This window comes from Melanostigma gelatinosum, assembly GCF_949748355.1.
Source record: "Melanostigma gelatinosum genome assembly, chromosome: 5".
Classification (NCBI taxonomy): domain Eukaryota; kingdom Metazoa; phylum Chordata; class Actinopteri; order Perciformes; family Zoarcidae; genus Melanostigma; species Melanostigma gelatinosum.
Window position 1 is genome coordinate 16,738,764 of NC_136638.1, and position 144,179 is coordinate 16,882,942.

General features: G+C 42.9%; 5 protein-coding genes across 6 annotated transcripts; 3 read left to right on the plus strand and 2 right to left on the minus strand.

Annotated features, from left to right (window-relative positions):
- Nucleotides 1-7,439: 7,439 nt before the first annotated feature.
- dock2 (dedicator of cytokinesis 2) lies at nt 7,440-89,945 on the minus strand. The gene is made up of 51 exons (XM_079268465.1): nt 89,822-89,945; nt 87,631-87,714; nt 87,016-87,056; nt 86,776-86,831; nt 86,588-86,684; nt 86,356-86,504; nt 86,030-86,165; nt 85,125-85,282; nt 84,180-84,261; nt 83,805-83,940; nt 83,106-83,181; nt 82,874-82,950; nt 80,958-81,208; nt 80,560-80,658; nt 80,275-80,347; nt 79,902-80,005; nt 78,131-78,329; nt 76,713-76,810; nt 76,516-76,605; nt 76,148-76,248; nt 73,916-74,050; nt 70,377-70,485; nt 69,967-70,037; nt 67,470-67,576; nt 52,711-52,853; nt 48,322-48,417; nt 24,117-24,215; nt 23,885-23,979; nt 22,437-22,515; nt 22,220-22,320; nt 21,851-21,909; nt 21,369-21,517; nt 20,986-21,071; nt 20,715-20,871; nt 18,703-18,743; nt 16,462-16,552; nt 15,501-15,611; nt 14,849-14,938; nt 13,857-13,961; nt 13,182-13,323; nt 12,815-12,896; nt 12,546-12,630; nt 11,764-11,850; nt 11,438-11,614; nt 10,852-10,935; nt 10,622-10,759; nt 9,926-10,053; nt 9,177-9,381; nt 8,940-9,045; nt 8,188-8,336; nt 7,440-7,684 (listed from the first exon to the last, which is right to left on the minus strand). The coding sequence occupies exons 1-51, from the start codon at nt 89,862-89,864 to the stop codon at nt 7,622-7,624; spliced, it is 5,520 nt and encodes a 1,839-aa protein (XP_079124591.1). The 5' UTR covers nt 89,865-89,945; the 3' UTR covers nt 7,440-7,621.
- On the plus strand, nt 38,896-46,175 carry insyn2b (inhibitory synaptic factor family member 2B; the record flags this gene model as incomplete). The annotated part of the gene is made up of 3 exons (XM_079268732.1): nt 38,896-40,457; nt 42,486-42,560; nt 45,992-46,175. The coding sequence occupies 3 exons, from the start codon at nt 38,896-38,898 to the stop codon at nt 46,173-46,175; spliced, it is 1,821 nt and encodes a 606-aa protein (XP_079124858.1).
- A 7,436-nt stretch (nt 89,946-97,381) lies between the features above and the next one.
- hrh2a (histamine receptor H2a) lies at nt 97,382-98,744 on the plus strand (the record flags this gene model as incomplete). Its single annotated transcript, XM_079268349.1, has 2 exons — nt 97,382-98,387; nt 98,569-98,744. 2 exons carry the CDS (start codon nt 97,382-97,384, stop codon nt 98,742-98,744), a joined length of 1,182 nt encoding a protein of 393 aa, XP_079124475.1.
- Nucleotides 98,745-113,059: 14,315 nt separating this feature from the next.
- On the plus strand, nt 113,060-115,478 carry tlx3a (T cell leukemia homeobox 3a; the record flags this gene model as incomplete). The annotated part of the gene is made up of 3 exons (XM_079269126.1): nt 113,060-113,486; nt 114,430-114,667; nt 115,295-115,478. The coding sequence occupies 3 exons, from the start codon at nt 113,060-113,062 to the stop codon at nt 115,476-115,478; spliced, it is 849 nt and encodes a 282-aa protein (XP_079125252.1).
- Nucleotides 115,479-116,829: 1,351 nt separating this feature from the next.
- Nucleotides 116,830-138,215, minus strand: kcnip1a (Kv channel interacting protein 1 a). 2 transcript variants are annotated; one of them, XM_079268081.1, is made up of 8 exons: nt 138,141-138,215; nt 121,213-121,337; nt 120,278-120,347; nt 119,729-119,799; nt 119,521-119,628; nt 119,279-119,383; nt 118,813-118,875; nt 116,830-118,372 (listed from the first exon to the last, which is right to left on the minus strand). In XM_079268081.1, exons 1-8 carry the CDS (start codon nt 138,196-138,198, stop codon nt 118,325-118,327), a joined length of 648 nt encoding a protein of 215 aa, XP_079124207.1. In that variant the 5' UTR covers nt 138,199-138,215; the 3' UTR covers nt 116,830-118,324. The 2 variants fall into 2 exon arrangements, with proteins under 2 accessions (XP_079124207.1, XP_079124206.1); XM_079268080.1 differs by lacking the exon at nt 138,141-138,215 and adding an exon at nt 130,503-130,657.
- Nucleotides 138,216-144,179: the final 5,964 nt, after the last annotated feature.

Sequence of the window (144,179 nt, forward strand, 5' to 3'; positions counted from 1 at the left end):
GCTCTCTTTTCCAGGGCGTGAAATACCAACGCTTTTGTAACTCCCTCGCCTCTAATGCTGATACACAAGGCACTTTTCAGCATCTGTAGAGACGCACTGGGGTTTTAAGTAATTACAATGTCAACCCATCATTGTCATGTTTAGACGATCAGAGAAACTGCTCTTGGAGTGATGACGTAGTACAATCACTGATAAAACAACACCTTGTGGGTGGAAGGGGAGGTGGATGGGTCAAGAATACACTCTCAACAAGCTGAGACCAGTGTTGAGTTATTTAGAGTTCCGTAGTTATTTTAAGCCCAACTATATTTTCCCGAAACCTAGTTAGTTTTGTTGCTTGATCCAAGCAAGTCTTTTTGTTACAAATCACAGCGCTAACCGTGTGTTTACTGCGACCGGCTAGCCAGCGCGTTAGAAGGCGAGGGGTCTGACAGAGCCTCAGGATGTGAAGAGTTGGGATGAGAACGTGTTGCCATTACACAGCATGTCATTTGTTACAAATCCTGATGATGCTGCATTCACATGGAATCAGGCAGATGAGACGGCAAACTGGATATCTCACAAATGAATGGGCTGTCGTGCTGTTACGCCTGATTAAAGGTGCTGAATCATGCTGATTACAATTTGCTGCTTACTTCTGCATACCAGGTGGAATAAATGGTTGGATACACACAAGAATAAAAGTGCACAGAATAGCAGACTGCTCTTGCATCAGGTTGTAGTGGGTTCCCCCTCTACACACAGTTTACTATTTTCTGCTTAAGTAGAGCAGCTGGTGCCGGGCGAACATAATCGCCCGATACAAATGTTCCTATATGGTGAGTGAGGTGAGAGACTGAATTATATGAACCTGACACAGTAACAAAAGTCTATCCGTACCCCTACGAAAGGAAAGAAAAATATATCATCGAGTTATCAGGAAGAAAGCAGACGTGCACGGTATTGTCATTACATTATGGTAGTTATGAGATTAAACTGTGCATTAAAATCTGTCAGTAGTCCTGCAAATACTGTAATTCCTCTCATCGCTGCCCTGTCCATCCAGTGACAGACTCCAGCACCCTGTCATTTGCAATTTTAGGCTGAATGACATGCTGCAGTGTATATTAAACAGTATATGTGCTGCAGTATGTTATACATATATAATCCATATACTCACAGGCCTGCAGGCATAGATTATATGTGATTCCAGAAAGAGGGAGCGTGAGCAGCACGGGCTGCGTAGATGAGCTGTCACATTAAGGATTACTCCCATCAGCCTCATTAACACTCACAGCACGACTGTTCCACTCTCTGCTCCCACATCAGCTGTTGCGAAACCTGTCAGAGAGAGTTCCAACGGTCAGAGATTGAAAGCAAAATGGACTGGTAAGAGTAAGGAGAAGTTAAGATGTGCTGGCAGTAACAAGAACAACACAATTAAAAAGAGGCAGGGAGAGGAACATGAACTGACGGTAGAAAAGTAGAGGATGCTGAGGAGACGGACGGCTGATAACGACCATATTCAACAGCCTTCATTCCTCAGCTTCCTCAACCCAACCAAGGAGGCAAACTTAAGGGGAAGTCACACAACCGCAATAAAATCTAGTCTGCAGTTGCCAAAAGGCTCTACAGCTTGTGCACAATCACAGAACATGGGGACGATTGATTCACTTCGCTGAGATGTCGGCCTTGGGTCGGAGAGAGGAGACGTTGGACTTGGGTTCAATAAACTGGCTCAAATCAAATGTTAATACGCAACAAAACTGTCGACTATCTTTCGTCCCAAAAAGTTCTGTCAGGCTCGTTGCGTCGTCTGTTGCAACTCTCCAACGTCACAGCTCCAGTTACACTGCGCATGTGTCATACCCTATAGCTCCCATCAGGTCAGAGCCAGAGACGTGCCTCCGCCTTCATTTAACAGCCTTGGGCTCACTGCTGGCTCATTCAACACTGCACTCTACAGACTGGAGCCGGAATTTCAAAGTAAAAATGTGACTTGGAATGGATATGATAACGCTTTTTTTTTAATCTATTGAGAAGTATCTGATACAATTGCTTTGACCTGAAATTAAAAATAATAAGAAGCTGCTCATGAAGCCTCGGCGTGTTTGTTTACCAGTTTCTACTCATTGACACATTAATTGACAATGGCAGCTGTTGTGTTATGTTGCCGTGTAGACACTGAGCTGTGTGAAACTTGGTGTAGAAATGAAACTGAGTGCATATCACAACACAATCAAAGCAACAACTCAGTCAGCAATTAACAAAGCCACATAAGGAAAAATCACGTGAGTGCTCATAACCACAAAGAGAGCTAGACTCTATGAGGAGACACAACAAGGCTTCAACCTTGCATACCACTGTAATATGTTCCGATACAATTGCTTTCTTGTGCTCTTTTCCCACTCTTTGATATTAATACCAGACGTCAAGGACACACTGTGATGTGACAATATTCATAGTTTTCCATAACCCCTACCGTTTATTTACACAAACACATACCAAAGACGACTGGATTCGATTTTAAGACCTTGGCTGGAAAAAGGGGAGCATAGATCAAAACATTGCTGACCAAAGGCAAACTGAGAGCTGAGGAAATGAGAAAACGACCTTGTGCATAAGTTTAACTCTGGAGGGAGAAAAGCCAATATCTTGGAGCCAATTTGAACCATTACATTAAAGATGTATTACCAAAGAGAGCCCATTACACTTTGTTCTTTCCTGAACTTCAAGATCAATTCAGGTGTTAACATAAGCAGCCATCTTGGTGAGGTGGATGCTTGCTAGGAGAGGGGATGAGCAGCAAGTCCCTGCAGCTGTGTGTAACAGACACTTCCTGGAGGCTAAAAACACCAGCAGGTGTGAGGAGCAGAGATTCATTGAAGCCTTTATTCTCACAGCGGTGGTCCGCCTCTCTAATGAGAGAAAACACTCAAACTGTACAGAGAAATAAAACTACTTCACCTCTCCTGCTCTTACAAAAGCAGAACATATTTCATTCAGTCACCAGGACAGTTAATCACATGATTGCTTTGTTCCTCTGAGGATTCACAACACACATGCTGGGGGTCCGTGTAGTCATTGCTCTTGGTTCTAGCCTTACATCCTACTGCCACCTAGTGGACACATATAACTACAGCTCCCATCATAGTGCTCAGGGACGTGAGCCTGCCATCCTCAGGTCTACAGGCCCAGTTTTTGTGAGACGACAATGTTCTCACTCCCACAGTCGTTACAATAATCATAAAACTTATGAGGAATTTGCGATGCCGATCTATAATTTGCTTGAAATTAGCTGTAAATGAGCTTGCTTCCACTGCGCTACCTACACATTAGTATCACTGTTTTCAAATGACCACCTTTATTACTTTCCCGATTCATTTCTATAAACTGACACCTGCACATGAATGCTAAATCGGTGTCAGACCGTTTGCCGATGGAGCCGCTCACGATGAAATTCATTGATTCCTGACAGAGCGGAGCTGCTCAGTCGTGTCTGTCATCCTCCAGAGCTGCAACAGCACTGAGCAGCCTGCAGATCTCAGGCTCAGCAGAGCTCTGTGCAGCTGTGCTGCACAGAGCTCTGCTTTAGATAGAAAACTAGAGTGAGCTCAATCTATAATTTACTGACCACTTTACTCCATCCTAAATAAATGAAGACCTCTTCACGTTCAATGGTGGTTTAATCAAATCCCCGACAGTAACATTTCAAACAGCGTTAAACAAACGCATCCAATCTTTAAAGTGTTAAACTTATTACTAATCAGACCTACTTATGTACTTAAGTTAACATAACTTAAAATATTGAGTTTGATCCTCACATCTACTCATGTACTTAAGTAAAGAACACTTGAAATATCAAGTTTGAGAAACTTAAAATAGCACTTTGAGTTAACTTCTTATCCTAAATTGACACAACTTAGTTGAGTATACTCAAAAAAGCCTTTGCAGCTGGTTGCTTAACCTTTTTAAGTATACTCAACTTTTATTTTTTTACAGCCTTCATTACATAACAAAGTAACAGTGAAGTAGAAATGAGGGTTTGATGAAAGTTTGCATTCGTGTTTTCTTGCTCAATGTGCAACCTAAATGACATTGACACATTAGTCTTACCAGATATTTCTTCAGAAAGCCGTCCGGCTTCTCCATCAAAGAACGGTAGACCCCATAGAGCTGTAGAGTTTCTGTGGGCAAGCACATCAGTTGTCTGAAAGATACAAAATGAAGATTAAAAATGTATATATTCATAATAATAATAATTAAAAAAATTCAATGCAAACTATAGAAGACAAAGGCATTTGGCAAACTGCTTCCAGCATTGTCGCATTTCAGGTTGGCTGTATTCACTAACTAAATTAACCTATATTTTATCACTGTATATATGGGCATCATGTTTTTGGACATAGCTTAAGGGTGAAAACACAGTAACGCTCTCTTGCTTTTCATCTCCGAAATCACCAATTTGAAATGTCAATTAAGTCAAACAATACAATACACCTGTGAACATTAACGTGTATTCATATTTATTTTGTAAGACAAACTGGAATATTAAAGGGTGATCTGATGGTAAATGCTCTGCTCCAATGTTATGGTTTGCATAGTTTCATAATTGATGTCTTGTGTCGGACTAAGTTATTGTGAAAATGCCCCTCGTCTGTCCCCCAGTTTTTGGTCCCAGTTCAAATCTAATTGAGGACCCCTGCTATACCACATGCACTTCCTACTTATTGATTACCTGTTCATCAAAGGTGTCTAGAAGGATCCTCATGTCCTTTCCAAGTGTTCCGCGGCGTGATCTGTACAGCTTAATAAGCTGCGATGAGTGTGCATCCAATGATGACAGGAAGATCTTCTTCAGGTCCACTCGAGTAATTCTGTAGAACTCTGCACAAAACAGTTTGCATGTAAAGAAACAATGATGCAAGTTTATGTTCAATTGTACAATTGTCCAAAGGCATTAGATACATGCTGCTTTCTATTTCAGAACAACCAACAGTAGCCTGTGGATCATTGCACTCTGCAGGCAATTCTTCATCTGCTTCTGGTAGATCAGTTGGAGTTGTTGGAGATATTACAGATTATCTAAAATCATTAACACTGTAAGATTTGTACTTCCGGCTTACATGACTACTGAAGGACATTACTTGTAAATTCAGAGTTTTTGAATAGACAACAGTCACATGCTGCTTCAAATGAGCCCTGAGATGGCCTATGCATTTTTCTGGAAAAACTTGCATCCAAATCCTATGAAGGAAAGATAAGAACATGTTAACAATGTGCATAGTTGTCAAAACTCCATGCAAACCTAACAGCTTCACATCCCCTTATTTTCAAAGTTGCTCAAAGACGGGCAATATTTATTGCCAAGGAGTAATGGTACATTTTTTTACGAAAACAAAAAAGCAGTTTGCCATGATTTATTAAATGTACACTGAGAACTGAGAATTTAAAAGATGATTCCACTAACCTCTAACTATGTTTACCTTAAGTGTGTAAAGGAGCTATTTGCAAGTCATTAAAATGGTTTTATCATAATGACAAACAATACTATGAGTGATGGAAGGAAGGGGGTGACCACGAAAAGCAACAGAACCTGCATCCCCCCTTTTGCTGAGTATTTTAAATGAGTATTTATGCATTATTTGTTTTGTATCATCAGGGAAGGAAAAGCATAGGTCAAGGAGTCTTAACCGAAGGCACTGGTGTAGCGCAGTGACGTTTTTTCCCCTCTCTTCTTCTTCTTCTTCTTCTTCTGCTACTGCTGCTGCAGCTGCTTCTTCTTCTTCTTCTCCTGAATTTGTGGCGGTTGGCGTTTTTTTTTTCTTTATTGAACATTGTCAACAGACATTCAGCAGATCATGAACATTCTTACACAAATAAGATTTAGGTATAAAAAGTAAATGTCAATCAAATAAAATCTAAAAAAATAAGGTATCTAAACATAATGGTATCTTAAGAGGGGCTAAAGAAAATAATGTTTTATTTATTTTATTTTTTTAAATATATAATTACAGTATATATATATATATATATATACACACATACATACATATATGTATATATTTACTAAAATCTACCCATGCAGCAGATGCCCAAACCACTATGCTAAGTTTTCTCGACTTAAAAGTTTCAGTGGACTGCACTCCTTATTAGTAAAGTTGACATTTTGAGTTCGCTCAACTTTTTCCAAAGGGATTTGTTGACTCAACTTTAAAAAATGTGTTAGTACAACACATTTGAAGTTGGGCTTTTTAGAGTGCACTTACTCACTATATCTGTCAGGACTTTGAAGTGTTTTGTTGCATGGATTCAGGATGGACCTGAAGGGTTGACTGTACCTGCATTACCAACAAACTGAGTGAGGGTGGGAAAGCACAAGTTGTACAATAAAGTTCCACATTGGCCTTAAGGCTGTAATGTTTCTCCTACTCATATTATTTATTCTGCTGCAGGAGAAAAGAGAAAATCAGCTCAACGCCCTCTTGGGTTTTTTTCTTCCTCTGGCCGACAATAGTACTTCAGACCCAGGGAGATGTGTCCCTGCAGACCCGTCTGTCCTCACACTATTCACACTCCCTCTTACTCAGCCATCAGATTCTTTGGGGAATCAATGTGCTCGTATCTAGCAACATCAACAAAGATTTTTTTTATAACTCAGAGGAGTTGGCAACTCTTATACTCACACACTAAGTATTCTGTGGTGACCCCCAAAAGGACAAAGCAACATCTATGACATCATCGTAAAATAATGAATCACGAGCTCAACATTTCAGGAAACAGGTCTATAAGAAGTAACTAGTTACATTTATTCAGGCACATGTACTTAAGTAACATTTTTGAGTAAATTGTTGTCGTTAGACTATAATGCACCATACCTTTTACTCAAGTACATTTTTGGAGAAAAGGGCAATCATTTTGTGAAGACTACGACATATTTGATTAAACTAGATCCAGGAGGCAATTAGCAAAACAAACTACGGTATTCCTTTAAGCTTTTAGATTTTAAATAAAAGTAAATGGCTGTTCCAACTCGTGCACAATATACAACATGATTTATGTTGGGGAAGAAATACGAAACTGTTTTGTCACATCTCTGTGAGCACACAAGAAATCCTGTAGCATTTGTACAGCAGGCTCCACAGTTTGTTGCTCCCTATTATTTTTTTAATTTATTAGACTTTGTTTGTTGTATCAGCTTCAAAGCTTTTTGGCAGCGTGTTTAAAGTCCTTTGGGAGGACACGGTAAACCTTTGTGCTTAATCAAGTGATTATTTTCCCATTAACTTCAGTCACTCACATCAATGCTGAAAACCGCAAAATAGGAAGCTCTTTAATCAAGCACGGTGGCAGGATGGTTTGTGTTTGCTCGTTCTTGTAGAAGCACAATTGATTGAAAAGCTGTAAGATGGCATTTAGCTTCACTGGGAATCAGTTGAATTACCAGGAAAAGGTCACGCCACAAAAATAGTCTTTATTGACAGGTAAAATCAATTATATTAAGGCAACAGCAATACTGAGACTGACAGGCAGAGTGTGTGTGTGCATAATTTGGTTTTGCTTGCAGGTCTATGTGAACTTCTTTGGAAAACAAACGCATCAAGATAAGTCAAGGAAACAAGAGAAATTAAAATAAAGAACTTCAGAAATGATTGGTGCTGCCTTTGGCTGAATCACTGGGCTTCACATCCTCTGATTTGGAGCTCTGTTGAAACAAACAACATGTAAACACAAGGTTTAGCTCCAAATAAAAAATATTCAAAGAACACATATCAGTCGATCAGATCTTCTACATTTTAACATTGTTTGTAATAATCTAGATAAGACTGATGTTGGGATGATGGGAAACATTCGTATTCACTTTCTTGCCAAGAGTTAGATGAAAGCATCGATAACACGCTCATGTCTGTAGGATAAATATGAAGCCAGCCAGCAGCTGGTTTCCTTAGCGTAGATGACCATAGCAGAGTATTTTTACTGTTGAACAGAGCTAGGCTAACTGTTTCCAGCTTTTATGCTAAGCTGACCATCCCCTGGCTGTAGCTTCATATTCGGCATCCATCGATTTATCAATATTCTCTTTTCAGTTTCGGCAAGAAAGCGCAAAAGCATGTTTCCCAAAATGTTATCAATCTGTACCCAAACGGCAGTTCTTGAACGTCAGCCGGATGTTTCCATAGGGGGCCGCGTGGAACCTGTTGGTCTCACCTTGGACTTGAAGAGGAGGTTGATGACGCCCTTTGAGCGTCTGTCCGCTGTTCGGTCAGAGTTCACGCAGACAGACATGCTCTTGCTGTCCCTCCGGGCTCTGACAGAGTCCACCTCTTCTGCGCCCCCGATCACCGCCAAGGACAGACCTCCACACAGAAAAAAACGAGGATTTAGTGTTCGTCTCATTCATAACCAACTTAGAATGAACCCTCCTCCTGCAGCCAGACCGTTTAAAGTGACTAATTGTGCTCCTGCAGCTGTTCTGCTGATGAACTGCGTGCTCCGGTGTCACCGCTAGAACTGTGTTTATGTTCAGTGAGGCTGTACAGCTTGTCGTCGGCGATGCACAATAGACCACACCACAGTCGATGCTGACTCAGCTGGCCTGGACCAACATGACAAGAAGCCAGAGACACTGATACACAATTTGGCAACTGAAGCGATGCTATATAAACTGAATGAGGTTGGTGCCGAAACAATTACAAGCAACAAGACTGATTCACTAATTTGCCACCTTGCATCAGAGCTTCTGTTAGGTCAGGCTATTACTGCAACAGCTTGCCAGTTTGTTTTTAACGCATATTATTTTAAAAACAGGCCATGAACCTATGTGTGTTTTTCCTTACAGTCAGGAAACAACAAAGGCCTTACAGGTCTTCCTGTTTTGACTCTGTGGGCCCTTGGTTTACAGGTGAAACTCACTTACAGTGCACTAGACAGCACCATGTGAATCTGTGTACGTTAGTCACCTGTGATGGCAGGCAGGGATCTGGAGTTGGCATTGGTCAGCAGCACATTTCCTGCACTCGGCTCAGACAAGTTGGTGTCACTGCGGAACTCCTGTTTCTTGGACAGCTAGAGGGAGACAGAGATCACACAACATTCAGCAACAGCACTTCCACTCAGCTCTACGACTCCATCACGTCTTTCTCTTTACCTTTCATCTCTCATCCCATGCTCTACCTCCCACTAAAGCTCAGTCTCACCCGTTTGCAGTCCAGTGTATTCATCTTTTCTCTTTCCTCTGTGATGAAGATCATACTGCTCCTCTTCTTCTTCTTTTTACTCTTCCTCAGCTTTACCTCCGCATCGCCCACCGTCACCACCATCTCCACTGTGCCTGAACTCATGCTGCCGCTGGAGCGCGGCAAGGAGGAGGTCCAAGAGGAGGGCGACACTGGGGGGAAGTCCCTGTGAGGAGGCAGGAAGGGTGCGAGTTGTAAATAAAAGGGGATATATGTTCATTGTTCATATCCACGTTGTTGTGGAGTATTTTTCATGAAGAATATGTCTTTGCAGTTTGAGATAAGATGTATGCCTGACCTTATGTCATAAATTAGAAAATGATGGCCATTTTATTGCACTGCAGTACGTACAGCCTGTCTACCAGCCTCCAGCAGACTTTGTTTGTTGTCATGTATGGAGAGAGAGCAGTGGACTAAAACGTCCTACATCTTGGCCCAGTGTGGAGATTCATTAAAAGGGTGGTTCAATTCCTGTTTTAGAACTCTAGACTGCTGCTTGGTTGAGTCTGTTCCTTTGGATTATGGACCAGGGCATCTGCAGGGGTTAATCTGAACGGTTTCTCGGGCGGTCCTCGGCTGGGTATCGCGCATCGGGATAGTGGAGTCCAGCTCCACATCACAACATTTAGGTAAAACAACAAGGATCTAAAAAGTGTTTCATAAAATGATGGCTGAAAACTGGACAAAACATAAATGTATGACAGAGCTACCTGTCTGCATTGAGCTTGGTTGGAGTCCCACATTCAGATCCCTGGAGCGAGGAGATTGAGATGATGGACTGACGAATGGAGCGCAGCATGGAGCGAGGACGGCTGGACTTCCTCTCATCCATGTCCGGCTAGAAATAGAGAGTTGAACATTGTTATATCGGACAATACCACAGTATAATATTACAATATATACTGCAATATATAAGACAACACTGCAAGGATAATATTCGACTGATACTACTGTGAATAGTGACAGTGAAGCAAAGCAGAAGAACATCATTCGAAAATGTAATAAAAGCAAAAGCAAGTGGGGTTACTCTTAAAAACAGCACATCCCTCCTGCTCATCATCAGTGTAATCTCTCCTCAAGGGCAGAACCAATTTACAAGTTAATGACCACATTCAGCCCCCGTCAGACCATCCGAACCATGCTGTGGTTGGTAGAGAATTTAAAAAGGTGCAAAATCCTACATCAACAATACACTCAAAGGCTTTTGAAAGTGCTTTGATCTTTAAAATCCGCCTGGGCCAGCTCATTTGCAGCTTAATTAGCGCAGCTTTTCCGCAGTAACTATGTGACCAGACTTGCAGAAAAGAACATATTTGGGATTACAGAGAAACACCATGTTTTAGGAAAAGTTGCTCCCCATATTTTGTCTCTTCTCCCTCTCTCATCCCTTCTCCCCCAGTTCTTACCAGCTCTCTCACTCCGTACTCCTTCTCCACTTTCTTCCTCAGCTGCTTGAAACACTCCTCCATGCGCTCGTGGAAAGGACGCAGGTCATCCATCACTCTCTTCCCGTGGAGAGATATCCCTCCACCCAATAATGGGATCTATAAATACAAATAACATGGTGTCAACACAACGGCCACATAAAAGGACATCTGTGGTGTGTACATGTAGTCCACCAACGCGTGTTCAGTACCTGCCATGCGATGAGGTCTTTGAGGCGCATCAGCTTTTCTCTGTCCTCTGGGTGCTGCTGATTGTACTCCTCGGTAAAGAACGCCTGATACAGAGGAAACGTTAAAAACTCATTTCAAACATTGCGGCTATACATATCACCTACCCAGGCCCAGTTTGTAAATGAATGACTGACTCTTCAACCCACACATGCACTTTCTAAGGCCACTGAATTCATCCTATGCGTGATATGATAACACTGCAACTGTTTGAGGATGAAAACTAATAACATTTGAAGTTATGCATACACCCTACTCTCATAAGTTCCTTGTATTGAATGTCATTTTATATTTTTATGTAATTTACCATCAGGAAGTGATACAGATTCTTGTCTCTGAAGCTGAGACACTCTTCATTAAAAAAAATTGTCAATAGTGGTAAGACAGAATGAATCATAGCTTCTTTAGATAAAACATTCAGGCCTATGGCAAGCCAAAATCAAAGTAAACGTGTGATAGGTGTAATAAACAATGGATTTTTAACTCCAATGCTCCCATACCATCTTAAAAAAACAATATGGTCAACAATGGTCACCTTTGATTCCTCACCTTTTCATACTTGGCAAAGCCGCCCATGACAGCTGGGTCTACGATGCCATTGAGCAGCATGGAGAGGGGGTTGATGGGAAGGGTCCAATCAGCCTGATATTGGTTAATCAAGGTCAGGATCTTCTCATTGGTGGACTCCATCGTCTCTATGGCATTCTCCAATGGAGACAAGGTAGTCTGGAGAGAGAAGCAGAGTGGTGGGAAAAGCAGAGGAGAATAGAAATGAATAGGAATGTTGGAGAATAGAATACAAAATTCAGGAAAACAAAAACAAAAAGAAAATATGTTTTAATCAGTGGTGGTGACACACACACACACACACTTACATGTTTCATGTCAGTCGCTTCAAACCAGCGCAGGATCCCTGGCAGCTTATACACAATGGTGAAGGTTGTGCGTTCAATCCACATGGACTAAAACACGGGAACGGAAAGGAGAAGAAAAGAATTAAGCAATAAGTTGAGCGTCAGCCACTTGTGAACGCTCACAACAAGATACCATTATCTTGTATTAAAGTCTGAACGCTTTCCAGACTCTTAATGCTGTTGACGACATCATTTAAAGTCCTGTTCAGAAGTTTGCTCTATCGGAGTGTTTAACGGTATATACTGGTTTGCGTTGGAATTGTTAGCAGGACATGGTGTGGTCAGGACCAGCAGTTTCAGGGTGTTTTTTGTCAGAGTTCTGAGGCAGATACAGTCTCCTGGTTGGATTATTTGGCATGGTTTGTCACTCGGAGAAGATTGCACGGCCTCTGCCCGGTACAGATGATCTGAACAGCTGCGGTTATGTCACAGTCGAATGAGACCATTTTCTCTTTCGCAGCACGGAGAGCAACACTTGAGATATCTTCTATCGGGCATTTTACTGCAGTGGCAGAGTTCCTACTTCAGACCAGTTTGAGAACCTGTCTTTACATTACATACAAAACAGCTTCTGGCTCAAAGATATGTTTATAATATAATCCGATATACCACACTCTGCTATTGAATACAATCGTATTATCTTATTTAACAGGAGCTCATCTTTTCAGACAATGCAAGTACACAATAGTTTATGAAACACTTTAATGGTCCCGGTAGTCTTAAGTGTTTTAATAAAAACTCACAACAAACTCATTGTTTGGGTCCACGGGTCCTTTCCTCACCGGTCGGGAATAGTGAAAACGCTGCACGTAGTTGGACTTGTAGAAGCTGCACATAGTGTAAGCATGAAGAGAGACAGAGGTGGAAGTCAAACAAAGGAAATGAAATAGAAAAAAGAGGGAAACGTGACAAAATTCAGGACTGTCTATTCTTTTTCAGTGCATATCATTTCACAGAAATTCACATTTTTCTTCATCAAAATATGAATATTAAAACATGCTGTTTAACAGACTTGATAATCTGGTCGGGACAAGGTTTGTTCTTCAGGCGAGGAGGAATCTCGAGGACTGGCGTCACTGTGAAACACTGGATATCTGGTTCAGATCACTCAGGAATGAAACATCACTGTGTTAGAATATATAGACTGATAGTCGAGCGATGCATCAGACAAAAATAATATTTGACCTCTGTATTTAATAACCCATCCGAAGCAGAAGGAGCAGTTCGCTGCTGTAAGGCACCAGGAGACTAACTCGTGGTTCAGATCAAGGACACTTCAACATGCAGACAGTAGGAGTTGGAGATAAAACAATTCCCTCTACCCACTGAGCTACAGCCACCACCATACTCGTGGGTTTGTTATGCTCGCAGAAGGATACACTGCAGCGGAGAGTTCCTGACGTCGTCTCCTGGTATGGTGGTGGTGTTGAGGCGCACAGCGCTGGGGAACTGGCTCATCAGCTGGTTCTGAAAGTCCTCTCTGCGTTCATACTCCTTGCCGCGGTGGATAAACACCTTGTTCTGAAGCCACAGGAAATGTACTGGCGTTCATAATGAGAAAGATGAAGCCCTTATTTCTCCCGCGACCACAAAGGGGCATTCTCTTTTTATCTGGACTTCCTTACAGCACACTCAGTTCATATAGAGCTGGTCGATCAAAGTGGTCCGATGCCTTGTCTCCTTTCGCTCACTGTCTTTCTCATACTCCTCACCACAGCAGTTAAACACATCTAATGAGTAAAGGAGCTATACACAGTGGAATATTATATTTCTGCAATTTGCTGGAATTGACAACGTTCCCATAAGGTACTTCATGTCCCATTCTGTTCATCATCTCACTGGTGTGTTTAGAAGCCATTGCTGCAATTTTAAACAGCTTAGCTTCAGTGCTGATGGAGAAAAAAAAGGGTTTTTGTAAACTCTTTGTAAAAGGAAAGGAGGCCGTGATACCTTTGCGCTCCTCACACATAGTGTGAATCTGTTTGCTTCTATTCTATGACAAGCGACAACTTTATTTGTAACACTGTTCACTTTTAAAGTGACAAAACACAAACCCTGAGGAATGGAGGGTAGCCCTGGCCATAGTAGCCCACTGCAAAGTAGTCTGGTTTAGGCCTCAGGATCTTCATAATGTTTTCGTAGAACTTGGCTTGTTTCTCCTGTAGAGAGGGAGAGAGAGAGAGAGCACGCGTTGAGAAGAGAGTTTCAGATGTGCACCGTGTGCAGCCGGAGCAGTTTTATCAGCTTGAGCCAATTTGACAAAGCTACCCTCAGCAGAATGCTGGGCCTTTGATAGATGGAGCAAACATAAAACACAAGGGCAATGTCTGCAATTTATATAACCACAGAGATGCAACATTAGCAGAGAGAGACACTGCTGCAGTCATTGTTGGGAAAAAGTGCAATTGTCTGTGGGGAGAATTGAGTGAAGGGGAGATAGAGGAGAAGGTGGTGCTGCATTTGGGCATGGAGGGAATCACTTCTGCTGTACTGTTGAAGCAAGAGATGAAAGAAACAGAAGAGTGATTGAGAGGACAAAGTAAGAAGGGTTGGGAGAGGTTTTCAATTGCTCATGATTGGCAATGAAGAATCACACTTTGGGGGTCATATGGTAATTGAGGAAGCTCAAACCAGAGTTCCTCAGAAAAAGATTTATTTCAAAGGAGGACTTGAGGTGTCAAGTAAGTATTCATTTTTAAACATGGATGAATGGTTGTGCTGGATCGTTTGTAGTATTTGAGAGTGTAGATGACTCATTTAGTGTGGAAACTGCTGACTGGGAAGAATATTTTCTGAGGTTGTGCAATTTAGAACTTACAGACTGGCAGCTGGATAATTTACTCAGGAAGTGAGCTATGTTACTGCTGCTATCAAAAACTTAAATAAATTGACCGTGTCTTCCTTTCCTGCTGACACTCCCTCACACCCAGGGACATCTATAACATCTTTGAAGGGAATTTAAGGATGAGAGAATGAAATACAGGGAAAAATTGTGAGATCATGTGCAGAAGATAGAGCGTGAAGGTTTGAGATCGTCATGTATTACCAGTCTCTTGCTGAGTAACTCGTAGTCAAAGATCTCGTTTTCGTACTGTTCAGCTAGTTCCTTACACAGAGTGATGGCCTCCTCCCACATCTAAACATGCACACACACACACACACAAGGAGAGGAAGAAGTGCCCGTCATTACACCATCTGCTTATAGCTCGGCAGCAGCTGTCGTGGTGGGAATTCATCTGGTGGAAATCTCTGTTTCCAGGTCTCGGGGGAGTGGAGGGAAACTTCTCTTTCACTGCTTCAGAGAACACAAAGCACTCATAGAGAACACAAAATCAACGAAATACCAACATACCGCTCGGAGACAATGACTGCATGATTGCAACGCTGTCTCATCCTTGAAATATGTTGAATGTTTGACACAGGAAAGGACAATGTCCCTGAATTACAGTCTGAGCATCGATTTCTGATTTGTTTTTGGCCTTTCGCTGAAGTGAACAGCGTTATTTGCCGAGTCTTGTGATTTATTTCAATCGTTCTGTAAAAGGAATTCAGAAACTGACTGCTAACACCTTTCTTCAGAGTAGAAAGCCTATGTCTGATGTTAGAGTATTGATCAACATGTCTTTTAAATCATCACATTACTCTAGGCGGGTGTTTTTAAGAACGAGACTCGTGCTGTCGTCTAAAACAAGGCTGACCTTGCCCTTGTCAAAGTAGTCGATGATGGTGTCGTAGAGATTTTCTTTGAGCTGCCGCTGGGTTTGCTGGCCGTGGAACTCAAACTGGGGACTGCATGTCTCGTCTAACCACTGGAACGGAGACAGAAGGAAGATAAAAAAAAAACAAGGACAGGAAAGTGAGATACAGTGTTGCTGAAATGAAAGAGAAAAAGTTACAGTCAGACCAACTTTGCTTTTTACTGTTCCAGTTATCATGATGTTGAAAGAAGAGAGGAGAAGAACTAAAAGCTTCTTTGTGGTAATACATCAATATTAGTCATAGGCCGAGTGCACACAAAAACATGCAGCGCAATGTTCAGTAATTATGATGAGACACTCGTTAATCTTCCATTACAGAAATTACACAGCAATTCATTTGGAAACGAAACAAAAATCCGAAACTGACTTATATTATTGGAGCAGGTCTGTCTGCTAAGAAGAGGAGGATTAGAGCATGCTGTGCTTTACAGACCGCTCTTTTCAATAATGTGAAGCAGGTATGACGGGACTGACACTGGAGATGAATGGAGAATGTAAAAACATGTTATAGAGTTCAACTGCTCTGATGTAATGACACTAGACAGCGAGAGGAGAGAGAGAAAGGGAGCGACGCCCTTATATCCCCTGTTCCTCTCTGTGGGCCTCTAAGTGGCCCATAAAAGAGATGAAGAGACAAAAGAGGTCAAACACACATGCATGCGCCGACACTCACACCAAAACCTGCGCACACACGGAATCAATCACCACAGCGATGCACCCACAGTGGCCGACGCGATGCCATAAACTACGCTTCGGAGCTTAATACGTTGGAGGCAACCATTTATCAGCTAATACAAACCTGTCTTGTTCGTGGCAAACAGAAAAGTGATTCGACAGAGCAAGACGCTGGGTCCAGCATTAAAACGTCAGAGGAGCGTGTGTGTGTGTGTGTGTGTCCTACCTTGAGCAGACGAGAGTGGAGCAGCAGTGTGTATGCTGCCTCGGTGTAGTTTTCACCCTCCAGATGAAGGTCCCTCAACTTGTAAAGGTACCTGAGTGCGCACACACACACACACACACACACACACACACACACACACACACACACACACACACACACACACACACACACACACACACACACACACACACACACACACACACACACACACACACACACACAGTTACCTTAATATGCAATGTATACATCACTCCACTAGATGCCCCTGTTGGGCAACTTGAACCAAATGGAGCATTTATTTGTTTATTTATTTACACAGCTGTGTGTCACTGCCCCACTCACACACACACACACACACCTATACGTACCCTGAAACACATACACAACAGAGACCGGTCATTCAAGAGCACACACATGCGAACACGCAAAAGTACAATTTGACGCAATGTCTTTTTAACTGTCTGTCAGATACTTTGTAGCCCATATGTTCATGTTTTATAAGCCCGACAAAGAGGAAGATGGGAACATTAGGCTGCTATAACCAGCATGCTCGTTTACTGCTTGCTTTTCGTGGAGATCTTTTTCTGTATCTCTCTCTGTCTTCTCTCTCTGTTAGCGGAACACATTTTTGCCACACAGGCAGAGGCTGGACTTTCTTGCTTAGTCATTGATGACAAAGCAAGAAAGAAGTGGCTTTCTGGATGCTTTTAAAAGAAAGATCCTCTGCACGCGTGACGCACTCGCAGGTCAACCGTTCATCCTGTCGAGGTAAATGTTGAAGGGTCCTGCTTTCTATTCTCTTTAACCTCATCTGCTCCTTTCACTCTTAAGCAGCTAATTTCCTGACTGGAGCTTCCGCCTGTTCTATTGGTTCGGACAAGAGTTGCTGTTGACTGTGTGAATGTCAAGTCAATCTGCACCTCTATCTATTTACTCAACCCGTTTGTTTGATTGACCCTTCGCTCTTCATCCTTCCTGTTCTTCCACCCTTCCCTCTCTTCCGTCCTCCATCTCTCTCTGTGTTTTTCACCAGTAATTTGAGGTTTTCAATTAGCAAGAGACCAATTCTTCTCTACCTGGGTGTTAATTAAGAAACCTAGGAAACCTGGGAGATGAAGTTTGTAGAATTCATCTTTTCATTTTAGATCACTCTAAAGTTGCTCCAATCTAATGTTGCTCGAATTAATTCAGTACAATTAAGGTTATATCATTATTCTATGTAAACATTGGCCAAGTTGTGCTGAAATTGTTCACCAGAAACATTGCTGATGTATAATCCAGAACTCTGGAAAAAAACACATCCTTTTTACCCTCTTTGAGCATCACCCAATTCCACACTACACTCAAATTCGAAGGTTTTGAGTCCAGTATGTTGTCTGTAAACGTTACAAATGTGACACAATTCTAGGAAGTACATTAAAAACAGTCAGTAAACTTTGAAGTGCTTAATTCCTTGGTGCGCTACAATATAATGCACAGAGGCAATGCAGGTTGCATCAGGGCTGCAGACAATTTAAATGAATTACATCTCCTAATGAGACAGCTCCACAGAGATCTCATCAAACAAAAAATAAAAAAATGAAATGTTTGGAAAAACATTTTCTAAAGTTACAGTTTGATAGAGGTCTGACAATACTAATTGCAAAAGACGGTTTACAATAAGGATACGTATTCAATACATTGGGCATATAATTAATACAGTTTAGGGAATAATCAGTTGTTACGTTCGCATTCGTTTTATTTTCAATATAAATGTAAGCAATTAAGATACAAATTTAATGATCTTTAATTGACACGCTGGGCCAGACCATAATTAGTTTGAGGTTTTATTATCCATGCATGGCGTCGAGTAATATAGCTAGAACTGTGTAAGATAATATTCTGGTTAATTATACAGCACATAGGCTTACTGCTTTAATGTGCATTTCCATTCAATTATGTTTGTTTCCTCATGTTATTAAGCGAGCTGGCCAAATGTTACGGGTATTCTCCACAGGATAGATGGAGGCAGCTGATCAACCACAGAGTTGAGCTAACATTACCACATACAGATCACTAATTATGTCCATAAGCGATCCCCAGAAATGCACGTGGGCGCTGACTGGGTCTGTATTCCCTCGCTCTCTCTCTCCTGCCATCATCCTTCCTCCGACTCTCCCTCGTACCAACCATGTCTCTCATTCTCTCGGTTCTCTCGGTTCCACTTAAATGTATTTAATGTCAAAGTCAGCTCATAAATACCTGATGTACATCCCTTCACGATTGATGTCCTTGTAAAAGTTCTGCAAAATCAAAAGGAAAAGTTGGTCAACGTGTGCGTGACAGATTTTAAATCATTCTGAACCACTGCACTGATTACTGCTTTGTCGTCTTGTATTCATGTGGAGTGTTTGTTTTAAAAGGCGGTTTGTGTGTTATGTGGGTTATACTTCAGACTGTGTGTGTGTGTTCGTGTGTGGGAGTGTGTGTGCATGCACATTTGTTAGTTAAGCAGCACAACCTCCCAGTTTAATGAAGTTTAATAACGTCTACAGAGAACAGAGGAGTGGAACGAACTGATGTAACCCAAACTCTCCTCCCCATCACGAGTCAGCAGACACAACACACACACACACACACACACAAACAATCAGAAATATGCAAAAACTAAGCTCAATTACTGTGAAATTCATTGTGCAGCCGTAGCATATGGTATGCATATTTATGGCTACTTGCTTTATTTTTTGCAAAGGTCAGATACATCATTGTTTGCATCAATGCATTTTGACTTGAGTAGCCAATGTAGTCGCCAATGTCCTGCTGGAGGCTGTCCATCTACACGCTGGTCAGATGATTTTACTCTGAGCAGTCTTTTCAACATGCAACACAATCCATAGTACAACTAGTATCACCTTTATGCATCTTTCCTAAGCAACAACACACCAGGTGACAGACATTTTTTAATTGGTATGAAGAAAGTGTTATCTGTAAATTATACAAACATGCTTTTTTTCAGCAGCTGAAAGTGTCCGTACACACACATGTTTAGAAATGGATCCCTTCTACCCACCATGCAATTGTCTCCACAGAACAATTAAACGTTATAGTTGCTTCACAATTCGTTTTCGTTCTTTTATATCTGCATTTTTTGATGTGGATTAGAAGACATTTCTGACACGCTGACATTCAGGAGGATCAGTTAATGATGAACGGTTGTGTCTGTGTTGGTCTATAATGTGTTATTTTCCTCTTTCGGACTTGAGGCTGTTGCCACATGAGCTGTTTAGCTTGTAGCCTGTGGCAGCTGCCTATTAGCGATTCTCTTTCATTTGTTCGGCCAGCTAAAAAAATCCCTCCTGCAGGCGAGCAGCCCCCCCCCCCTCCCCCAGGCTAACTTCACTCAGGAAGTACACACACATACGCACAGGTATTTGCTATGCCTCCTCATGTGGATGCACTTTCAAATACTCACAAATACACTTAGATGCATTTACAAGCATACACTTCAAAGCTCAGGCTGAAATCATCTTGGCTAACTGCGTGCTAACGGCTTTCCGGAATAACTCATGGGGGGGAGAATATGATGAGGAGATCACATCAGAGAAAAGATGTGCAGCACACAGGAGCTGATGCAACGCTCTGCAAAAACTGTCAGAGACCAGACACAGATGAACCTTTTCCTTTAGATCAATCAGCACGCAAATCAAATGAGGAAAAGGGAAACAAAGACCTTGAAAGACAAGACATAAAATCAGTGTTGCATAATGAACTGTTCAATCAGTGTGGCTCTTCTGGTATGGATGAGATTATTGACCGAGGTCTCTGTGGAACTAACTCACTTACTCGTCTGTTCTCAACCTTACATAAAGTTAATTTCAATAATAATGAGTTTAACGATGTGTGTGTGTGTGCCTGAGGCCAGCGCCTTTCTACTGCAGCAACAAAGTACAGAACATGTATCAAAGTTGGTGTGAACAAATTCAAATCCATGGTGACGCATGCCATATTCACAAGATATAGTAGATTTCGAAAGATGTGCAGCATCAATGAATCACGAAGGAAACAAAAAAATATGAAAGTATTATGGAGAGCTTCACAGCAATATGGTGAAGTTCAAAGACCTAACTACCTACTCAGTCCTGTACCCACGTTGGTGACTGCCCTTCAAGAATGCCCACCTCAACACCTCGGTTGTGGAGAGGGAACTTGTAAAAAGCTGATGAAACCTGCAGCCATTGTGAGGTGTTCCGTATTTCAAAGACGCTGGGACTTACCAGAAGGTTGACAGTGCAGCTCATGCGGTTGTTGCGGCTGTCGTCGCTCATCACAGTGCGGTAGTCGAGGAGACGCATGAGGAGTCCCTTCACCAAGGCCACGAAGTGCTGCACCTGTGGCCTCAGCGTGGGTTTCTCTGCAGCACAGTCCAGCAGGCTGCCAGACAACAAGCATCCACAAGTTAATCATCATCAGAGGATTTGTTCTTGATATTCAGTGTTTGAGTGCTGCAAGCTTTGTGAATGTATATCTGTTAATACTAAGGCCTACATGGTCTCCAGTAGTTGCATGTATTGCTCGTCTCCTCCTCCACCCTCCACCTCATGGTCCAACTTCAGAATGATCTCATCCTCAAACTATCGAACAAAAGAGAGAGAGAGAGAGAAAGAGAGGGAGAGTAAAGAGGAGAAAACAAATAAGAGAAAACAAATAAGAGAAGTAATCGAAGGAAAAAATCAATTATGCAAGCATAATTAAGGTGTCTTGTACTTTCATGCAGTGCCACAGGAAATCGATGGATGAGCACAATGTGCATGTGCCAGTGTTTCTTTGTGTGTTTTGAGCATGCAAATGTGAATTAGTCTTTCGCATCCTCTGATGTTTTGTTTGAACATTTCTGCACATCGTGCGACGTCGTATTGGTGCGTTTCTACCTTGTGGAAGTCTCCAGAATGTGCATTTTCACAGGTGATCATGTCGAAGAAGATGGGGATGGTGGCCCTTCTCAGCTCTTCTTCTGGGATCAAAGTCATCTCCAGGATGGGGCCCACCATGCCGGGGATGAAACAGATCTTATGACTGCCTGAAAGACACACACACACACACAAACACGTCATGAAAATGCACGTAACACCATATCTGACCCATCTCCCCTTGCTCACCAGCTGTCCTCTGAAAGGCTCCACAGGTCTCTGACCACCAACACATCCTAATTCATGGGCAGTGTTTCCTTCAACAATAAAGATTTGAACTCTGATTCCTATCTCCAGAGGATAACCACTGTACATGCTGTCTCTCTATGTGAAGGAATTCCCCCGACGCTTGGTTGTGCTGTTCACCCACCTACACTGGAATGTGTTTATATGAGAATAAACACACATGGTTGCATATCCAGAAGCAAACTAGATTGTCTTACCTAGTTTGTACCAGATGTCCCGTATAGCGAAGCCAATGAGTCCTCTCATATCTCCATATCTGGAATTAAGAGATTCAAAAATACACACAAACAGAGACAGAAAGAGAAATCAGCCCAGTAGTTTAAAAGCAATGTCTTGATCAATCCTGATATTTTCATCTTCAAAGACCCCAGTGGGAAAGATAATGCTGTGTTAATCTGCCCCAACATGAACCAAATAGAATGTCTCTCTACAGGCATCACACGCTTTTAATAGGCAGTGGGAGTGTAAACAGTAAACGCCGACTCCAAAATAGATCACAAATCACTGAGTGTTTCATTAGAGCAGGGAGAGTGTGTGTGGTAAAATGATATGCCCCCTTCTCTCACTTGGCCAGAATCTTGTTCCTCTTGGTTGATGAGAAATGCTGAAGCTGCAGAGACTCCTGGGTAATAAACGCCACCGCCAAGTGGAAGTAGTTGTTCCACAACTAGACGAAGAATACAAGCGACGAAGAGTGGGGATGTAGAGAGAGACAATAGAGATCTTTGTTAAAAAGGTGCTAAAGGTGAGTAAAAGCCTGTAAATACACGCAAACACACTTACCTGGACTTCAAAGTCGTCGTTATTCAGGAACTTTTGGTTCATTGTGTCCGCATAGGTATTGATGGCTCGCAGGAACACTCTAATGGGGAGAAACACACAAATTGATTGTACACACATGTACACACACACCACACACATACACACACACACCACACACACACACACACACACAAAGTAAACCTATAAAATAGAATGGTGGAAATCAATGCTACGAAGAAAGAACTTCCTCATGCAGCAGTTTGATTGCAGATGAATAATTAATTCATATATAAATTAACTTTAATTGAGAGCATTCCTCGCCCTGCTTGCAACTAAAGGTGCTGACAGTGCAAACAACAGCAACAGTGCTGAAAGCGCTAACAGCGTTAACCAACAGACGCAGCGCTTCTGCAAAGATGGCGTCGGTGTGCACGTTGTTATCATCTGTAACCGCCGTCTGAACGCAGGGCAGAGCAGCGGACATGAGCTACACAGCGGGGCACACACACATGCACTAACATGCACTAAGAGCAAGTGCAGCCGCCAATGCTATGTCAACAAAGCAAGGAGAAGCTCAGATTACAACACACACAGAAGGGGAGCGACCTCATATCTGCTTCGACATTACTCCTAGCAAACAGTCGTTTGCTGCAATATTAATGCTCTGAATATTATATAGAGGACATTTAAGGAAAAACGTCTAAATGATCACAAATGCAACGTCTTTGTTGTGAATCAACGATTCGCGACTAAGCTCAAGCCCACAGCTTTATTCAGCTAGCTCAAGACTGTAATATTGCTTCAGATTCAAAGCTTCTGTCACAATGATAGATCTTGACAGCAGCTTCACACTGTCTGCAGGTGTATCAGTGATTTGTAACTTCATGAAGTTCTAAATTTAAGTAGAAAATCTGTCTTTCTGCACGAACACTATCCATCTATCAATCATTGTTATTCACAGGCAACTGACATTACCTCTGCCTGCCCTTTACCTTTCAGTGGGACGTTCTCTCTCTACCTACCTGCACATCTCTTCCCAAGGCCCGGTCTGCAGACTCCTTATTGACTTGTCTTTTCCTCTACCTCACTCTCACTTTTACCTATTTGCCTTTTCTCTTCCTCTGACACAGCTGTAGCCTCCCCTCTAGCTTACATCACAAAACATACACAGCAGCAGTTCACACACACACACACACACACACACACACGCCAACACATTTGTCACCTCTGCCTTTTTCATCATCGCAGCCCTGATCCCCAGCTTTACTATCTCTAAGTTATCCCGATGTGGGTTTGTGTGTGCAAAAGTCGCTGTGGATGTCTTTTATGATCCACATACAGCAGGCCTCACTGTCCCTGTAGCAGGTCGTACTGAGGCAGTTGTGGCCTATTCAGTGTTAGAGAGGCAGACCTGGGACAAGTAGGTGGATGGTTGAAATCTCGGGTCTGTAAGCGTGTGCTTGTAGTACCTGTTCTGTACCATGATCATGGCCATCCAGTCAGAAGGGTACACATGTTTCCCAATCAGGTCCTTGAAAAGTAGGAAGGACTCCATCAGGAAGTCCTGCAGTGAAATGAGCAAGAGAAGAAGAATGTGTGTTGTAGAACAGAGAAATATATTTTTTTTACCATTGGTGTGTATTTAACAGTCATCTGCAGGTATGTGTGTGTGTGTGTGTGTGTGTGTGTGTGTGTACATACCACTAGATCAGAGGATCCAGCGAAGGTTTCAATGTATGTATTATAGTGACGATCATCCATCTGACTGAGGATAGCTGTCATGCAGGCGACCACCCTGGACTACAAAGGAAAAGTGTGTGTGAGAGAGAGAGAGAGAGAGAGAGACATTACTTTCTGGGCACTGTGCAGCTGCTCTTACACTGCATGCTATGAGTCTAAAGCCAAAGACATTGAAATCTATTCAGGTAAATTATTGCTGCACCATGTCTAAGGCTGCCTGGAGTATATTTCAACAAAAACCTCACACCAGTTCTGTCACTTGCTAATTTGAGGTGCAATTCTTAAGACCAAAGAGCATCAACGTGATCACATATTACAGGACCTGGAACAAAAGGCCAGCGCTCTGAGCAAGACACTGTGATGTTATGTTTTAACGATGCTGTTTGTATGAAAAAGTTGTGATTCACAAATTACCATAATTACTATAAACAAACATAACCAGGAAGACTGGCAGCCTCTCAAGTTTCTAAATTGTATTTTAAAGTAGAAATTGTGGCCGTCTGCTTGGTAAGATTTTAAAAATATATTCTGAATTACTATATAACAAAAAAAGGATATAGATAACCGCAAAATTGCTAAAAGTGCAAACAGCTGAATGAAAAAGTATTTTTAATGTGTGAAAAACAGAAGACAACTTCAGGACAGAGCAATATCAGCAACATCAAGGCAAGTGGTCATTTTGACAAACAATAGGGCGCTGTTCATATTATGTGAAATGCAAGATGTGGTCAACAGAAAGTGACAGACAGTTTACACAGTGGGATATTATAGCATGGTAAAACCTATGAAAAAAATAATTAAAAATCACATCAAATAACATTTAAAGCTGCTGATTTCACAACAGCTTCTCTTGTTTTTGGGCAAACTTACAAAGTGATTTACAGGTTTCTTTTTGTATTGGTGTTTTTAATGAGGTATTAGCTGCTCCGTATGTGCACTTAAAGCACTAAATTCATGGGAAAGTTAGAGCAAACCTTTCAACAACCAGAGGCTGAGAGGAGGAAGACACAGAGGGGCAGCAGGCAAAGGAGAAGAAAACAGAGAAGACATGGACAGATACTCAACTACACTGACCAGAACAGAAATGGCATGAATGTAAAAAGTGTTTGCATATATTACAGAAGCTTTTTTATGGACTACTAAAAATATGAATTGGTCAGTCATTTATCATCAGCCCCCTCCACTTCCCTCTCCTCCGTCTACTCCACCGGTTTGTCTGATTACTCATTCTTCGCTGTGAGCATCCCTGCCCTTTGTACTTTCCATCCAGCCAATAAAATGACTGTCAAACTAAAATGAAACATGGTAAAGCCCTGTTACTTTCGTGATACAATTTTTCCAATTTCTCTTTTCCATCTGACATTTTCTCATTTTATGTCCGTACACATGCAGGAATGACCCTCATACCACCGAGAGCCATCAGTGGGATGCCGTGCTTAAAGTCATCTCGTTTTGTTCCACTGCTATACGTGACTGTTTTCTGATCCTTCCCTCTGCTGGGCTTAATTGCTGGAATCAAGTTCGCAAAAAACTTTTTCAGGAACCTTGGCAGATGTGCAGGTATTTCTGCTTCATCGTAACGGCCGGGGTTTGGGTGAAATTATTCTCCAGAGTTGTTGGCACAAACGGGGAAACACGAGACAGAGATGACGCATGATGGATGGCTGATTGAAGATGAAAGATGAACGGCATCTCATGTGGCGACAGCTTTCATCTCATCAAAACGAGCAGGGCGGGTGGGTAGGCATGCGTGCACTTGCCTTCATTCGAATACGAAAACATACTTTTTCAGTCACATATGCAAATATGAAGGCAGACACACACACAGCAATTGGTAAAGGAAGTATTTTCAGTTGGACTTCAAACTGTCTACTGGGGAAGAGAATTATATGTTCTTGGATGTGTGTGTGTGTGTGTGTGTGTGTGTGTGTGTGTGTGTGTGTGTGTGTGTGACCACCTCCATCCTCCACTCAACTTTCTTCCTGCAGTGCAGTGACACCAGACACCCTGTCAGCAAACTCTCTCATTTAACTTCTCCTCCTTTCTTTCCCCCCTCATCTCCCCAACACATGTTCAAAGTTACTCCGAGATCAATACAATGTGACACTAACGTAAGTCTTTAAATGATGTCTGTTTTGTCTTAGAGGCCTTAAAATGAACTCTTGTTATTGAAAGTAAAACTCAATATGGAGAAATTGTGTTATTGGCAGTTTTCCTAAGAGGATAGCAAGCGTTTACAGAGTAGCAAGTAGAGAAGCTCACTTCTCCTTCACCCTCTCTTCTGTCTTTACTTCCTTAGAGTGTAATGGCTGATCAATAATAGGATTAAGCACACACACACACACACACACACACCAAAACTACTCTACAGTTCAGTACTTTCTGGGTTTCAGATTCACTGTTTGTGTAAGCCAGTGTGTGTGTTTGTGAAGGTCACGTGTCGTATTGCCCTACTTCTGTGTAATTGGTCTTCTCTGAGGACTTATGCTCTCAATCTCCTATAACACCATCTAGAAACACACACAGACGCTCAGAGGGTCAAATATCTGACCATCGACTGTTTGTGTCCTCACACATCGATGTGTTTCATCAACACATTACATGCAGAGGCATACAAGAAGCATCTGAGCCCTGTGCTTATAAATACAACTGCTGACAATTGGAGTATGACAGACAGAGAGATAGATAGAGGGAGGGAGGGAGGGAGGGAGAGAGAGAGAGAGCTCAGTGCTTGTTGAGGCGAAGGCCTTACGCAACAGTGAAGAGATTACTGACAAAACAGGACACAGATGCTGGCGAGGTCTGGGATTTCTCCCCTCCTCCACCTCCTCCACCTCCTCCTCCTCCTCCTCTTTCCATCATTTATCCATCCATTTTCTCACATTTTGGACACTCTCATTAATAATGTATTAACAGCTGTATTTTCAGAGATGCGTCGAAATGACAGGTACCTGACAATGCACCTGCATGACTAGCTAAATCATGCCGTGCCAGCAAGCTAGAAGCTGCAGTTGATTAAACTCCACAGTGCAAAAGTGTCAAACTAAACAACTGCTAAACAACTTCAGCTGGGCCTTACAGCCCAGAACAGCTGGCCCATGGGCTTCTCTGTCTCTCCCTTCCTACAGCTGACAGCCAACCTGCACCACCTTCTTTTCACCTTCAGCAGCTCCGAAGCACATATCCATCCACCTTTTTTATTTTTAACCTCTGATAACTTTTGCCACCATAAGCAACAGGTCAACGTAACGCTGTAGCTGCAAATGCAAAAGTTTGAGCTATTTCTTCTGTTAAAAGTCAAGTTTGAATTCTCTGTCTAAAGTTCATTATCACCAAGAGATGCGCAGGTGGGATGAACAGTGAAACACTATTGACGCAATTAGATGTAATTAACACATCATTATTTTTAAATTAAGACAGAGCATGAAAGCAATGACTTTGTCAGCTCTAATTTAAATAGATTCATCTGCGAGAAGTACACAATTATTTTCTTCTGGCATGTCGGTCTCAACTGTCACTCAATAGCGTGGAACAGTAGAGCAAGTAATCCACCGGCCACACTTGGATGATTTCGGTGTTTGTTCTCCCCTATTAAATTGCCAATATCTGAGACATTTAGCCTATTCAGAGGACTAGCCGACAGACAGACAAAGCAGCAAAATAGACTACGGACACAAATACATGAATAAATGAGTTTCAACCGAAAGCTAAAAGGGACATGATGACAACCATCCATTCAAATATGTTTTCATTAGACGCATTGATGCCTTTCACAGCCCTTCATTTAGGTCCATACCCTAAAGTGCTCTCCTCCCCATCCTTTCTTTTCTGTGTGTGTGTGGTGCCCCCTCCAGGAAGTCATTTTTGCTGCTCTCAACTGTGATTTTTCATATAAAAAAAATAATAAATAGAACATCTACAAAACAGTCTCATAGGAAGCCTGCATCATCCCTCACTGTACTATTGCAGACACTCATCACTGACCCCGCTCTATAACATGCGTCTATTATACACACACACACACACACATTTTCCCAGACAGCTGGTAGGAAGTAGAGGGGGTTGAAAGAGAGAGATGGATTGTGCGGAGGTGCAATTAAGAGTTGCTGTGTGCCTCAGGCTGATGTGACTGTCTTTGTCTGAGGCAGAGAAAGAGAATGTGGGACCATGCGTGTGTGCATGGGTGTTTGAATTTCAGTGTGATATGTAAACATGTTCGTCTATTCAGGGAACAGATCAATGCGTCCACAGATTCCCATCTCCCAGTCAAGTGCAAAGAGTACCTAGGTGATAGAAATAATGAAGAGACAGCAAATAGAGGGAGGGAGGTCAGGGGAAGAGGAATGACAAGAGAGGAGGAGACGAGACATTTAGTCTCCACCTCAGACAGCGTACTCATCCTCCTCTTCCTCCTCCTCCTCCTGTTCGTTAATAACATACTTCTCCTCCTCCGATCCAAAATCAAATTACTGTGACCTCAGAGCTGCAGCCAACTTTCTCATGCTTTGTCAACCTTGTATGTTTTTGTCCATACGTGTATTGTATATGAAGGCCCCAAGTGTTGCATTGCCCTTACACCGCATATGTAAGTCATGCACACACACACACACACACACACACACACACACACACACCTTTGCTTGCCTCATCAGAGGTCAAATGAAACACAACGCAAGGTGAGTCAACCACTTTGCTGTGCCGCATACATCACCAGTCTTTTTCAGGTGGGGGAAGGGTCAACAGGGACATTAATGCGGACACTGCATCAAGGGACCACTCAGGGAACACACACACACACACCTTCACATGTAATAATTCATTGTCCATACACACAAAAACAGTCACAACTCAAAACACAGATACATAAGCCCTTACGAATGAACAAACACACAACAGTTTTACCATATTTGTGAGAACTTAGTGTTCATCTATTTCACTTATTTTTTTAACTAACGTTGACCTTAAGAATGAACTGAACCTACTCTGATTTCGAGGTTAAAACTCTTAAACTTGCCTGGAAAAGATGTTCAAAATATTATTGTCTTCCGCGTCATTGCTTGACGAATGAGGAAATCATTTTGCAAACAGTCATGCTGTGCACAAAAAAACAAAGCAGTCATGATTAAGCTTAATTAGAGCCTGATGTCATATGGCGTTTAATCTCCCTTTCGATACACTTTCGTTTTTTTTGTGTCTCGTTTGCCTCGAGAAAGAAAGCAGCAGCATCCCCAGCCGGTGTGAATAGGAGCGGAGAAACGAAGAGAATGACACAGAGGGAATGAAAGGATGGGAGCTGGGACAGTCAAAGACAGGATGAGGTGAGTGTAAGGGATGAAGATAAAAGAGGAGGAAAGAACGGTGTGAGGAGGCTAAAGTGGGGCAAAGAGGAGGGAGGACAGCGAAAAAAACAGCTCAAAGGGGAGAGCGAGGTGAAGCTACCAGGGAGAGAAAGCGACAGACCAAGACAGAGAGAGAGAGAAAGATAGAGAGGCAATAGCACAACACATTTGAAAAGCAAAGACATAAATAAAGTGAGTGTGTGTTTCTGTGTGTGTGCGAGCCAGCGTGTGTTTTTTTGGGTCCTGGCTCGCCTCCCGGGAGCAGATTCTGTGCTGCCAAAGTTTCATTGGGTCTACCACCATGCCAGGGTCAATGCCGACATGCACACACACACACACACACACACACACACACACACACACACACATGGGATTAGCCACCATTAAAGAGACAGAAATGGGGAAACAGACAGAGAGTGAAAGACAGAGAAGGTGGGGGAATTCAAATCAAAGTGACAGTACTTGGGAGGTGAGAGCTAAAGAGATAAAGGGTTGTGAAGGAACTGCAGTAGGGATAGAAAAAAACTGAGATAGAGATAAATCAGAGAAAGGCAGAAAGAGAGGCAGGGAGATAGAGGGAGAGAGGGGGGGAGGGAGGGAGAGAGAAAGAGAGAGAGAGAGAGAAAGGAGGGAGGATCACTGGGCATGCGAGGATCAGTAGCAACAGAATGAGATGGAGAGAGAGAGGAGAGAGAGAGGAGAGAGAGAGGACAGAGCGCTCCGGAGGACTAAAGGACTAGCAGAGATGAGAGCAACATCGAGAACCAGCATGTGGACTAAAGGGGAGGCTAAGAAAAGGTAAGTGACTGAGAACGCAACGGAAGACAGTTGTGAGGAAAGATTACAGTGTGTACAGTAAGTGTATGTGAGTGAACGCAAACAAGCCTGAACGGTTTTCTTTTTTGTGAAAGATGCTCTATTTTGACCATCTGTGGAATCTCTCCGGTCGCGTAGGTCGCAGCTATAATTCTTCATTCTCAAAGCAGCTCATTCAAGATTTAAGACACCGGTCAGAATTTGAAGGGATGTACTGGTGATTGTTTGGAAGCGAGCCACAGTGAGCCAACTGGAGTAATGGACCAAATCCTAAGGTTTAACTTGCCTCCCCCCCCAAAATCAAAAACAAAAACAAAATCCACAGTAACTGGCTTTGTTTGGGCGTCTTGTTTACTACAGACTCAGTAGCTTTGACAAAGGTGTGTACATATCTACTTCAGGAAGGCTGTTTATAGCAACAGTTTGTATGTAAGATCACAGCATCACAGTGTGAATGTATAAGTGTGTGTGTGTGTGTGTGTGGCAGGTGAGTAATCCTCCCCATCTGTCACAGTAGGATTTGCTGCATATGATTACGTCTGTGTGCCTTCATGTACTGTCTGTGCATCGTGCTTACTCTGTGTGTTTTACCATGCAACATCAGTTACAACGTTTGCTTATAAAAGGAGTCAAAATGCTTCTGTCAATGTGCAATGTGTGTGTGTCTGTGGATGAGGGTGTGTTTGTGTGTCTGTTGCCCGATTGCTGTTAAAAGCCTCTGAACCAATCGTGAGAACAGCTAGTGTAGCTTTAATATGGGATTATATTGCAATAACCCTTCTCTTATACACTAATGCTGCCCCTGTACATCTGCGTGTATATATATGTGTGTGTGTGTGTGTGTGTGTGTGTGTGTGTGTGTGAGGGAGGGAGAGAACAAGCAACTGTGTGCAGGATTCTACAAACGAGACAGTGTTGATAAATGTGACCCGTGTACTTTACGATTATATAACCTCATCAGTTAGTTAAGAACGTACCTTCAAATGAAAGTGTGTGCATATGCATGTGTGTTTGTGTAACGATATCAAACAGTCTTTCATTGGCAAAGACAAACACATGTCAAAGACAGAGTAAGGAAACATTCTCAGTCTCTCTTTTCTTTCAATTATTGATAGAAATGCCATAACGCTTCAATGTATAGGGAGCTTGTTGTGGGTTCGGGTTTATACATACAAAGTGCTTTTCTCTGACATACGCAGGAATTTGAGTCAGTACGATAACAGGATGGCGAGGAGAGAGGAGGAGAGATAGACTGGGGGTTAATGATGGAGATTGGAGGGGATGAGTGATATGGCAGAGGAGAGAAGGATAAGATGATAGAGGATAGAGAGAAGAGAGAGAAATGAAAGAGTGAAGATAGGTGAAAAGGACGGATAAAAAGACGACTCCAAAACAGACTATACAGTATCACAATCTATTAGCACACTGATAAGATGTGTGTGTGTGTGTGTGTGTTCCCCTGATGGCTTACAGGATCTAGTTTTCCACTTTATCGTGTTTATCTCTGATTATCACATATTTGTAGGCAGATCTCATAAATATTCAGTTTACATTGGTTTCCCGGCTCTGCTGCTCAGCAAACACACTCTCCTCTAGCCAACAACAAAACAAATGAATTAAGCCGGCAGATGGATTTGTCAATGGTACACCCTTCGTCTATATTTCACCCCTTTCCTTGTTACACCGGTTGTAAATACGACTGCACCATGAAACCAAACATAATTCTTTTTTTTCCCTCTGAGGGCTCTCTGAATGGAACACGACATCACTTTGAATCATGTCCTATTTTTTCCCTCGTAAACAAGCAAAAGAGGCAAAAAACTTTTAAGGAAAAAAAGATCAAGTTGGATTTTTTGAAAAATAGCCCAAAACAGGTATAAACACATCCTCAGTGAATGAATTCATATTTGTGGAAGTGCAAATGAAGATGAAAGTTTATATGCTGATATAAAATAGCCATTGATCTCTGGGTGTATCCCTTAACATTTTAAGATGCAATTCATGACACCTACGGAAGTTCATGCACGCTAGGTGCAACTGAAAAGGCTCAAACACCTAATTAAGTCAAATTAATATCATTGTTATTATTCCTCAGAGAAGCTAGTCTGCCTCACATGTCTAATGGAGAATAATAATCTAAATAAGACTAAATTCATTTTCTGCCTTTGTCTTATTGATGCATCACTGATTAAAACATGCATGCACGCACACACGCACACACACACGCACGCACACACACACACACACACACACACGGTGAAGTACACAGTTTTTGCAGAGGCAAGGACTGTTGGCTCACAACAACTTATAGCTTACAGGGGGTCTCTCGACACATGACGGCAAAACACAGAATCCTGGAATTCATTCATGTTCGGAGCAAAGTTAAATTCTCATAAGCAAATCAAAGATGGTGGACTAGATTGTAACGTAACTTTATCATGAACACACAGTACACAGTGTGCGTTAGGGCAGCTGTTTCCAAAGGCGGTGCCTTGAGGACAGGCCCTGGATGCCGCAAGATTTATCATACTGTTCATTTATGGTGCCTTTTTACAGTTTAAAAACTTTCAAAAGAGCTCATGACTGAGTAGCACAACATGCTTTCTGGCTCGGGAGATTCTCAGGAGCTCAGCAGATCAGAACAAACAGTGACGGTCAGAGCTAGCGATGATAAGATTTGACAGAACTCAAAGAAATGATGATACATCTCAGCCCTCAGGAGTAAAGTCAGACTGGCCACTACTTGGTTTAACAGACGGGTTCTGGCTGCTGTAGAACGAGGGACATCTATCATTGTCCGATGTGGTATTCCCAACATCATACGTGTGTGACGCGGCTCTCTCTTCTCAGGTACACATGAAGACAGAACAAGAAGCCGACTGTCAGTGGCGTCAAAACCTGCAGGTCGTGTTCTCTCTCTCCGGCCAACATGTTCTATTAAAACGCCTGCAACCTGTTTTTGTTTTGGTTTGTTAATCTGTCCTTGTAGGCTACATCCTATAAATAAGCTCAATTAAATTGAGTAAAAAAACCTTCAACATGTTCGCGTATGTAATTGTATTAATTGTTTATTTTAAGTTAAACATTGATCTGATATACTATTGCATTTGAACCTGTTGTACTGAGGGGTAGGGGACATTTTCAGCGTTCTAAAGGTTTGGGATCCATCGCTGTAGAGCACAGTCCTTTCTAATATTCTATTCATCATCAAATAATGTTTTGTGAGTGAGTGTTGAAAACCTACATTACATTCTGTGATTCCATGTTTCCATTGTTTGAACTAGCTGCCTTGAAGAGACACTTGAGTGTCTTACTATCAGCGAGGTGCACGCAATCTGCCCCAAACAATGCGAATGAGAACCAAACTTGGATTACGCAGGGTTGGCCGAGATACTTGGCTTTTGAGAGTTGAACATTCGCCTGCGTGGCTCTTTAGTTCAAATGCTGATTTAAAGTGCACTGTCCCTGAAAAATACAGTTGACCCCAATGACAATGCACAACAAAACAAACTGCAGCAAGCTGAGCAGGTTTCCGGGTTGTTTTGAGGATCATTACTGGATCCCTCCTTCTGTCTGAAGTGCAGTGATACATGTGAAACTGTACCATGGCACTTGAGAAAAGGTGAATCCAATTATGTAGACAAAAGAATAAAACATTTAAAATGTGCACACATACTGTATATCTGCAATGCAGCATGCAAATACCGGACATCTGCAGACATACCATATTCATTCACAAGCAGAAATGAAACCAATACTAGTATTTGCTACTGCTACTGACAGAAAATAGTCCCTTTCCATCAGTTCACTGTACTTATCACACACACACACACATGTAGAACATTACAGGTAAAACAGAAGCTGCCTTATATTTCTAAAGAGGATTATCAGTAATTCTGCTGGGTTTCCATTTGAACCATGTCCATTCAGGTGAAGCAGAACAGTCGTAGATTAGCCATCAATCAGATCAGAAGGAGTTGGAGAGAAGGTAATGTAACAGCTCACAGCCATAGTTGACTCCAGCTTCTTCCTACAATTATTCATTGAACAAATATCTGTGCATGTAAATATTTCAGATTTTGTGCTTTGATTCATATTATGGAAATATAAGATGTTGCAAGAACTCTTTTACACTTGTTCACATTGATTTGGTGAGTGCCCTCAAGAGTGGGACCTTGTTTGTTTTCAATTATTTTCACGAATATAATACTAATATAATTACATAATGATATAATGGAAAACAAAATCTTTTGTTGCTTTGAGCCCACACAGCAGAAAAAAAAAACTGACTACACTACCCGACATGCAGTGTGTGCCCCGTCTCTAAGGGCCAAAAAAGAGCTGCGTTTCTTCTGGTGGTGGGTGGGCGAGAGACAGTAAGTGAGAAAAGCAGTGTGATTACAGAGCAGTAAAGCGAGTCTCAGTCTCCCTAAAACACACACACACACACACACACACACACACAGGCAGCCCGTCAATCGGCAGTTGAAAAATGAGGCTCACCTTGAAACGACAGAGGACTAGACTCGCTGGAGCATTCAGTGCTCTGTTACCACTGCAAAGGCGTGGGTGCACACTCATTCACACACTCTCTCACACACACACACACACACACACACACACACACACACACACACACACACACACACACACACACACACACACACACACGCAAGGCCTCACTCAGACTGCCTGAATTGTAGACAATTCTTGAACAGGCCAAATCCACCAACTGGTAAATTAAACTCGTTGCATGTATAAACACATTTCATAAAAAGCTGCACCCTGTCAGGAAACTCCCGACTGGGTTTGTTTGTATGTGTGTGTGTGTGTGTGTGTGTGTGTGTGTGTGTGTGTGTGTGTGTGGTGGCAGATGCTCAAGCACACTTGCAGTGCGTATTGGTTACTGGCAAGCAGTGTGTGCAGCTTCCCACATCTTCCTCCCTTTTAATGTCTGTGTCTTCATGGCAACCTTCCCTCTCTGCCATGCTCCTGTCTTTATTATTTCACCAAACACTTTTGGAGATTTCAACATAAGAAAATGAGCCTCTTCCTCACACACATACTCACACTCACACTCACACTCACACACACACTCTCACACACACACACGCACACGCATCACTTTCATCTTGTCTGTGATCCTTCTCCTTCATCTGTTCTCTCCCCGTATCCCTCCACCACCTTTCTGCACTTCCCGGTGCTGCTGTCTCTCCCCCGTCCTCCACTTTTGTCGCCTCCCCTTCATCCCCCCCCCAGCCAACAGAGTCACCACCCATTCTCCTCCCAGCTCATTTTGCCCAGCCAGAGGTGGGATGTGGGCGAGAGTTTAAGATTAAATATAGAGACAGAGGGAGAGGGGAGAGGGAAACACACGGTGAATCAAAGACAGCATGACAGAAATGGAAAAGGGGCGGTGAGTGGAAAAAGTGAGACAACAAACACAGGTAACGATGAAAGCCGAAGGCGACAAGAGGAGAGTGGGATGTAGAGAGAGAGAGAGAGAGAGAGAGAGTGGTAGAATGATGAAGAGAGACAGGCGTGTGAATCAGAGAAACTGACTTCTGAGGATATGGTGCCACTTTCTGCCTGACAGCCTGGAGGTCAGGGGTGAGACTTGAGATGGTAGGCACACACACAAACATGCACTCTCACACACACATAGATAGGCAGTGACAGCAAAGAGGGAGAGAGTGAGAGAGAGCGCGAGAGAGAGAGAGAAAGTTTGTTGCAGCAGGTGCTCTAGTATTTGTTGTGGCTGCTGGTGAAAGACAAATGCTTGGAAATGAGCTGCAGTGAAATTACCTTCAATTGACTTCGTCTGAATCATCCCAAGGCAAACTGCTTGACAGCACACACAAACACTCAAACATGCACATCTGCAGTCCTCACGCTCTCCATCGCACACACAAACACTGGCTCTCTCATTCCGTCTTCCCCTCTCTCGCTTCAATTTCTTCTTGCACACAACACAATCCCTTTCTGGCTGCAGCCTACTTTGCAAATAGATTACACACACACACACACACACACCTGAAAGGATGTTGTGAACTCTGGGTCAAGACCCGTGTGGTCCACTCCAGGACCATTGGCAACCACTCATAAACAGTCTGGACTGTCATGTGTGACCCCTTGGCAATGTAGCAGTCCTTGAGCCAAGCACACTGTCAAGATATTCAAATAAATAGCAGCAATACATCACTGAAGTAGAAATCCTTTGATCGATAGCGTCTTGCGTAAAGCGCTGACGTTTCAAAGCTCTGCTGGCTGCACCACCGTGTCCCAGGAACTTTGTCATGAGCACTAACAACACAGTACTGTGTGACACTGTGTAGAACGTTTCATAAAGATACAGAGTGAGACAATTCTAAATGTAAACTGTTCCAAATTCTATAAAGCTGTCCATGGGCAGGCCCACCATCATAATAAACTGAATTCACTCAGTTTTAATAATTCATGACATTAAATGAAAACTGAAATTCCGAAGAGATTGACAAAATTAATTGCACTTGCTGTCAGGGAAGAAAAGGAATAAAAGGGCTAAAATGCCCATTTCTATTCTGCTCATGCATCAAAACAGCATGTGACAAATGGCTTAAACATGAGTTGAGGTCACACAGTCAGCAGTCATTCAGTACGAGTCTGCTCGTGAGAATGCATCTTGAACTGCTGGGCCACGACTGAAAGGCCCATTTCTAAAACCTCTGGAAACCATGAGCATGAATCCGACATCAGCCTTCGCTTTTGCGACAAGCCTCCGAATGGATTTTTTCTCTCTCAGTAATCTCATGCAATTTTAGTCTAATAGGTGAACACGGCCATATTTCATTTGTTTTGTAAAATAAACTACTGTTCCAACCTTGACCCCACAGCCAGGATCTGCTGTGATGTTGCACCAGCTGGCATAAAATAAGCCTTTTTCCTTTTCTCTGTGTGTGTGTGTGTGTGTGTGTGTGTGTGTGTGTGTGTGTGTGTCTCAGCTGCTTTATCGTCACACAATGACTGCAATGAAAGCACAACAATGTGGTGAACATAGGAGAAATTCAGTCTGCTGACTGATGTCTTTGTACCAGCCTAATTTCATGGACAAATGATCTTTTGTGAACAGTTCTTTTTGCCTAAACAGACATCTGCTGGAAATCATAAATATTCAGGGATCAACAGCATAGTGGCTGCCCGAGTTAGGCAGGGGTCTGATTTAAATGTAGGTGGATGTACATCACGTCTTCAATTGATGCTTGTATTTCGTGCAGAGACACTTTGAAGTCACAAAGCAATCACATAGGATTATAAACCACTGCTTCATCTTGTTTTGCTCTTAATAAAGTATAACTTGCATTTCCTAACTTGCAACCTCCATTTACTCTCTTATTTCATCTTTTTTTACTCCTTGATGTGTCCAGCCAATGTGGACTTCTGCCATGGCCCAGAAAAATCTGATATATTGCCCCAATTTTGTCAGCAAATCAAAGTGTCATCATGCAGGTATTCTGGGTCAATTCTCTTGTGATTTGAAGTGGTTCTAACTTCTAATTTCCCTCCCCTTCCAAATATTCCCAAAACGTTGACCTAAAATAATAATACAAAACCAGACGATGCTTTAGCTCGGCATTCAAATTCATTTTCCTGCCCAATACGCAATTAAATGAAAAGCAAAAGATGTATTAATACTGAGTTTCGGCAACATGACTGTCTTCCTCAATTAAACAATGTAGCAGAGTTTATCATTGCGCTGAACTCATTAGACAGATTTCCAAACTGCGTCCATGAGAGTTGTCGAGGGATGATGCATCATCAGCTTACATACTGCTGTGGGAGGCAAACATAACCTCATTTGAAATGCGTCCCGCTGTGTCATCACGTAATAAAAGACCACAACAACATCTGTGGTCCTAAATTATACGATTTCATGACATAGCTCCTTGGGGTGTGTGCAAATTGTGACTATAGAGATATAAACTATTACTCTTAAGATGTTTCTGTTCTCTCAAGAGAAACCGCTTGATGAGCTTCAGAGTTTTGCCTTTGTAACTCCCACCCACCTGCTGGTCTAATAAGAGGTTGATAGAGTTCTATCGATCTGGTCACTGTGTGCATTCGGTCGAGGTTGAAGCTTTTATATGGTGCTTTACGTGGCTAATGTCTGTGTCTTCTTGCCAGTCTGACATTTATTCCCCGTCTCCCTCCTTTCTTCTGTCGTTTCTCTCATTCATTGCCTCTCTCTTTTTCTCTTGCTCCAGAACGAACCCGCAATGCCCAGAGACTCCGTCCAACTCATCCTCTGCGGGCCATTGGTTAAAGACTGAGAAAAGCCTCGACTATGATGTCCAATCAGCAGTAGCTAATCGAGTAAGGAGGTCAATAATGGAAGGACATTGAGAGTTTAAAATCATATTGGATATTAAATTCCTGTCTCCAGCTTTCACATACAAACGCTCACAAACCCACTAATTCACTTGGGTAAACAAATGCTGGAAACATTCCGGGTTCTTTATTGGATATAGTCCTGCTGACGGTAGCGGATGTCTATGCTTGCCTGCATCGCGTTCAGCTCGTCTGGGGGCTGAGCCAACCTGCAGAGGATTATGGGCAGGAGGGTGGCTGATCCAACCAATCCAGTGCCTGCGCTGGGGGTTCCCTTGGCAGGGGGGCGATGGGGGCCGCTGTGCAGTGTCGGGGTGCAAACATCTCCCGGACTGCGGACTATCCCCTCCATCAAACGACACGGCAGCCAACCGACCAACACGCATCGGCCACTCACCATGGCAACAGACAAAACGACAGTGGAGACTGGGGGAGTTATCAGAAGTGACAGTCTGCCGGTGTCCAAGGAGAGATCTCAGAACGAGATCAATAGCCTGACACAGGATGACATGGGGTCACAGGGGTCAGGCAGTGGAGTTTACTGCCATATCAAAACTATAAACCCCAAGGACACAAGAGATAAAAGGCCAGCTAGGTATACAAATGGCAGTGTGGTGGCCTCTGATGCGGTGGGAGGGGTTTGCACGGAGGCCACAGAAGGTAAGGAGCCGGCCAGAGAGAGGAGGAGGGTGCAGTCCCTGCGAGGGGAGGGCCATCGCTCGGTATTAAAGACCGGGAGTGCTTGTACGACCGTGCACGCCACCCCACCGCGGCCCTGTCGAGTGACGCCGACTTCCTCACCCAGTCTTTGTGGGACATGTGGGAGGAGACGATCACAGATTACACCGTGCACAGGCGCATGTCGCAGGAAGGCTGTCAATCAAATAACAGCCAGCCAGACTTTACCTAATCCGCCACGGAAACCCAACCAGTCAAGAAAAGAATCTGCTCCGGACTCTCAGCATTGCACCAAAAACACAGATACGGCAAACACCTCCACGTACGCATCAGTAAAGACCTCTCAAACACCACAGCTGTCACACACTATACCAAAAACACACAGCTCCCATTCCAACCACACATCACACACCCAGAACAAAACAACAGAGTCAAAGCGGCAGACAAGGCCACATTCTGCAGACTTCACTTATCACAAGGACTCAGCCACGCAAACAACAGACACACAAATGCACAACCACACAGACAGGACCACAGCTACCACGCATACACAGCGACCGCACACCCCATCTGCAGAAGCAATGGAGCCACATTTGACTGACAAACGCAAGTATGACTCGGCTAATATCCAGCACGCTGATGAACACAGACACCAACACACATCAGTCCGTATCACTTCTAAACATGCAGCTCCTTCCCTTCACAGTGACTTAAAATCTACTGACACTCCAGCTCTCCCGCCAAAAAACTCTCCGAAACCCGATCGTTCCAAACCGGCCACACCTGTAGCGCAAACCAAAAACACTCAGGAGACCACAAACACACCGAAACAAACACCCTCAGAACGGATCAAATTCAAGGACTACGCAAAACAGAAGAGCAAATCAATCGACGTCGACGACACTCTGCCTTGCAAGACTCATATAAAAGCACAATGTAATGGAGCCCCAGGAGGGTTGTTGGTTGCACCCGCAGGGAGCGCACCGCGCGGGCTGGAGAGGCAGCTGCAGAGTGTGGAGGACAACCTACAGTCCAATCAGGAGAAGATCAAAGTGCTTCTCAACGTCATTCAAGACCTGGAGAAGAGCAAGGCCCTCAGCGAAGGGTGAGAGAGGGTCGTAGACGGGGGAGACAGCAGGAATGAAAAAATAACAAATGGAGGGTGTTGTGTGATATGAGACAGAACTAGAGGGTTAGACACCGAGACAGAGAGAGAAAAGAGGGAGGCGTGAAGATAAGGATGAAAACAGAGATAAGAGATGGAGAAAAAACAAGAAGCAGAGATATTCATTGCAATAGCAAGTGCTTCAGCTGGAGTGTGAGAGTGAGAAGAAGGGAGTATATTTGAGTTTTATGGCAATATATACTGACAGGCTTTCAAGTCTGTGTAATAGATTTTAAATGTCAGGCCAGTGGATAACTGCTGCATGTGTTAGTGTGTGTGTTAGAGATTTAATCCGGCAGGGATACATATATATGATACCTGCCAGCCTGGAGTCAATGCCAGTAGATCCTTCCTCTGTTCCTTCACCTTAAAGGGCATGGACTCCCCATAGTAACAGTGTCCCTAAGAGATGTCTTAGCTGCCCACCAAAGCAAACTAATCAGTTCTTTCTTTCTCTCTTCAGCTAATTATTTGATTCTTAAATTCTAGTCTCCTGATGCACATCCATTGTTTCTCTCCTCTCCATGAATCCCTTCATTTCAATCAACGGCATCCTCTTTCTCCGAGACTCTTCAACCCGCTTCAAGCTATTCATCCCTTTCTCCGCCTCCGCTTTCACACCTCCATGATTAATTAATACCTTTTTCCTTCTTCCTCCTTATTTCTTTCTGCACCTCCACATGTGAATCATGCCTCTAACAACTAAATCAGTCCATATCCCCTCTCACCATTTTGTGATCTTCCGCCTTCTCTCTGCTCCGACAGCCTGTCCATCACTCTCCCCTGCTGTCATGTGTTAGCTGTCACTCTGTTTGTTTCCATCGATCCCAACTCTTTGCCTCCTCTTCCTCCTCCTCAACATTTCACCTTTACTGTCAGTAATTCTTCTCCTGAAGTTTACATTAGATGTATTTCTCCCATCCTAACTCATAACCACTCTCTACCACCTCCTTCCAAATCACTCATGCCCTTTGGTTGTTGTAAGTGGGCCGCTGTGATAAAAATGTCGGCTGAGCTAAGAGGCTGTCGCTGTGCTCAGCTCCTCGTTTTCGTTTTTCTCCCGAAGCAAATAGTTGTCTTCTCTTGTGCTATTTGTCATTGATAAAGACTGGTGGGGGAGAACAAATTATGCCAGTCACACGGTCTCCCTCCATGTAATTAAAATGTCTATTTTCAACATAAATCAGCTACTCTCTCATCTGAACAGTTCAGTGAAAGGGGCAGACAAACTATCTTGGCAAAATAAAGTGTTCAAATTAAACAGCAGTCAGCATGAACCTGTCAGATGTTTTTATCAGACTTTTTTTTCCAAAACGTCTTCGTTCTCAGGCTCCGTAGTCTTGTGCAACCTTGACAACATTTGCACGTGTAATCATGTACCGGTATTAATAAAAGACACAAAGATAATGTTCATTGAACACTATGCTTATGATATTTGTGGCTTGTGAATTGTAAGTCGATTTGGATAAAAGCGTCTGCTAAATGACTGTAATGTAATGTAATGTAATGTAATGTAATGTAATGTTGGGCTCCCAACTAAACCCACCTGCACAGTCACTGCACACAGTGCTTGGTGCTTATTTTCACCTGCCTGGAATACCAAACAGGTCCCCCACCAAAACTATTCAGGTGTCCTGTTGTAGTACATCGCGTGCACTAAACATCTTTTGACAAGCTCCAGAGAACACACCTGATGTTGCTGCATTAAGTATGTGGAGGGACCGATACAAATTGTGACACCGGCAGTCAAGAGAGCGAGACTATTTCCAGTAAAGAAAAGCAAGGCCTGTTGTTACTGCAAAAACAATCGATTGCTAGATTCTTCCTTTTCAAAGATGTCAAATTGAACACTTAACAAAAAGGTATTTGTGACATCAGATGTGTCGGTGCCGTCTAGATGTACAAGTCTGTTGAATTCAACTTCTTCTGCAAGCGTGTGCGAATGTTTTACATCTGTTTTTTCTGCAGTCGCAGCTCATACAGAACTGGTCAGGACATTAACGACTGCCCGACCTGCCAAAAGACAGCCTGCATCATCTACAGGTAACCTGATCAAGATAATGAGCTTACTGCATTACATAACCCAACAATGACAACTCATTCTTTCCTGCAGCGGAATAAACAGACGTGAAACTTCTCCTTGACAACTATATGGCGTTTGTAGACTTGGAAATGTTGCATTTCACGTTGTTTTTCTCACAGCTTTTCCACGTTTTTTCACTGATTCAGCACATCTTTCTTTGTCATTTTATTTTTCATTTGCCTTTCTTCCTGGTACCCTGCTGTCTCTGCCTTCCCCCCCCCACTCTGATAATTGTGCTACTCATACAATATATTCCTATTATACGAAAAATGCGAGACTATGAGTGATCCGCCTCATAAATATTGAAAGAGATTAGACGAGGATGCTCTCTCCAGGAAAGTTATTTACACAAAAAAGAATATTCTGTGCAAACAAGCAAACTAATTCAGCACCTAAATGATGTGTCTTTCCCGTCCCAGTCGTCCCTCCGGTGTGTGACCTAAAGAAGTAATTGCATTCTTAGATTCTCTGCATTTTACAGAGCCGCAACCTCACAATCTGATTCCACATACTGTAGTTTAATCCTCCCATCACCTCATCCCATCCCTCTCTTATTCTAATCATGTCATGCCTGCTTAAGCGCTCTTTTTTTCATCTCTAACTTTCAATCAAACTGGTTTCCGCTGGACATTCTTGCCTCATTCCATCTGTCAAATGTCAAAGCTATAAACGCCTGAGCCCCACTCCCGCCCAATCAGGACTCTGCTCTGTATGTGCACTGCGCCTCACACAAGCTTTTTTAACATATACAGTAGCTCCATGGAGAACACAGAAACATGAAAGGAAAATATTGACTTGCTGTAACTGGACTAATCCGGCATTAAAACCTCCTTTTAGTCCAAAAACCTTTGTGTGGGCACGTATCAGACCCAAGCTATGCGTAAAGCTAAATCTGCTTGTTTACAATCATAAATATAGATAAATCTCTCTTGCAGGCCACAGGGGATGAAGACACATTTTACAAGGCCTTTATCTCTGCAGTTCTCTCGAACCCACATGCATCCCTCCTGTATTTTCATTTTCCATAACTTTTGTTGTTGGCTCTTCACACACTTCTCGGACTCACTCTTCCTCCGATTCTCTCCTCCCCTTGATCTGAATTAACACAGCAGGATCCTCGGCCAAGTAATAATGAACTCCAAGGGGAAATGACTGCCGCATGGTAACATGCTATTCCATCCATAAATCCATACAGATGGGAATGAACACGCACAAATTTCCCCTACTTTACACAGTCATTATGCCAGTACATACAAACAAAGATGAACTTGCATTACAACTAAAAGTGCTCACAAAAAGCATTATTCTGGTAATTCTTAAAATAGTCTGCTCTTCAAGATGTATTTCCTCACATGAATATGATGGAGCTGAATTTTGAAAAAGCAACAAGACGCAGAGAAAAAAGTTTCCAAAAAGCATCAAAGCTCTGAATATGTATGTATAGTATAGATATTTAAGATGAGACAGATAGATTCTTAGGGGCGTGGGGCTTCCCTCATCTGAAGAGTGTGTTGCTGCTTGCTACTCGTAACATTATCATCCAATTCAGAGATTTTCTTTCCGGCGCCACTTTCCCTTCATTCATTTTGCACACATGCAAATATAATCATGCATACACACATGCTAATTAATCCAACGATAAGCGGAATCAGCTTTTATTGGGAACGTCTGTGCAAGCTTTTCATATGCATACTTGCATGCACACACTCGTACGAAGAAATGGATGTACTTCACGCTATTTGAAAGACATTAAGGACTTAGATAGATATCTCCTCGGTAATCATATTTCTCATATCTTGGTATAAGTTTCTTACAAAAATAATTACACATATTACATAAGCAGAAAATAGTTTCAGCGGCCCATTGTGACAAAAACACAAAAGTCAGACGCTCCATTTGTTTGATTGGACGGCCTTATCAAACCCACAGAGAGGATTCTGGGTAAAGAGGATGGCAGATAGGGGAAGAGAGACACACAAGCAGAAGATGAATTACTTGTGGGAGTGTAACATCCATCTTAATGAATTGTGGTAAAAAAAAAATTGGTTTTGATGTGGGCTGGCTGTCCGAAGATGTGTTGCCATCGTCTGTTCTTATTAATCTATATGCTGTGAGACAAGGAGAGAAACTTTTGACAGCCCCTCTGTTTTTCTCCCAAAGCTTAAACAGCTCAAACACACAGAGAGAGATATGTCTGCCCATATACACACCTAGAGTAACACTTCTACAGTTATTCTTCACACACACACACACACACACACAGCTAATATGTAAGAGAGATAACATGCAAAACCTAAACCTTAACCCTGTCAATTACATGACTAACGGTCACCCTCACTTAAACTAAAAAGCAGAGGATAAAACATTTAACAGGTTTTCACAAGGCAAGAAACAACAATAACACACAGTCACGCACAAAGTTGTGAAGACGCGGAAGATGACAGCTTGCACAGCGAACTCAGGGCAGCAGCTTTTCCCATTGTGTCGCAATCCCATGGAAAATAGTGAGAGAGGTAGAGACAGGCATAGAGAGGATTGAAAGAGAGGGAGGTTGCAACCCAGTGAAGTGGGTGGGTAAAGAGAGACCCAACAAAGAAAAGTCCTCCGCTCTAAAACATCAATTGAGTCAATGTGGGACAGGTGTACCACTTTATCTTTCCTTATACATATGTTGTGTGTGTGTGTGTGTGTAGTAATACAGCAGTACATCTCCTTTATCATTTATTCATGGCAGCCATCTCCTTTCCTCTATGCCCATCGGAGCTTTTACCTTCTACTTTATTCACTCGTTCCCTCACTCCCTCCATCCCTGCACTCCTTCTCAGGGAGCCGAGACCTTTCTGCACTCCTCCTCTTCTCGTCTCTGGTGGCACTCATCCTCTCCTCCTTTACCTCCCTCTTTGTTTCTCTCCTGTATGACCTGCTCTGCCCTGTTTTAGTAAAGCTTGCCTTTCGTTCCTGCATCCATCCCTCCGTCAGCTTCTTTCCTCTCTCCTTATAAAAGTCCCTGCATGTTTCCTTTTCTCCCTCGCTCAGCCATGGGCTTGTTGTGGTCGATGCACACGTTGGGCGCCAGGGGAGCACATATGTGTTTGTACAGCCTGTGTGTGTGATGTGTGTGATGTGTGTGTGTTGGGATGTTAGATGAGGGGAGGGTGGGTTGTTGTCTCTTCTGTCGTTGCCTCATCATGTGGCTCATTCTAATCTCTCTTTCTGCACAGTAAACTTCTAACTGTAGTCACATCCCTCTCTCCCTTATCTCTGAAACAATGAGCTGTATTAATAAATGTCACTCGATTTGACACGACCCAAACCTCTAAGTTGTGCTCCCGCTGCCTCTCCCTTATCCTTAGCGTCCCCTTCAACTGCCCTCTCTCTCTTTCCGCTCCAGCGTAGAGCATGATTTCCGACAGCAGGAGGGACGTTTCCAGGGGGTGATGGAGGCCTTGGAGGCGGAGTACGATGTGCCTGCACCCACTCTGACCAAGCCCACGCCGGCCCCTTCCTCCTCCAGTCGGCCCAGCACCAAGGCCCGTGTAAAGAAACTCCGCAAGAAGTGCTTCTGGTGGCTGTAAGATCTAGAAAAACAACAACCTTTCTCGCTGTATGGCATATGGGTGGTGATTGTGCTTTAGGAGACCACAGGCCCCTAGGTTTTGAAATAAAGTATCTCTCTCATGGGCCTGTTAGTGTGTAGTGTGTTTAAGTGTCATTAAATCAGTGGTGGCATCTGGTGCATCCCTGTAAATGGCACTTCTTCCACAGCAATCCATCCTCATCTTTGAAAATATACACCAGGTAACCAAGTAGAGAGAAAAGAAATGCACTAAAGATGGAAAAAAGGACCAAAGGAGCTGCTGAACCTTCCTTTCTGATATATCTCAGAGGAATATTGAGAACAAGATCACCATGAATTTATCTCTGCGGGAAAACAGACTTCAGCGGCGAATTTGTGATTCACTTTTGACTGTGAGGATACCATTTTCCCATACCAATGCTGCAACAGAGAGATGAAGCATTGCCACTTTGGACGACAGACAGGCGTATTGTTTTTGTCACTTGGCTGAGTGGCTGTCTAGACAGACGTATGGACGGATTGAAGCCAAGATGGATTCACGCTACAGCTGGGAATGAATCCTCCCAACAATTTTGGCTAAATCACAGCCAGAGGAATCAGAGCAATCCTGAAAATCCTAGCAACTTAACAACCAATCGGAATACTGTGTCTTTGGACGGCTTGACAAGCTAAATTTGAATGTAGCAACAACTGAAGAGCTGAAGAGGATACGAGTGGAAAATAAACTGATGAGCTCTCTGGAAACAAAGAAACAGCTCGCTGGAAGGATATCAGGGTTTTGGAGAGCAGTGGAGAGTGTTAAGACTGTGTAGAGAATACATTAAGAGACAATGTGATAGGCAGCTGATCACGGACTGACAAGCCGTGTCAGATGATTAAAAATTGTGTCATCATTGTCTGGCAGATTGATTCTCTCCTTCATTACCATTCAAATCAGGAGTGTTGTGATGTAAACTCAATCTAGTTTCAAAGATTTCCAAGCACACGTGCATACAAACACATGTACAAATGGCATATACACTTATAGGTACGAACACACACGTACAGTAAAGTCACTGAAACACAAAGAAGTACTCCACACACACACACACACACACACACACACACACACAGAGTATATACACCTGTAAACCAATGCAGGGGTACACCAGTTATCACTCCACAGCTCGTGATTGGCCTGTGTTCATGTTTCAACATTGTATCAATCGTTGTAAAGCCGAAGCTAATGAGGCCCCGATACATTCAGTGCACATTTGAAACTAGCTGATGATGTCTGGAGTCTTTCTAAAGTTCACACTGCACAAATTGTGCAGAGGAATTCTCTGTTGTTGTGCAACATATGGAAAGGCCTACATCATCATTTTCATGTAATCTGGCACCCACTCACTGTGACTGTCTGCAGTTCCACAGTCAGCACAACAAACATCACCGTGTTCACATTTAATACAACGTAAGTAATCATTTCCCTATCTATGTAGCATTCAGGGCACACTGCCACTGCTAGCTGCTTCATTAAGCTACAATAGAGAAACAAAAAATGATGTTAAAAACAAACGCAACACATCTTACCAAAATGTACAAAAGAAAAATCTGTATATTTTGTCAGGTGAAGGTACGTTATCCCATTTCTACAATTTGTAGAATAATACGGTGTTTTATATTGACAGACATCGACTTTTATCAGAAATTCTGATTGAGTCTATCCCTGTTGCAAACACACACCCACATCATTATTTTGCACATAAAAACACATTATTTGCACAAAGCTTACTGCACAGCAGCTCCACTGATCTCAGAAGGAGCTGCTTCAGCTGCTTCTGGCTGACAAGTTGCCACCAATTAGAATCCTGGATGACACCACACTCACTAATTATCCAAAACAGTGTGTGAGCTGATGCCCCTATCTTCCTGATCTTCCTCTTGTATGTGCAATAAAAGTGTGTATTATAAACAATATGTGCTGGTGTTGGCATACGTTGTGTTTCAGAAAGACTTTGCAGAGCAGACAAGAGTGGATCCGGGGTTGGCTTTTCTACAAATCCACTTTAAACACCAGAGACAAAGACAAGACAGAAGGTTGCGCAATGCTTGACTCATGGAAAGACAGGCATATATGACACTCGTGCAAAGTCGCATGCACTTACGATTAGAGCATGCTCACGACCCATTGTGATGACTGTCCGGTTGATGATCCTCAACAGAGACACCACGATGTCCTGGATATGTTGAAATGTTTCACCCTAAAACGATAGACAGAGAGCAGAGTAAGAGAAAGAGAATGTCACAGAAGGATGGAGCGAAAAAATAGAAAGATGAACAAAAGACTGTTAGATTTTCTCAGGTTTAAACGCACACGAAAACACACACACACACACACACACAGATGCAGAACAGGATCCGGTCCTGTTCATCAGCATCCACTCAGGCATAACGCTGGCGCTGCTCTGACAAACATCTCAGAACATTGAGATTTGGAGATTCTTCAGATTTCTTTTTTGTGTGCAGACCTGCTTTCGTACTATCTTTCCCTTTGAAGCCTCTTTTCTGTCATCTTTCTTTTTCTCCATCTGGCCAGAGGCAAACAAGGGGAATCTAACAGTCTGTGTTCAAAACCAGTTACTGTTTCAAACAGTTTAAATGTCATGAAATATAATACATATAATATAGAAACCTTTCTTGTCTTACTGTGTAAAACTTAAGAGTAGAAGATAAAGATACATCTTCTGTCACGGTATATGTCATTTTATAGCATCATAATATTTTCTGATCATTTAATTGAGAACTACATGTAAGTAAGCAGTGGTGATATTGAAACATTTAAATCTTGTGAAATCTTACATCAAATATGTCATAAACACATTGATAAACAATATCAATAGATGAGAATATAATGTGGGGATCACTAAAGGTGCTTTAAGAAACACAAAAACATATCTTTGAATCTCTTCATTTTGGTGAGCAATATTATCGAGATGTATTACTCTGCTGTACTTCAACATTTTCAGCAACCATTCATCTGTATTACTTTTACATTGCACATGCAGAAGCCTGTCAATACACGATAAAAGAAAAGCCTTTAATGGTACAACATCGCAGACATTGTGCGAGTTAATAAGGCAACACAAGCAACGCAATTGTTTGATGACCTGTGAGGACTGCAAGTTCAGAGAAATTAGGTCTGACTCATGACACAGAAAAAGCACAAAGTTCTTTCTCAAAAAGCATCTGTGTCCATGTGCATACGACCACACATACACACACGCACACACACACACACACGCACACACACACACACACACACACACACACACACACACACACACACACACACACACTGCTACAGGGAACCGCTCAATGGAAGCTGACTCAGACTTGCCTGGAGGTAACTCTCTATTGAAGCATCTGCTGCATCCAAACACACCTTAGCAAAAATGCTACAGGGTGCATCTGTGTGCAACATTGTGAGCATAATCTGACCTAAATTTGTGTGTGTGTGTGTGTGTGTGTGTACTTACGTGTTCTTGTCTGATCAGTAAAGCATAAAAGCAAAGACTGAAGGTCTGAAAAAAACAGTATTAAAAAAAGACTCAAGTTTAAAGTTTGAAGCACTCTCTCTTTTGCGCGTGTGTGCATGTTGGTGTGCATGTTGGTGTGTACGTGGATTTGTGTGCTGGCCGAATGGCAAATGATTTGAAAGATGTAAATCAGGTATAGGCAAGATTAAACCAGATTGAATGCACCGACTCACAGCCACAGGCCACAGAGATAAACAACTGTACAGTTGTGTGTGTGTGTGTGTGTGTGTGTCATCTTATATACCATTTCCATCTCAGGCTACCTCAAACTCTCACACACACACACACACACACACACACACACACACTCATGTAGAGAGGTTGAGGCGCAGCTGTTGATCCTAAATAAGACTACGATTAAGAATAGACAGCGGAGGAAAGCAACTAAAAATCATGCACAAAAGAAAGGGAACTGCCAAAATCTGCCTCGAACATTTCAATACGCCTGCCATATGTCCACTCTGTCAACGCAGCAATACACATTTCCAAAATGCTATTTGGTTTCGGCTGATTTGAAGTCGTCTGGCTACACTATGTCTTGTGAGGTACATATGCAGCTAGTATAAACAGCCAGTAGTGGGATTGGTAGCTAAATATGTGTACAAGTTAAAGTTATGGCAGGTTCCACTTGCAGTCCAGCACTTGTTGCACACACGTGGCCGGGTTGTGTGTGGGTATTTTGGTTTCCTGGAAAGTTTTTCAGACAGTTGCCTCAGAGCAGGAAGACGAGAGGTGAGCCACGATGCTGTTCATATATTCCAAACTGAAGCCAGACTGGTTTGTCATCTCTACTGACGACGTGATGTGAAAAAGAAAACATTGTCTCGGGGATAGAGGAAAGAAAAAAGCGAGAGAGCCTTGGTAGTCATGTGTTCCTGTCTGACTGTTAGCATCGTCTCTTTATCACACGCACACGCGCACGTTACTTATAAATTCAACACAAACTCTCCCACAGACATGAGCATCTGTCTATTGCGGAATCATCGCTTCCATCTCTGTTTCCCTTTCTTCATCTCTCTCCAGTGTGGAGACATCTGTGGTGTGACGACTTAATCAGGTACCACCCAGAGCGAGGAAGAGAGCGATGAAGAGACGGATGACAAACGAAGGAGAGAAGATGCAGAAAATGAGAGATGGAGGGCAAGGAGGTGACACAGTCTGTCATCACCTCTTCCTCCTCTATTTGCTGTCTTTCCCGTTCCAATTTCATCATCTCTACAGCTCCCTGTTGTCTTGTAAAATCCCTCCATGTTATTGTCTGTGACATCAACACATTTACCTCCATCTGTTGAGTTGTTAACTCTCTGTCTTGCTCCTGTTTTCCATCCTCCCTGCATGGCTATGATCAGTTTTAATTTCTCTGGCCTTTACTTTAACAACAAAAAAAACACACATCTGCCATTCCATGGCTCAGAACTTAGATTGTACTCCTCTTGATGTGATAGAGGTCCACAGAGCCTGAAAGCAACTTGATCCTAACAAATCATGAAGTCCTGTCAAGCTTGATCCTCACTTTTACAAGTTAGCTGTAGACTTTAGAGCAGAAGCTCTGACTGTTATTTGGGATTTTATTAATCTTCATCAATACAACCATGAGATTCCTAACATATGGAAATCTGCCTCTGCTCTCCCTTTGCTGAAAGGGGGGGGGGATCCCTCAGTTGTTAATAACTGCAGCCCTATCTATGTGTTTTAGCTGGTTAGTTAATGAACAACCTAAAGAATTCTTAGACGCAAATGGTTTTCAATCACAATCAGTCACATCAGTCAGGCTTTAGAAAACCACACAGCACAACATCCTATCAATCCGTGTGTGCGTAATCAGATTTGTAAACGTCAAAAGAAATCTCTAAATTCGTATTCAGATGTGGAAGTGGATTGAGATATGTAAATGAGTAGACAAAACTGCAAATGCGTACCCAGATATCATTGCCTGAAAAGTACTGGAAATACAGAGAAGTCATCAGTTACAACTCAGCGGGCCTATCAATGTTCACATGTGAATTTTACTATCCTTCTGTGGTTGAGACATGTAAATGTGTGTGTACATATATACCGGTACATACGATACAGTACATGTATATATGCTATGCTACCGCCTGCTTTCGTTTTTTTATACCTTAACCGACACAAATCCGTCTCATCATATTTACTCCACAACATTTATTACTCCTCTCTCTGCTCTTGTAGTTTCTCCTCTCTTGGCTCATGCTTCAACAGTGATAGCCATCGAGCTGAAGAGGGCCACACCTTCACTTAAAAGCACGTTTTCAACAACTTTACTTTCCTCTTTCGGAGACTGGTTGCACTGGGGTGGCACAGAGATGCTAAAAAGATAAAGGATATGTTTTCTAATTCATGGAATAGATCATTTTTTAAATTTGAACACTTTCCCAATAACTAGAAACGTGTACTCAGTAGAGCGTCGACCTCCACCAGGTGTTTCTGCAAGGACCACTGCAGTAAAGTTCATTAAACACATGATTACGCCCGGGGGAGATACAAATGCTTTGTAAGAAGGAGGTATTGTGACCTGTTTATACTTTTATGTATGCAGATTGTGTCGAGATAAAACTGGTGTGTTTTCTGCTTGCTCCTGGCACTTGAGTTGCTCCTCAAATGACCACTTCGGGTCATTTGATGATATCCATGGAAACTGCAACCGTATAGCCATACACCTACCGTGGTAATCTACACATGATTGAGATTGCTGTTTGCATATCGAGTAAAACTACACAGACAACATTAAGAAGGTGTAAATAAATACAAGAAATTAGGTGATGAGAGAGAGAGGAATAAATAGGAACAATGGAAGCTGGGAGTCATACTACAGTATATGCAACAGCATGGACTAGGTTGTCAAAAACATAAACATATCTTAAAACTACACTGAATTTGAATCAGTCACCCAGAATGCAATTCAATGCCATGTGTGAGCATTGGCATTGTGCGTCTCACCACATTGTCTCTGCTCAGGACCTCCAGAATGTTGTTGAGCAGCTCCAGACTATTTCTCCTCTCATCATGAGGCCCGTCAGCCATACTGGCCAGTGCCCCGCTCAGCTCCCGCAGCATCATGGGTAACAACACATCACGGCACTCTGTGGAGAAACAAAACCACATGTGGTTAAAGATGACAGTCTAAGTTTAATAAGCAAGAACAATTGGATAGTTTGAGAAAGGGAATGACGGAGCGATGTTTTATTTACTTCTATTTTACGCCTTAAGATGTTTAAACACAAGCATCAACAGTCACAACATCAAGATTTACTTTAATGTGATTTCTCTCTGAAAAACCCTTCAAAACCTAAACCCTGGACCCTTGCATCAATTGGTGCAGCACCTGTGGAGACAGCTGCGCCCACACAGCTTTGAGTAATGATGCCACTTCACCCTGAAGAAGAAATTCAACCATAACCCCAGACTGCACAATGGAGTGATATCAATCAAGTGTCTCTTTACAGTTCCATGCATGTCTGCGCCTCCGTCAGCCACACAGGCAACTCATCAATCACCATAGCCGAATGTTTGCTCCCTCAAATCTCACTGCTTGATCCTAATCTTTACTCATTCATGTGTAGATTTGGTCAAAGGTGCAACGCATCATCAGCGATTACTTTAATAAAATATTGTGTCAAAGTCAAAGACGGAAAATAATTCCACCGAGTGTTACCTTGCATTCTTAAATTAAACTTATTTTTCTTATATGCCTCCACAGAGAACGGAAAATAAAAGAAACCTGTAAAACCTTACTATTTAAAAAGTCTCACGCTTTCCAGTCCAAAGTGTTTTAAATAGTCAGCTTTTACCTACTGTACTATTGCTATTATATTACTGAGACCATGGTGCTAAACCACTCCATAAATTCTTTATGGATGTTATACGGTCACAGTCTTCTCTGGGGATTGTCCAAACTCATTTGAGGAATTACAGGAAATCACTGAAGGACTAAAGTAGCAAAAGCACTGTCATGAAGTGAAGTTCAAGCAGACCTGAGTAAATTAAAGTGGGTGTCAAAGCAGTAAACATGAACGTAAGATTTTTGAACGTGTCATAAATCTTCTCAAAAGGGTTTTGCCTGTTCAATAACAGCATGAAGACGGGCAGGGTGCCATCCAGATAAACCAAAGAGCGGATAGTGCTTCATGCACATGGTGACCGTCGTTGGTGTTTAATGACATACATGGAAAACAAATGAACTGATGTAACTTTATTTGCTGTTTGGAGAATAAACCATCCGTATGCATTCGACTAAAAAGTAAGAAAAAAAGTCAAATATACTGATCAATGTTTTTTTTTGTATTACCATGATTCATTTATTCAGTGTTATACTTCTATTTATTTGTTTTTCTTAACTATATTTTGGGTGCGATAGTCTCTTCACCGTCTCTCCATTTTTATCTTGTTTTCGTCTTCTTAATCATTTGTAACACTTTGAATTGCATTTGATTTGTTTGAAAGTTACTAGATATATATATAAAACGTGATCGGTTCATTGATTGATCGATTGTGTTTATTTGCTGTCCAACAATATCCTGAATGCATCTGTGTTCTCAGCTGCAAACAAAATGCATGTCATTTTAAACTTAAAGTGATTCAAGTTTCTGTTTATTTTCATTCAAATAAAAAGCTATGCTTCTCCAGATGCTCCCAAAATGCAGGGTTTTTACCTCCTGCTTTGTAAAATGGTTGCCTTTTCTTTTAAGATGTCTTTCTAAACGTTTCGCTTTTTTTTGAGGACACAAAAGAACAGTACGCTTCTGAAACTACACCTTGTTTTGTGGACACAATAATAACAATAACACTGTCAAGACTTTCAATTTGACCAGGCACGCTTTGACAGATAATTCAAATTATTGATTTTCATCCTACAAAAACTCTCATCGGATATTGTTTGAAAGTCAGCAGAGCCGTGGCCAAATTTCCGACAGACAGTTAAAATCCAAAGCTTACAGTTGATCGATTTTAAAGACGTTGATCCAGAATTTTACATTATGTTTTAAGTCTAATAATCAAAGCTGTCAACATTACATATATAACTATCCCAGATCTAACTCAAAGCATGTCATGTTCATATTCAATGTTTAATCCGAATTATCTATGCAGATACAAATATGTACGATATAAGAAAACGGTGATTGCTGATGTAACTGATCCTTCCTTTTTTTCCAACTCGTCTACCTTGACCACCGCCTTCCTTGACATCTTCTTTCTCTATCTTTCGCCCCCCCCCCCCACCTCCCACCCCATCCCTCTCATATAGCTGCAAGTTGACAGAGCACATTAAAAGCTAATTTAGGCTGATGCTCGTTAGTTCCATTGTTAACTGAGCCAGGCTTATACGCCTGCTGAGTGGACCCTCATCACAACACTCACTCCATCACACAAACATGCAGAGGACAGGGGAGGGAAAGAGGGACAGGGGGGATTAGCATGAGCCACTGAATGCCCTCAATGAATCAGAGAAATTGAGGGAGGAGACGGAGGAGGAGACGGAGGAGGAGACGGAGGAGGAGACGGAGGAGGAGACAGAGGAGGAGACGGAGGAGGAGACGGAGGAGGAGACAGAGAAGGAGACGGAGGAGGAGACGGAGGAGGAGATGGAGGAGGAGACGGAGGAGGAGACAGAGGAGGAGACGGAGGAGGAGACGGAGGAGGAGACAGAGGAGGAGACAGAGGAGGAGACGGAGGAGACGGAGGAGACGGAGGTTGGGGCCTGGACAGGTAGAGGAAATCCAACGGGAGGAGGGGGATGTTTTAGTGAGAAAACTGGAAAAAGTGGATGTCAACCAAAACCAGTATCTCAGTGCCATGCAATTTAAATATAATTAACATCATGTTTCATGTGAAACAAAAATGTCCATTAGACAAGAGGGAGGCCTCCTGGTCTGTGACCTGTGGTGTTTTAGATGCTGCCAGCTTTGCATTTGAGTAGAAACCCTGATACATCTGTTTTATCCATCAAACAACAATCTCATCATCTTTTCTCCTTTCAGATAGAGAAAACAATGGGTTGTGTTTTATGGGTTGTGTTTTATAGCCGTATTGTTGTGTGTGCAATAATGAATCCATCTCCCTTACGGGTGCTGGATGTAACATTAAATCTGAGGAGAACTCTATTCCTGGTCAAATGACCCGAAAGCTACTTGCTTCCTTGTTTATATTGATCTAAGGAATAAACCAAGCCGGTATTTCTAGGTGCAACATGTTCGGGGGAGAGAATGTGAAATAGAGAGCAGGTGTTCGGATTGAAATGTTTTGTTTTTACTGTGCAAGGAGCCACGTGTAATGAAAATATAACCACAATTCAATTTCAAGGTCGAATGTGCAGTGAGATGGAAGAATACATTTACCGAACTCCTCTCATAACATGACTGCACATCAAGTAGAAAACTAACGTGAATATACACAAATACGTCACACTCTAGATGGCCTCTAGCCTTTTGCTGAGCTCAAAGAACATATGGTCAAAGAGGAGAAGTTGCCCTTTCTTTGTAGGTGCAGTTTTGTCTTGAGTAAGGTATGACCCCTCGTACTTTCTCAATCTATCCTCTTAGCCAACACACAGAGTGTTGCCTTCGTTGAAAAACTGATAGAGAGAAATAAAAAGCGATAGAAAGAGTGGAGATGGAGCGTTATAGAGACAAAGATTGAAACGTTATCTTATTTCCTATTTCATTGTTGTTTTCTAAATAAAGAGAACCTTCAGCAACAGTCAGGTAGCAGACATACTCAGAGTTCATGTATAGTACAACAGACTTGTCATGGTCCAAACACAGTGACACAATCCACACGACTCTGGTCGTACTTTCTACAAAGCGTGCCGGCACTGAAATATTCTACATTTTCATCAATTTGAAGAGTGATGGAAAAACAACCAGAGTCTCATGCTTTTGAATAAGTGGCGGTTGGTCAATAGAGGGCCATGGGGCATGGCCCCACCATGAGCCACACAAAAAAGGAAAAAATAAAATGTGTGTAAAATATGATATCTGTGCAAAATATATGCTTTTCCTGCTCGTCCTCTCCGCCTGTGTGCTCTCTGCTCGTGCTCTCTGTCTGTGTGCACGACACTCTGAGAACGTGCAGCTTGGGGGGCCTGATCGTTTTGGCCCAAAAGAGACGGGTCTATGAGGCAGTTTAGCCAATTGCTGATTCAAGATATAAATGAGTGACATACAATTTAGCCAATCAGCGCCCTCAAATAGATTCAGCTGTGGGCCAGAACGATCAGGCCCCCCTCGCTGCGCGTTCTCGTCAGGAGAAGTCTCTACAGGCGCCCGCGCCAGCGCGAGCACTACTCCTCCAAGACCCGTTTGAGAGGAGAACTTTGGCGGAGATTCTGCAGCCAAAGAGCTGATATCAGATCAGCCTGACCTCACAATCAGACAGCAGACTCGCGGGAAAGGGAAGCAGTACATGCGGAGCTTCTGTACTAGCTGTACACCAGACAGGTTTGGCTAGCTGGATGACGTCATGCTAATCATTTATTTAGCTTTTTAAAACAACGGGGACGGATCCAGCACGGACAGTTACGGGAGTGAGGGATGAGGAGGTAAGGAAACATGAGAACACCAGGACACACATGGAGAACTCGGTCAAGCTACATATTAGACAAAGTGAACATCTTTTCTTCTACATAGCTGTCCTCAGTCTCATCTACTTAACTTGGTCATGGAGGCATCAACATGTAATAGAGATGTTAAATTAACAGTGAAAACTCATCATAGCTTAATTTAACATCAGTATTCATAATTACACTTCATGTTTACTTCTCCTGATCTTTACCTCCTATAACAAGGTCCATAGGGGCATCTCAATAAATTAACATGTTATATTATATTATATAAGTGTTATTTACTGATTGTTTTTGTGTTGGAATACATGTTAAATATTTAACTGCCAAGTAATAATGCGTGTTTGATGCTGACATTTTTTTGCATTAAATCATACTGGGATGTTTGCTGAAATTGATAGGATGGCCCTACCTAGAACATGTTCCACCAGCCGCCACTGCTCTCTATACAACCTGTGCTCTCCTGGGAGATTGTGTATGCAGAGTGAAACACATTTGGTTCAGTCTGCAGCTGCTTCTCATCTTTAAATTCAGAAAACTTATAGAAAACATAACTAATAGCTCGCTCATCTCCAGCATCCTACTTTGACAGATCTGTCGGGGTGTGAATCGTCTGTTTTGATTTTGCCGTACCTCCCTTTCCCTTCAAAATGCCTCCGGAGCTCCTGAATATGAGCATAAAAAAATGATGAAGTACAGGCTGCCTTGGCAATGCTCCTCCAGACTCTGCGGCTTCAGTCACCAATGTGGAACAGTGCCTTTAACTCTGCACCTTGCCTCGCCTGGAATAACATCAGGAATGTTAATATCTGCTGCTTCAGCCTGAATGTAAGCTTTCTCAGAGACTTCTTTGAACTGCACTGTGGCCCCGAGGGCTTTCAGTCTTGTAAGAACACCAACTACAATGGTGTGCAGCTCCCAGGGTGTAGGTCATTCTTCAAGAGGGCATTTGAAATTACAGCTAATTCAAAGGAACTCTTGCTCTGGGGCACTGCACTGTGGTTGACCGCACACTCAGACCTCTGTGAAGAAGGTGTGTTTATCCCAACAAAGTGTGTGCAAAAAAAAACTTCCATGCACACTGGTGAGCTTTTAAAATAAACAAATGATGCTTCCACACAGTGGATCACATCAGTGGTCCAATCAGACATGGTGGATGCCTCTTACATTCCTTTTTCTAAACTTCTTTTAAAACAGATAATGCAAAAGAGCATACTGCAAGTTGAGCTACTTGAGGTCATTGCGGTGATTTTATTTCTTCACTGCCAGCTTATCCTCATCTCACTCATCCTGGTGGCTTCCTTTCCCTCTTGTGTGTGCCTCACTCTCTTCATCTGTTATTTCTATTATTTGTGTCTTTTGTCTCTCTGCTGATCCCCCTACGTGTCCTTTCACACATTCCCCTTGGTTCCCATTTCTTGTCTTTCTGTCTGTCCGTCATAATTCTGCTTCTCTAATTCAACATTTCAGGTCAAATTATTTTTACCACAATCGTTCAATGAAGTGTCAGTCATTTGAAAGCCATATAAACTAGTCTGACCAATCATCAGTTGTGTGCCGTCACAAGCTGCGTATCTCGTTTTCTCAGTGAGTATATAGAACAGTACTACATGTGCCATGTGCTCTAGATTTTCTCTGGCCACTAAGACAGAACTTCCTTACGGGCTCCATACAAATCCGGCATTCCTTCTCGAGGATTGGCAGTGTCTACCCTCAGTCATGGACCTAATCCAATAACCGTAAACCATTTTTGCAAATGTCTGTTTGGTCGGGCTTGCTAGCAGATGCCTTTGTAAAGAAGCAGCCTAAAAAGAGATGCTGCCTGAGAAGCTCAACTAAGGATGGGAGGGGGGGGTCAAAAAAAAAGAAACCTACTAATTTACAAGCCATTTTGTAATGGAAAAGGGGCAATTTGACACAGACTAAAATGAACATAGGTGAATACACCAATGGTTTCACTTTCCTATGCACACTTGTGTGTCTATGTTCCACTCGCCTGTGTGATTCAGATGCATGTTATGTGTTTCATCCCGGGACAACAATGCAGTAAATCAATCCCGCCATGCTGTGTAAGAAAGCTTTGCAGACGGGCACTGACAGGCAAATGGAAATCAATGTCTTAGGGCAAACATTGGGACGCATTTGATCCTTTTCTCATCTAGCTTTAACCGTGGGCAGTTCTACACACTAGTTTAAATAAACAGAAATCCACACAGGTGCTGACGCACAAGACACAAAATATTCAGAGTGCACACCAACAGAGCTTCAAGAACTCATCTATATTCAATTGGACATGTCTATGTATTCTGGCTGTGATCTCAGCCTTTTATTATTAATACCAATGTGTGTCTATGTGCCCAACTGCAAACTGTCCTTTTTGTATCTGAGTGACCGCTATTTGTTGTTTAAGAGTTGGAATGCCTTTGTGCCTGGTGAAAGCATGTGGAAATGTGTTTCGGTTACCAAGTTTGTGAGAGCAGACAGCCACTCGTGCTGGCCACCACACAGAGAGTAGCTTTGATGACTCAGCAGCCAGCTCATCCCTTCTCTGTTCTATGTTTTTCATTTGACAGCCAAACACAATAAACTATAGCACATGATAATGAGATGCAATCTCAGTTTCTAAGAGGCATGTAAATCAGAGTCGTCTTCCTTTTTCTCTCCATCCCTCTCTCCTCCCTGTCGTCCCTTGCTTTCGGGAAGATGGAGTAATAGAAAAGGTGACAATGAGGAGGTTTGGCAGCGCAACGACAAGTAAATCTTTTCTGTTGAGAGGGGGTTGGGACCAAACCAACTGTCTTCCCACTTGGTGACGACTAAATGTCTCTCTCAGCAGGTTTTTCATCCCTCTGTGTCACTGTGGGAGTCTCCTCTCATCCAGTCTGCCTCCAGACCTCATTTGTCTTCCTCCCGCCTTTCTCATTTTTTTTCTCTTGCTCCATCTTTAAACCCCTTTTGAAATTCAAAGCCTTACACTTTCTCTGTATGAATTGAGGTCCTCACTTCTCCCTTTATTTCAATCGCTGGTTTGTTATGGTGTGGTGATAAAATATGTTTGACGAATAATTTGTAAACAAGATAGCTGTCTCAAAATGGTTTAGTGGGATGATATTTCTTTCATAGAAAGGCATAAAATTGTCTTGCCTGTGTAAATGAGTGCTCTCCCGAATAGTATAGGGCTATAAGTTACCGAGGATAGAGTGCACTAGTGAATTATGTTGATATATAATGATGCCCAAAAGTGCATTTTTCACTTTGATCTTTGCTATGATGCTGATGAGACCCAGAACAAATACTGTCAGCAAAACCAAAGTAAACACAATCACAGAAAAGGGTGCAGTCCTCAACATAATTGCTTTTCTTCATGTTTTCTTCAAACTATAGCTTGTTTGCGATCACCTGACTATTATGACACGTGCCATTCAGATGGAGGGCAGGAAGTGAAGAACCTATACTGCGCAAATTGAAAATGGAGCAAAGTGAACACAGCAGTTATCGCCAGAAAATAGAAAGACATATTGGATGGATCCCTACAAAATGAAGAGCGATTTTTCCCACAAGCCTCCCCACCGATTTGCATGGTGTGGAGGCGATCGTCCTCCAGACCTCCTACTACACGGCTTGCCAGATGAAGGCGTACAAGAGTCTAAAGGCTTCCAACTATTTGGTGTGTGGTTGGGTCCACGACCTCGGAACCAAATTAGCATTGAACGTCTTGTTTTTGCCCGGGTAGCTAGCATCGCTAAAAACAAATCTCCCGGAAGATAGTTAACTAGCTTACTGATCAGATTATCCCTTGAGCTGTCCTTTTAGATGTAGCTTTCATTTATTTTACCCAGTGTTTCAAACAGCTGTCTTAGTCACTGTCTATGAGTCACCCACTAATTGCCACCCCTCATATGTGCCTTCCTCCCCTGCTTCATCTTCCATATGACTATTTAATTGATTGACCAATTAGGCTGTTGGTAGCATAGCTGCTACAACGTTTTTGATCAATTTAACCAAGGCAGATCAATGGCTTGTGGTGGTGAACCATGTTCATGCTTTGACTGTTGGGCAGGCTAATTCTCAGTGTCCTCTGACAAGAGAGCAATAAATCACGAAGCTGCTGGCTCTGCTCACGCCTCTATCTGATTTCAGTTTCTAAATCCTGCTTCGTATTAGTTCAGGTTGAATGATAGGGTGAGCACAATTGTGATATGCTGAATCTTCAAATCTTTATTCACATATTATGTATGTCATGTCCATTTTACTAAAGTGTTGAAATCATTTGTCGTAATATATTCAGTGCCATCTATTTTCAACTGTTATCGCTGCTGCTGTATAATGACCCAAGGTCCCAACAGGGATCATGAAGCTTTAATCAGTCCAAGAAATGTTATTTTGCTGCAACCGGAGAAACACAATAAAACACCAAGCTGCTCTGTCAGGTAGCTCCTGCCTCTGGTTAACGTTCAACTGCTCTCACACCTGTATTAAATTAATTCATGGGTAAGTGCGTTGATACACCGACTGTTGTGCCCCTCCACTGTCCTTGGCTGCATTTAGTTTCCATTAAAGTCAACCAATGAACTCAAATGGATAAGAATATACATGAGACGAAGGGAGATGTGAGACAGACGCATTTCCCAAAATGATTAAACTCCATTCACTTTGCTCCATTAGTCTCATCCATCCCTCTTTTCTTCCAGCATGTCATCCACAATGTCCCAAACTGCAGCCCCTGAATGAATGGCAAAACTACCTCACTCTCTCATTAGCCCTCTGGAACCATCAACCCACCGCTCTACACTTAAGCACAGCTATTTTGGGTCGGCTTATAAAACAACAGCCAAAAATAATTTGTGGCAGACGGCTCCTGTGCTGTCAAACACCCAAACCCAAACACACGCCACCACTTAATTCATGTTCATAATCCTCTACCAGGTACGGTGGGCAGTTTTTGCTGGTGTTTGTGAGCATGATCTCAATGCAGTTACAGCAAAGCGTGACATGAACCTTAATGTGATGTAACAAAGGCTGATGTAATGTAACATGGCATAGCATAATAGAGCAAGACACAGTAGGAGGTAAGGGAAGAGGTGAGAGAAGAGGAGTTAGAAGAGAATATGAGATAGAAGAGAACAAGAGGTGTGCTGTAAAGATACTGTAGTTCACAAGAAGCAGAGTGAAAAACAAAGAGAAGCACTTTAGATCGTAGACAGCTTCAGGAGACACAGCAGCCATTTGATTTTTTTTTTCTACGATTCACATAACTGTCTCTTAATATGTCTGTATAACTAGGGATAGAACGTATGGACACATGGGGGCTTATTGGGCCAGCAAGCAACCTGTTTCATACTCAGACAACCTGAGCAGCAGTCAAGCTGACAGCTTTGAAATTACAGCTCAACAAGCTGCTTTGCTAAAGGCTTGCAGAAAGCCATAACAATAAATGCATGCAGGTCGTGTGTGGTGAATGCACACACTCGCTTACCCTTAGGGTGACCCTCACACATATATCACACACCATATTTCCACCAATAAAAACACTGGCTTTTTGCATTTGCTTTTAAACAAAGATTTAGTTTAAGATACAAATACAGCCTAATCTTACTTCAGACCACATAAATCCACATTTATAGCCAAATCCTGCTTAGTTACAGGTTAATATCTCAGTCATCTTAAGCTCTCACGTTCAGTATCCCCATAACTGGGGCCTAAAGTGACCTGTCAGTAATGCTGATTGGCAGAGAACAACCGAGATCACTCGACACTGATTAAATCCTGACAATAATAACTGTACAGTACATCACTCAACCATGTGCATCAAGCACTAACATGCATCTGTTAAGTGTATCACAGCGGGGGAAATATAGACATAGGTGTGAACAATGTCAACAATACGGTAATGTGCTGCAGTAAAGCACAAGCAATTTAATGAATGGGACTGCTGTCGTTTATATGGATTGATATGAATGACACATTAAAAAAACAAACATTGTTATAGTTACAAATGGCACAGGCAGCTTTTATGATTTTCTGTATTATGGGATATTGTCACGTAGTGTTAAAGGGGTTACAAGAGCATTACACCAAAGCAAATGGGGCTTCCTTTAATCTCGATGTATAACAAGACGAGCGACAGGACTGCAGTCTTTTCTCCAGCTGTACAGATGGAGGAGGGGAAATGGCGGCCTGGCTGAAAACCAGATTAACCAATAAGACAGGATGCACATGTGTGCGTATCTGTGCATGTGTGCCGGCGTGTGTTTGTGTGTGTATACAGCATGTGCTTGCCAAAAGCCTTAATCAGGAGCGTAAGAAAAAAAAAAATCCAATCCTTCAAACGCTGCCCATGGATGCAACCAGTCATGAGAAAGCCAAGCACATGGACAGACAAAATCGACAAGTTAGACACACACACGCACGCACACACACACACACACACACACACACACACACACACACACACACACACACACACACACACACACATTTCAAACAAGGATTGGAGACAACCAAATACCTGTGACCATGTGACAGGACCTCATTACAAAAATAGCAAATGCTTTCCTACTGAATAACAATTTTACATACATGGTAGTTAAAGGCATATTATTTTCTGTGTTTTGCTTAATTTCACCAACATTTTTATCAGAAAGGAGCTTATTCATTTATACCAACTTTTATCCAGATTTTAAATACAGAGAGGTTGCATTGCAGTCGGTACTTTTATAATCCAGTTACCACCCAAATGCTTTGTATGATGGATTTTGTAATCAGTTTTTTTTTTTTTTTACATCTGCAATAAAAGGACAATGAATATTCAGAATATGCAGTAAAAGCCAAAAAAGAATGATCCCTTGGATCGTTCATTCTTACACTCTGTCAAGCATGATGGTGATCTCATGTCTTACACTGACACACACACACACACACACACACACACAAACCCTCCCCTTCTATCATATAACCTCTCCTACACTGTCAGTGACATTTTTCCCTGGTGAGCGAGGTTAGCAGACCTGCTGAGACAGACAGGCAGGTAGGGTTATTAAATATGTATTGCAGAGCAGTGATAGGACACCGGGGGCCATTAGTCATTATAAATATATGATTTAGCTCTGCTGCATTTTTCAGCCTCCCGGACAAATGACACCCTGGCATAGAAGCCCTCTGATTAGTATCCCAGTGCTAAAATGCATCTCAATTAGACTGGGTGTCAGCGCTCATTTGGTGAGGCAGAGACCGAGATGGAAAAGACCAATGTATAAAAGAGTGAATAAATAAATAAGCACAGTGCCAGAGGATGGGGGGGGGGAGAAGAGAGGGGGGAATGCGGGTTTGCTGATAGATTGCGTGTGAGCAGGCCTTAAAACGTGAATCACTTCTGGACTGTTTAATAGCAAAACAAGACCAGTCTCTCTCACAAACTTCTATTTTGCAGTCTCCCCAAGCTATTTTGTTTCCTTTTGGCACCATCCACCTGTTCTCTCCTCTATCTTTATCAGTCTCAAATCCCTTGTTTCTTCTTTTTCTAACCAGCCTTTGTCACTTCCTCTGTCATCCATCTTTCCCATCCCTTTACCCTCTGCCCCTGCCCCACCTTTACCAATCATCATGTCGTGCCTCTTTCCTCTCTTCAGTCTCTATTTTTCCAAAGATTCTTCCCATCTCCTCTTTGTGTCTCATATCTCTTTTCCATCCTTTCCTCCTCTGTTTGTTCGTATCTCCTTGGTCTCTCCTCTACCTCTGCCTGACTCCATCTTCATCATTTTTTGCATCTGAAGTGGTTAATTCCCAACTGAGACGTCCACCATTTAAAAAATGACAAACTCTAGAAATGGCTATTGGCATATCGAAACACTCCAGGCTATGAATGGAGCTAAAAGTAATCACCAAATATTTGCTACCAAAATGTTGACACATTGACTGATAATTCCGAGGACTTAGTTTGCCAAAATTGATATGTAGCGTTTTGGCACAACACCCGACATTCCTCTGCTTGGCTTCTCTCTATTATGCTCTCTCTTTTCTACCTGACATCCCCATTGCTCCCTCTCCTGTTATTTTCATCGCTTTCTTCCCTCTCCCCTTCCTTTCCTGGTGGCAGAGTGTGACTTTGAGTGTGCTGACAGCTAGCCAGAGACCGAGCCTCTCGCCGTCGCCCCCGGGGAGTCAATCATCTGAACCACGATCAATACCAAAGGACCGTATTCTGGACCGGCCACTGACATGGCTGGCAGCGACTGATTGATGAGAGGACCCACTGCTACAGTGGGAAGAAACAACATCCAAAGTAGTGCACACATCCATTTAGCATGCACCACTGCACAAACACTTAAATGCACAAATACACTCATGCCGGGATGTAGTGTCACCAGTCTCTCTGATACAAATGCATACAAATGTGTTTGCTCCATGTGTGCATGAATTTATTCTCATACACAACCTGCAATGTCCATGAAGTCACTGAATCTGTCTGGCCCGGCCCGGCAGGTACCCCTTCTCAGTCCCACTTAGTGATTTCTGAACCAACTTTGGTCTACCACAATCACTCACGGCCTACTTCCAACTCTTCAGTTTGTGCTGCAGAGTCCCGATTATCCCCCTTATCAACTGTGTATTATAGACCAGCAAAACATTAGCCCACTCTATCCATCACCATGTGGTCCTCTGCGGGGGGAACCACCACTTATCACCCCGCTACAAGCAAATTAGACAGACATAATAGGGCTGAACAGAGGTAGGGGGTGGACTCAGATTGGTGGGGGGTGCGCTATCATTGATGTGTACTGGATTTTAAAGGTATGATACAGACAAAAACATGTGTCCCTGGCAATTATGCCAAATCGAGTGAAAATCACTTAGAATACTCGGCATGGTCTGAAAAGTGACACATTAATGACAGTGAAAACTGCAGCACTCTGAAAACACTTCCTGTCTTACAAATATGCCTGAAACGTTCGCCGATATTACTTCTTCTCTTTTGGCAGAAGAATCACCTGTGACATTAATAAGGATAACGTTTGTCTTTCTCTGTATTCTCCACCATCACCCACTGGGGCGTGAATGGCATAGTTATTCTCTGCTTGCAATAACGTTCATTGACATTTTCAGTCTGGGCGGATCGGGAATATCAACACCTCAAGGACAAATATATATATATATATATATATATATATATATATATATATATATATATATATATATTTATATATTGCCAATGATTACAAATATATGTTTTGGTCGAATTTATTTTAGCCTCATGACTGTTTAATCTCAGCAAGAGTGACTTGACTTGACATTTACCATGACATTAACTGGTGCCTCTGCTGATTGTAATAAGTGGGTATCAGACTGGGGTCCATTGCGCTGATTGTAATGTCAGTGGAGGTGTTACAGCATCAACATCAAACGTCCATATTGCTTTCTTCATCTCAGTAGACAATACCCAGAGGAAAAGATCGTTTTGGCAAACTATATACTCACAAATATCGATGTTGTCTTTTATTTGAATGCTGAATGCTGCCATAATGGTAGAGTAGGTGTATCCTTCATTTTTTAAACCAAACAACAAACAAAATGAACAAGGCAAATCGGGTAAATATTCGCAATTCAAAATTCTTTCATTATGTTACATGATGGGAGAAGTCATCACTATATAAGTGAAATCAACTTGAATGTGTGTGTGTGTGTGTGTGTGCATCAGTAAAGCAAATACAGCATGAATGCATAAACACTAGTATGTCCTTTCACCATTTGGCGAATGCTTTTATCCAGAGTACTTTACTGGATTGCCCTACAGGGAATGGATATACCCTTGCACTTTGTTTCACACTGTTATGCAATGTGCTGTATCAAGATTAAACCTGTGACGCAAAGGACACCCTTACTGGTCATAAAGTACAGTGGCAACAGCTGTGTGCTCAGTCCTGTTGCTGGGCTGGAATTATTCACTGTATAATAGACCTTTTAATGTGATCTCAACCTTTAAGTGAGAAGCAACCAATGCTTCTCAAGTAGGATTTCACCCCGAATGAGTTGGCATTTGTTTGGTACCGTGCACATCTGTGATTGGTTCTTCACACAACCATTAAGTCCGCTATTTGTTAGCAGCTCAGCGCGGAGGCCTATAACTTTAAAAAAAATGACACACCTTGTTTCTGGAAGAGTTGGCTGCTGACAATTTCAGTCATGGAGGCCACCTTCTGTTCCTGGAGTTTCTCAGGGGGGATGCAGGAATAAAAGTCATGCAGCTGCTCACTGGAGAGGGAAAGCAAGAGACAGTGGAATAAATAATCAGCCAGATCCTTACACAGGAGGAGCAACAGGGTTGATTTCTTGAAAATGGGCACAATAAATTCTTACACGTTTTGAATTTTAACAAAGAAATCACCTCGCTCTGATTATTCCCAATACGTAATAAAGATTGAAAACACAAGCACATCTTAATAAGTCAAGCTTTAAACATCTTTCCTTTGAGGTCATAAAATATGCAACCACTAATAGCACAGTGGAAGTAGACATGAGCAAATCTGTGTATGCAGCATGAAAACAAATGAGCCAAACGCCTAAACATGCCTTAATGAAGATGCAGGTTTGAATCATCCTCTGCCCCAAATTCAATTTTAGAATAATTAAACAGGCTGGTTGCAAGCCCTGATGTCACTTAGGAAGATTGAATGCTCAGAGCATGGCAAACCCTCTATCTACATGTTTTGGTCTGTCTCTTACTTTGTCTCCATCTCTTTAAATTATGCCACACTGGTTGCAGAATCGCTTTTAATATTGGTATAAAAGAACACAACAAAGGTTTGCATGACTTTTGATGTGCATAAGCTGGCACGAGGACACGCTGGGGCTCAGCGCAGACTCAGCGCAGACTTATCAGGCCCACTAATCATCTGAGCTGAATTTAATTAAAAGCCCAAATGTCAGCCTATTCCCACATAGGCCCTGTTCAGACCCGGCATTAACATGCATCTTGGGTGATCCGATCACAAGTGGACAGCACTAAGTACGTGTGTGAATGCGCCCAAGACGCATTAAGATTGAGTTTAAGTGGACAAGCTATCTTCAGAATATTTTCCTGACAGGGAACTAGACCGAAAGTCAAACTTATCTTTGCTGTTTCTGTAATCTGAGTCTGGTGGCTATGAAGGGAGCACAGATAAGCTTTGCTTAAAGTTAAGTTCCCCTTCGGAAAGGGCCGTCTGATAGCGTGACGAAGTGGTCAAAATATTCTAAATATAGCATACGCTTTACTGGATGCTGAATTGGGCCTTTCTTTTAGGTGGCTAAAATACATTTTGCTGCTGCCCCCGTCCCCGTGTCTGTTTCTCCAAACTGGGTGCATGTCAACCGCCATCAACTTTAGGTAATACACTGACTGTGGATGTACTATGGAAGTACCCAATACAACTCCACTTCAAAACACCGAGCAATCCTTTTAATGCCCCGCCTGAACAGGACCAAAGACATACAAAGGACGCATAGAGCAAACAAAACAAGGCATAGGGGACGATGTCTGTGCTCGTCCCACCCGGCCAATCACACTACAGGTGAGTTTACAAGGTGCAGGAATGTGACTATACGGAGGCTGAGACAACGCTTTGATGTCTACCTCATTGCGTGGTGATTGTAATTCACACAGCTTGCGTTTGGAAACTTCGCCTGAGGCATTTCTGATCAGGGATGCAATGGGGACCTTGCTTTCAAGTTTAGATGGCTCGGCTATGTGTTTGTGCATGTGTGAGTAAAGAAGTGAAGAAGTCAGACAATAGGGGTGAGTGAATGTGTGTGGAAGAGACAGAAAGAGAAAATGAATGACAGAAAGTGAGAATATGTGGGCTGATTTTTAAAACGCTCTCCCCCTCATCACCTCATCTATGTGCGTATTTGCTGGTGCGTGTCTTTGTGGCAGGTGTTAAAAAGTAGCACCTTTGTGACACCGCGTTGACATCGAGCCACTCCAGAGACTGAGCTGGCAGGTGTGGATAATCCAAACTCACAAAAGCACACACAGGTCACAGAAAGGTGAAAAGAGAAATCACAAGGATGAGGGTGTTTGAAATAGAATGTGGCCAGTCAAGAGAACATCAATTCAAATCTTCATCCGGTAAAGTATCAAGGCCGTACCAAAAACAATGGATCCATGTTAGGTTGTGGAATTGCTGGAGAACAAATCAACTGCCTGAAATGTCTACAGTGTTGCCACTGGTAAAGTGTAAACGCTGAAGACATTTTCTGGGCTAAACTGTACATTGTACATTTGATGCAGGGTCAAAGAGAAGTTAAACAAGCCATTCCAAGTCCGTCGTATTGCTCGTCAGGAGACTCAGAATGAACCTGAGTGACGAAAAATGGGTTTTGCTCTTCACTCAGGGGCACATGAAGGAGGCGCAGAGTGCGTTTGAGTGTGTGTCCTTGTGTATATGTCAGTTTGATGAGATTTTTATCACCTGATAAAGAAGGTGGGCTCAACCTGGATGGAATGTGCGGGGGACAGAAGGATGGGGGTCACTGAACAAAGCCAAGAGGAAAGACTTCAACTGAGCTGAAAGCTCCCATATATCCTCTCTATCAGTGTCCCTGAATGAGACTAAAGATAAGGTGCTAGTGTGTGTGTGTGTGTCTTTAAAAGGCAAGCTTACCTGAGGAGTTTGGCATCAAACACTTTCTCAACATCATGCAGAACTGTTGGCAGGTACTTCAGAGCAGCACCCTGATGACACACACAACCAAGAAGTAAACACTGTAAAAAACTGTCTTGAAATCCGGTGGAAGCTGCTGTTGAGGGTGACTTTGGCATCAAGTAGCCTCTGATCACAAGTGTGAGACAATAACTTTTTTTATGTTTCACAAGGCTTGTTTGTCTGCCAAATTTTTTGTGACTTTTTGTAATGTAATAATGATCCGATTGAGAGATCACATTAGAGAGGAGCATGCAAATGAGACAGAGTCAGGTAAACGTAGAAGCAGGAGAGGGGCAAGAATAAAGATGAGAAGAAAGAGGAGTGCTAGGCGCTGAAGTATGCTGTGACGGGTAAATATGCATGATTACCCTGAGCAGCACAGTGGCGTTGTAGTCTGTTCTCATCAGGCTGTTGATGGACTCAAAAAGCTTCCTCAGTGACTCCTCAAACTCCTCCTGCTCCTTCCCCTCGTACAGCCTAGGAGGGCAACAGGAAATTAATGGAAATGCTACGGGAACAAAAAAAAAAAAATCAGGAAAAGATTGAAAGACAGAAGCATCAGAAAAAATTGCGTGACATGATTGAGTGACAAAGACAGAGAGGAGAGAGACGGAGACGGAGACAGCGATGTAACCTGGTCACTACGCAGTGTTTTTAATTGTGTTAATTATTGAACAGATGCAGCAAACTGCTGCAGTGTTAAACATTAACAAGTACTGACTGCAGTGATTATAACAATGCTCCTCTGACTAACCAAAAAAATGAACTGGGTTATCTTGGTTGCTGCTATGCACATCCCATACACACACCCACACATTCCTCTTCTGTCCCTTCAGTCGAACTTCCTCCGCCCCAAGCAAACTTCTGTCTCATCCATTTCTCCGCCCCTGTCCTTCCCCCGTCTCCTCGCTATCTCTGTGTGATTTAGTGGAGCTGTGCAGTTGTTAATTACAACAGAAGTTATGCGTTCTGGAGGGAAGGATTAGCATGTGGCACACAGCTAATTTAGCATGTGGGGGGAGGGATTAGGTGGTAACACAGAGGTATTACCACTGGGCTCTTTGCAGAATGTATGGTTTATTGCGTGCAGCGTAATGTCTCAGGGAGACATCGATGATTGTTTCAATGTATGTTTTAAATCTCCTTTACTTTTTACTACTGAATTTTATTTCTTACACTGTTTCTTTAATTGTTTTTAAATCTCCTTTTCTTTTGCCTTATGTTTTGATGCTTTTAATGGTTTTATGTGAAGCACTTTGAATTACCTTGTTGTTGAAATGTGCTATACAAATAAACTTGCCTTGCCTTGCCTTGCAGAGTACAATTATGATTACAGATGCATTGTCCTGCTTAATCCACCAGGCCTCTCTGTGCATGAATGTGTGTGTGTGTGTGTGTGTGTATATATATATATATATATATATGTACTCTTCACTAAAATATTTACACTGTGTATAGCCTGTTAGAGCTTGTAAAGTACCACTTCACACATACACAAATACACAAGCACAGGCACTAACTAGCCACACATGAGCACAACAGCAGAAGTACATGATACTACCGGAGGAAACTAATACTGGAGACGGATGGAGAGGAGAGAGGGAGAGAGGGATGAAGGGCAGGAAATGAACAGGGGGGAAGGAAATGAGTGAGGAACACTGAGGAAAAGTCTGAAGAATGGAAGGTAGTGGAAGGAAAAGTACAGAAGGACGGCTCAGCTGTTTCTAATAAGAGGAGGAAAAGGAGAACAACAAGGGAAAAATGTCTTCCATGAAATCAGTCACAAATGTCAACTTGTTATAAATTATAATTGCTGTTCCCCCTCTGGACCAAGTAGTAAAAAATGTAAATGCAGATCATTTGCAAGACGGACAAGTGAATAAATGGTGCAGTGACCAACTTTGCTGTGATGTATCAATAAAGTCTGATAAAAATGATATTGCTCCTCTAAGACTGATCGGCTCAACTTTCAAGAATTGGGGCAGAGTCACACAACTACCTTGGGTATTGTAAAATCCTATCTGTGTTTAAGAGTGTATTGTAGACCCCTTGTGCCAATAAGTAAATAGTGTAATCGTAAATAATAATAGTAGTACATCTCAATGTGATCAATGTTATGTTAGATATTGTGTCTGCCACTATTGAGATAAGAAAACTGGAAAGTCTTTGTGATAACTACAAACGATTACGTAATCATATCATAAGATCTTTTTTGGAAACAGGGGTGATCTCCTAATAATAAGATATGTCTCGCATTAATGAGAATACCTGTTCATAATATAAAACATCCTTATTTTTTAAATGATAAGATATATGCATTGTGCTTCCATGGAAAAAGGTACGAAAAAAGATTAAAAGAGGCGGAATGAAGGGAAGGCAGAAGGTGAGATTTAAAGTTGAAGGGAGGGATGGAAAGAAAGAGAGGAGAACACGACAGAAGAGAAATATAGAACATAGCAGGTGCTCCAGGGAAGGAAAAAGAAACCGATACACCTGATGAACTAGACTACAGGGAAGGAATGTGAGAGCTAGGGCGTGAAGGACAGAGAGAAGGTGAAGGAAAGAGCAAAATCTAGTCCAGCCTGCCTTACATATTTTTGAAGCAAACATCACACGTTCGTAATAAACTTTGTATGAACGTGAAGCCGGTTTGACAAGCTAATACATCTTCAGTTCCGCCTATTTAACTATTAATGACTGCTAGTCTTGATGGTGATGATGATGGAGCCTTGCAGATTCACTAACAGCACCAGACGCGGCCTTGAATAGCTGATTCTCTGTTGGCATGACATGGTCTTGTAAGTGGAGAAACCTGATGTGAAAACTTTGGCTGCAGAGCAAGTTGAAGTTGTCGGCTGCAGGTAGTTGGGGGACGACAGATAGAGGAGGAGAGGAGGAGAGGAAGAGAGAAGGAGAGTGAGATTTATCGGCTTGGAGATACCCAGGGGAGGCTGGCGACTGGAGCTCCAGGAGCCGTGGGGCTATAATGTGGTCCACACACACACATACACACACACACACACACACAGGCATATACTCACAGTATGATTCAATGCATATGTGTGTGCTATTGTACACACATGTACCTACAAATGCACAGAAACACGCACACACCCACTCACCCACTAGGGAATCCACACTCATGCATCCACACAGACCCGCACACACTGAATAAATAAACAAACCCAACATAAACAAACGCACCAATTTTAGACAAACAAAGCCGGCACAAACAATGCCCTCCAGGAGATTAAAAAGGCAGACCTTCATCGACGAGTGCACTTTGAACGACAAACGCACACAAACACACCAGCACACACACACATATATAGAAATCCACCTTATGTACAACCACTAATACACTGCTTATTAGAGACAACTCAACACAATACACACAATACACCTTGCATTATGTGAACAAGCACTCAACTACACACATGATTGTGTCTTATAACACACACACACACACACAGGTACTCATGCCACCAACGGGCGAGGAACACCGCTCTTGTTGTGGATCATGTTTCTGATCTGTCAGCATCAGTTTCTGTGCTGCAGTTATAAATGGTGTTCACACTTAACGTATGGTGCAGGTCTGGGCTCAGCACAGTGGGTGTCATGAGTCTCTGCTGCAGGAACTTTGTTTGCGGTTTCGATGGCTGACCATTCAGCAGTCCTGCCCCGTCATTAGCTCTCATCCGGACACCGCTACTCATCGTCAATGCTTATTAGCAACATTAGCGCTGTAAGCAGCAGCCTTTTCACACAGAGCTGTCAAAAACAATTATTCCTGCAGTGTCACTGGGCTCTGTGCGTGCTCAACAAGAAGCTCTATTTGCATCATGGTGGGTCCAAAAAAGAAATCAGTAGTCATTGTGATCGTGAAAAAAGGTACACAAACACTCACTGGGAGTAGAGCATGCGCGACCGGATGATGAACTTGAAGATGTACTCGAGGGCTTTGAGGGTTCGGAGGATGGGTTCACACTGTTCACCTCGGCTGGACACATCCAGATACCTCTTCAACACCGACATCAGCTTTCTGTGAGAGAATGAGAGGAGAAACCAAGTCAAAAAACCATCCAGTGAGAATTGTCATGAATCACCAACTCCATGTTTCACTTCCATAGAGCAGAAAGACAAAGTGCATCAGAGTGAGAGTGAAAGAACGGCACAGAGGAGGTGGAAAAAAATGACAAAATAGTATTTCACACCTCAACAGATTTTGCACAGCTCACAGACATTTTGATTTTCCTTCAGATGATAGGTGAAAAAAAATCATTTTCCGACACACGCACACCCCACAGGCGTCTTTACACACACATCAATATTAAAGTGTGCCAAAGCAGCTGGAGAGAGGTGTGGGTGGCACAGAGTTCAGTCTAAGTTCATGACCCACCAGCATTTCTCTGCCCAATCACTCACTGCGCCGTCCCAGATGTCATGCGATACTAGCATATTCATCATCCATAAAACAATACTGAGGCCTAAAGAAGGGCTGAGACTCTTGGCTTTGTGACGGCTTTATTTCCATGAAATGTCAACTCATTAACTGGTTTAAACTTACCCAATCCTCTTAAACTATAAAAGTCTCCTTGAAAATATCACCAACGTTATTACGATTCAGTCGACTCTGGTTGTGTTTTGGTGCATGGCTTAAAGGCAAGCACAGGAGGATTTATTCATTTTTAAGAGCAAGCGATAGGGAGTTTAAAATGTAGTTAGAGGGAGTTTGATGGTTTTACATAATAGCCTCTGGGCTGATCGGCGTTAAGCTGCAGTGACCCTCTTAAAGAGGGTGAACACCAACACACTGGCAAGGGAGGAGTGGAGTGATGGTGGAGAGACCGATGAGTAGATGGAGGGAAAAACAGACAGGAAAAGAGAAAAGCAGTTAAGAGAGGAAGAGAGTCACGGGGATAACTGGGCAAAGGAGGCGGGGAGGAAGAGAAGCAGCTGGGAAACGCAAGAAAAGATTCAGCGGGGAAAGAGAGCAGGAAGAGTTATAAATGCTTTTAATTTCCTAACTGAAGCTTTGGCAATGCAAACAAATGTTGTCTCTTGCGCCCACTGAATCAAGTTAAGTGAATTAAATGAGAGTAAGAAGCCGACAGAAGTGTTTGGGGCGCATGCCTGAGTGCTTATGTTGCTACTCCACAGAGAGGCAGGGTTAAAACTCTAATCCTATTCAGTAAAGTGCTCCAAAGGCCAACACACACACACACACACACACACACTGACCTCCGGTGGCAGAGATACAGTGCAGTATGCACCAACGTATCATTCGATCTTCAGGTGACATTGAATTTATCACATTAGGTTTATTAACACTTGAATACCTTTGGCATGAGGTTTGGCAGACCTGACAGGTTTATGAGAGTGATTCTGAATGGGACAACCCACATTAATGCAACTCATGTGTTCCTGTACTTTAGGCTGCGACGTCCAACTTTCTGGCTTGATGACAAAGCATTATCGAGATGATCTAATGGGATGTAAAAGATTTCATAATGCCCGAGAGGTGGGAGAATTGCCTCGTGAAAGATCGTAATCCTTCATTGGAAACACAAACAAGCACTCTGCTGATACACTGCTTATATTTTGTTTTCACACAATAGAAGTGTGGTGTGTTTTTTTACGTTTGTTGACATGAAGTCTAACATCATCACAGATCATTACACATCATACTGATATCTACATTATCAATATGTTGATGGAGCCCACAGTAAAATGGTTTCAACCTTAAACAGAGAGTTTTGCTGAGGGAGTTTAAATTCTCCTGTAGCAATAACAGGATTATTGCATGAGCATACTGATTTGTGACTGAACTCTTTGCTTTTTGGAGCACCTATCAACTACCTAAGTTATTATATATGTCACCTGCCTACAGTGTTTATAATTGTCTTGCTGCTCCTTTCTCAGTCTGGATGCCTAAAATATAATGTGCCTGTGTTCTTCAGATTCATATTCAGTGTTCTGATGAGAAACGGGGTACAAACTTTGGTCGTCATGTAGTGATTCAAATCTGATGCAACACCTACGTGTGTTGAGGAGAACGTCGTCTCCAGTCATTCAGGAAACGCTTCCAAAATGTAACAGTACTGACAGGAAGTGAGCTGTGATCCAGGAAGTGACCTACTTGTAGGCCAGTGTAGCGCTGAAATGCTGCTTGATGTAGGCCTCCAACACTGTGTTGAAGTGCTGGAACTTTCTATCAGCGATCAGACCGATGATGTGTATCTGGCCGACAAAGGGGAGAAACAGAGAGACAGAGAGGGTTACATGGTGACATAGCGGCAGACATTTACAATATAAATGTACATTTACATAAAACAAGTTCTGAACAATGATTCGATATCCATCTTCATTTGGAAGAAGATGGATACGTAGACGACGCAAAGATGTCAGACTCAATACACACAGAGGCAGCCTGTCACAAAATCAGCTGCGTCTCTCGACAAGCCACACACACATGACATTATCTGGGTAAACACCCCACACACTCACCAAGGCGTCAAACACGAGGATGTCGTAGTCGTCAGTCTGAGAGTGTTCCATCATGATGTTGAACAAGGCATCCAGAGTGTCCTGCAGAAACTAAACGCACACGTACAGAGAGAGGTCCGGTGAGAGCGCACACGTGGCAGTCTACACACTAATGCCGAAGCACTATTCACTCTATTCACTCTATTCACACCACTCACCTTGACCACCTCCTCTCCATCAATGCGTTTGAGCTCCTCGAGGTTTTTTCTGAGGAGTTCGGGTCGAGTCCTCCACTTAAGCAGCCCCAGCAGGCGCACTGGAGAGGAGAGACACAGGGAGCACATTTCTGTTCAGCCGTCTGAAAAACAGCTCTCTTGTCTAAAAATTGGATGCTGATCAAAGCTGTTATAAAGAAAATATCGTCTTAGTTGTAGAATGTCATTTTCTAAATTGCTGTTTTCTCTCCTAATGTGTCTCATTCTGTGTTTTGCGAAGAATACGTGAAGTGTAACACTGGATTTACCTGTCAGTGATACATATATACAGTAGAATCTGTTCCTCTGCTTAGTCAGACTGTCAGCTGAGCATTCAAATCCACAGTCTCTGTCATTAATTCTGCTACAGTCTGACATGGGGCAGATTTCCATGTCTCTGTAGGGCTGCCCGCTTGAAGCTCACTGCATTTCCTGTCCAATAATGTCCGACTCACCAAGCCAAGCCGAACATCTGGTGCATGCCTGAGAGTCGTTGTGTGTGTTTAGGTGTGTGTGTGTGTGGTACAAGTGATTAATACTGCAGGATAATGTTCATTATAGTGATGGACTGGCTTTGTCAGTAACAGCTGTTGCACTGCACCTGTGCCTGATGCACCGCACTGTTCTTGTGCATTTGTCGATGTTAATGTGCGTGTGTGTGTGTGTGTGTGTGTGTGTGTATATGCGTCTGCTAGAGGTGCTGCCTGCCAGAGTGTGTAGGACAAAATGACGTTACTCTTCACTAATCAAACCCATGTATACACACAGTTTTCCCTTTCCTGTGCTCATTATCCCAAGACCAAAACACGTCACACCCACATACACTCGTAGTTCTGGTAGCATTTACCCAATTAATATACCGTTGACTCACCGTTAATTGTGTGAACGTCTCCTTTACCCTTACCTCACCTCACCCTTCAGCTATTGTCATCATGCCTTAACTTTTAGCCCTAAACCTAAAAATAACACTCGGCCTAACAAGTCAGACAATTTCTAAGGATAAATCTGGATTGCCTAACCGTTTAGCCCAAGAGGAGACGGTATGCTCACGAGATCAGGAGTGTTTTCAGACTCAACGAGACATTTTAAGCAGTGGATTTGTCCTCTAACAATTTCACAGCCGACAGATGATTCATTGTCTTGGCTGGACCTTATTACTCTGTTGAAAGAAGATGTCAAGTTTAATTTCAAACACCTTCCCCTTCATAATTTCTGCCCCAACCTTTCTTCAACCTTTGTGTGTATAAAGGTGTGTGTGTGTGTGTGTGTTTGGATGGAAATGTTTTGCCCCGCCAAGTCTCAAGAGTAGCTTAATGTCAACCGCAATGTCCCAAACGACACCTTCCCCGCACACACACACATCCAAACAAAAACACACCTACCATTCTGGGTGAGTTTGGTGGAGCAGACCAGGGTGGAGATGGTGAAGCTGTCTCTGGAGCTGACTGACAGGCCTCCACTTCCTGACACGTTGCTGGAGCTGCGGCTCAACGCCGCCACCTTGTGGGTGTCACCGTGGTGGTGGCGGGTCGAGGGCAGCGACAAGTAGCAGTTCACGTCTTCCATGCGCTTGCTGTCACCCTGAGAGGACAATGAGAGCGAGTCATTTCTAACCCCCACCGGTAAGGCTCCAACTTGCTCATGATGGAACAGATGTTTGGTGGCTGTCGCAGCAGCATTGGGATGAGAACTATATTTTCTGTGTTTAAATCAAAACGTCTTGATGCAAACAGGGCGTAACAGACTCTGGGGTTTGCTGCACTTGTTTGCTGGACCTGACGGAAAAATGACAAACAATGACTGAAGTCACCAGTTCCACAGCAGTAATCCTCTGCGATCACTGTCGCTTTCCTACTTCTACCAAACTCAACTTCTGCTTGTAAACTTACAACTTTGGAAACATTGGGGCCAGGACAGATCAGAAAAATAAGATCTATTATTATAGCATTTTCTTGCAGTAAGTGTTGGAAAGCTGGAGTAAACACATAAACAGGATATCTTGGCATATTGATATTCTGTTTGTCAAAGATTCATTGCGGCCTCAACCTCAAACAAACTCTGCCCTCTTTAATGCCAAACCAGTAAGTAATAATGAGTGAGTGGGTGGCAAAGCAGGGAATAAGAGATTTAAGCCATGAGTGGCACAGAGAAGGAGAGGAATGCAGGGATAATAAGAGATAATCGAGAAAAAAAGGGCACATGGAGACCATCCATTTGGTCTTTGAGTTCATCACGAGTAATTCATCTTCATTGCGTTTGGCATTTAATCAATAAAGGGATTCAATCTTAGCTTTGGCTCATTTGACGGGAAATCTATTTGGTGGCCATAATCTCCCATCCAGACTCACTATAAGATTGTCTTTGATGATGGATGCAACTGAGCACAACTGTTACAGTATATACAGTATATTTAACAATGAATCTGCTATTTACTACCATTTTTAAGGCAAATCACCTCAGCGACTTGTAAAATCTACCATTCATTTGTCACTATACAAATGCCTCCGGTATTACGTGGGGAATGGCAGCGAGCTTTGGTCGAGTTCGAATCATCTTCCCCATTCATTCAAGTCTGACCATGAATGATGTATCAAAATAATGATATGCACTGGCTGTGTTACTGTACTAACCACCAGGTTTAATTTGACATACTACTTCAGGGAGTGTGTTGGTAGTGTGCTTAACATATAACTGCAACGTCCCAGGTATGGTTCCAGCCGTGGGACGTTTGTTGCATGTCATGCCCCTCTCTCTCGCCCAATGTCCAGTCTGCCTTTACACTGTCATCTCTCTAATAAAGGCAAAAATGCCCGAAAAAAAGACATCTTTAAAAAAAAAGAAAAGATTCCAAATGTATTGTAGTTGAGCTGTTCACTCTAAAACTGGTTGATCCAACAAAAGTAATGAGCTGTGACCTTCCTCATCATAAAAGGCTCACTATTCTTATGATGAGAGTTTATTACTCTCAGAGAAGCTTTAACATCTTAATAAGTCTGAAAGCTGAGGTCAACGTGACTGTAAATACGTTGCACATCAACTTTAAAATGAATCAGGTTGATTTACTCTTTATTTCATTTGTCTTTCTTTTGAATAAGACACTGAACCTGTTCATGAGTTCATCTGTTTTCTTTCTGCAAAAGCTCTGTTTCTCACCTTGAAGACGACGAGGTCATGCGGCCCATCTTTTAGAACTGTCCCGTCTTCCTTCATCAGACGCACAAAGGCCATGGCAAAGTTCTTCTCACTCTTGTCCTTGGCTGGAGACGGATTTGTGAACGGAAAGAGGGTCAGGAAGGGAGACACACATCAGGGACATATAAAGGGAGGAGGGAGGGTGAGACTCCAGGCATGGGAGGAAGGAGAACTGGTTCATATAATCAAGTGTGCGTAATGATGCCTCGGGTCATGTTCCAAATTGCTTCAAACCACTCGGTCCTTTCGGTGTCCCGTAATGCTCAGGGGGATCAGAGTAGAGGAGAGTGTGGATGTATGGAGAGAACAGACAGGCAGAGAGGCTGATACTCACACTCCTGGGAAGAGCGGTGTCTGAACATGAAGCGCAAATGAATTTTGTGCATTTCTTCCAGAGGGACTGCCACCTGGAGGACATGTGAAAGTACAGATATCTTGACATTTCTACAGGTATACCGTGACATTCTGGGCTTTCTTTTTCTAAAAAGCGAAAGTTGTGGTTGAGATGAGGAATGCAAATGCATAAACATCAGACATGTGCAAGGATTCTCAACCACAAACTACTTTTGAATCGTTCAGCAACTCCGTCTACAACACACACACACACACACACACACACCTTAATTGTCTCCATCCAGCGGGGCTGTTTGACTTGGTAGTAGATGACGGATCTGTACTCACTGACCGCCTTATCCCCTGCTCCCAGACAGATGGAGTTCTAGGAAAGAGGCAGAGAGAGAAAAACACGTAACATATTGAGCCGAAGGATTTTATGATTGTTTGTGTATGTGCTAAAATAGATTTTCTCGTTCTGGGATTACAGCCAAGTCTATGTGCCCCCGACTATGAAAGCGTGCATAAGCGCTTAATTCCTGCTGTGCTTGCTCACTGGCCCATACCAGACACACACACACACACACACACACATAAATCAATCCGTTGACACAGATCCCTTCTCTATTCGAACACAGTGAGGTGCTCTGTGCGTCCCCGGCCTCGTCTCTTCCTGCTGCTCACCTGTATGACCTTGCCCTCCTCATCGCAGACCCACATGATGACCTCCACGTTTTTCTGTGTGGTCTTGTTGTATTTGTCATAGTCGCCGCCCTGTAAGGTGAGGTAGATGTCATTGCGAACATCTCCCGGCATAATGATCTCTGGGAAGCCCAGCTTGCGGGCCACCACAGTGCTGCGGTCCACCAGGTGAGGGTATTCCTTCCGGATCTGAACTATGTCCCCGACCAGAGCCTTTATAGTCACCCACAGACCTGGAGGGAGGCGGGGTAGAAGAGGAGGGAAGGCTATGCATCAATGTTTAACAGTAGGTTTCTACACAACGTCTGGAGTAGGACCAATGAATTCCTTTTTCCTTTTTTCAACAATGTTCCGTAAAAAATACATATTCTTGATAAGCACCTGAAAAAGTATCATCATGACACTTGATCTCAAGAATTGTGAGCCTGACGCATGGCACATATTGTCGTGGATATATTACGACCTTGAATCGGGTCGTTAATCTCGAGAGTTGATAGATGTGTTACATTTGTGGAGGAACTATGTTTCATTGTGGGATTTAATTAAAGGACTTCATCATATCAACTGTTTAGTGTCTGTTTTTTTATTCCAGGTGCTGATTTATTGCTTATTCACTCCTTATGACACAAGGTTGTGTGTCTTTTTACTGTCCAGTTTCACAGTCCTGGGAGATAGACATGCTGTGTTGTCCTGTTACACTTCATTATTGACCACAATTCAACCCCAAACAGGTTAAGAAAACACAGGCTATGTGTAGCTTTTAGAAAGTTAAAGTCAATACTGTACTTCACACACTTTGTGGAACCAAATATCAATAAATTGAAGAAGATTTACTTGGACAAATAGGTGCCACTCCAGGTTATTTCAAATGAGGGATCCAGAGAAGAATTTTCATTTCTCTCTGCAGATAAGTAAATTCAAATTAAAGGCAAATGAATGAACAAGGAATTTCAAGGCCCCGGCACTATCAAAAGGGAATCTTAAACATTTTAACATGTTTTCAGAACCTACAGAAACCCTGAAACATTCAGCCTGAGGGCTGAACTTAGAGCGAGAACCACTTTGTCTGAAATGTTCGTGTTTATGAGCGTAACCTCAAAGTGTTTCAAAGTGAAGCGTGGAAGTGAAAATGTCTGCTGTTCTTACACACCACACTGTAATTAATAACACTATAAAATGCCAGTCTCCTGTTTGTTAAAGGGGTGTAAAACAGGTGTGTGTGGGGGGGGCAGAGCACAGAAAAAGAATGGGCAGGGCACAGAAAAAAGGTTACTTTTTTAGGGGAATACAGAGTTGGTGAAAGGGTTAGGGTGAATGTCACAAACCCACATTTTTTAGGTTAAACACATACCTACAGGGAATACTCAGTGTTCATATGTGTACTTTTGCAGAAGCATCTCAAAGTGAGAGGAAGGAGAAATCAGGGGTGAGTAATGGTCAGAACAGACATCTGGTGACCTCAGGTGCTCTTTTCATATCTAGGTTATGCCCAGGGCTTTCAGGAGCGAGAGGAAAGATAATGGCTGAGCGAGATGACAGTGTAGTCCAACATGTCCAACACTCTATGTGGAACAAGGCAGTGTCACCCATCGGGGCTGTCAAAGTAAGCCATACACATGAGGTAGCGGGCAGCGATACTGGAGGCTGGTGAGGGAGAAATAAAGGGTAAGTAATATGAAGATATTGGCTCGAGGACGCATGCTATCCATCAGGATAATGTGCGTCATATTTACCCAGGCAGCAGCGAGAAGAGGCGATGAGGCGATGAGAAATGGCCATTTTGTCTGACCACAAATGACTGCAGCATGCCCGGTCCAGTGGGAACCTTTATCGCATACAGGACCACTGACTTTAAGTCACATGGCTTACACACTAGGAAACAGAGAAAGAAGCCAAACCTTGTCCGGCACTGTCTCCTCGCGATGCTGTCACTTTGTTCAGCAAGGAGTGGAGAAAGTCATTCTCAGCAACTACCCTGAATAAACGCAGAAAAACACACTTTGAGAACACACAAAAGCGACTTGATCTGAAAATCGTGCAGATGCTAAAACCTTCACAAACAAAATTGCAATATTGCTATTTCATTACCGGGATGCTTTGTGAGTAATAGAGAAGGAAAATGGGACATACGGGAAGAAGGGGACGAAAAACTGTTTCTCCTCGTCGCATTCGATCTTCCCTTTGATGAGATCACTGATGTCCATCACTGCCAAGAGAAGGAAAACAAATGTGTCTGCGACAACAAAATCAAAGACAATGCTGCAGAGTAATTTCAGATGTGGATTCACATCAGTCAGCAAAGACAGCCTCTGTGAACATTTGGATTTAAGTCTCTCTCTCAAACTAGTCTAGGGTGTGTAGAGGGGCAAACGTGCCCCTCTACACACCCTCACAGCTCTTTGCAGAGGTGGACTGAGGATATACGCAACTTTTGTGAGCCAGTGGGAGCAACAATAACCTCGAGGTATGAGGTATGAGAAAGTTAGTGGACGCTCTCCATCAATATTTTAGTTGTGTTCGTGCAAAAGGTGACTGTGGTTGTATTGGTCAGCTCCCAGGTGTAAATATGGGCAATAATACGTGCGGTAGCAGCAGCAACTGCTGACAAATCAGAGAATATTACTCGGAACCTTTCGGAAAACAAAAGCAAAAATGACTAAGAAGGCTACTAAAGGCCAATATTGTTGGCTATACTGGTGACATTTAGCAGTGGAATAAGGCAAATGAGTCTAATGACTACAAATAACACACATTGCTGGAACACTTGGATTGGCAATTTAGAAGCACCGTTGACCAGAAAGAAAACGGTATCGGCTGATCTTCAAGTACCTGCCACTCCGAACGGCCGCCTCAGGCCTTGAGTGGATTTCTTGTTGTTTGTCTCTTTCAGGTCCATCCTGCCCACTCTCACTATCTGACAGATCAGGTAAATCTTCTCTCTGCACAGGTCCTTGTTCCCCAGGTCCTGGTGGAGACAAACAGAAAGGAGAACAGAGAAATAAGAAAGCAAAACAATAAGTATTGAGTGGAAGTGGGAATAAGAGACACAAGGATGAAAAGACGGAGGAAAGAGGAGTTGGGGGACATCAGGTTAAGCAGGAAAGAGGGCGAGAGAGAAAATGATAAAGCAATGCAATCTTCTAAGAGGTGCTGTGTCTGTAGTGCTGAGAAACAGTGTGATAGCGCCCTCCTCTGGTCACTTACTGTAAAGACAACCTTCAGGTTGTTGAGCATGTCAATCTCCTTGGGGAATCCTTTACTGCCCCAACGTACCAGGTAGTTCTCACTGCACAAAGCATGGAAGACAGTTGTTGTTAATGTTCTGCAAAGCTATACTACACAATATTTGAATCAAAAGCTGGGAAAAAGTTCCTAAACATTCCTTTCACAAAACCCACTGTCTACCATTTCTTACACAAAGACCAACAACGTAAGGGCCAATATACCAGGCATAAGAAGAGCACATGAGACAAAATAAATCAGGACAAATGCCAAGAAAGTAAGAGACCATCGGTGGTGGATACATAGAGAAAAACACGATCGATCCAGATCTATCTTAAAACTCCCAGCTGCAGTTGCTGATAGTACGACAGTGAGTGACAGGGCTTAGCATCAGCATGTCAGGCACCACATAGCACTGCCAGTCAGTATCTGCTGCCCTATAATTTGTGTTTTCTGTATTCTTATTTTTAGTATCCCATTGTTCTAATTAAGAGGGGTTCAACAATGGAGGAGACAGGACAAGTGAGGAAGCAAGAGGAGAGGTACACAGACAGCTGAGGGATGGGGGTGAGGTTAAAAAGAATCGTAACTTGAACTCAATGTTTTCATTGGTTTTAGTCAGTAAATAGGTACTAAGAGGGATATGGTGGAGGCTAAACCCATCTTCATGTTTATATTATATTTAATGGACAACGTTTACTTATTTTATGATCTAAATCCTTGACAAAATCACATCAATATAAGCTGTACAAAGACCAACAACCGCCGTTCATAGTAATACATCTTTTTTTTTATCTCAATGTGACTTAACGCTACACCCAAAAATGTCTAATTTTATATGAATCTGGTGCTTCAAATCCTCAAATCAACCTGAAAACAATAAACTGAAAAGAAAACCTCAACATGTGAGAGAATGACTGGTGCCACCTGATGATGCTCTGTTTGATGGGGTCATAGAGGGACATGAAGAGCTCCGAGTCCTCTCCGATGCGACAGACAAAGTTCCTGACAAAGACGTAGAGGCTGTGGGTGGGGGAAGACTGGATTCGTGCTGAGATCCCGCTGTGGTCCGTCTGGATGTTGGACTGCAGGAGAGGACATAAGTTGAAGGAGGTTAACTTGGGACAAGAGTTTAACAGGATAAAATGCCAGCCGAAAGCCTTCATTTCAAGGTCCTGAGAAATCTGGTTGGCTGGTATAAGAATTAAGAGTTGGTGTCTTTTATTCTGGGACGTAACAGCTGCTACATCCAGATTGTGGGTTTGGAAGGGAGAAGAAAATTACGGAATCAGAAAATCGTGATAGAGTACGTTGTCTTCTTACTTATGAATCAATGTAAAATAGGCTGCATGGAGATGAAATGAAGTCAAGCCAATTTGTATGGAAGTAAAATCTTAATGAGGCTTGACTGGCAGATATGATTGGCAAGTAAAATGAATTATCTGTGTCATTTTCATGCAGATAAAGTTTCATTACTACATTTCATTGCTACTTTCTTAAAACAAAATGAAATGAAGAAAATTGCAATTCCACCTATTCAATCTATTATCTATTTAATATATATATAGTTCACAATAGCTTTTATATTTCCCATGAACAGTTTCCCAGGATACATCCCATGGTACACATGTCTCTGGGAAGTCTAGTGCAGTCAAACCACAGCAATATCAAAGAAGTTGCCAAATGAATTATATTATAATGACAACATCTGCCATCACATCCACCCATGAGATTCTATCTCTGTCTCCTGAAACTTTCTGTCCGGCCCTTTTCCCTCCCGGGTTCTAATTGTTCTGCTCCCCACTGCAGTGCCTTCTCGTCTTTGTCCTTACCTGCTCCTCTTTGATGCGCTCATTAATCTTGGCTGTGGCCTCCTCGTGGGCCCGAAACAGACTGATGACACTGGCCCGTTCTGGGTCCAAGATGTTACCATTGTCATCCCGAACCACCTGGTCCAGCTCCAGGATCCTGTAGTAGGAAGCAGGAGACACCACTCAGGTGAGGATTGGGAAGATCGATTAAAGGCATACAGAGGACAAAAAAGGCAACGAGTGGAGACGGAAATGCTGGAGGGAAGAAGACATAAGGGTGATGGGGAGGGAGAAGGGAGCAGAGAGGAATGAAATATAAAGGGAGAAGTGTTTTTAAGCAGACATACTTGTTGCCATAGTCAATCTTAGAGGTAACTTTCTGCTTGAGCTCCTTGAATTCGTCACTGGGTAGAGTGCCAGACAGGAGCTGGGAACGCCACTCCATTAGCTCCCACATCAGCCTCTGGACCTGCCTCACACGCATCCGTTTATTGGCCTGGACGGGTAGATGTATAGTGTTACTCTCAGACATACACACATGAACATACACAAAGGGTTTTTGCTTGTTGTTTTTTTTACCACAAAGAGTTGCTTCCATATGCTTCCCCACTCCCTCAATGTGGTGGTAACCTCCTTTACCAAGGGCATCTCTGCAGACATCACTACCTCCTGATCTCTGTAGTTGCACACACAAACCAAAGAAAACATAACAAAGTCAAAAAAACATAACTTTTGGGATCAGATGAAGAGTTTTTAAACGCACTCACCCTTGTTTATCAATGACGACCCCCTTAAGATGAACGAAACTGGCAGGGAACACTCCCTGGAGAGGAAGATGAACAAATGTAATCAGTGGTAGCTTTCACCTCTCCTCGCTACAAAACTAGCAAAGAAGATCTCCCAGTTGAATAAAAGTGATTGTGTTGTTGTCACCTTCCTGCTAACATCAATGTGATGCGCTGTATGGTGTAAAAAAACAAACAGGATATGTTTGTGTGAGGTCTTACCCGTTGGGAATTGTTCCTAACCAAGTAGCCTCTGTACCATCCTGAAAGACAAAGTGACTGTCACCTTACTGCCATACTGCCATGTCTACATGAGCAGGCCTGTGGTGTTCACATTGAAATGTGGACGTGTCAAGACCATATGTAGAAGGACTGAAACCTGGTGCAAAAACTATGATGCATACAATATTTCACGGATACAAAAATCAAACAAATATATTCTACTGTGCAGGAGAGTTATTTATCATGCACCATTAGGCGGAAGTTATATACAAATTCTTGATGTCCGATTATGTGAAATACATAAAACAGGAGTGATAAGAACTGCAGACAGCCAACATCGTTTACTTTAACTAAGAAAAAGGATTGTTTGTGAAAACTATAAGTCGTCACCAACTTTTGTTATTTTGACGAGATCTTTCATTTTGGTTGAGGCAGCTGGTTTATGACCTTGTTTTAGGACAAGCCACATATAATGATGCAAAAAATATGAACATATCTTAAATGATTCAAAGGGAAACGTGAAAAAACAGCATGGAAAGGTTATTTAGGGGCACCGTACAGCATAAGTGAGAAAAAAATAATACTTCCCATTTTTATATCTTGAGATATCCTTACCATCGCAGACCTCCTGGATCTGGACTGCATCGCCTACCTCGAGGGAGAGCTGCTTCTCTCCGCTGCCGACAAAATTCCACTTAACTAAAAAGGAAATAAATACAGTCTGATGAGGGGTGCATTTGATAGGCTGCTGTTTAATGGCAATGCAGTGAAAAAACTTCCCAAGCACACAAACACCAGCTGTGCAGAGCTAATACTCATGTTATGAAAGTTAGCACAGGCAGTGAGCTAGCGTTAGCTTGGTTGGTGACGTGCAGCAGTTGTTTTGGTAACCTTTGCAACCGCCCTTGTCAAACTCACACGTGCACATGTGAGGCGATCGGGCAATGCGACTAAAGAACCAAAAACCAGAGCACGTCCATGATCGTTCACAGAGAAGGAGAAACACTGAAGTCAATCAGTGGAAGAAGAAAGCTACTCCTGGTGTAAGATGAACAAGTGTGGATTACCTGTCACTAACAGATCCAACGAACGTGCAGGTTTACTCCTGCCTGTTCTCACTGTCAACACCTTCTCTCTCCCTTTTTCAGGCCTCTTCGGTCAGTGAACCAATAAATAAGTACATGGTCACTGGATGGACTGTTGGCAGGCCAGATTGCATATAAAATATTCACACTGAGCTGAAATGATTCGATTAAAAGAGGTAAGTCATTTTTTAACCAATAATGCCAAACATTGCCTGGTTCCTGCCTCTCAAATATAAGCGACACATCCTTGAGCTTGGGACTGTTCGTGGTCAGACAAGCGGGCAATCTGAAGATGTCTCTGTCTCCGAGGGAATTGTGATGATGGGAAGGCAGCTTCATTTACATGGCACACTTCAAAACAGAGGCAATTCAAAGAAAACCATTTTAAAATTACATTTTAAAACAATAAGCAATACAAAATAACATAACGTAGAATAAGATAGAACTGAATGAGATTTATTACAAAAATTCAATAAAATATACACAACAAAATGTTTTTTTTTACTATTTTCTGCCTTCGTGCAGCAACTACTGTACTACTACTACTGTTTGCATTGGATATCAGTTTGTTGCAGAAAATAAGAGTAGTAGTGAAGCTGTTGTCTAATTGTTGGTACCAGCTCACAGGCTTGCTTTGCTCCTTCCTATATGTCATGGCTAAGGAAAACAAGCACTTATACATATATACAGTGAAGGCTAAATAACATAATTCTGACTGTATAAAAAGTTGAACATTATTTCTGGACCAATACTTCAATTGAAATACATGATTATTTCAAAATGAAAAGGTAAGTGCGTGTACATTTCATGACATTATGTGGTTTCGACAGTATTTCGGCTTCAAAGAAAATACGTCCCTCCTTCTTCCTCCACTTCCTGTCTTGTCGTCTTAAACAGACCAGGAAGAAATTCAGTCTAAATACAGTAAATAAACAACACTTCATTGAGTAGTGTTATTAATAATTGATTCAAAATGTAAGAGAAATATATTTCCATTTTCAATGTCAATCTTAAGCTATAAAGCGGTAAAACACTTAAAGACTTCAATTAATTGTCGTCATTGACTTACAATGCTGACTATATGCCTAATAACTGATACATGAATGCTTCGTCTGCAACAAGCCAGTGAACCTCTGCTATTACATTCTGTCATTCTGTATTTTAAGTCAGAAATCAGTATTCTTGCTCAGCTTGTGTCTGTCACGCATATCTAACGGAAACACATGGTGATCAGCTCGGCCACATTCAACCCGCATACCCGATAAACTACAGATTGTCGTGAGAAGTTGAGCTTTAACCATCTACGATTTCCTCCTGGTGCCAAAAGCAATCTCTCTTCTTGCTTCTGTATTCATGAGCTGCACAGTGTAATGCATTAAGATTGCCACTCAATTCTCCATCAGTTTAAGATGGATTGTAACTTTCAATATGATTTCATCCACCAAACAGTCCACTAGCTCTTATACGTTCTGTTGCATTGAAAGTAAACGGTGAATATGATTTCAGGATTTAAGTTATTTTATGGGCATTACATCTGACGTGTACACCTCAAAGTTATGTAAGGCTGTTAGCACCTGCTCACATCCTGTTAAGCAGGAAGCGAAGGGCATCTATTTTTCTCCTTCTTATTCACAGCGCGACTAAATAGAGAGACACTATAGAAACATGTATGTGCGTGCACACATACAAAGACACACACAAGCGAGCTCATACTGACTTACCTACACCGTACCGCTCCGTGGTGGTCCTCGTCCAAGGAGCCATGACTGCATGTAGCCCCACTTTCTATTTTGAGTCTTGTCTTTCCGACTCACCTCCTATTTATCTCCCTCTCTCTCTCTCGCTCTGTTTTTTAAAGAAGACTGCTTGCTGAACTTTTTACTTCTGTATTTTTTTTTGTTTTACTTCAAATGAAAGCAACAGGCCCATCCCCCTTTGCCTCTCTTCCTCTTCTGTCTCTCGTCTCTTCCTGACTTCGGGCCGTTAAGAGGAAGTGAGTGAGTGTGACAAGGTGGAGTCCTGTAGAGCCCACAGGCCTGTGCAGTGTGTGAAGTCTCCCTTTTTTCTCATTTGGACTTAGCTGATTACTTTATCTGTATTATGATTGAATGTCGAACAATGTTAGGGGTTGAACAGTGATGTAAATAGCATGCTTTAATGGACAAGTTTTATTCGTGATTCATTCTCAAATCTGATCAAAATGACAACCTGACAACACACAGTGTGCAAAGGCGGTGAAGCTTGGTGGATAACTTCAATCGACAGTTTACCAGCTCACACTGTGTGCGCTCACCTCGTCTCTCTATGTGTCATCCCTCAGCCTTGTGAAATACAAAGTGTTTGAAGTTGGAAGACGCAGCACCACAGGCAATACAGCTTGATGTTGTGTCACCTGTCATCTCTCCACCTTTCAAAAATGACCAATATAAAATGCGTACGTGACAAGAAGTTACTCTGGAAAATGGGATCATTTATTACAAATATGCATTAAGCAACACAGCAGCAGCTCAAACAGCATCTGGACTGTTGATTTTACCGAAGACATTTCTCGTGAAACAAAGTGTTAAGTCGTTTCTGAATTTGCTGGTTTCAGGAACTCAGTCCAGAGATGAAACCAGTTATACAATCCTTCACCTTCCCTGTATCCACTTCAGATGATGTTGCCAGGGTAACCATCAATGTTCAGTGATGAGAACATCCTCAAGACAAACATCTGGTACGAGCCTTTCACAACACTTTACTCACACCACTTTGTTTTACGAATTTATGGATAAGAGAGTAAGATTTAGCATCCAAACGCTGCATTTGTAAACAGAAAATCATCCGTCCTTACAGGTTTTATCATCAGCATGAAGGTTCCCTGTTGAGTTTTTGACCTCAAATAGCAGTTTTGAGCTTTTGTTTTTCCATGAGTGAGTTCACGTTTTGTTTATCCCACGCACACGCCTTCAACGGGGAAGAAGACGACTGCTAGCAAGAAAACATGGACGTAAACAATGTTAAAATACTTAAAGAATCAGCTTTTCTAATGTTTTGAAGAAGCAAATGCATTCAAAACGTTTGTTGGAGCTTTTAGGATACAGACAATGTGTTGATGTCTTGCCTGTTTTCCTGTGGCTATCACACTAACACACACACACTAACAAATGGCTTATTTCTAGAAATGAAGTCAATGCTTTGCTGATCCAATAGAGGGTGGTAGAAAGTTTTAAATCATTTTTCGTTTTTTTGTTTCATTCCCCGAGCATTGCCTCATCCTATCTTATCAAAAATATTGCTTATTTTAAACACCTTGTTTGCCTGGACTGCGAGCTGTGGTTTTATTTCTCACAGTAAAGATTCAAATTTCAATGCTAACGGAATTTGAGGTATCACTGCTAACTGCCTTTTTACACACTACCAGACAAATAAATGGTCCCTTTCCGTACTCTAGCCCAAAGGCATCAAAGCCAAGGAACACCTAACTATGAAGTGAATTATCAAAGATATCACTGATGACACCGTCGACCCAGAGGTGGCAGTTACAGAGGTGTCTTCACTCGCTCAGAAACACCAGAGGGTGTGTTGTTGTGGAAACATGAGGGGAGACAGAACTTGATTCAACACTGACAGAAAGGTGAGCATAGAAACATCACCGGGTATGAACATGTGAGGAGGTGACAGAATGTGTTTGCTTTATAAAGGGAGAGTGATGAAGAAAGGAGATAAGGCCAGAGGAAAGGAAAATAATGATAAGAAAGATATGTTATCACATAGGACTGTGTAGTGGAACAAAACCGGGACCTTGTTGCTGTGACACAAGGAGAAAGAAGGGTGAAAGGTGCGTGGAAAGAAACAACTTGACTGATATAACCAGAGATGAAGCTGTCGATGAAGGAATAAAAAGAGACAGCAGGCTTTAACAGCAGTAAAATAAACAAGAAGAGATTAAAAAGAAGATTTAATTCAGAATCAGCTGTGATGTAAAGAAGGCCACAGGAAATGAGACAGAGCCAGAGACACGGAGGTGAGACCGATTAGAAAAAGGGAGGGTAAACCAGGGGCCATAGCGCACGACGAATAGATACAAAGGCAGAGTAAAAGGCTGCACCAGAAATAGAGAGATTGATTTAGAAATCTTTGTGACCTTTCGGATCATTGAAATCCCTCCAGAGCAACGAGTGCCAGTTCTCATCGTCTTCCATCCCCTGAAAGCCATCCATCCATGAAGCAGTAGACTGTTTAAAGTTTAGAGTGCAGTGGTATTTGTGTCAGCATGGGACACGAAAAGTAAAACAAATCTTAAAAGACATGAAATGATGCATGCATGGATACCATGCCTTCCTGTGTCTGCCCACTACAAACTGGACTTATTTTCCAGCAATTCCATAAAGGCAGAATGCAACAGGTTGCTTGGATTACTCTGCCCAGTCTCCAAAGGCAACCGTTTCTTGCCGCTTTATCCCAGCAGCTGGCACATGCAAGTTGGAGGAGATGATTAGAGAATGGAGGACCTGTTAGAATAATTTCAATAATTTCAAAAGCAATTTACCCTGAATAGATGGAGACGAATAATAGGAGTCGACACGGGGGGCGGGGAGCTGTGTGCGGGTTTCTGCTGCTCCCTTGCTTTATTCTCTCGCCCCTGTCTCTCCCACACACACTCATTACGCACACGCTTCACAAGCGAGACTGTGGTTCCCTGCGCTCTCAGAGAGCAGAACAGAGTAGCGGGGGCAGTCGTCTCAGAAAAGGAAAAGCGGCACGAAGGCGAGTTGATAAATTCCTACTTCATAATTGTTCAAAATGAATTGAATGAGTTGTGTGGGTGTGTGTGTGTGTGTGTGTGAAAATGTAGTCAATCCAGCTGTGCTTAATAATTGAGTTTGACTCAATATAAGAGTCTGCATTGATTTGCTGGTATGCATTTCAGCAGCTAAACAGGAATATTAGAGGAAGAAAACATAGTTTTCAGGCAGAGATAGTGAGGCAGTAGTCTATGATTGGTTAGTACGACATTCAGCCTCTGTCCTGAACAGACTCATAGCATCAGTTACTGTAAAGTGTGTCAGCTTAGTCGTAAGAAAACAATTTATTTCTGTTTTTGTAATTGTGCTTATCTCTGAGATTCAAATTCCTGTTTGTGGTTGTAAAGAGCTCAACTGAGTCAATCCTGAACCTGGTGTGAGCATGTGAACTCTGCACAAAGACAAACATACAAAGGGGTCATTTAATCAGTACTGAACATGAGGAAGTGAGATTATGCTGTGCGTGTGTGTGTGCAATTAATCTTTTACTGGTTTTTTCTTTTACATAACCTATTTTGAAGTTCTAAAATTGAACACTATTATGTTGATAAAGTTTCTGTAGCTAGATCTCACTAAATCACTATCATGGCAGCAGCTTAAACAAAAGCAAGTAAGACACAAACGTATTACAGTGAAAATGTTGCACGTCATTATTTTTAGAGTTTAAACTGTGGGGGTCCAAGTGAGCAAGAGAATGTGGTTAAGTGTCATGACTTGGTCAGGGAACCATAAGCATACGTTCTAGTTCCTGGTTTAACACCAGAAAGAGCAACGATAAGAAATGACAGGAAAATTGTTGATTCTGGACCTGCGCGAGTGTGTCTGAATGTACGTACGTACACCTATTAAGTTGAGCGACTGCACCCAGAAGCTGTAATGTTGACATGACAGAGGTGTGGTGAGGACAAGACCGACATGAGAGCAAATCATTATCCCTGTGTGACTGAAACGTGCTTGTGTATGTCTGAGACAGATACGCATGCTGTTCGTATCAATGCATATTTTATGTGCCTGCCTGCTCCCCCCCCCCCCCCCCCCCGTTGTCTGTGAACCTGTCTGACCTCACGTCTGTCACCCACCATCCACATCCCTTTCTTTCTCTCTCTCTCTCTCTCTCTCTCTCTCTCTCTCTCTCTCTCTCTCTCAAGGACAACACAAAGACAAACAGGAAGACAACCACGAGCACACACACACACGCAGACCCACTCACATCCACAAAAATGAAGACAGTTATAGATTTCTTCAGGGGAAGCGAGTGAGCCAAGTATTTTTACTCAATTGAATTACATCAGAATAAATGAAGCATTCAGATGTCTGATTGCATTGTGTCGCTGTGATGGTCGCTGCTTGCAGGGACATCTGCGGGCCACTTCAGTATGACAGTCCTCACTGAATACATGTTGATTGACCTCATAACAATTCCTTGCTTTTCATGTCGGCCTACAGTAAATCCAGAATAAACAATCTACAACTCTGCTAAAGAGTTCAGAAGGTGGCATAATGAACACGAGCCACTGCCGCTTTCACTCTCGCGTCTATTCTTTTGACCGCTCTGCAGTTGACCGACCACTCCCACAGAATCCATGTGACTGAGTGCGCTTGGGCCGCGCGGTGCTGCCGACACAAAGCTCCCCACACGTTTCAGCAGCGTTGCAGGCACATGGCAAGTGGTGTGTTTCGGTGAGTCATCTTGCCAAACCTCCTAACGGCAGATACGCTGACTGTGATTGAGTTTTAAGGGCTTGAATCAATCAATCAATCAATGAATGGGTTATTTCCTGCACACATAAAAAAAGTCAATTTGACACCCGTATCCCAATAGTTCAGTGATTTTTAGGAGGGAAGAATTAAGCAATTTCTCCGTGTAAACATAGTTGAACACATTACATTGCATTCGTGACAAGACACATGATTACTTAATGATTGAGCTGAAGAAAAGGCACAGCTGGCTGGTAAAAGAAGGTCACAGAATGAATACTTGGTATTTGGAGAATCTCCAATCAAGCAACGAGTCCCAGTTGAGAGGTAAATAAGCTCATGACTCATCTCCGAGCTCAGACCGTGTCTGGTGAAGAGCCACTGCTCCAAGTTCTGTTCTGCCTGCCTTTTATCTCAACACCCAAATTGGGCTCTTTTCACCAGACCACTGACTGAGAAATGGAAGGTCTAGATGGGGCAGATTGAAGCCTCTCCAGCTCTTTTGCATCGTTCTTCTGCTGGAAGATATCTGACAGTGAGAGGAAGCTGTCTCGGAGTTCGTGAAGGTTAACCGCTTGATATTTTTTGTTTTACCAACTGTTACACATAGACTTGGGGCCAGGGCAACCTCTTAAAGCGCTGTCCTCAAAACCACAGACCCGTGCACCCTTTTGTTGTCTCTTGAAAACATGAAACAGCATTCTCCTGCAGAAAACCACAGAAAGTCGAGCAGCCTTTACATCCTGTGTGGAAAACACAGCTCTCAGCAGTCATTACAATCCATTACAGTCCTCAAAATCCATGACTAAGACATACGTTTCAGGTTGTGAGTTAGCGTGTGCATGCAAGCCGAAGTGAACACACACCCTCATATACATTATGTCCCAGGGTTGAGACGAGGTTAATCGAAAGCTTCTGTGGACTATCATTGATGTCCACATGAGGACATTCCTCACAGACGCGTGTTGGATCCAAGCCAAGACTGGTTCCAACTGTGCATGTGTTTGTGAGTGAGACAAGAAAGGGGTTGACAGTGGGAGAGACAGATTTGATTTGATGATGAAAACAGTTGAAATGTGAGGTCTCAGTGAGTCAGTCAGTCTGTGGCTCTGTAAAATATGAAGGCTGAGATATCATGTGCATTTGAGAAAACACGCTTCATACGTTAGTGGTTGTGTTATCAGTGTTTGCTCTGGATGAAGTTCAAAGCAGTGAGTCGGTGACAGAAATGTGTCCATGGAACAAAGAAGCCGAGATTAGAGGAGGTGATAGATTAGAGACGGTGTTCTGGTTTCAGTAGACCCAGATTTGAATTAAAACCTTTCTTTCTGTGGCTCTTTTTTTTTCCGTCTTCATGTGAAGCCAGCGTGTGCACCTCTCCAAGTCGCGCTCTCTCTTTGAGGTGATAAGTGAGCGGCTCCTGATAAAGTCTGGCAAATGTCCCAACGTCCATTACAGTGTTAGAAAATAGACGAGCAAACATTACCCACCACCCACTGACGCAAACACATGTACTCCACACACACATCCTCACTTATCAAGTAGATATGCGCATTAAAAACTCATGCCGGCATGCCATTAATGACTTCACAGAAGACAAATAACTCTCTGAGACTCTCTCGAAACAAATGAATTTATATTTGACAGCAGGCGTAGCGCCATAGTCCTTGTGATGATGCAGAACAATAGTTGTGGCTGGATTTACCATTTCTATGTTGCTCTCATACTGAAGTCTTTACCGTCATAAATCATGCAGGCAAGGCTTTAAGTTGAGCAAGCGACAGGGAGCGAGCTGTACAAGAGCAAGACCTTTGCTGGTGCTACAAATGAAACCACAGTGGCCACTGATCAGCAAAAGATAGTTAGACAGTCACACGTAGTCTTCAGATCAATCTTTTAAATTCATCACACGTTCATTGAAAACCTATCAGAGAATAAAATCATAAACATAAACATAAATCATCAGAGAAAAGTCTTTCTGTCAGTGGTAACCAATTCATTGTCTTTATCAGCTCCGTCAGACCTGGAGCCAAGTCAGCAGTTTATGTCATCGTGACTTCTTGATTTCTTTCTATTCTCCATTCTCATGATAGTTTGTGACTCGGTTTATACAAAAAATATTTTTCTGCAATAGTGTATTCCATCGTTTAGTGTACTGTGTCAGTCCATAGACGGAGAAAAGGGTCTCAGAGTGCCCAAAGATAAAATGCACGCACACACACACACACACACACACACACACACACACACACACACACACACACTGAAATGAAAATACTGTCTCAATATTTTGTTAAACAAGAGAAATGAGAATGTATCCTTCAGTGTTTTTCAAACCCAGTTAAGGTATGTGGTACATAAATAGTTGTAATGCATGTAAAGTATGCTACTGTAATACATAAACTATAAATAAATCAATAAATTATATACAACAAGCTACAGTTCTAACCAAACCTCTTTGTTGAGTGAGCATGCCAGTGCAACATCTGAAACTACAGGAAATCCTGTGCTGATTACCAACTGTGTGTCTCATCTCTGTCCACTAGATGTCACTACAGCCATAGAAGATGGTGTTGAAGCCAAAGCGATGCCATGGACCAACAAGAACAGGAACACTCTGAATGATCATATGTAACAGCGGTATACGTGAGGCTAAGGCTTATGATGTGTATGTCCTCTTTGGAGACAAGAGAGACCTCTTGTTCAGTTTAACACTGAAAGGAAAACGTAACAATGGTTCGCATCAAGCTCCAGCGATGAAGTCATCAGACTGTTTCCAGTGAAGCACCAGCGATAATGTTGTCACAAGTGATGCTGGGCGTCATCCTGTCCCTCCTCATCCTTCTGACCGTCAGTGGTAATGTGCTGGTGTGCCTGGCTGTCTGCGCCTCCCGACGCCTCCGCTGCCTCACCAACTGCTTCATCGTGTCGCTGGCTGTGACGGACTTGCTGCTCGGCCTCTTGGTCCTCCCTTTCTCCGCCCTCCTGCAGCTCAACAACGAGTGGCCGCTCGGCCCGGCCTTCTGCAACTTCTACATCTCCATGGATGTCATGCTGTGCACGGCCTCCATCCTCACCCTCCTGGCCATCAGCGTGGACCGCTACCTGGCAGTGACCATGCCTCTGAGATACGCCTCACTGGTGCTGCCGTGGAGAGTTGCTGTGGCCATGGCCAGTGTTTGGACAGTGTCTGTGGCCGTGTCTTTCTTGCCCATCCACATGGGGTGGAACACTGTTAACAGCACAGTGCAGAACTACGGGCCCTGGGCTCCAGTGGGAAAATGTCGTTTTGAGCTGAACAGGCCCTACGTACTGACAGACTCTCTTCTCACTTTCTACCTGCCTCTGGTGGCTATGTGCTGGACGTACCTACGAATACTTCGCATTGCCCGGGCACAGGCCAAACGCATTATCAGTGCCCGACCCACTTGCATCACGAGCTACAACTGCCGGGACACACCTTCCACCAGTGCCACTGTAGTTTCCAGCGTAACAGCAGTGGCTCTGCGGGAGCACAAAGCCACAGTGACACTGGCAGCAGTGATAGGGGCTTTTGTGGTGTGCTGGCTGCCATACTTCATCCTGTTCACAGTGTTGGGCCTAAAGGAGCAACCAGACCCAAGCACAGTACCAGAATACTCCATTGTGTTGTGGCTGGGTTACACCAATTCAGCCCTCAACCCTATTCTTTATGGAGCCCTCAACAGGGACTTCAGGTTAGCCTACACCCACCTACTGAGATGTCGATGCCCTACTTACGGTGGGTGGATGAGCCGGCAGCCGTCTCCGACTGTAGCAGCAGGTAAAGCCGTAAAAAGCTTGAAGTGTGCAGGTGAAATTGCACAGGTTTCAGAATTCAATTAATTTAAGCGTGGACGTTTATTTATGAACAACAAAATGTTGCAACCAGGGTTAACACGTCGTACGTTCTTATCCCAGGTTCTCCAGTTGTTTGTCTTCTTTTCCTTCTTTCCCCCTCTCAGCCAGAGACCAGCTTACGGAGGTGACACTGCTGTGTGGACACGCCGCTGCCACATGCAGGGCAGGTCAACCAGAGCAAAACGTAATGCTTCAAGAAGTGAACAGCAGGACAGCCACAGCAACTATCCATTTTGCAAACGGCACTGCTGTCACAGACGTCAACGGCAATGAAAGGTAAATTATTATTCAGCATATACTTATAGTAGGCTTCATGAACACCAACAAAAAAAAAATGACATGATGCTGAGATGTCCATGTTGGCAATGTTCTAGCATGCAGTCATGACTCAAAACCCCAAAAAGTGATCATTCACATTCAAATTTGGGTGAAAATGCTACAACACTCATAATGAAACCAAGAAAAGACCTTGATCCGTGCATTATGTGACACCCCGCTCTCAGTATGTAATTGCACCCATCGTATATTCTTACTTTTAAACACAAAATCTGAATCGGCCACACAAACATTTTATACTTCGCTAACTCCTCTCTATGAGAGCAGGTCGTGCTGAGCCTGTGCTGGTGAGGTGGGTGCTGTGTACTGCGGTTGCAACCAAGAACCAAAATCCATCAGCCGAAGAGGAAAGAGCAATAGACAGACGACGGAAGATGGACGGAGATTGAAAGCCCCTCTTTGGAAGCCTTCAGTGCTGCAGTGGAAGCACCCATAATACAACATGTAAGTAGATATACACACAGACGTCCCCGTTACCCCCCACAGACGATGTCGGGCCCAGAACAAATGAACTGTGACACGCAGAACCTAGCGGTGTCATCCACGCTGCATCAGGCCATATGGCAATATGCTTATTAGGCCAAGAAATTAGCTTTCAGCACAGAGGAGATACATTATCCAGTTTCACATCCTGCTCTCGTTTCTTTGTTCGCACTTTGTGAACAGTATTGACTGTTTGCTCTTTGTATGTGCTGCTTCCGTAAGCGTGTATCAGTTAAAGCAACAAAACAACATCTTCATGATAACCGATACGTTCTTAAAGACTGCCTGGTCATTCAAACTTGAGATCAGTATCTAACTTTATACATTAGTATTATACCTTAAATGTGCAACATCAAACACTTAAGCCAACATATGCACAGCCTGATGGTTTTTGTCATATTTCATGAAGCCAGTACGACTCAAAAAACGAACGAATGATGCCTTGTTCTGTCTTTAAGAGGAGACATCATTACAGCACTCGGATAGAAAGCTAACATCATCTTACAACTGTCTGGATTTGGAGAGGTGTTTCTCTAAACCTGAGTGGATGATCTTTTCTTTTCTTTTTTAACTAAAAAGGTCATGGAGGCTGAATTGTAACCAGGAGAATTTTGAATTGTAATCTCTTCCCTTTTTCTGAACTATTGCTTTTGGTCTTCCACTTACGAATGCATTTACTGACGATTCAAATTGAAAATGTATTTTGTGTTGTTTTTCTAAAACTATTGCTTCTTTTTAAAAAAAAGAATAATTACAGCAGTTTCTCAGCGGTAAAATATTCGTGTATGTGCACAGAACTTTTAACATCTCCAGCAGCCATCATACCTCCTAAAAAATGAATGTGCAGCTCTGTATTGGAAGTGATTGTTGATGCAGCAAATTGACTGATCTCTATACCAAGAGGTGGAGCTGATCCACACTCAGTGGTGAAGTGAATGATTCTTTCCTCTCCGCATACTGTAAACCCAATGTGTTTGAATCCTTTTTTGATTGGCATGTCTCTTCTGCCTGTTAGCAACCACTCTATCCATAACTCAACAAACAAATATTGGAGAAAATGGGACCTCAGCAACGCCACACCTCATCAGCAAAAACCAACCGTACGCACACAGCCGGCCACTGCCGATCGAGAACCGAACAAATGACGATGCTTCTACGTGGAGGGAGCCACAGCAATAATCACAGATATGCTCTCGAACTAACGGTAGTATTGAAGCTCTGGAGGACCGAATGAGACCAGCCGATTAACACGCCGGTCATCAATTTCATCAACTTAATTATTTATGCTGACTCGAGAGTGCACTCCAGTGGAAACACAACGTATCACAACTTTAACCTGGACAAACTAAATGGAAATGGATGTTTCACAAACAGAGATTGGAGGGGGAAATGTGATAAATGGACTTTTATTAAACAAACCTCTCCATGTAGAAACTAATGTTGTGCGTCTATTTCGAAAAATGCAGATTGTGTCTTTTCTGATGCTTATTCAGTGGCATAAAGCTGGCAAATGTATGTATTGTATCATAATGTAACAGTAACTGAGGACTGAAAATGGCTTGTTGCATAATTACAACCATGCTGTACGAATAAAGGGCACCTTAAATAAAGAATATGCTCCTATTTTGAGAGGGCAATATGAAGAGGCTGTTACGTATGGATCGCGGTTATCATGTGGGATGATGCGGAAAACATTGTATGAGTGGTAATACAAGTACATTGGAAACAATTCATCACAGCTGTCAGCACACATTGCCTCAAACTATTGCCACATTAACACTTAAAACGCTTAACCTTCTCCATACTTCAAGCGGTGTCCTTTGAGGACTGAGACAGGAGTGTACATAATATCCATCTGCATGTCAGATGGGGGGGGGGGGGGGGGGGTACAACCCATTCAACAACATGAAACAACTTCGATGGTATTTATAACAACCAAGCATTCCTTCAAATCAGCTCCGCAGATTTTAATCTAACCATCAATACTTTGCGCAAGGAAGTGATCCCCTCCACATGAAATAAGAGGGACAAATACACAGTCCTCAGTTACTCAGAGACAATTGTGTGCACTTTTACAGTTTGATTATTTTAAAAAGGCTCTGCACTTAATCTCCCAAAAGGATTCTGCAGAGGAGCTACTCCCCCCAAACACATACAGTTATGGTCAAGAATCCGAGATAAATAAATCATAATTCATTTAAGGAGGATATTGCGGCAGCAAGCGGTGTTGGCATTTGGAATGAGGAGGGGTAAAGTGGGAACTTGACATTTTTAAAGGCCACTTAGCACATGTGATTAGATGTTAGTTTCCTGAGTCGGTGCAATCTCCAGCCGGCTCACCTTTGCTTAACTTTGACCGAGATCAGCCAATAGAAAGCCTGATGCACCCCGATGTCTGAAAATGTATAATACTAATGATAATGTTTCAACACTATATAGGCTATATATACATATATACACATTACACATGTGCTGCAATCATTCGCATGTCGGAAGTCAGTATTCCTGACTTGCGATCTAAATGCGGCACAGTGCATCTGCCAGGGAAAACAAGGCCGCTTGCAGGGAACGGATGTTTGTCTGGCAAGTCTCTGAGCTTCACCAGCATCTACAGAGGACCTACATCCCACCACAGCGCCATCAGAGAAGAGAATAAAACATAACTTTTAAGAAACTTTATGACCTTAAATTCAGAAAAAAACGAATTTAAGATGTTTTAAATGTGCAATGTAAGGAATTCAGAGCATTAACACAGCAGCAAACAAGTATTTGCCGTATAAAGACACGTGGAGTAATGTCTGCCAGTGCAGAGAATGAACTCTCCCTCTGTGTGTGTTGTTGTCCGAGCGTCTCCTTGCTTTGTGTACATAGCCGGGCCGGTCATTTGTGCTTTAGTGCATGTTACATGTGAGCAAGCACCACTGGTTAGCTCACGGCCGCCACTCTGCACTGCTGTCATACGGCGGTTACAGCTGATAACACCATCCCATCCATTGGTGTTGTCCCAACAGCGTAGCACCTGTTAGCTCTGTCTGCACTCGCTTTTAGCACAGTTAGCTACGAGCCGCCGGCTCAGCCGTCGCCATGTTGAGAGCTGTTGAGAGGCAATGTAAACGTTCCCAATCTCGTATTTAGCACGTTTAAGGATCTGTGTAACCCTGTTAAAAGAGACGGGAGGCGTAGACTTCTAGCTTACCACTTGCTCGCAAAGACATCTATCAAGCACAAATCAACTGAATAGAAATGGCAGCTTCGTAATTGCAACATTTATCTATTACCTACCAGAACAATAACATTACGTCATTTTTTCGGGCAGGGTGCCGTCATTGAACAGAAGGGTACGTGACCATTTCTTCAGCCGTGCAAATGTGTTTTAGCTTCATTGTTAGTGTTGAGAAAAATACAGAAATGCGACTTCCACGATGTATCCGTCCAGCGCGGATCAAAACACAGAAGATTTTCACACGAAAGATCGTTTCACTTTGAAATACAGCCTCTTGACTTCATTTGTTCAGACTGCTGAAGCCTCTTATCAGGCTCGGCTGAACGTTAGAATGCATTTTTACACAGACCAAGGACTGTATGTTTGTGCCCCATCACTTACAAGGTAGCAGCCCTAGAAGGGATTACTTCTTGAGGATAATGATTACAGTGAACAACTCTTTCCAGGTACGGAGCAGTGAGTATTTTATCAACCTAATAATAAACAATGTATAATTTAAATGCCTTTAAAAAGGCTTTTTCTGAGTCACAGTGAGAAGAAAATGACAAACAGATGCAGTAAATGTTTCATTTAGGAGTTCCATGTCTGAAAACCAGAGTAGTTAATAACTCAGAGATTCCGTCTTGTCTGTGCTCCGTCCTCTCTAACTTAAAGACATTTATTAGGCTTTCATCTCCTTTAGTCCCTCTCTATTCCGACATGAACATCATGTGTCCTTCGGTAATTCTGGTCACTTGCTACCCGTCTCCATTTCTTGACCATTGACAGCTCAAACTACATGAAAACCATTCATCATTGCTTCTTTAACATCAGATTAATGTGGTGGAAAACAAAACATATGGACTCTCTCTCTCCTTCTGTCACTCTGATGCACACGCACTCACACACACATACAGTACCCACACTCGGCTAGCTCTGTATAAGCTATCAATCATAGATTTTGTCATTATTCAACTGTGTCATCGACAAGCCCCTCTCCTCCTTTCTCTCTCTAGTCTCTGACTTTGTCTCTCTCTCTCTCTCCCTTCTTCCCTCCCTCTATTCTCTCTCTCCCTGACTCTCTCTCTCTCTCGCTCAGACACAGACAGAAGAGAGGGAATCATGAATCATAAATCTTATGAATGCCATCTAAAGACTGCTCAGCGCTATGAGAAAGAGAGATGATTGATAGACGTGAGTGACTGTGGCGAAAGCAAAGAAGATGGCCAGACGGTTGTAACCAGCAACACTGAGGTCAGAAACCGCAGTTCAAGGGTCAAACGTATCAGAGGAGGCACAATATGGCCAAGAAGGAAGGAGAAAATGGGGGATTGAGGGGGAGGAGGGGAGAGAGTAAATGGTTGAAGGGGAAGGGAGAGAGGGGAGAGGAGGAGGGGGGTGTGGGGGGATGCTGCCACAGTGAGGCTAAAGCCATAACTCATCTTTTATTAAAAATAATGAAAAAAAACTTAATGAGTTAATAATATCATGGAGAAGGAGATAGGGAGTGAGACAGAGATGGAGGAAGGGACGGGAGGATGGAGGAAAGGAAGGAAAAGAAGAAAGGAAATGAGGAGAGAGACACGGCGGAGATAGAAAACAGAACAGGGTCAACGCGTGTCTCTCTTCACCCTTTGGTCATTTATTCCAGTTTTCAAAGTTCACACAAGATCCATTACAGAGGCAGGGACAATCACAGCGATCCCCCTCTTTCTGCCGGCCTAAATCCCAAAGCCTGCTTGGTAATTAAAGGCACTTAACAACCAATTAACAGTGATGAGCTAAATTAGCAGGATATTGTCTCCTTTGACAAGGCTACTGCATTATCAGTGTATTGAAACAGCGATGAACAAACCTCAGTGGCCCGTGTTTGCATGTAGGCAAATGACGGATTAATTACTATTAAAACATCAGCATCTTAATGAGCTTGGAAACAATTAGAGAGGTCGTTAGCATGTGGAGAACGGCTGAGAACAGAAGAAAGGTGGGGGGGGGGGTTGAGTGAGCACAAAACAAGAGAGAAATCTTCATTGGGAAGCAATACTGATTAAATGGACGTACGTTCGCACTCATCGCCCAATATCTGCGGACCTATTAAACACATGACATCACCATTTGTCTTTTCCACCATCAAGCTACTTTTCTCCTGCCATTATCTTTCCCCCTTTCCACTCCGGCTTCCCCAACTCGCTGCCTTCGTTTCGCCTCTCATAAAAAGCCTTTTTCTTGCTCTTCCACTCCTTTCTCTACTTTCTGCTTCTTCACTCCCGTTTCTTCCTTCCTTCCTTCATGCTTGGGGGGCACAGTCCTGTGAAGGAATTTAATATGCAACTTTTATATGAGAAACCAATCGCATACGTCTGGGTCTATTGGGCTCGCAATCTATCGGCCCGGACGGCTAATGCAATAGAGAGAGCCGGGGCTATTTATCACACAGGGAGCTATCTTTTCCCCTCTCTCTCTCTCTCTCCCACTCTGCCCTCGCTCTCTCTGTCTTTATTCAAGCCCAGATTCCTGGCTGCCACTAAATCAGGCCAACTATGAGCTATGGCTGCCCAGAGGGCATCTCTTCTTTTATAGAGGGATTTGGATTTTGTATCTACTGGTTCCTCAGTGGTCGTTGAGACTGTGCTAACGGAAGCTATAAACATTCAACAAACAAAAGGCAACCACTTAAATGTTCCTCCGTCCCCACTGTAATGATCATGAACATGTAGAGATATATGGACGGAGGGGGATGCATAAACCTGATGAATAACGTATCAATGGCATTTACAGTTATGCCGCAAAGATTTGTTTGTGCGCTTCAGACAGACACACGTACAAAGACTACACATGAACAGACACGTGTACACATACTTTCCTGTTTAAGTAATGCGCTCTAATTCACACAGCATTACTTGTAGTCGCCGCACACGGCAGCAGCACAACCTCAAAAGTTTCCTGCTGAAAAACAAAAGCGACAGTGTGCAGGGGACGCTGCCCACCTGCAACAATTAAAATGCCTCAGAAAACCCAAATTCATTTCAACAAATTAGCCACATTACTGGCCACTGTGTAATCGCTGATGGCAATTAATAAGAAATTAGTCACAATCAGCCCTATATTAACATCTCACCCAGGGGCCGCGGCTGGAAATTAATAACCGGAGATTCATCTCTCTTACTGTCTTTCTGGCTCTCTCTCACACACACACACACACCTACATACACACACACACACACACCTACACACACACACACCTTTGCCCACCTATATTGTTGATGAATCTCCTCTAAGACACAGACACTGATTTTTTTCTGTGTGGATCGTCTCATATGATCCGCAATCTGCTCATGTCAGCTCGCCAGCTTCCTCTTTACTGGGGTGTGAAAAACCCCTGAAAGACATGTGTGTGTGTATGTGTGTGTGTGTGTGTGTGTGTGTGTGTGTGTGTGTGTGTGTGTTTCTCCCCAGTGCACGTACAATCATAACATTTGCTATGAAGTTGGTGGACATGTATGTATAGAGATAAACAATAGACTGTATATTCAGTGTGTGTACTGTACGTGTGTGTCAGAGAGGTGCTACACAAATGGCGAGGGGGCATCGGTGGAGATTGGGTCCGCCTCTAGGGGTCCTCACACCAATCAGCAAAGCGCACCAAGAATCAATTAACACCAGTGGGAGGGGGCAGAGGGTACGGCACCACACACACACTCAGACACACGCGGTCCGCACGCACACACTGCCCACACACATGGTACTGTCTGAGGAGATATCCATCAGATCACACATTGTGCCAATGTGTGTGGGTGTGTGTGCATGTGTGTGGGTGTGTGTGTGCATGTGTGCACGAGTGCGTGTGTGTCTTTGAGCGTGTGTGTCCCTATCCCGGTGTGCCCCGGTCTCTCATGGTGTGAGGTTGGGGAACAGATTGGGGGTCAGCAGGGGGGTCAGGCCAGGGTCACCCCCATCTGAGCCGTTTGTCTGTGTCTGTGTGTGTGTGTGTGTGTGTGTGTGTGTGTGTGTGTGTGTGTGTGTGTGTGTGTGTGTGTGTGTGTGTGTCTCCATATGTGTGTGTAGCCTGACCACCTCTTCGAGAGCTCACTGGCAGGCAGAAGTGAATAAGATGGATGGTGTTGATTCACACTCTGAATTCATTGCTCCCCCTGAATCCATAGAGAATAAATACATCCACAGAAATTACGAAGCAAGGGACCAAAATGAGTATCTCACATTTCATATTCCTCCTTCACTTTTTCCTCTCTCTCTCTTTTCGCTCCCTCTGGTTTGGGGACAGCTGCTGGCTACATGAAAACCATTCATCATTGCATCTTTACCATAAAATTATTGACAGAGAGGACGAGGAGCTTTATTGGCTACACGTTACAAGGTTGGACAAAGAGAACAGTCCCCCCCCCCCATCAGTGAAAACATGAAAACTTGAATTAGGCAGTAAGAAAAGGTAACCATGTTTTTGGGACAGTGTGGATGCCTCGCTGCAAAGGAGAGCAGCGAAGAGAGAGAGAGAAATAAAGCAATAAAGATGTTTCCGCCACAACGGACAAAACAGAACGGCCAAATAAAGTGATCAAAGAGTGTCTACCATTTGCCCCTGAACTGCGGAACTCCACCTCTCTCCTCTTCCTCTTCCTCTCCCTCTCTACACGTTGCCGTCTCCATCTGTTAGCCCGTTGCACTCGTCCATCCACTAAATCCCCCCCCCCCGCCTCCTCCTTCCTCGTTTCCTCTCCTCCTCTGCTCCTCCCTGGCCTTCCTACCCTCGGGGAGGTAAGGTGATCTCCCTGTGCTGGTGTAAGTGACTGGTATTAGTCTCCTTCTCTGTCTGTCTGTTTGATCCTAGCACTAATGACTCCACAGGGACTGGGGTCTGATAATGGGAAATCAATATAGAGAATAGCGCTCTGGAGTGGCCTCACTTAGCTCTCGCTCTTTCACGCCTCACAGCAAAGTGCCTCTGTGTGTATTTATGTCTGTGTGTGTGTGTGTGTGTGTGTATGTGTGCGTGTGTGTGTGTGTGTGTGTGTGTGTGTGTGTGTGTGTGTGTGTGTGTGTGTGTGTGTGTGTGTGTGTGTGAGGAGGGGGCATAGTGTAGTTTTTGTGTGTGTGTGTGTGTGTGTGTGAAGAGGGGCGTAGTGTAGTTTGTGTGCGTGAGTGTGTGTGCACGAGCGTGTGTGTGGATCAAAATTGAAATAAAGGCCCATTGCTTGGTGCATGCAAGTGTACAAAATAAATAACTTTGTACTTACATGTTTTGTCATTTAAATTGGGGATAACTCGCTCTTCTACAGGTTAAAGGAAATCTGCACCTTATGGAACATTTTAAAAGCACATTGGATCAAATCAAAGTTTATGGATAGTTGACATTTTTGGGGTCATCCGGCAGTAATATGCATTATGTGGCTGTGTACAACTGAGCGTGTGTGTCTAATCGGTCACACTCCTGCGCCTGGGGCCAGACAGGTGGGGCTGGTGGCATGAGGCTGGTGCCCCCCCTCCACCCTGAGGGGCCAGAAGGCCCAGCAAAGCAGGGGGCTGGAGTAGCTCCCTCTGCCAGGCACCAGAGCACTATGGCTGGTGGCAGCTGGTCCTCTGTCCCTCCCCCACATCCTCCCCTGCATGAGCGCCCCGCGGGCAGGCAACAGGAGGGGTGAGGAGGTCAAGAGGCAGGAGAGAATGGGTGGAACGGCGGCGACATGCAGGATAATCAGCTTTTATGAAGCGGAGAGGACACAGACAGAGAGAGACGGGAAACACAGCTCTGACACAATGCAACTGACTACAAGCTGTAATGAATTAACACATTAGCGCCACGACCAGAGGCGTTCAGGAGCACTCAGCTGCTCTTAAACACGAACCCGCACCGGCACACTCCCTCACACACACACATAAATCAGTCATAAGTCATTAAAGCAATAGCAAACACACGCACTTATTAATTACATCAGTCATTTTGTGGATGGCAGATGCCCCTGAAAGCCATCGAGTGTGATGAAAGGCTAAAAATGTCTCCGTAAAAACAGCGGATAAACTTTTACTTAGCACTCAGAATAGATAAAGACAGAGATTAACTCTTGAAAGTACAACCACACACACACATAAAGACGAGACAACGTTATGGGAATCCTCTTGACCAAACTCAAGCCATGTGTTCAATTATCATCAGCCCCAAATGATCCCCAATAATGCTTTAACTCTTTCTCTCACATCTCAGTCTGCCATCCTGTTTTTGCTCTCTGCTCTCCGTCCATCCCTATAATTCACGTCTGTGCGGTTTACTTACTTCCCTTTCTCACTCTCTTCCTCTCCATCCTCCTCTCCCTCCCTCCCTGACTTTTAACCAGCGTGAAGAGGCAGCCATGCATTCAACCATCAGACAGGCTTACATGGTCTCCCCTCACACGCACACACGCACACACAGAGTCAACGCATAATGTTCCTCAAGAATGCAATGTTCACTGAAACAAATATCTACCGTATCAGGGCATCTGAAATTAGCATCCTGATACATGCAGGGGGAAAAAAAGCTGACATGACTGATTTGTACATAAAAGTCTGTCTATTGGTTGCTTTTTGACTTCCTGAGAATATTAAACAATCCACTATGTTTTGAGAATCAGCTGCTTCAACATTTCAGCAGCATTTTTTTTCCGTCGTGACTCATCATTCTTTCAATGAAAAGAACCTTTTGCGATGACAGCTTTCACATTTGGAAATTAAAAACCTCTAATACTGATCTACCAAGCCATATATTTGACATTTACAGTGACATTTTACATGGTGTATCTGCTTTTTTGAGTGTCCACAGAGCGGCGGTCCAGTGACAGCCCAGGGATGACGATGGCCCCGACCGAGTCCCTGATGGGGGATCCCATTCCGCTCTTCTCTTCCAACAATCCCACTGAGCATGTCAATATGAAACACTACACCCCCCCCCCCCCCCCCACACTAGGGGGACATTGATAGGATGAGCCTGTAAACTGCTGCCTCTGTGTGTGAGAAGATGCATGGCTTGGTATCGAGAAAAGTGTAAATTAGACTAAATCAAGTCTCCCAACAGTAAAACACATTTTCTCTATATTGCACTCAACATGAGCATGATTTACTACACGACTTTTGTTGTATGTGGGTTGAGGGAAAGCGGGCCGTAAAGCTTTGTTTACTCAACTTTAAAAAATCCACAGCCTTGTAAATGTTGTCAGATGGCCGATGCCGGTGTCTTTCAGCTTAATACTACCTATATTAAATAGTTTAAATATTTCATAAGGGCGTTTTTTTTTAGAGCAAGGGAGGGGAAATCGTTAGCCGCGGTAAAGTTTCATTAACTGGTCCCCATTTCGCTGCGAGGCAAACTCATCTCCTCTTATTGTAATAAAACAATCTCTCTCTCTCTCTCTGGGTGCTGCTATCCACTCATCTCCCTCTCTCTACCGCCTCTCTCCTTCTCTTTTACATCATAATAATACACTACATCCCCTTTAAATGCACTATTACTTACCGCTGCCTTTTCATATTGTAACATCACGGGCACTTTAGCGACAATATAAAAGCGTGTCATTCATTATTCAGAAGCAGCCGGCCTCGTCCCCCTTTTAAAAAGTCAGGCGCGCTGGTGAAATTGATAACAGCGAAGAGACGCGCAATAAAAACGCAGCCCCCGGGTACCGAGCAGCAGCCCAGACCCCCGATTATGCAGATCAAGTGGTGATTTCTCAAACAAATCGCACTCTTTCACTCTTTTGTTGTCGTTTCTTTTTTTGGACTTTTGGAATCAGGGTGTCAGCTTTTATATTGCCATGTGGAAAAAAACGAGGATTGATGCGCATCTTAATTGTTCGCGTGGGCTGCAGGCTTTTCAGAAACACCATCTAAATATTTGGGCCTAAACGAGATAACCTCAAGGTTGCTTCGCAAAGGGGGTTGTGTGTGTGTGTTGTGTGTGTCTGTGTGTGTTTTAAGTGGACTCTTGGCATCAATTATTTTTTACATTATCTGCTGTAATCATGAAGCAATGAAATTACGTTTTCCACATTCAGACTATCAATACATGCAGTGAGGCTGGCTGGAGGCGGGCTGGGGCTTCTCCTGGTGGCTTTTTGGGTAACCGGTGGTATCCCGGTAGGTCAGAGCTAATGTTTCATAATCATTGGATTACACCGGATTACTAACCCCCAACATCTGCAAGCAGTGGGACCCCGTCTGCTGTACATGCTGGAGGGACTGCCTTCACTCTGCGATAAAGGCAATAATTACCCCTTTCCATAAAGCAGTTATTCAGATGGGATCTGTATGCCTCCTCGTATACGTGGTCGTTTAATTGTTATAAACAAATTAAATCAATTTAAACATGCGTTTTGTTCGAATGACGAACTCCGCCACAATTACTGTTATTCTTGCAAATGTCATCAAGAGAAACATAAAAATGTCTACGAAGATGACAGCTATAAAAGACCAATTCTCCCCCATCAAAAGCCACCGGTGAGCTCACATATGGCGGGGTGAACCAGCCAACACTCAGACTGTCCATATTGCCAAACAAACACCTCGGGCCTTGTCCCATCTCATATTGCTTCATAAGACTTTATTGTAAACCGCGAGATGCGGATCTCTTTTTTTTATTTCCTACTACAGTTTTGCATTTCTGTGCGATTTTGTAGCATATAACCGCACAGTTTATAATTTACTTTTACTTTTTCTTATGATTTTTTTAAATGCAGAAAAACATACAGCAGCAGTTAAATTCGGGATGCATTATATATAATGGTTAGTGATGACAAAACATTAAACACTGACAATTATAGCTGGAATAAAATGTTGCCAAGAAGACAGGATAACCCCAACCCAAAATGTAATTATGAACATAGTTCAGACGAATAAAACACATGCCTACAAAAAGACGATGACTAATGAACAGGTTGAGTCGATCTTTTAAAAGCCTACAAATATAAAGCTCGTTGTCATTAAATTAATATGTTGGCCATTCGTTTGTTTAAGTACTGTAATGTGATAGCCGAAAGAGCCACCTGCCGCATCCGAACCCGACGCGCATTTGTCTGACAAGTTAGTGAAAATGTGATTATCTGGTCACTTTGGGCGCCCGTTACATTGAATCTGAGCGGTTAGCAGCTTCCAGAGCCCGGACACTTTATCTGAAGTAGCCCATGGCCTTCCCTTGTCAGGTCATTTAATGTGGCACTGCCTACCAGGAACAAATAAGGGCACATAATGCTTTGCTATATGCTCAATAGGTGCTGCTAGTGGTCAATTAGGCTGCTGTCCTTTCATTTTAAAGACAGACGTGAGGGGTTTCATGTGCGTAATTACGCACGTGGATTCAACGTTTTTTATTCTGTCTCAATAATCTCACACATACCGTATTTAACGGGAATGGATTATTCAGTAAATGTGTTTCAATGATTTTACATTATGTTTCTAGCTGTGACTATTTCACGCTTTAAATTAAATATTGGAAAAACATTTCCTTATTTTTGGTTTCAGCTTAAACATCTAACATTTTTGAAACAGTGCAGGGGAATGTTGAAGAAATATAAAAATAACTCTCCATGTTTGATAATAAATCGTGGACGATGAGGGATTCTAATGAAAAGGAATAGAAATTCAGAGCGACATTTCTTCCTTTTGGTCTCTCCTTTATAATATATCCACGATAAATAGTCTTCAGGTTATAAAGCACTTCCTAATAGCTTTCATACAGTTGTCGAGTAAAGTTATTATTCACGTACATTCCACCATGTGTCAAACGATAGAGATTGAAGAGGTGACACAGACAGCAAGAGGACAAACGATGCGTACTTTGTCTCGTCTGAAAAGTGGTAATCGGCAGAAGCGTCATTTCATCAGACCCGAAGGTGTGCAGAAAGTTTTTCCATCTGATATCATTTGTCACCAAAACTTATATGAAGACGTGTATGTGGACGAGCGGAACACAGACAGATGACCAAACAGCAGTTGGTTGAAACGATAAAATGTTCGATGTTCGTCACCAAAGACGCCTACATCTTCAGTGATCCCTGGTGCGATTATGCCACTTCAATAAGCTGTCGCGTGCTCCTTATTCTCCGTTATAATGACGAAAAAACATCAAATACTGACTCACTCAGAAGGCATGGATATGCCATATTTTGCCATATATATTTATATATAAAACAAGCTGACGCCCGTAGTTATGGGAAATATTGGTTATTGTGCCAAAGTGTGGGCCTACCCCCCATTAACATTCAATCAGTCATTCTGGTGCCAGCCAATGAATGGTGGAGCGGGATGGAGGAGGACGGAGCTGCTAAACTGAGCGTTTTGACGCGCAGAGAGGAGGACAGAGCGTCACATATCTCCAAACGCCCATCAAACTTTTACCACAGCCTGTAGAGAGGACCCAGTCCTCTGAAAGAGGCCTGTTAGAGACAACAAGGACACGCTGGGATCGCGGTAAACGGCTGGACAGCGATGGAGACACTACTGGCGGTTACTTTTGGTACAGTTTGACCGCGCTGTGATTCTCCCTGAAAATATCCTGTTCCGTTTTTTCGTCCTTTTGCGACAGTGTGACGGGAATGGAGCAAGCATCCAGCGCGCCGAGCCCTCCTCCAAAGCCGGCTCACCATGAGCCCATCAGCTTCGGCATCGACCAGATCCTGGGAGCCGGTACAGAGACAGAAAACGGGCGCACGTCTGGAAGACAAAGTGGATCCGATTTAAGCAACGGGGACGGTTATTACAGTTTAGGAAGCCCGACCGGGTCCAGCGCGCCCTCGTACACCGCGCTGTCTATCTCCCTCTCCGGTATAATGCCTCCGGTGGAGGCTTCAGGTTCATACGGGGAAAGCAGGAGTCTGGGCAGCCGTGGAGTGATTCGAGTCCCGGCCCACAGACCCATGACAGCCCCGGGACCCCCGGCCCCTGTGCAGAGCGCTGTCCCGGGTTTTGGAGGGCTGTGCTTCCCCTGGATAGGAAACCGGTTCGCCAAGGACAGAATATCAGGTAGGCGAGCTGTGACACCTAACGGGTTCCCCTCATTAATAATAGATTTGTTTAAAATATGAGTAACTGCTGCTGAATCATTGAAGACACCGGTGCCAAATACGTGTAAAGGCTTTTACAGCAGACTGAAATGTTTTACGTTTCATTGGCCTTAAACAAAGAAAAGAAAAAACAGGACACATGTTTGAAAGTGTTTTTAAATAATGCCGTATACTACATTTACAGATTATTAATAATCGTCTTGTGTCAGCGTAACTGACCTCACGTGTGTTTTATGAATTCAATATTTAATTTCTACATGTAGATAAGAAAACAAATGTAGTTATGCACAATCATAACGCTCTATTTGTGTATAAGCAAACAGCATTGGTCTGTCATAATATATTGCTGTTAGTGAAAATGAACTGAAACATTTGATTATTCGGCTAAATTGAGGGATAACTAAGAATAACATTAGGTTGTCAAATAATTTACTTCAGACATTATAGAAAAACGTAAAATAAAATGACAATCTAAAATAAAAAATACGATCCAAAATAATAAAATGTGTGTGTGATGTGTTTTCTGTATTCAATACAAAGGTTAAGAAGATAAATGAAAGATGAACAGGAGCCTTTATTAACAAAGGCCTTGCACGTGAAGAAAAGATAAATAGGCCAATAGACCTGCTGTAATTAGCAGGGCGGATACGACCCGTTTATTTCTTATAATTACATTGTTTCCAATAGGCGACTTGGCCAGACTAATCTTTCACAATAAATTCCATCTCACATACTTCACATATGGCTTACACAGTCGAAATGGGGAATTGTTGTCAAACAGGGCAGATATCTGTGATATATGGCCTTGAATTTCCATACAGAGTGGGAAGTGAATTAGTCTGTTTGCTGCAGTCGAAAATATCGTCTTCCACTCACCGGGTTTGTCTCTCCGTTCCTTGCAGCGGCTCTGATGCCGTTCGCCGTTACGCGCCGGATAGGACACCCGTACCAGAACCGGACACCGCCCAAACGGAAAAAGCCCCGCACGTCCTTCTCCAGAGTTCAGATCTGCGAGCTGGAGAAGCGCTTCCACCGGCAGAAGTACCTGGCCAGCGCCGAGCGGGCCGCCCTGGCCAAGAGTCTGAAGATGACAGACGCACAGGTCAAAACCTGGTTCCAGAACCGCAGGACCAAGTGGAGGTTGGTGTGGAATGTCATATGAACGTGTTCATTAACATTTGTTACCGCATTTCATCACACTCCTGCCGTTAAAAACCCGCACCATCTTCGTCCGCAAACAGTTTCAGTCACCCTGTTCAAAAAACAAACTTTCATAGTTCTGCACATGACTGCCATTTCCTGTGAATTGACCCCCGTCGACTCGGAACCAAAACACTACATTTTAGACAGAAACACCAATATTCATTTTCTAAAAACCGCTTTGATAGAGTTTGTTAACATCTTTTCTTTTTGCTCTTATTCTTTTTCGCCCTGTTCAATGAAGTAATAAAATAGAATAACAAATAGAGATCATTAAGAAAAGTCACCAAAATGTAGTTTTTCTGATTATTAGACTACAGCTAGGGAATTACTACATCTTTTTAATTTAGCTGATTTGTCCTGCTAGAAACAAACATTGACTTCCTTTCATCGATATTATTTTATTTGTATTCTAAGAACTTATCACTGCTCTTTTTTGCAGCTTTTGGGGAATTTACGCACTTGTAGCTTTTTTTCTTGCTGCCTTTTAATCTTACATAACCTCACGTTTTATTTATCTATTGATTCATTTATTAATGTCCCCCCCCCCCCCCTGTCTTTATTCAGGAGACAGACAGCCGAGGAAAGGGAGGCGGAGCGTCAGCAGGCCAATCGCCTCATCCTTCAGCTGCAGCAGTCCGCCCTCCAGAAGTCCCTCATCGAATCAGCGGTGTCGGATCCACTGTGCGCCCATAACTCCTCCCTGTATGCCCTGCAGAACCTCCAACCCTGGGCCGAGGAGAGGGAATAGACGCCAGGCACACCGCTGTAATCAATAAGCATCAGCTCTTATCCCTGGGAGGATAAATCAATTAAATTAGACCCACATGAAGACAGTGGGACTGACTTTGATCCATGCAATGGATAAAAAAAAAATGTTGGACCAGATAAACTGAAGAATGGGTCCCAGCCATTTGAGTGGACGGTTGGAAAAATGGACCTGAAATGATGGTGAGTGATGTTTGTCTTGAAGCAGAAACAGAACTTTCTTGGAATAAATCTCGCAACTCTGAACTTGGGAATCGTAAGACTTTTTCAAATCCAAACAGGAAATATAACTTGTCTTTAAAAATTCTCGTCACCCTGTGATTGTCCTCTTATGCTCTTACTTATTATGTGTATTAGAATAAGAGGAGAAAGATATTTACCCCATAGACCTGAAGGAGGCAATTCGTTCTCAACAGTGAGACATGATTGAGAGTTTTGTGAAGGTCTTTACTCTCAACAACCAACTCTTTATTCTGAAACAGACTTTGCAGCGCTTTCAAAGGGTTGGCTCTGTTTTTTTTAGGGGAAGAACACCAGCCATATAAAAGCAAGGCCTGCAACCGAACACGTAAAAAAATAGAGTCGGCTAATTGCATAAAAATGTTATAAATAACTGCACTGTTTTATCAAAAGACACCAAAAGATATCTTTACAAAAAATGCAGATAAAAGCTGGTTCAGAGATTTCTTTTTAATTGTTCTGGTGCTTAAACTTTCTTCAAATCTCATTTATAAATATACCCACTCCAAATGCAATGCACCAGCACAATCGCCTGTACATACACAGGTGTGGTGCACCACCATAGCCCCCAAAAAGTATGCCTAAAATGTTACATTATGGGAGAAATGCTTTTTGTGCACATTAATAAAAGGAAAATAGATGTCAGGATTAGAAGGCAGAGAAGTGAAGAAAATATGAAAGCGACTGAGAGTTGGGTAATAAAGGGAGTGATGCATGTTCTGTGATGGTGGTGATGTTATTTTCTTTTCATATGCACATTATCATGCTTTATTTGTGTGTCCTTTGGGGATTGAGGCACAAATGTACAACTCTTTTTGTACTTTCATTGTATATGTGTAAATAACAATATAAACTGTTCTTGTGACCCTTTTTGCTCATGCTCTTTATGGTGCACCATGAAAAAAACGATTGTACGGTTTTAATACGCAATAATTATAAGCTATGAAAAAAAACAAATATGGAGCGACAAGGTCAAATACAGCAGACATGGATTCATTTTGTTTCTTGCAAAGTTTATTGATAAATATAATGATTTTATACAATATTTCAAGACACACATTATTTCATTCTGACAGTTTTAAGATGTCTATCTGTTTGTCTTCCTGTCTGTCAGTCGATCTGAAGTGTGTCTGGGTACTTTTGAGATGAGCACGTCTCAGCAAGGATTTTTATTACACTATTGGTAGCACAGTGAGTGGGCATGCCGGTAAATCATTTACAAATCTGTATTTCCTGCTCAGTCTTCAAAACGATGGCTCTTGTTCGAAACATGGCTTCCATTCCTTCAGATTCAGTGACGGGGTCTCTCTCGTCTTCGATCTTACTCTCTCTCATCTTCCTCTAATCTTTCTCCACACTCCCTCCTTCTAGCTCCCCTCTCCTGTCGCTCCCTCACAGTGAAAGGTTGGTCGCTCCGGGTCAACATTTTCCAACAGAGAGAACTGACGACGAAACTCTCCTCTCTGGCAGAAACACGGCCAGTTGAGCTGGACTGATTGTCCCCGAGATGAAGCTACATGCTCGGGGGAAAAAAAGACACTTATATTCAGGCAAACGTAAACTTTAGGACAACAAAACCACACAAATAAACACATGCACTGTAACTCTGCATCTGTATGCCAGTAAACCTCTAAATGGACTCTTTATTTGACAATGAGTGTCATGTAGAATAATTAGTTGTATCCAACTTGACAGAAAGACAGACAGATAGACAGAATCAGAAACACGCAGACAAGACATGAATAATTCCACACGGCCGTTAAGAGGCCACAAATACAACAGTTAAATATCTACAGTCGAGTCGTTACAACATTGAAACACTGACGGACACCACTGGAACACACACGATGTAAAAAGGACTGTTGCAAGCTGCCACGAGACAAAAGACTGCAAGCTGGCTGAGGTTGAATTCAGCTCTACAAACCTTAACAGGCCTGATGAGGTGGCTCAGTGAGTTGCTACACTCAGACCTTGGCTTCCCAAATGTATGCACTTAGCGGAGTATAGTGCCACCAAGTTTGTTTTACGGCACATACACGTTAAATAGGCCTCTGTCTTGCATGCTTCACAATATTGCTCACGTTTGTTGTATTGACACAGAAATTCATGATGAAAACAGCTACTATGTAAGCCTCTAATGCACCATGTATGCATTGGGTTGATCTCACTGTTAAGCTGCTTTTGGGAATTCCAGTCCTGCTCGATAATACGGTTCAATTTACACGTTTCAGAAAAGTATTGGAACAAATGTTAGGTGAATCAGTATTTACACAATGCCATGAAATGCGCACTGTCTGAGGCGACAGCAACAAAGAAGGGAGATGGAGACGAGGTGAATGGTTACAGAGACGTCAAATAAATGGTTTAAGTCCAAAGGGCGTTTTCCAAAACGTTTGTCGCCACAGATATGTTACAGCAAGATGCCTTCTATGAAGTTGTGTGGCAACCGTCACAAAGCGACAAGATCCAATTTTTCGTTTCAATGGCAAGCTATGCTGTTCCTTTTCTCTTGCATGTTCATCTCTCCTTCTCCATCTCTATCTCGGTCTGTGCTTTCGTCTATTGCGCCGTTTCCCTCTTCTTTGTTGTCTAGATGACATTTTCAAAGAGCAGTAGAGACCTCATGATGTTTTCATCCTGTGCAAAAAAAAGATGGGAAATGAAGAGACTGAATGTGTGGGGAAAGTCATCCAACAATCACCATTTCATATATTTTACTGGCCACTGGAGGGCAGTAAAGACCTGTAAAATGTTGGTTCAGTGATCTATCTGCACACGGACAAACACATTTTATCAAAGGTAGCAAAGATCTTAATCAATAGCCAGTATGAGACCTGCAAAGGAAGAAGATAAGCAAAAAACAGTGAGAAAAATAGTGACTTTTTTTGTTGAACAAGCTACAATCGTCATTTTTCACAGCAGACATTTTGTCACAGTAGGAAAAGCGAAGTGTTCCTAAGTACATTACGGCTCTGCTCTATAAATGGAATCAAGCCAGGTCTGTTGCAGAGTTAAAGGGATCCTCAGGATTATGTGAGAGAGAAGCGACCTTTGAGGAATGAAAGACAAGCGTATACCTCTTGACAAGAGACGATGAATTCATCCAGAGTGACCACACCGTCTCTGTTTTTGTCCATTTTCTGTGGAGAGCAACACACACACTGTCAGTCCATTTCTCAAAAATATTAAGATATTAATCAAAGACACAAATTAGTTTATAAATACATAGACTGAAATCAGTGGCGTACTCTGTGAGGTCACTGTCAGTGTGTCATTCTCGGAGCTCTACTGCAGAAACACCTGCCACGAGTCAGTGGGTCCAGCACCCACATGTCTTCTTTTAAAGATTTATTTGTGTGTTTTCACTCTATTATTTGCTCTTTAGTAATTAAGGATATCGTTGCTCATGCTAACCTTCTGCTGTTCCTGCTTTTGGAAATGTAAAGCATGCAATTGACTGGTGCATCCCTGTTTGGTCAACCACCAATAATTGTGTTGTTGAGTTTTTTATTAGTCTTAATTAAAGGACTCCAATGTTGTTACCTGAAAGAAGGCCTCCACATGCTGTTTGGGTGCATCGTTTTTCAAGACAGGGTAAGTGTACTTCCCCATCATGTCGTATATCGCTCTGACGATGTCTGTCATCTCCTATGAAACAGAACACGAGTACAAACACACACAGAAGAGACGCGTGACATGAACATAAAAATACAAACCCAAAGAGAATATGACCACAATCGGGAAAATAATAAAGGTCAGGCATGCACACATACACAAAGACACACCTCCTTGTTGATGTATCCATCTCTGTTGATATCGTATAGGTTGAAGGTCCACTGGAGCTTCTCAGTGATGGAGCCCCTCAGCAGGATCGACAGAGCTGTCACAAAGTCCTGATGGAGACAAAAAGGGACAGAATGAAAATCCGAAATTGGAGAGCTAGTTTGGAAAATAAAAGAAGAATCCTATTTGAATTGGAAGAATCAAGCGAACCTCAAACTTTATAGAGCCGCTGTTTGCTGTGTCAAACGCGTTGAACAGGTAGTGTGCGTAGGTGCTGGCATCTGCAGGAAGAAGAAGAAAATGCTCGTCAGTACATTTTGAGAGAAACATTACGGGCAGAGATCTTTTCCAGACGTGGTTTGTGTGCGAGTAATTGCAGAATCGCGGCAGTGTATGGTTGATTGCGTGCAGCGTAATGTCTCAGGGAGACATCGATTCAAATTTAGGAAGTCCAGTTGATAGTGGGAGCGAAGAGCGATTGGAGTTAGAATCAGACATAAGCCTTGCACCCATCACAGAACCACGACACAACCTCGACTTTTTTTTTTTTTTTTTTTTAATTTTTTTTTTTTTTATGTTTTAATACAATGAATGTTCTTAATTGTTTTTAAATCTCCTTTTCTTTTGCCTTATGTTTTGATGCTTTTAATGGTTTTATGTGAAGCACTTTGAATTACCTTGTTGTTGAAATGTGCAATACAAATAAACTTGCCTTGCCTTGCCTGTAGACTCAAACAGCACAAAACACACTCTCTTTACCTCCATGTGGAAAGAACTGGGAGTATATTTGCTTGAAGGTTTCCTCATTTACGACGCCACTTGGACACTCCTGGAAAGAGAGGGGGGGGCAGAAAGAGAGGGTGAGGAGGAGGGAAGGTCAAATAGAGGTGGACAGAGACGGATGGAGGCTTTAAATAAATTAAAGGATTAAACAAAGTTGATTGGAGACTGGCTACTGGACAAACCTCTAAAGTTTGTAGTTTATTGTCGTCTTATATCACCAAAAGTAGAACAGACTGCAGTTGCAAACTCTGACCATCTGTCCATGGTGTCACTATTCAGTCTAGTTTTTACAAAGAGCTTTAATTTAGCTGTAAATTGGCAAAAGAGACACCAAAAGTTAAAAAGAAAGAATGCGCTAAAGATCTACATATGATTAACAACAACAATAAAATGAAGGCAATAACACGAACAAAACCAATAATACACAAGTTTAGCGGGAAACAAATAATCAGCCCCTGGTCAAAGAATGGCCCACAATCAAAATGATTTGATCTCCAAATGAAATCTCAATAATAAATCTACTTTACAGCACAGAAATGCAACTATATAACACACGATCATGTTCAAGAGACATACAAACTGATACTGTGGACAGCTCCTGTGGCTGAAATGAACTCTGATCGTTTTCCAACAGTTTTTGTTATGCACCTGTTATTTGCTCAGATTAAGGAGACGATGGATGTTACCAGCAGGCCCAATGAATCGATCACACAGGTCATGTTTGATCCGTCCATGTCTCTGGACATTAACCCTTACAGTACAGTGGGATTGCTATAGGGGTAAGATGGATTACTGCACAAGCCAGGATGGCACCGAAAGATTAAAGCTGTACATATGTTTGTTCACAAAATGAATATAATAACACAATTCACAATTCTTGGGGAAGCATATTTCATCGCTTCGTCGCTTACGTTCTTAAAGCCCCTGTAGAGCACTTGGAGCTCTCTTTTGTTGAAGTTGGTTATCGCTTGCAGCTGGTCGAGGCCCTCCGGTCGATGGCACACGATGGTCATCTCCAAGTCGTCATCACATTTGTCTGAAGAGACATAAAGCAATATTCCTAACTCACACAATGAAAGAGTGACACAGGAAGGACAGGTTATCCAAGTAATATAGAGGAGACGAAAGTGGACATATGACCTGCAGCGGGGACACGGTGAAATAATCTAAAGTTTGAAATATATAATCAATTGGAAAAGGCAGAAATAATAAGACACTCTAATTTTAAAAGGGAAGGAGAAGAGAGGAGAGGATGAGAGTAGAGGTCAGTCTAACAGCTCCATGTTCCTCCTCTCACCGGCCCTATCATTAACAACTCATTACTCTCCTCGCCGGAGGGGAGGGGAGAGAGGACAAACCATTGACTCAGACACCACACACACACACACACACACACACACACACACACACACACACACACACACACACACACACACACACACACACACACAGTGCCTATGGTTGAACATGCGGCAAAATCCCATTTGGCTACACATGTGCACGCACACTCCCTGAAACAAGCTAGAATGAAATAATTACGCATAATCTTCTAACCGTGCATAATTTAATAGAAATAGTCATAAAAAAACGGAACATGATAAAGTAGTCATAATGTGCAGCAGTAAAATGCTGAACAAAAAAAAAGTGTATTGGTGGTTCAGTAATACGCTTCATGAAGCCCGTTTCAGAATAAAGTCTGAATGTCCGTCACCGACCTGCCTGAACCGGTCCAGCTGTGTTAGCTTTAGAGCGGCTCAGATGAGAGAGGTATCATCGTCTCCTGAGCCATTATGGTTCGTTGAAAAGCATCGTGATATAGGAATGTTTTGGAGAAAAGACTGTTGGGCATTTAGACATTGGGTAGATTGCTGCCTGTGTAGACCTCTAATTATTTATAAAAGCTAACTTACCATCCAAAGCACTGCTTGGTGATCAAGTATAATTTCGTCTCTCTTTCTTTGGCATTTACATGCAAATGACTGCAATCAGTGAACAGATCACTGCACCATTATCAGAGGATGTAAGCAGCCAGATGTTGGAATGGAAGCTGGTACAGTCATAGTGTCTGGTGTAGATACAGTGAGTGAGCGCAAGCTTTTCAAAGGGATCCTGTCCTGCGTTAATGAAGTGTCACAGAGTGCAGTGCTCACACTGTCCTTGGCACTCCAGATTTTGAAACATCGACAGTCTTGAAATAGAAACGTTTTTTTTTTATCTGTGTGGCAAGACCATTCGTGCTTTGTAAAGCTTCATTACACAATACCTCGTCAAATGATGACAATCATGGGTAACAGGTCAGCATGTTTATTGTGCCAGGCAAAGACAACTCCATCTCACTGCTAAATTAAACCTCAGTCGAAAGTCTTCACATTTCATCCTTCTGCAGACCTTTTCATGCAAATAACCGCATAGAAGTGCTGGTATTCGTGACTTAAAGTGGAACTTTGGTATTTTTCAACTCGGACCCTATTTCTCTATGTTTTTGTGTCTAAGTGACTAATGGGGTCAAACACTTTTGAAAATGGTCCTGTATTGAGTGAGAACACTACAGATGGCAGCTGCTGAACAGGATGCAGCGTAATCGAGGCAACTCCTCACCGTCAACGCACGTCGACTAAAATTGCTTGTTTTTCCCACCAGCTGGCTCAGATTGTTGTTATAAGTGTCTGACAACTTTATGGAAAAGACCCAACATGCAAATAAAATGCTCTTCTCTTCTTTTACTTTCTGTTTCTTATCGTGTCATGTGACTTGTTGCCTGAAGACAGAGGTGGAAACGTGAGTGAGGATTGGAGAGAAGAGTGTCAGTGTTGTCAGAGTTTGATGTGTTGGAGTAAAGCATAGCTTAGTGTTGTCTAAAATATTTTGAATGTCATGGTTGAATATTATAGACTATGTGGATGCAATGCTTTGAGAACGAGACTTCTCAGAATGAAAAGAACCGATCAAGGGAGAGATTGTCTCATCTTTTTATAGGTCAGTGGCAAAAAAGCTTTTTTTTTAGTGGACCTACATTGACGGCTTTAAGTGTGAAAGTAGGTTTGAATTGAAATGCCAATTATGATGTTACATACCTTTGAACCTCCATTCCAATATTGTACTGTGTATACTCTTAAATGATGGGATTGGTATCATTGAACATGTTGATATGATTGTAATTTTAAATTGTAATAGCCCACATTAAACACAATAACATATTACGTAATCTAGCATGAGCTTATTACATTGTGCCCACTCGTTTTCTACATTGTGTGTGCATTATCACATCATCATTTTGTATAACTTCTGTTTAGCTGCTTAGCGATCTCTCTTTATATAGCTCCTTTCCCCGTACACCACACGCACACACACACACACACACACACACACACACACACACAACCCCTGAGGGCTGTTCGTTTCATCACTCAGGCAGTTCAGTGTCACATTAAGGTGGAGGTTCACACTCATGAAGGTGCTATTCACACCCAAATCCCAGTGGTTTTCAGATATGGCCTATGGTATGACACACACACACTCGCACTATAACAAAGACACGTACTAAAAAAAGTGTGATATACATGCACATATTCGAAATGCATTCATAACACAGACCCTGATGTGATGGTCTTGCATACTGTACCAACCATTGTACCCCCGCTTCTATTTTAAACGTAAATCAGTCCACGATTCATGCACCTTTAGGGCTACAGCAGTGCACTCCTCTGTCAGGCTTCACTGCGACTCCATTGTCCACGCTAAAGCCTTGATGGCACCTGTCTCACTTCATGCTGACACTAAAACTACCACAGCTCAGGACGTCCCATCTCAAAGTACAACGTACAGTTGTGTGAGAGTCAGGATCAATTAGTATTCAGGTGTAAAGGGACAGTTCACCCCCAAATCAAAACGACGTGTTTTTCCTCCGAAACGTAGTGCAGTCATCAATCTAGATTGTTTTGGTGTGCGTTGCCTAATTTTTGGAGATATCGGCTGAAGAGGTGTCTGCCTTGTCCTCAATATAATGGGACTACATGGCACTCGGCTTGCGGTGCTCAAAGCGCCTTAAAATACATACGACATACGTATACAGCAATACGAGTGCCATGTAGTCCGATTTAATTCAAGAGAAGGCAGTCATCTCCACACCAAGGCAGCTCACACCAAAACCATCTTGATGAATTGCACTACAGGTAAGAGGAAACATGTATTTTTGATTTGAGTGTTGTCAATAGTCAAGAATTCATTACAGTTGAGAGTGCGACCAGTCAGTCCGCAGCTTCTTAAATGTATTCACTGTTTCATTATGTATTTTTGTTCCTTTGACTGTCTTAAAAAGTAACGACACAAGTCTCACTTATCTAACATTTCCAAATAAATAATTCAATGTTGTTGTCTCAATAACTTGCTCAGAGACATCGGTGTAAACAAGTCCTCGTTCCAACCTCGCTGGTTGTGTGAACACAGTGACAGTCGTTGTAGTACTGACTCACCCTCTACACTGATGACTCCCAGCAGATGCAGCATTTTGACGGCCCCACAGCACAGCAGAACGACGGCTACAGTGTGTAAGCTGTTCTCATTCTGCTCCTCTCCTTCCATTCTGATTCACTTCTTTCTTTCCACTTTCCGAAGCTTTGTGTCTCCAACTCACCTCTTAGTCCTTTACTTGCTCCACTTTCTTGACTTGCTTTTGCTTCGCCACCCTATTCTGACTACAATCTCTCATAAGCCTATAAACCTTCTATCCATCCTTCTGTGAGACCAGCACTCGCCTGCCTCTCTCTGACTCTGTCTTTTTATCCCCCTGTCTTTTGACTCCCTGGGGCATCTCCCTCTCTCATCCTGACCTCCACTAACTCCCTCCCCCGTCTCCCCACATCCCCCCTCTGTGACAGACCCCGTGTCCTTCACTCTTGGGGAACAGAGCTCTAACTTGAAGGTCCGACCTGAGCACCACAATGATAAACTCATCCTCCGCTGTACGAGCGTATGTGTTTGTCTTGTGACTGTGCATGCGTGTGTGTGTGTTCATGAGCCGATCAGCACTTGATTAATCGGCCCCATTAAGACACACAGTTCTCCCCAAACAACAGGAGGCTTAATTTACTACAAAGTGACTTTTCCAAATAAACAAGCCTGCGTCCTTTTAAAATGACTTACTCTACACTGTAAACAACACTTCATCCAGATCAGTGATTATGAAGACACCCAGTGAGACAACAGGACCCATCCCCCTTCATATTGTCTAAATATTGTAATGTGACTGAGAAGAGACATAACCTGCTATAACCTGCAAGTACCAGCAGGGGGCAGCAGTGACTAACAGAGGACACCAGTGTGCACCAAGGCTGCTAATAAAGAGGTCTTGTACATTTCATCACATGTGTTACTTCAGATTTTGTTCAGTCGTATCATGATACAGCTCAGAAAATGAGAACAAAATGTCGATTTGTCAAATAAAATGTGCCATGTTCCGACACATGGCACACTAAATTGAGATGTTCGGCTCTTACTCTGAGTATAAATTTAATTTATCGAAAACAGAGATTTTAACACTGAATTACAAACCATGCAAAATGATATTATATTATACGACAAACACTTGGCTTAAATTGGAGTTCTAAAAGAATGACATATCTCGGGGTTACTATAACAAAATGTATTGATGATCTATATAAAGTCAACTATATGAAAGTGGATCAGGACGTTAGGAGTGATATGGAGAGGTGGGCTGTTCTTCCACTGGATCTCAGTTCACGGATAGACACTATAAAAAGGAGCACACTTCCAAGACTCCTTTATTTCTTTCAGTCACCAATCGAGATCCCTGAGAAACGATTCAGAGCCTGTGATGAAGTTATTTTGAGGTTTATGTGGAAAGTCCAAAGGCCCAAAGTCAACATTACACATTGGAAAACAAAAAGGGGGAATGTCATTACCAAACCTCTGGGAATATTTCCATGCAGCTCAAATTAGACCAGTAATTCATTGAAAAACCTAGAACGATACGTAGAAGGAAGGGAAATGAACAGATGGATGTTGTCATCCGATTTACGTTAGAGATGTGATTTAAATTGGCACGAAAATACAGATTAGAAGAAGAGCAATGTATTTCATATGGAATAACAGCAATATGCACAGTTACATTAAGATGGGAGTGTTCTGAGTTTACAGGAGCTGAAAGACATTCACTAAATAACCAGGACCGCTTCAAATGCAATTAAGGGACTTTTTTGACAGAGAAATAAAGCACAAAGTTAACTTCGATAAAAATGGAACAATTAGAACCATATCACAAGATGGGTGGCTGATAATTGTGAATGAAATATATGACATGGAACTGTTAACTCACAGGATAAGAGCACAAGAGGAGCGATGTCGTGAGAAGTGGGAAAAATGGACGACAGGATAACAAACCCTGAATATGTCCACATGTATCACACTTTTGAGGGGACAGAGCAATTCAATTGCAGGGGACAGCATTCAATTTGATTTGCCCGACATTCAAAAGATGCTCCCTGTTGCGGATGATTAAGTGTATGTGTTGTGTTTGTTCAATCAGCTGTCTCTCACTGTGACCAATCGGCAACATTTCTGTCTTCAAGAACACAGTGAGCAAGAAAGCTGCTATCACAGTTTATCAACACTCTCATACTTTCAGTCATACTATACCAAAAATATTAATCACGTGTGGAGCATGTCAAACAGACTAACAAATGCTGAATACGGCCTGAGGTCTTTCAAATGAAGGGCATGTGGATTGTAGATTTATGGCAACTTGTAGATTTATGACATGCAAAACACAATTTCACCTTTATAACACTGCAGTAATAAAACGTTATATTGAAAGCATATTTCATACAGAAAGATGCACTGCAGCGTGCACTGATAAAATGTACACGTGAAAAGATGCTAGAAAAAGGACCAATCAAAACAAAGCAGAGACGACGTGTGGTAAACAAACAAAAAAAGCGCATGCGGAATATTGTGTTTCACATCTATATAACATTTCAAGCGTGATGAATTCACACTTATGCACAACTGCGTTTTAGTCCTTTACCACCGTATAACAGGCATTTCAAAATCAGCAGGCTATGGTCTGGGATCAGCTGAAAACAAATGTTACCTGGTCAGTTGACTGAAGGCTTTGACTTACAAACGAAACATGTTAAAAATGATCATATCAAACCAAGCTTATAGTGTCACGAATGCCCCTTCATATTAATCTGTTTTTGTCCTGTCGGCTTGTTTTATTAATTCTCCTGTCATTTCAGATCCTGCCATTCACACCCGATCACCTCTCGTTCCCCTCACCTGGTCCTCCGCGCCCATCTCACCTGCAGCCCATCCCCCCATTAGCCCTCACTATTTAGGTCCCCTCACTTGCACTTGTTGCCTCCCAGATTGTCTTGTGTGTTATTGCCAAGCTCTCCTGAGTACCTTTATATTGTTCCTGATCTGCCTGTTTTCGACCTTGGATTTTTGCCTCCCCTTATTGGATTTGTTCACCTGTTTGACTGACCTCCCGGTTTTGAGCCTGCCTGAACACAAGTAAAAAGAGCTAGACTTGGGATGCATTGTTTTCCACAGTAAACATCCAAACCAGTGGACGTAGGTAGTGGCCTTTGGATGGTTCACTGAAAGTCCAATGACACGCTCTGCTTGATGACACACACAAACACACTTTGACACGCAGATAGCCACATGCATGCAGTCGCACACCCTCAAACAAAACAAACAAGAACACATTATTTCAAGGGTCATAGATGAAATATCAAGCACAAGTACGCATAAAAGACTGTACAATCTCATGCTTGCATGCTCACACATATCTGTTTGCTTACTAAGCCTCAGCCTGTGAATGAGGCCTGAAGTGCTGGAGGGTGTTTGCAGTGTTTGTGCGTCAACATTTCACTTCCTCACATGTTAGTGTGCCACTGCTGATTATTTTTGGGAAGAGTGAGTCAAATACAGCTCATACACATAGGTACCAGCATGCCAATATTGATTTTTGAGTAAATACATGTCTAAGCTGCAGAAGTACACAAAGGCACACACACACTGCTGGATGCCAAGAGAGGAGAATGACGAAATGACTTAATAAGCACTCACACCAGCTATGGGAGCGTGGGTGATGGAGAAAGGGCACAAATGAGAAAGAATAGAGGCATAAAAGAGAGAGGAAAGGGAAGAGAGGAGATGAGGTTGCCAGGAGAAGCAGATTGTGGCAGTGCCATGTGAGAGTGTGACGGGGGACATTAGAATAAAAGGTAAAGAGAAACACGTGTGGGGAGGGAGGGAGAAAGGGGGAATCAACAAGGAGAGGCGAAAGCAGCAGGATAAAATGGATGAGAAAAACATGTGAAACGGTGGGAAAAACAACGAAGACGAGGTTGAGGGGCGGGGAGAGAGGAAGCAGAGAACACAAAGAAAGCAAGATGAGAGAGGGAAGCAGAGGAGTGACAGACAGAGAGGGAAGGGAGACAGGGAGAAGATTGAGACAACATTGCTGCAGGCAGCAGCCTATGTGACGAATTCACAGATACGGGGGCTGAAAAAGAAATGTAAAATACACCAGGGAGGAGAGAGAAATGCCATGAGAGGTCACCAGGACAGATGTGAAGGACAACAGCAGCTAGCCTGCCAGAAGAAACCAGGGAGACAAAACAACAGGTGGGAGAGAAGAGACAAAGAGAGGCTGTCGGGGGGAAAAAAGACCACTTGACAGAAAAGAAAGCAAGTTGAGAGAGCAACAAGCAGCCTTGATGAAAACAGACAAGCAGGCATGAAAACACCCAGCGAGGCGCAGGGCGCAAACACATTTTTTTTTTCTTCTTCTTCGCCAGCGCACAGTGATGCGCTCGTGCTCAGAGGATCAATCATTGTAGGAATCTAATCCCACAACATTACAGCTGTGCACCGTCTCCCTTTCAGTGTCACAATCCCGGATAATAAGTTATCTGCAACGCCACAGAATGGGCAGCTGCACACAGACAACATGTTATAGAGCAAGAGCGCGGGAGAGACGCTCGAGCACCACAACACAACACCAGAATTACAAACAACCTCCAAATAGCCCCGGCTCCACATCCCACTCCTTTATGTTTATGCAGGGCATTTGTGGAGGTAAATAGGCTCGGCTTTCATTTGCAGGATGAGTCAGATTTCACACGTTTGCACAATGTGAGTGCATCTACAATCACCTCATTATTCAAAAATAGCAACACATTTACGCCTTGCCTTTTTATGACCCATGGGGAAAGGTGTTTGTTTTGTGCTTGTGGAGCACAAAAAAAAGAAGCTGATGAAACGAGCCATATCACTTGGAAAACGTCCTGTCTAATTTGACAAACCAACAAATGACTGCACACAATTAATAGGGCATATTTTCACCCCGGCGCTGGACTTCTGCTCAGTGTGCCAGTTAGTGCAGTTTGATTTCCTTCCATGTATGTGAATGAGGCTGAGAGGAGTAAGGATGGAGTAAGACAATTCTCACAGGCAACAGGTCTTAAAAAAACATCCACACAATTCACATCTCTCACTGTCTCGGCCTCTTTCACATGGCCTCGACTTACTTCACTTATATCCCAATCCGCCCCAGTCCCCAGCCCCCTCCACCCACCCCAAATTTGACATCTTGTTGCCATGGCTACCGTGCTTCCAAGGTAACAGCAAGACGGAAAAGCAGTGTGTGAGCAGAGTGACAAATACCTTTGACGTGTGTGCGTTTACCAGCGTCGATGCGCACACGGACAGATAGACGGAGCGGCATACACGTCACTCAACCACGCACACGCACACTGACTCAAACACGGTCAGAGAAGATGTCTCTCACTCACCTCCCTCGGTTTGCTCTGCGCGCACACACTCACACACACACACTGTCGCACTAAAACTTTGTTGTCGAATAAAAATATGCTATTTTTCCTGCAAGAACACCTGTTGGTCTCTCTTTCACACACACACACACACACACACACAAACCATTTGCCCTCTTTCTTTCACTGCATCTTAACTGAAATACCAGCTGCTATTAATCATTGTTGTGCAGCTTGCGTACGTGCGCTGTATTTTTGTGAGTATGTGTGTGAGTGTGTGTGTGTGGAAGATACAGTAAAAAAACATTCTCAAAAGTTTCCCTGCCCATATGTGTGCATGCATCGTATTTACATATGTTTAAGTGCACATGCATGTGTGTGTGTGTGTATTCCCTCACCCCTGGACAGCCTCCTCGTCTTGGTCTGCATGGTCAGCGTACCCACCACAGCCCCCATGTTTGCTGTCGTCGTCGTGGAAACAAGCGCGCCTGTATGCCTGTCTGTATCTCTTTTGTCACGTGTTTGGACGGCTCGAACGCACACACACACTCCCTCGCCCTCTTTCCTCTTCTCATCCCCTTCTCCCTCTCTCAATGGCTGCTCTTGGCAGAAAGCCCTCTCTCTATCATCCCTCCTTTCACGCTTTCCCACCCCATCTCACGGCGCTCCTCCTCTCATTGGCGCTCCTCTCTCTCTCCCCTGTTTCTCCCCTCACTCTCGCACTCTATAACTCCCTCCCTCCGATACCGTTGGTTTTTTTATTTGGGGTTTTAGCCTCCCTCCATCTCTCGCTCTCTCTCTCTAGCTCACTCCCACATACATCCGCAAGCCAGGAGCCAAGCAGAGCATCAGTGATTCAGTATGAAATCGCCAGGATGTTGATTCACTAAATTATAAATGAATATGAGTGTACCCATTGATTTGTAAATGATAACGCACCGTGATTCACTCTGGGCAAAAAAACAACAAACATGCCATGTTACAATTCACACAGAACAGCATCTGTTTCCCTCTGACGGAGGACACATATGCAAATAGATACAGCCTGAAGTATTGATTTGAGAGGTAAATATGAATTATGGAGTGAAGAGAAAACATGCGCATGTGACAAAAATGACGAAGAGCCCCGTGCATCACTTCTCTTCCCCCTCAACATCAGGGCTTGTTCATAAAAAAAGGCCACTTCAATCCATCAACACCTCCATTCACTCCATCCATCATTCCTGGTCATCCATCCATAATACCCCCACATAGACTTTAACGGGGGATGGATGAAGGGACGGAGGGAGAGTGTGTGAGTTGTAGCAGATTGGCTCCCAGGGCAGGAAGGAAGAGAGACAGCTGGCAAGAGAGCAGAACGGAGGGAAAAGGCTAAAAGTCAGGAATGTAAGAAGAGAGAGAGCGAGATTAAAGGCAGGAAAAGGCATTGGATGAGAATAATGAGATATTTAATAGGGTAGAAATAGAGGGATCATGACGAGTGTCAGATAATACTGCAGAAGTACACGCTCTTGCCTGTGAGAGCTACAGGCACACACCAGATGAACTCACATTATAGTTAAAGCCTGATCGATACCAACAAGGTACACAGTCTGAATTGATGAAAGTACGACACAAACTCTAAGACAGTTACAGATGACAAACAACGTGTAGTGTGCTCGTACAACTGGCAAACACTGCACATACAACACATTTATCAAGGGAGACTGACTCAGATTGTATTATTTTTAAGTAAAAGTGGCACACTGTCCTGCATTCTGGGCTCAAGCTAAATGTACAAAAGTATAAACATTTCAAATCTCTTTTTTTGCCACGAAATGAGCAAAACATAATGTCTAATAGTTGTGCAATTGCTTCTGCAAATGATGCATTAGTCAGTTTTCAGCAGTCGATTTGGAGAATCGACACGCTGTCCTGTTATATCCAGCCACCTGTTCATAATAATGCATCTGCAAGTGTGGCAACTGCTTCGAATATGGGCCACTTTTTGTCTGCTGATGGTGAATAACGAACGAGGCGTGCTTGTTTGGAAGCCATATGGGAAGATTTAGCTGGAAAAATGTAGTTTGGTGACAAAAAAAAAATCTGCTTCTGTGAAAATCGGCTCATGAATGCTCGGCTGTGTGGGATATTTTTTGTACAACAGCGAGAGAGACAGAATGGACAGCACACACACACACACACATACACACATACACACATACACATACTTACAAGCACACATATGCACATACATTCTGGCCATTCACCAACCATTGGCAGGAAGAATGGCTGATTCGAGGCATCTAAACAGTGTGCAGCACCATGGAGCATGACCATTTCCTGCCACACAAACACACTGCTTCCTCTGCTATAAAAGACAGTGTGCCTCTGGGAATTTACAAGCAGTTATGTCTCCCGATCTTCATTGCGCCCTACTTCATCTTTAGCCTTAAACCCTATCTCTCCATCTCTCTCATCTATCTTATCTATAAATTTGTCTCCAAGCATACGGCCCAAACCAATACAACTTTATCCGCCCGTCTCTCCCAATTAATCTCTCCGAAACAAACACGTTTCAAACACTGTTCCCGGCTTGTTCCAATCTCTCATCTCCATCTCCCTTCGGTCTCTGAGAAAGAGCCAGAGGTCGGTGTGTATGTGCGTGTGTGTGCGTGTGTGTGTGCAACATTGCTGCTGAATTGCCTGGTGTTTCCCTGCAGGCATGTGCGGGAATAGCTGCAGACTGTTTAGCAAGACCCCTGTCACACTTTTGAGTAAAGAGGAAAGATAAGAGACAGAGGAGAGGAGCAAACAGCACGAGTTTGAAGAGGTAGGACAGCAGCACACCAGGATGAAGGAAAAAAGGCAGCAATGGGAGAGATGGGAACATATTTGGCAGTGGATTATGAAGAAGGATAAGGAGGAAACACACCAGGAAAGCTTCCAGCTGGAGATTAGAGTGCGATGCAGAGAGCGGAAGATCGAGAAAGAAGTGGGTAACAAGAGCCAGGAGAGTGGGCGAGTGGCATCACAAGAAAGAAAAGGCAGAGAAGAGCGTGAGTGGGACATGCAAACATTACATTTACAGAGAAGGGGATTGAAGAACAAAAAAAAAACCAGGGGAGCATGCATGAGAGAAAATGAAACTCTAAAGATCTTTATTAAGATTGAACTGTCGAGCGGAAGCTCCAGAAAACCAGCTCACTCCTTCAAAGCAGCACATTCAGACCAACAGTGCTAACATGCAGGCCTACAACATAGAACGTGTCCTAACCGTGCCATCCTGCAGTTATAGATTATGAATTTGTAATGTAGCTGTGTGACACTGTCTTGTCGGCACACCAGGCTTTGGCAATTACTCACGAGGGCCAGCGAGGCTTTGGACCGAGAAGAACATGTCCATTAGGAAAAACAATACTCATATCTAAAGCTGTCCAAATTAATTCACACACAGACACCCGTCTCTATCATTATTCGTGGATGCACGCTGAGACACTTGCCGGCTCCCATCACATTATGAAAAACGGAATAATTAAAGGAGCCTCCGCTATTGATCTGCCATCAGGGAGATAGCGAAAAGAGGAAAAACAAAAAGGGGGGGGGGGGGGGGGGGTGGTAAGTAAGGAGATAAATAAATTGAGAGTGAGAGATAGTGATTGACATGTAGAGAGGGGAAAACAATGCAAGGTGAGAGACAGCAGGGGGGGAGTTTAGATGGGTGATAGAGAGTGATTAAAGAGGGAATCGATGCGAGAAACTAAAGAGAGTCAGAGAGAGAAAGACTGTGCAAAGGGAATAGAGTCGTCTTCTTCTTCGACGAGTTTATGCACCGCTGTTATGCTCTTGGCTTGTTTGACATGGGAAGTGATGCCTTAGTACACACACACACACACACACACACACACACACACACACACACACACACACACACACACGTACTGTCTGAATGAAGGAGATGCAGGAAATACTGATTCAATAGGTTGTTGAAAGGGTTGTTTTTCCTGCAGGATTGAAACAGAAATAACAAAAAGAGCTCAAAGTGTCAGTCGCTGAAGAGGCTGAGAGAGGAGTTACAGTTTTAAGCAGTTTCAGACCCAGAGTGATCAAACAGCTGCAGCCCTACGGTGCAACGATTGTAAATCATGCTAAATTATCATATTTTGTATTCCTTTCTTGCTTTGTTGCCTTGTTTATGCAGAGATGAATATGACACCTATCAAGTGAATGCCATAACTGTGAACCCTGACTCACTGGCCTGATGCTTATAAGGGCACAAGGATGCACCATTTACAGCAAAACCACAAGCACACACACATCCATAGAGTCAGATGACTTGCTTATTTTAGTCAGTGTGTAATTTCCACTGTCACATTGTTCTGTAACCCAAACAGTGGCACAGTAAAACAAACAGAAACACGACATACTGTGTGAATGTCAGCGATGATAAACAACCCCCACTGCTCATTTTCTCTTACACTCACACTTAAGATATACATATATATATACATATATATATATATATATATACATATATATATATATATGTATATATATGTATATTTTATCTAGCAGATAATTGAAGCTGCTCGTCTTCTTCTGTCCTTCCTTCACATTGTCTGCAACAGATTCCTATTTCTCAAAGGTCACAAACCAAACTCTACAGTGTGGATTTACTTGGCAACACATAGACCCCTCATAGGCTAGCTTGTTAAAAAAATGCTGTTCTGTGTGACGATATTGGATTAGTTATTTTCTGTTCCTCTGTTGCCCCATTTAACAGTTAAAAAATAGATTTCCTGTAGGGCCTAATTAGTGTCATGAACATGCAGATATAAATGACTAATTTGTTGTGTTTGCATAACTTCCTCCCCCAATGTTTGAATTACACAGATACTGTACAGGTTGGTATGAGAACGTGAGCTAAATTCAATTAAAACAACATAATCCTTCCTGTAGGAAGCAACAGCTTTTGGAGTGCATTTCCTGTGCTATTGTTTTACTCAGTGGATTACTAGAACGATACTTCATGCTCATTTGGACAGCTTGTTTACTCTCAATGTCTAACTGAACAGTTTTGATTGAATTCAAACTCACTGAGATTTCAGTTCTTCGTAACGTCTACAGTTGAGTCTCTTTTCAGCTGTCACATTAACTTAGTTCAAGTGATGCGCGTCACTGCTGTCATAGCTGTTCATACGGGCCTGACCACATAGTCAGAGCTAAGCAGCTGTCTATATTCATCATCTGCATTTCTCTCATTGGCGTCAGTATTACAAAGGCCTGAAGGCAAACACGGGGCTGAGCTATACGGGGATATATTGCATCAAAAACGTTGTTTATCTTTGAGGAAGTGAGCAACGTGTTTGCCTGCAAATATTATGCAAATGATGTATCTTCATTTATGCAGGATATAGGTTTTTTATTTCATGAAATGCTCCAACGTGGGATTCATTTTCAACAGTGACAGAGCAAACGCTAACAGAGGATGTTAAATGACAGGCAGATTTTTTTAAATGGAAATTATGCTTCCTGTGAAAAAAAAAGAGATATGAGGTTGTAATATCACAATTCCATCATTAAAAGCCCATACTAAGTCACACACTAACACACACACACATGCTTTCGGGCATTAGCCAGAAACCTGTTTCCATGTTGCCATGTGTCTAATAAAGCTCTTTTGCTGTCCTAATTGGCCCTTTTGGTGCACTTCTTTTGATGTGCAGGTGAGAGCGGGTAAGACGAAGAGGAAGAGGGTGAAAATCCACCTGACAGAGCGAGAGAGTACGGAGAAATGAAAGCAGAGGCAAAAACAAATGGAGCGAACAGACAAGGAGATGAATGTGTTGGCAAGGTGCAGGTTTTGTAGTTTTTAACATATACCCACTGGGAAATATTTCATATAGGAGCAGAGTCGTTTGTGTACAGTGACAGTGTAGAAGAGAGGAAGAGCAGATACTGCCCACTGTGCCCATGATAGGATCCAATTCAATGAATGTAATTACCACGGAGATGTACATGTTACTGTTACAGTGAAATCTAGCGCCTTCAACATCAACACAAACACCTGTTACACTTATTACAGTATCATAGTATTATTTAAAAATACACAGTTTGCTTCATTTTTGAGACACATTTCTATAAATCAAATCCAAATTGATGCAAACCCAAACATAAATATTAAAATAAAGAAGGTGTATATAATGTTTGTAATTGTACTTACTAAAAAAGGACAGACAGTGAATACAGAGGTTGAGGGAACAGTCAAGGCTGGAGAGAGAAATGACCTCGTCGTCTTATTCATTCAAGTGTGAGAATCTCAGGTATCATCTGCAGTCTGTGTGCTGGTTTAAAAAAACATGAAAGATATGATCGGCAGCACACTTCAAACAAATCTTTGCGCTATGGGAGGATATCAAGTCACTCCATGTCCGGAGCGGTCATGTCGTAACACAAGTCTTTTTGATTTTGTCCAGTCATCAGATTCCTGAGTTTGACACGCCTCAAAGTGAGACTGTGTTTTAGAAAATGTTTTGTTTACAATGAAAAGTTCTGTGTTCTCAGCTGGGTCGTTACATCACGTTGGGTGGTGACCGAGGATGGGCCAACCTTACGTGCAAAATGAATCCTGCCCTGCTTTCATTTGGACACTTTTTATAACACAGCAGCAGATGGTGAAACACGCACACACACACATTCACTGCACTCACACTGCAGCCCCCGGAAGAGCAACCTCGCCTCAACTTTTCTCAATTCTTCACTCCCACTTTTACGCATCTATCGGCCTCCGACTCACATCCTACCAGTGCAAACTTCAAAGTGTATTTGTCTAATTAGAAGGTTACCTTAACTAGAGGAGACTGTAAAATGGGCTAAAAATACATCTCAGTTGCTTTGTAAGCATTGCTGCCATCCCCAACTATCGTTAGTTTGACAACACGGCTGCCACGTGTCTTTTCCCTGTTGCCTCTGTAATCTTTCTAGGTTTCATATTTTAGGCTCCATCTTGAAAATCTGCCTCATCTGCTCAGCACAGATCTGAAGTATCTGCTGAGAGCTGTTGCCATGCAATGAAATGAGACGCAGGTCGGGAATTAAAATAAACAACCCACGCAGGATGCTATATATGTCTGTATTTTACAACCATTCACAGGGTCTCTAAAGTGTTTTTACAGCTATTTCAAATACTCCACATGGTCTGTAGTGTTTGACAGGTATACCACAGAAAATACAGACAGCTGAGAGATTCACAGCACATTTACATCGCAGCATACACACAGCCTGTTTTACACGATAGCATGTGCTGATAGTTTCCTACATGTGACAGTGTGGCGAAACATGATCTGACTGTGTTTGGTCTCCTCAGTCATTAGGGTGCAGCTCTGTGTCTGCTGATGATAACCATCAGGTTTGAGGTCAACAGACACAGGACAGACCATGGCCAAAGGCTGACGGATTACACCACACTGATTGACCTTTGCCACAGCCTCCACACGACATACACAAAATGTTTGACCCCATTTCACCCTCCTGCGTTTCAGGAGGGAATTTTGCACATAAATGTTGTCGTGGACAAAGCTGCACATTCTTAATTATGTCTATGAAACACACACACACACATACATGTCACTGCCAGTTCCTCCTGTCAAACAGTCGCAGAGCAGACAGGAAGCAGGTTGGTTTGGAGAGCAGACAGGGGTAAATACCATCACCTTTTATAGACATGCCCAATGACACAGCTGCACTTACAAGACACACACACACACACACACACATATATTTCTAAATCCACAGGGCAGATGGCCCAGAGATTGCATCATCAACCAATTATGAATAAAATATTTTTGCCAACTTCACATCCCTGCTCTGTATACGTTCAGCTCATTCCCATAATGCATTTATTGTGCAATATTCATGACATACACGACTCCGTAATTAAGACACAAACACGCAACATGACAGGTGATCTTCTCATATGCCACATGCATGTGAACACACACACACACACACGTGTCTGAGAGAGAAATTTGGTCATTGAGAAAAAAATTCATTCTTACCTTTGCGGTAGTTCACCTGCTTGGTTTGCATGGAAAAGGTTCCCACCACGAGACCCATGTTGACTCCTGGCTGCAGACAGGTGGAGTGTGCGTGTGCGTGTGTGTGTGTGTGTGTGTCTGCCCGCCTATAATCAAGGTGTGCTAGTGAGTGAGCGTACAGTGGGATGGTGTGCTGTAATTAAGTTGGTCCCTCAGCCAGCGGTGTGTGTAGAAGAACAGATATCACATCTCATGCTGCTTCACACCTACGATGCTGTGCTGCTTCTGCTCGAGGGTGTGTGTGTGTGTGTGTGTGTGTGTGTGAGTGTGAGAGAGCAAGAGAGTGTGAATGAAATAGCTGGCGCACGTGCACACTGGAGCTACCTCTACGCTGTCACCGAAGCTGCCTATTTCCATTCTGCCTCTCTCTACCATGCAGACCCTCCCTCTTCCCTCTTCCCTCTGTCTTCTTCCTCTCTCTCTCTCTCTCTCAGTGTCCTCCGCTCATTCCATCAATTCCTCTGTGCCTCTTTACGTATCTGCCTCTCTCTGTCTTTGCTTCCTCTTTCCCCTCTTTGCACACTGTTTCACAGGAAAAGACAGCGACAGAGAGTGGGAATGGTAGAGAAGGGTTGTGTGAGAGGAGGGGAGGACAAACCTCAAGGGATATTGCGAGAGAGAGAAGGAAATGGGAGCGAGACATTTACGAGGAGGAAGAGCAGAAAAAGGGAGGAGAAGCGAACGAGGAGCTGGAGGCAAAGTGAGAGAGTGAGGGTGGGAGGAAAGGGGGTGAAAAAGAGAGAGAGAGAGAGAGGGATGAAGAGTGCAAGAGGTGAGGGGAGGTGAGGGGAGATAAGGGAGGGCTAGACTGATCCATCCCGCGTTGCTATTCAGCAGGCAAGCGGTCTGACTGTGGAGAGTACGTATTTACTGCTTTATCTCTACATGCATGAGTCTGACAGGTGGAGTGTGTCTGCATGTGTGTGTCTGCGTGTGTGTGTCTGCATGTGTGTGTCTGCATGTGTGTGTCTGCGTGTGCGTGTAATTATTCTGCTAGCGTGTGGGTCACTGACAAAGCCCCATACATCTGGCACCACTACATTTGCAGAAACACCGCCTTGCATATGTCAGCGCTGGCATTAACACGCTGTAGCAAACATGTTGTTGCTGTCGAGCCTGCTGATAAATCCATCACACAGATACACAACCAGGACAATACAGGACAATACAACCAGGGCAGTGACGCCAGTCCACCTCACACATGTACCCCTCTTTCAATCACGACACTTGCTGCCCTCTATTACACCCCGCGGGCTGCACCGACGCCATCGACTGCAGCCCTTATTGAAATTCCTGACGTGGCTTGAGTTAAGAAAACAATTTACAGCCGAGCCATGGCTGTGGCTGAGCTGAGGCCATCAAGGCCAATGATAAAGTCATTAGGCCATGGCATTCATTTAAAGCTACCGGCTGCACACTGAGGATCAACACAGAGACAAATCAAGAGAGAGAAGGAGGAGGTGTCGAGAGGATGACAGAAAGAGAATCAAGAAGACAAGAGCGGCAGAGAGAGGCAGGAAGAGAGGAAAAGGACCACTGAAGGGTAATGGTGAGAGACATTTTTTGGGTATGCAGGAGCTCACCCCAACACACACACACACACACACCTCCTCCTCCTCCTCCTCCTCCTCCTCCTATTCTCTCCAGACAGAGGCAGATCTGGCAGCAGCTTCCAATCAAAGTCAAACAATAACAAACACATTTCACACACAAGCACAGACGCACACATACAAACACCCACGAGTAAAGGTGGCAATACATCAACTGAGAGAAAACAGGTTTCCTTAAATACACACTACAGCGGCGACACACTGAAACGCTGATTCAATTGTGAGAGCTCGGCTGAACAGACGAGATACGACGACGTGATTTGACGTAGTGATGATGTTTAACGTATTTGAGTGAAAACAGAGACAGTTCAGAGACTGCTTATTTGTGTTGGCTTTTTTTTATTGATTTCTTTGTTTAATCCCGGGTAAACATTTATTCTTCATTCGTTTATTGTTGGAAATGTTACTCTTTGTATATGCTGAATTGTACGCTTGTCTGTATTATTTCGACAAACTAATGTTAGCTTAGCAACTGGAATTAAGTGTGTCCTCACTGATCACTCTCTAGTTTACCTATAATTAATACCAAAGCTTCTTTCCTGGAAACACATAAAAAATTGTTTGGAAATTATCAGGAATGAACCGATCAGTAAAATGTAGCGTTGCATAAAGAAAGCGAGTAACCTTAGGAACTTTAGGTTGGTATGTTATCACATATATCCAGACATCTTTACCAATATTTACTAGGGGTGTAACGGTTCACAAATCCACGGTTCAGTTCGGTACGATACAGTGGAGCCACGGTTCGGTACGTTTCGGTACAGTAGAAAACTATAAATACCAGAGAAATGTACTTGATTTTAAAATATATTTATTCATTACAACTAACATCATGAAGTTATTCTTTGACTTTGAACAATGATGGAACTATACCTGAGTGACTCATCTTCTGGGGTGTCTTCTTAGCAACACATAAGCATAAAAAACAAAAACTGCTCCTTAATGTTATGTAGTATTGTTACTTACATCTTGCAAGAGATATTTTTAATCTCAATGGGACTACCTGGTTAAAATAAAGGTTTTAAAAAAAAGAAAAAATGAATTTCTTTTTTTTCTTTTTTCTTTTTTTTCAAACGTATTCGGTTCGTCATACCGAACGGTTCAATACGAATACGCGTACTGTTACACCCCTAATATCTACTGAAATCACTTTCAAGGACTCTAATTCATAAGTCTTTGAGATATCCTGCTGATACACACACACACACACACACACACACACACACACAGACAGACAAAGTAATTGAGGCATGAATGTCTAAGTGGTTTAAACAAGGAAACTAAAATAGCTTTGCAGTCCAATAAGCAGCAACAGGTTCATCACATTAGGCCGAGGGCCAAACTCTTCCAAGACATTAAGCCTGACACCATCTGTGCTGCTACACAGCCCTGTCCGAGGTGCTGTGGATCATTCTGAGTGCAAGCCCACCTCTCTCTCATCCTTTATTAACCATTACACAATGGACCGTTTACTCGATTGAGATGACTGCCTGAATGAATGGATGGAGGGCAAGGGAAGAAAAGGATGGAGTTAGCCAGAACGGCAGAAAGCATTTGACAGCAGAGAAAGAAGGTGTTGACAAGCAGAGGAAATGAGGCGAGCAGGCAGTGAATAATAAACTGGCTGGTCAGTCGCTGCCCGGTCTTATCAGACGAAGGCTGGATGGAAACTGTGACAGTGATGACCACACAGAAGAGAGGAGATGAGAATAGAGGATCGGGAGGGCAGAAGGGAGGGAAGGAAAGAGGGAGCGAGTAAAGAAAGTGAGACAGGGGGAGCAATAATAATAAAACGACAGGAAGGACGGAGAAGAGAGTGAGACTATGAGAGTGGAGAATTTGAAGGGTAAGATTGATGGGAGGAGGTTAGGGAGGGAAATGGGAGAAGCAAATTACAGGACAAAGTAGATGGAGGGGAGATCGGTGAGGAGGGAGGGGGTGGATGGAGTGAAGGAGCGAGTGGAGGAAATGACAGAAACAAGATGGCGGAACAGAGAGACGTACGAGGAGGGAAAACTGCACCTGGCTCCAACAAGCTCAGTGTCGTCTGAGTCATCAGAACAAACAGGTTGATTTACTGGAGTAAGGAGTGGAGGAGACAAGCTCAACCATCCCGACAGAATGAGGTGTCGCTGCTGAGATCAACTGCTGCTACATCGACTACAAACTTAGTCTCAACAAGGCCTGACTGCAATAAATGTGCGAGTGAGATAACACTGCCAATGCTATTTTTACAAACGCTGACACAAATCATCTTTACATTCAAGGATGAAGTAAAATGATGATTCCAGCTTCTTAAAATTGCAGATTTCTCAGTATTCTAGTTGTAAACTGATTATCTGTGGTATTTGGACTGTAATCTATCATCTCTGTTATTATATTAACAATGAAGACCACAAGACCTGACCACTGACATATCACAGCACTGGAAAAAAAACACGTCCTCATTCCTCCAAGATCCTGCCACGGATACAAGAGTTCATGATAAAATGACAAAATCAATACAAATGCTTTGGGGCGTGGTTACCTTGTGATTGACACGTCTCTACCACAGAGCTGTCCAGTCTGGGAGGTGTCCGTGTTTACAACTTACAACGAACTTTAGCCCTTCCACGATGCGACATTTTGGTCACGTAAAAATGTATTTTTCAGCATTCACTTAGCTCAACCCTCTCGTGTCATTTTTGACTACAAGATGCCAAAATGGCATGGGCCAAAAATCAAGATGGCGACGGCAAAAATGCCAAACTCGAGGCTTCCGAAGCTAAACTGTCGTCCACAAACCATTACCAATGTGTGATGTCACGGGGACTACGTCCACTTCTTATACAGGTAACGTCTTATCAATTTAAGAGGTGAGAATGTCACAGTGTTGTGCTTTCAGCCTGTCTCTCTACCTTGGGTTCTGGAAACTTGTGACAAGAATTGTGTTATTATTTTTCAGACGTTTGAGACCAAACAGCTAATCATGTAATAGGGAAAATATTAGGCAGGTTAATCGTTCGTTGCAGCACAAAATTGAGTCATTGAGTGAAAGTAATTGATCTAGAGTAAAGGGAAGGTATATTGCTGAGGAATGTTTTGCTGAATAGAATGCTAACACAATTAAAGTGACATTATGAGCATGCCGTTGTAGATTATTAAGCCCCCAATAAGCGTCACAGACAAAATGCCATCTTCTGAAATCTGGACAAATCAAACAAAAACTGCTTGTGGCTACAAAAGAGTGAAGAAAATCTACTTTTCATAAAGCAATTTGTGACGCAAACTGATTCAAAACAAGATGTTTTTTTGTGACCTTTTTGTTAAATGGTAAATGGACTTGTACTTAACGCTTTTCTAGTCCTCCGACCACTCAAAGCGCTTTAACACTACGTGTCGTCATTCACCCATTCACACCCATTAATACACCGATGGCAGGGGCTACCATGCAAAGTGCCACCTGCCTATCAGGACTCTATCTAATCATTCATATCCTCCATTCACTCCACTGGGGAGCAATTTCTGGGGTCAAGTGTCTTGACCGAGGACACATCTACACGGACTGGCGGAGCCGATCCTCTGATTGAAGGACGACCCCGCTCTACCACTGAGCCACAGCTTTTGTATTGGTGTCCGATCGTGGTATCATGTGGTATGCTTGAAAGAACAGGGACATGTATGGGTGAGTCTGTACTGTTTTGAGCTTCCTCTCCAAAACAACAGTCTATTTCTCTCCTCAAGGCCACGCCCACGGCTGCTGTTTTCCTGTCCCACATCGAATCTCTCAGGAAGATTCACTGCTGTACGGCGCCCACATACTTTATGTCACCTCTCAGAGCTCTTTAAAACCCAGTCAGCTCGAGATGAACTTGCAACGGTCAGAAACCAGTAAGAAGCACACTAACACCAAGCTGTTAACCCTTCAGCTTGTGTGAACTATTTACTGTTTTACTGCCATAAATCTTTAACAGACATCTTCAGCTTCAACCCAATCTGTCTCTGTGAACTGAATACAAACACCTCCATTGACTCTGCTTCTCTACGTCTCACTTTTCCTCCCTCCTCAGCAGATAAAGAGCCATGGAAGTGTTCATTTTATGCAGCTTGGGGATTGATTACAGAGCTGGGGGGCAGAATGGTGTCCCCTCCCCTGAGAGCCTCTGCCATATGAACTATTATGCATTATATTTCGTATTAAACATGCACTCCGTGTCCCTTATGGCGCATTAAAAGTGATGTGACAGCTTTTTTGGAGCGAAGCAGCAGTGCACATACACACACACACACAGAGGAAAAAGCCAAGGTCCCCCCCCCCCCCCCCCCCCCCCCCCCGACTCAAAGCGGGAGGACCTAACAGGAATATTTAATGAAGAAAAAAAAGAGGAGCTGCAGAATGCTTCATTCAGCA

Bases quoted from the DNA above. Each gene is read 5' to 3' on its own strand.
- dock2 (XM_079268465.1), bottom strand. From the start codon at position 89,864: ATGGCTCCTTGGACGAGGACCACCACGGAGCGGTACGGTGTAG. The intron at 24,216-48,321 runs GTAAGTGCATGC...TTTCCTTTGTAG, and splicing joins GTCGTGAGCATGCTCTAATC to TCCAGGGTGGTCGCCTGCAT. The intron at 9,046-9,176 runs GTGAGACTGAGC...GTCTCCCTCTAG, and splicing joins ATACACTGGACTGCAAACGG to CTGTCCAAGAAACAGGAGTT.
- kcnip1a (XM_079268081.1), bottom strand. From the start codon at position 138,198: ATGGGTCTCGTGGTGGGAACCTTTTCCATGCAAACCAAGCAGGTGAAC. The intron at 121,338-138,140 runs GTAAGAATGAAT...ATGTCTCTTCAG, and splicing joins GCAGGTGAACTACCGCAAAG to ACAAATGTGATGACGACTTG. The intron at 119,800-120,277 runs GTAAAGAGAGTG...TTCTTCCTGCAG, and splicing joins CCAGTTCTTTCCACATGGAG to ATGCCAGCACCTACGCACAC.